The sequence below is a fragment of the Glandiceps talaboti genome, chromosome 10, assembly GCF_964340395.1.
Source record: "Glandiceps talaboti chromosome 10, keGlaTala1.1, whole genome shotgun sequence".
Lineage (NCBI taxonomy): Eukaryota > Metazoa > Hemichordata > Enteropneusta > Spengelidae > Glandiceps > Glandiceps talaboti.
Window position 1 is genome coordinate 24115503 of NC_135558.1, and position 144179 is coordinate 24259681.

General features: G+C 36.6%; 2 protein-coding genes across 2 annotated transcripts in view; one reads left to right on the top strand and one right to left on the bottom strand.

Moving 5' to 3' along the window:
- Positions 1–8775: 8775 nt before the first annotated feature.
- Positions 8776–66204, top strand: LOC144441190 (uncharacterized). The gene is made up of 4 exons (XM_078130741.1): positions 8776–9050; positions 40777–40937; positions 53715–53836; positions 64422–66204. Exons 1-4 carry the CDS (start codon positions 8841–8843, stop codon positions 65171–65173), a joined length of 1245 nt encoding a protein of 414 aa, XP_077986867.1. The 5' UTR covers positions 8776–8840; the 3' UTR covers positions 65174–66204.
- Positions 66205–102643: 36439 nt separating this feature from the next.
- LOC144440767 (aromatic-L-amino-acid decarboxylase-like) overlaps positions 102644–144179 on the bottom strand; it is a 52166-nt gene continuing 10630 nt past the window's right edge. The window contains exons 4-13 of the mRNA XM_078130146.1: positions 136832–136945; positions 135706–135825; positions 126502–126636; positions 125904–126047; positions 125622–125688; positions 122648–122742; positions 114542–114700; positions 114202–114300; positions 107201–107302; positions 102644–102874 (exon numbers count right to left, since the gene is read on the bottom strand). Of these exons, the coding sequence (XP_077986272.1) occupies positions 102644–102874; positions 107201–107302; positions 114202–114300; positions 114542–114700; positions 122648–122742; positions 125622–125688; positions 125904–126047; positions 126502–126636; positions 135706–135825; positions 136832–136945 (1266 nt within the window). The remainder of the gene's footprint in view (positions 102875–107200; positions 107303–114201; positions 114301–114541; positions 114701–122647; positions 122743–125621; positions 125689–125903; positions 126048–126501; positions 126637–135705; positions 135826–136831; positions 136946–144179) is intronic.

A 144179-nucleotide genomic window follows, 5' to 3' on the forward strand; every position in this document is an offset into this window, starting at 1 on the left:
CGAGTTTCACGCTCAATGCGTTCATCAGACAACTGTCAGCTACTCGTTGTGTTACTGTATTTATATGTGTAAGGTGTGAAAGAATTTATTGGCAGTTAATTGTGTATTGTTTCTATGCATACAAGGGGTCCTCAGATTTGTCAGGTGATGTTACTTTTGAAGTTCGCTATGTAGAACTTGTTTTCGTGTCGGCACTTTGAGATGAGTTCAGATTTTTTGTTGAGAAGTGTTTGTTTGTCGGCGTTGAGGATGCAGAGTTTTTCAGTTTTCAGCTGCATGCCAAACGTCGCCAATATCATCAAAACACATAACAACAAAATCGCGAACAACAACACAACGACCAAAGAGAAATCCTGTAACTGCCGAAATAAAAGTACATGCCCCCTACAGGAAAGCTGCCTGACCACCAGTATAATCTACAATGCAGAAGTAAAAAGAGAGGAATGCAACCAACCCCCCAAACTGTACATCGGCCTGACTGAACATGCCTTCAAACAAAGATACAATAACCACAACCTAACCTTCAGACACGAAAAATACGCAAACAGCACTGAACTTTCGAAATACATCTGGCAGCTGAGAAAAAAAATAAAAAAACGTTTAAAGTAGACTGGTCTATATCACAGAGAGCACGCCCATACAGTAACGAAACCAAACGATGCGACCTTCAGAGTTTCCTGAGCATGAATAGACGTTGCTGTGCCTTCTTGAATATGTAATCAACGTTTCCATTGAAATTCAGTTTCTCGTCCATATGGGTACCTATATACTTGAACGATGACCTCCACCTCTTCGTTATTTATTTTGACAGGATCATGTTGATGTGGTCCTCTATGACAATCGATTACTAGTTCTTTTGTTTTCACACTCGAGGCAACATATGTGTTTCGCCATCTTGAACGCCGCACGGGGTTGTGGGATTGCTCTCGCAATGTGCACCGAGAAATTTGAAGACGACTGTGGGGGTAGAATCAGTCGAAAGCCATCTTTACTATGGACAACACCATACGAATAGCGCACATTGATTACCGAATTGTTTTGAGTTTCCGTGAGAGTTTGAAGCGACAGCCACTCCAGTAGCTCAATTTCACACAACCCCAAGGTGGCGAAACACATATGTTGCCTATTCTTAAACCATAAGCATTCGCTCAATTTTGAAGGTGGTAATGCAACAGAGAGACTTCCTATTTTAAACGAGCTACTAATGTCATATCATCAGCAAACTTCACTAGAGTTAGCATGTCATTTGAGCATATGATTTCATTTGTGTAGATTGAGAAAAAAATAGGCGAGAGAACACAACCTTGTGGCGCCCCAGTACTATTTCATTTGACTTGACCTCATTTAGAAATACCCATTGTGGCCGATCGCTCAAGAATTTGAATCTTGAATTTTGACTATGACCCTGAACTTGAATCGAAAAGGTCATGTGATCATTGAGTTTCCTATCCCCTCAAATATATATACACATACTTTAATTATGATTATAGCATTTCTGGGGTAGGGGATATGGCGTTTTAATATTTTGACATCCTTCAAAATAATGTCAATGTTACCATAGAAACCGTCTCCTGTGAGTTTGCACAAGAGAATCCAGAGGGGCAATATCAGTTATCTGAAGGCCCAGATGTTACTCTAATAACCAAATATACTGCCAAGAATTATACTTCAAGCCGGGCAATTCCTTTTTTTTTTTACATTTCAGCCTTGGCGCCCGACTAATAAGACAGTCATGTCTTCTTTAAAACATCGTTTTAGAAAAACAAAAGTTTTTGAGAGGTATTCACTTTACGATGTTTACGACGATTTAAACGCTGTTGGCACTTCTTTTTGACAGCTGTAGTATGATGTGTAAATGAGAGTTATCAAGGTTCAAACCAAGATATTTGTAAGACACCACCTGTTCAAGGTTCACAGGCTCCCCATTAATCACAGTGGGGCACTAGACACGAAAGTCAATGGTCATCTCTTTAGTTTTAGACACATTTAGCTCCAAGAAATTTGTTGTACAACACTCGGAAAAATATGTGACTGAATTTCTATGCGCATTCACAGAGTTTGCATCATTCAAGAGAGCAAGTATGGCAGCAACATCAGAAAAGTTTAAAAGCAAACTACTAGAATCGATGCTCTCAGTGACAATCATTTGTGTACATAATAATTTAAAAGGGGCTTAGAACGCAGCCTTTAGGTTTGCCAGTATCAGTGATGAGCATTGTAGATTTTGATTCACCAACCCTAACACACCGTACTAAGGTCTATCAGTAAGGATGATCGCAGAGGGGATATCAAGCTTCAGTAATTATTATAACACATTATCTGCGTGAGTCGTGTTGCGATTGGTCAATGCCCTGTCACGTGGTATGCGTAATTTGAATACTGTTGCCCAGGAAATGACAATCTATTGCCCCATAGGGCAATAGTTCCATGAATGAAAAGTCGAGTGGACTATCGCCCATTGCGCATGCGTGAGCGTCTTCCTTGCAGAAGACAAATATCACTGAATATTCAGACGTGTCAATGGCCATGGCGGCAAACGATAATTCTGTAGTGTCAGGTTTATTATAATAGTATGAATGAGATGTGTATAAAACAAATGTCGACTGGCCTCTTGTTCGGGCAATAGCATACGTCAGTTCCCCCCTCGGGCCTGTTGATCACCTCAACATCAACCTATTTCCCGAGGGCGAAGATGTTGGATGTTGAGGTGATCGACAGGCCCTCGCGGTGAACAGACGTATGCTATTGCCCTCACGGCCAGTCGACATTTGCATACTGTATCATAATATGATGCTACATATGGTATTAAAAACAGAACTAAAATCTATAAATACAATCCTAGCATAATTTCCAGCTATATCTATGTGTTCTAGCGCTCTCTGAAGAAGACAGGCAATCGCATCGTCTGTACCTTTCCTGTGTTGATAAGCAAACTGATTTGAGTCGAGTTTTGACTGAACGTGAGGGAGAAGGTTAGACAAAATAACTCTTTCAAAACATTTCATAATAAGGGAGGTGAGGGTCACCGGTCTATAGTGATTTAGCTCTATTAGGGATGAAATTTTAGGGATAGGCACAACTGTTTTCCATAGGGTGGGAATAATGCCTGTGTCAATGAACTGCTGAACTACAGGGCTGAGATCATCCACACATGCCTGGAGTTACTAAGACGGCTGGTAAAACCGTCTAGACCTGGGGGCTTTGCTTGCCTTCATGCGTTTGAGCTGCACTGCAACATCATCAATAGTGATTGCTAATTTTTCCACAATTTTAATTTTTACTACTGAAGTAAAATGACAGTCAAAATTTCAAGGTAATTTTTATTTTCGATAATGCACTTTGAGTCATCGTTGATCAGCTAGGGATTATACCTTCTGCATGACGTTTTAAAAATGAAACAAAATTGGCCCATTTATTTTCCAGATATAAATTTCATTCCATTTGATTTTCACATTGATTGTTTATGTGTAAACATGTTTTTCATCAAAGAACATTTCATTTTACGTATATTTCTTTGTCGAAAATATGTCACTTGGATAAGTCACGATGCACTTTGTGATCAATCGATAACAATATTGTAATTCTTTTGAAAAATTCACAGGAATTTTCACTACTCACAGAGCCTTATACATAAATGTTTATCATGTTGTATTTAAAAATTCAAAAATCTATTAAAAAAAATAAATAAATAAATAATAGTGCCAATGACATTGTAGCACAACTGTACAGTTTTTAAAAATGTTTACCCACATGCTGATCCATGCTAGGTATAGCTGTTCATTTGCTGAAAGACTATCCAGTTGCCTATCCAACCCTGTTGTTATCTTTGCATTTTACTCACATGTCTATTAATCCCCGTTGTTATCTTTGCAATATATGTGATCATTCGGCTGTTGCTATGGGCGTGGTCATGGTTGCTAGTGGTATTTGCATACGTTTTTTGAATGTTTACTCACTTGCCTACCAGATGATGTTGCTATATGACCAAATTGACTGCCATTTGGTTGTTGCTAAAGGCGTGGTCATGGTTGCTAGGGCCAATTGTGTCAAAATGTTGTGAAGAAAATGTGCAGAATAACACTTCTAGAAACATCTCACCAAGTTTCAGTCTCATTGATCAACTACTATTTGAGATACAAATTTTTGACCAAAATTCACATTTTTACATTTAATTTGCATATCACTGATGAGCTCATTATATGTTAATATTTCTTCATCTAGACACCCACAGATGCATCCCCATTAAATTTCAGCCCAAATTGCTAGGAGGTTTTGGAATGAAAGATGTTTGACCAAAAAGACACATTTTTACCCCCAATTTGCATATTACTGATGGAATCATCATGTCATGGACATTTCGTAATCTAAACACCCCTAAGAATGTTCCCACCAAATTTCAGACCGATCTGTATGGGAGTTTTTGAGTTATGTTTTTTGACCACACATCTAATTCTGTGAATATTCAGACCGATGTAGGATTTCAACGCGAATGCATGATAAACATGGCATTGCGCAGATACGCTACACATTAACCAAAGTCTAGACTATAGTCAGATATCAATTGAATATTTTTTTTTGATTCACATTCAGATCCAAAGATGTAAATCCATTATAATATTTAATGTAAATTTTCGATTAGTTGTCAGGTTATTCTTTCTCAGCAATTTGCCATCAGTTATCTTTGTTTTCATAGTCGCCAAAAATAAAAGCGGCTTGCAATTAGTGTCTTCTGTTCTGTGCATTACATTTTTTCCATAGATTTCATACTCGTTCTTGTACGTACTGGGTGCATTCAAGAGTAAAAACATTTTGCCAACTACAACCATTTTTAGAATGTACGTTACACATGAAGAACAAAAAGATTGCAGGCACTCATATGAGAAAGTAGTCTCATTTCCTGCAGTTTCAGTAATTATTTTTACACAGGACAATTTGCACAACTAAAATATACCATTGCAATATGTATAGGACAAGAATGTACACAAATGACTTGGCTAAATGAAGTGACAACTACTCAGTCAAGAACAAAATGTCTTGGGATAGTAGGCCAAGTGCGTCATCTCCGAAGATAAATAATGATCTAGCAGGTGACTCTGTTTCATGACTCAAAATCTGTCACCCTAATTTAGAGGGTAAACCTTTAGCAGTTTGCAAAAAGGGGAGGGCTGGGGGCAATTAGGCTTGGACTGTTGTGTCACTGACCTCCTCCAACTCCATCGTGCTAAATAGTGGCCCTCCCTCAACTTTCTTTCTCTAAAACATGACCCTCCAGGCTATTCAAAACATGAGACAGCATTTAAAATATTGTCAGATATGTTAAAGGACACGAGTCCCAGAATCAATGGTATGGACTTCATCCTACGCTGCCATCAATGGGTTGTCGGTGGCCAAGTGGTTAAACCACTTGCCTGTTACCACTGCGGTCGGGGTTCGAACCGATTAAATTTACCACGCTGTAAGTAAGAAGAGTGTCGTTCAGTTTGACTCTACCGAACAACGCAGGTTTTCCCCGGGTACTCCAGTTTCCTCCTGCATTAACACTGAACCCATGAGGGATGGCCCTCAGTGGACTTTTTGGGAGACAAGTGTTTAAATGCTTAAAGAACTATCCAGTATAAATAAATAAAAATAAGGGAGCATTCGTTTTTTACGGGGAGGGGGGGGGGGGTCGGTGGAATTCGGGGGGGGGGGGTTGACTTTTACAAAGCAGTTTTTAGGGGGAGTCAAATTTTATATCCAATGGTTTGGGGGGGGGGTCAATTTTTACAACAGATTTGTATGGAATCATAGCAAAAAACAACAGAATTGACAAAAAAATGTACAAAACAGAATACAAACATGTCTTTATTCTGTCTGATCAGGTGATAACAAGTAAAAAAAAGAAAACACAGAATCACAAAAATAAAACTTTCAGGCTGTGGCAATATAATGACATACCTCACTTTTAAAACTCTTTAAAAACTCTTTAAAAACAACAGAACTCATTCAAATTAATTTTTGACCACTTACCAAACATATCAAAGAAACAATTGACCTGAGTGAATTCCACCATAAATGCTGTGGATCAACCACGACAGTATGACAGCCATGACTGGAATGCACTGTACAGAAACAGTGAATTACGTAAGATGAAAGTTTCTGACCTGGACATGTACATGAACAGACATAAATTGACAACTGAGAGAAAGATGCTAAAAAAAGACAAACTGAAAATAGTTGAAGCACACATTGGCAGGCAGCTGTGTCAAACAACACTGGAAAGTCTGAGAGTGAACCATGAGAGGGATAAAGAGGAGGAGGAGAGCGATGAAGAGGATGAGATGGACGAAGACAGTGAATCAGAAGATGGACATGTATGATGTAGTGATACATGAATTGGGTGAATCAGAGGAAAGTGACTCGGAAAGTGACTCTGAAAGTGATAGCAGTGACATTGAAAATGAACTCTTTCACACAACAAGATCAGGCAGACAGTGTACTACTTGGAAGTCACGGAACTACATGGACTAGGTTTCATGGTCCATTATGTGATATGTCGAACAAACACTCATATAAGTCAAGTGTTTCATAAATCTATTATAAATCAAGTGAAAAATTTTTATAGGGGGGGTGTCACATTTTACAATTGATGGATTTAGGGGGAGTCAAATTTTAGAAAAGTAATTTTTAGGGGGGGGGGTTGCTTTTTACATTTAATTCATACCTCAAATTCCACCGACCCCCCCCCCTCCCCGTAAAAAACGAATGCTCCCTAAAATAAGTTTTAAAGACATTCCCACAACAGGGGCGCGTTCGGTAAACAAAACGCCCGTGGACATTTCAAAACGTTTTGTTCCCGAACGACTAATTGTCATAGTTTTTCGCGGGCGACCTGGGATGAAGAAAGGTGGAAAAGTGAGGTGACTCGCCAAAAGCCAAGATGGCAGCCACGAATTCTCACCATCGGCGAACTGGAGATTTTGTGTAGGATTACTTAGTGCATATTATGATTCAGCACTACAAAAAAGTTCATGGAATTGGTCATTTACAATTGGCAATGGTATTTAGAAATATGAATAACCGGCGGCATAATGGTACGGTCGATTTGACGTACATCGAGTGATGCAAGATAAACTTGGGGTCAGGTCAAAGGTCAAAGATCACTTCGTTAGTGTAAGAATAGTGTATGCATACATAACAGGCCTTTTTTAGGCATTCTAGCATCCTGACAATACTGCAAAGGTGTGATTTAACTATGCGCATCATCTTTTCAATGATGAGTGCTGAATGTACACAAAATGCGACAATCTTCTGTTTGAATGTGCAGCCATCTTTTGTTTTTCATGTGCAACATGCATTATACGGTTCGAAACAGGGCCTGAGCACCCTGGCTAAACAATGACAAAACGTTTTGGCTACTGAACGCACCCCTAGTTCTAAACTGGTACAGTGTATTACATATCAAAAACTTCATTACACTTCTCCAGTCTAGTCAAGACTGTTGTTCGAACACATATATCTATGCTCCCCCCCCCCAACCGTGTTCATATAAATATGATGACGTTTTTGCATCCCCATGTGATTTTAGTTGAAACAGACTGGAGTTGGAGTCCTGGTTGGACATTTGCATATCAGTGCAGTCCTAGAAACAGCAGATACAGCTGTATCAAATGAATATTAATGAGCAGGGGAGCACCATAATTAGCACCTTTCATAACGGTATTGACTAAACTGAAAAAGTGTAATGAAGTTGTTAATACGTAATACACTGTACCAGTTTAGAACTAGACTATGTGGATGGGCACTACATTAATAAATACCTGTGTTTGGATCTCATAGGCTGAGCTGAAGGACACAATTCAACCCCCAATGATAATTGGCACACTCCTGACATCTTCGGGAGCAAGGTCAACAGGCTCCACAATATTATTATCCCTAGTATCTTTAAGCTTACCCAACTATTCCCGTTTTACACGTGAAACTCACTCCTCTCATCACACCACGACTGGCTATTAATTCATTACATGGTTGTCAGCAGCATTTTGATATAGGTTGATATGAATTGAAACCTAACCCTAACCTAATCCTTCAACCCTAACCTGAATCATCGGCAGCAACAGGATTTGGAACTGGGATGGGGGCAGCAATGGGATGACAAAAATCCTAAAATAACAATGTAATAGGCAATTCAATGAGTCGAAATAAAATGTGACCCTCCCCAATCATATTTTCTAAAATGTGGCGTTCAAGAGCCGATTTCGCAGTTAATAATCATTATTTACTACATAACTGTAATACATAGAGAGTTCATTTGAGTGTCTACCCCCTTATTGTCAGATGCATTTGGAGACTTTGAACTTGGCCTTGCCCTTCAAGGTCAATTTATCAAAATCAAGCCAATTCCTGCCTGTCATAAACACATTGCTAATTTCTTTTAAATCATGTTTATAAGTAATATGAAGAAAAAACTATTCGCAAGCATTTTGTTGGTGGCCATGTAATTTTTACTGAATGGCATGTATTTGTTGCCACTAATTTCTAGATCTTTTAAATCGTGTCTCCATTCAGTCACATAGAACTTAGAAGTAACGTATTTAGGTAGTGTGTCTTCTGCGAAGACTTGCTAGACCGGTAGCGGCGCAGCTAAGTAAGTATAGTGATGAATGCTCTACACCACATAACATCACGTGTTCTATGAAATGTAAATTAAAACAGGAGTGCTGACCTCCCCATGGTTCAGTGGTACGTCCCATGTGTACATTTCCTTTGATTGCATTTTATTTTCCGTCATCACAGCGGTTGTGCCTGAACCGTCGACACAAAAGACAGTTGGATTTCTCTCCTTGGTTTTCGTCGAAATCATGGCGTCTTTGCTCATAGACGACTGTGACGGTATTATTCATGAAGTTGACCGTGCGGGTGATGAGGTTGATTTCGGTACAGCCGTTATTCATCTCAGCAGAGATGCCGATATACCACCCAAGTATTTCCTCCACAAAATCTTCTCTCCCATGATGGCCGACATGAGCTCGTACCAACGTCGCTCAGAAAGGCCTCCGAAGTTGAAGCTCGTAAGTAATGATAATTTTCACACCCATGTAATGTAAAGGAACTAATTAATTACATTCATGTGCAATTTTTATCTAAATATGGGTTATATTGATATGATTACGTCGCAGCCAAAAGTGTTCGATATTCCGATAGATTACTCCATCGAGTCCCTGTTTAGAAATACCGCGTAAAATCTGGGTGTGTGTTTGTTTGGTTTCCTTGTATTGCGACTCACATGTCTTTTTGCTGATAATTTCCCTTTCATATACACACGCGAGGCCACATTAACAAGAAGCGAATACACGTTTTATAGCGAATGTATGTAATACTAATTGACTATCTGTGATCTATCAAACCACTCTCCCTCCCTTTTAGGATAGTGTGCGCGATCAAACCGAGACAAATCTGGTCGTGTTTATTGTCCGTATGTCTGTCTGCATTGTGTATCACGAGCCAGCTGGCTACTATCGATTTGCTCCTCAAATCGGATATTACTGTACAAACTGTGTTGTTATTTAATACTGTATTCATCGCAATGCAACATCAACTATTTGTGAAACCGGCGGCAGTAAAATAAGAAAAGTGATCGGAGAAGTTGATGGCTTTTGCGTTGTAATCTGTCTGAAACATATCTTTCTTTTACATTGGAGATCTATATCTGTGTCAAGCGAGTAAAGTGGCTTTCCCGCTTGCAACCCATACCAGTGAAATATGATAGGCGCATACACACATTGACACTCGCCTAGCGTAAGATACATCATACCTCAGGTGCACTGGAGACATACATATTCTCACATAGTTTAAGTAGCCATTTTATTCTACCATGTTTTTCCGTGAGGCTTTCTTTACCCTTTGTCAGTCGGCCGGGTCTCTTAAAGGTGACACTGACAGTCAGATCAGGTGAGATTGGTGTTGGTGACCGGAAGGCACTGCTTGGTTATCATTGATCTAGCATGATTTAATGGTATTTTGATTATGCACATGGCCGGACTGCGTTGTGGTTATGGGAAATAACACAAAATGGAAATGATTAAAAACATTGGTATGAAAATAGCTGTCTGTCAGAAGAATTTGGCCAAGAACAAAAGCATAATACATGATCCATGTATGCAGTATGGCTCCACCGACATGGTATTTATTGGTAATGCACTAATGTGACAATCTGGGATTTAATACCAGGCCTTTAAATTGTACTAGTAGTCAGTGAGTGGCCTTTCTCACAGTATTATTTTCTCTAAATCTTAATGTCCTGACATTTGCATCTCATAACTGATAATATTTTTATTCTTGTAGCAGGATTACAGTAAATGTGTAATACTATAAAGGTATTGCCATGCTTAGATGTGTTATACTGTAAAGGTATTGCCATGCTTAGATGTGTTATACTGTAAAGGTATTGCCATGCTTAGATGTGTAACACTGTAAAGGTATTGCCATGCTTAGATGTGTAACACTGTAAAGGTATTGCCATGCTTAGATGTGTTATACTGTAAAGGTATTGCCATGCTTAGATGTGTAACACTGTAAAGGTATTGCCATGCTTAGATGTGTAACACTGTAAAGGTATTGTCATGCTTAGATGTGTAATACTATAAAGGTATTGCCATGCTTAGATGTGTAATACAGTAAAGGTATTGCCATGCTTAGATGTGTAATACAGTAAAGGTATTGCCATGCTTAGATGTGTAATACAGTAAAGGTATTGCCATGCTTAGATGTGTAACACTGTAAAGGTATTGCCATGCTTAGATGTGTAATACTATAAAGGTATTGCCATGCTTAGATGTGTAACACTGTAAAGGTATTGCCATGTTTAGATGTGTTATACTGTAAAGGTATTGCCATGCTTAGATGTGTAATACTATAATTTCATAAAGGTATTGCCATGTTTAGATGTGTTATACTGTAAAGGTATTGCCATGCTTAGATGTGTAATACTATAAAGGTATTGCCATGCTTAGATGTGTAACACTGTAAAGGTATTGCCATGCTTAGATGTGTTATACTGTAAAGGTATTGCCATGCTTAGATGTGTAACACTGTAAAGGTATTGCCATGCTTAGATGTGTTATACTGTAAAGGTATTGCCATGCTTAGATGTGTAACACTGTAAAGGTATTGCCATGCTTAGATGTGTAACACTGTAAATGTATTGCCATGCTTAGATGTGTAACACTGTAAAGGTATTGCCATGCTTAGATGTGTTATACTATAAAGGTATTGCCATGCTTAGATGTGTAATACTGTAAAGGTATTGCCATGCTTAGATGTGTTATACTGTAAAGGTATTGCCATGCTTAGATGTGTTATACTGTAAAGGTATTGCCATGCTTAGATGTGTAACACTGTAAAGGTATTGCCATGCTTAGATGTGTTATACTGTAAAGGTATTGCCATGCTTAGATGTGTTATACTGTAAAGGTATTGCCATGCTTAGATGTGTAACACTGTAAAGGTATTGCCATGCTTAGATGTGTTATACTGTAAAGGTATTGCCATGCTTAGATGTGTTATACTGTAAAGGTATTGCCATGCTTAGATTTGTAACACTGTAAAGGTATTGCAGGGTTCTGCCGACGGTGGTCGCCACCGGTCGCAAGCGTCCGGCACTCAGATTTAGCGACCACAACTCAAAGGTTGCCGACCACGACTCCCACTGTCACAAAGGTGGCATGGGCCGCCTGCTTTCAAAGTCAATTGTTATAACATACACACAAACAATTGTTTAAAATGATAAGGAATTAAAATCTTTATTGAAAACTAGTGTAGGTGGTATGTTTTTAGACCATACACAATAGGGAAACAAGGGACAGTAAATACTAATACAACGAGGTGTCAACGTGCTTTCAGATACGTAAACAAAACACAGAGTTAACTTGACATGATGCCGACACCACGTGTAAATTACACGCTCGGAGGTGTTAAACGTCCGTATGGAGATCTTCAATGGGACGGTAAAAATCAAAACCAGGAGTACCCCCAGTAGTACCGACAAACGTAAAATGTTACATATGAGTATTGTTTCTAATGAAGAATGATCGATTGTTTCTAATGAATGATCATACGTTACCGATTTCTTTCTTTTCCTAAAAGCAAAATTAATCATATGCACGAAAAAGGTTTAAAAGCGACCAAAATTCGACTGTTTGTATCCATTTTGTGATCGACAACACAAGTGACACACGTTCCCATAGCTTCCTCCAGTAATATATTTTCAAGTAGCATTCAAAGTATCAAGTTCAGTCATGTCGTTAGACCGTTATTTTTCTACAACGAAACGCAAGGTGCCTGGTGACGAAAACGAAAATCCCGCCAACATTTCGAAGAAGTCAAGACACACCGATGCTGATTCTCCAGCCACAAAGAGGAAGAGACAAGCAACTACCTACAAAGAAGAATGGGCGAATGGTCGCAAGACATGGTTGTACTTCATTTCTAATGAGGGCATGTATTGCAGACTATGTCAGAAGTACGATAAGCGTCCCTATGACAGAGATGTGTGGAACAAGACGGCATGCAGACGTCTTCGTTTAGTCAGCATCAAAGAGCACGAGCAAACCGCCGCCCACCGTGATGCCGTCAAACTAGAACTGTTGAGCGCCACAACACAAGATATCGGCGAAACCATTCAACCTGAGGTGAAACAGGACGCCATAGTCTCTGCTTTCAAATGCCTGTACCATCTAGCAAAACGTCGCATACCTCATACAACAAACTTTGAACCGTTACTTGATTTATTAACCGAACTCGGCTTGTCTGTCAAAGATGACCTCAATATTTCAAAAAGTGTAACATACTGCAGTGACAAATCCATTCAAGAGATGTTGAGTATCCTGTCAGCCTTACTAGAAGATGAAACCATCCAACAGCTGAAACAATCTGAGTGTTTTGCGATCATGCTCGATGAGACATCTGATGTAAGCGTCAACGAACAATTGACTTTGAACTGTCGTTTCCTTGATCAATATGGGCAGCTGTGTGTCAAGTTTCTGAAGTTGATTGAACCTTTGAAATATGATGAAACCCTGGACGAGTCACCAACAATTTCACTAAATGCAGAGACACTCACCACCCACGTGACATCATTCTTCCGGGAAAAACAAGTAGACCTTGACGTACTTGTTGGGATAGGAACTGATGGGGCAGCGGTAATGACCGGAAAGAACAACGGAGTCGTCAAACGGCTTCAAGAACTTGCACCAACGGCGATAGGCATCCACTGTTGTGCCCATAGGTTACAGTTGGCATCATCACAAGCAGCAGCCGCAGTGCCAGTGGTGAAAAAGTTTTACACAGTACTACGTCAGCTGTATGATTTTTTCAACAATAGTGCAGTTCGCATGGCTGGCCTTCATGCAGTGCAGGCAACTTTGGGCAAGAAAGTGATGAAGCCAATCGAACCATCATCAACGAGATGGTTGAGTATCGATTTATCAGTGGCACGATTAAAAGAGACTTTCCACAGTGTACTAGTAAGTCTTGAACGTGAAGGTGAAGAACGTGGTGACGTAAAGGCAATCGGTCTTTACCACACGCTGACTGCGTATCCATTCATCGCCACTATGCTGTTGCTATGTGACGTTCTCCCACATCTTAGCAAGTTGTCAAAGGCTTTTCAGGCACGTGAGTTCGAACACAGTCACCTCAAGCCCCTCATCTTGTCAACAGTGACCACACTGAAGCAGATGGGAAGTGTTGGCGGTGAGAATTTCAGAGCGTTGGGCAGTTTTCTTGACGAACTAGAGAAGTTTGACATCGCCGTGAAGAAACGTGTCACAGACGAATCAACCGTAAAACAAGTTATCGAGAGGTACATAGCTGCCCTAGTCAGCAACATCGAGCGACGATTTCCGTGTGAGGATGTTGGTATTCTATCCTGCTTCGATATATTTGATATAACTCGTTTACAAGTGAACGCATCCCCTGACTACGGCGACGAAGCAATTCGAAGTCTTTCTGCACGCTTTATACAGAAGCAGGGTCAGCATGATATCATTACCGAAGCAGTCAACGAATGGTCTAATTTCAAGAATTATGCAAGAGACTCTATATTGAAACAACCAAATGCCAAACCGCAAGCCATCGTAGAACTTCTGTGCACCAACAAAGTTGTTCAACAGGCCTTTCCAAGTATGGTGAAGTTAGCCAAAATCTACCGTGTTTTGCCATGTCATACCGCAGACTCGGAGCGAATTTTTTCGCAACTGAAGATAATCAAGACAACCCCAAGAAATCGTCTGAGCCAAGTCAGTGTTGACAGTTTAGTGCGTATAGCTGTGGACGGGCCAACAGTTGCTGAGTACAACTATGATCGTGCCGTAGAATTGTGGGCGAAGAGGAAACATCGTCGTTTGTACAACCACAAGTAATCAGGAAGTCATGAACAGTGAGACTCTATTTTTAGAACGATGTACTGACACGTGTTTACAGTGAGTGAACTCAATCTCGTTGCTAGGACACAATCTGAATTTGGCAACATTATGTACCGTTATTGTAACCATAGTATGATCAGTAGGACCCGACGAAGTTTGAATTGATACACTGTATGTATAATCTGAACGTTCAATTTGTGTTTGTAGATGTTATTTCCTTAACATTTTATATTGCAATTCAAATTCAAAAACAATGTGTGAATGTAAATTTGTAAAGATGTCTACATTGTCATGGAGTAATATAACACAGAGTTTTTTTCAGTAATCTTTATTCAGTTCTGATGTTGATTTCATAATGTATACCATCTTCACCCTGTAAGAAATAATTGCCTTTCAATATGTTTGTTATTGTATATGTAATGATTCTAATGTTTGTAATTGTAGTTTGAAAAAAATATACCAATAATGTAATGAAACCAAATAAATATCAGTACAGTGTTGTTTTGTGCTGTGAACAATGTACATATGTTTTAGGGATGTTTCATTTGTTGTGAGTATGTATGTATGTATGTGTGTAAGAATCAATGAATTAATTAATATTCAATATGTAAATTATTTTAATTTATTCATGAATATTAATGAGCGACCAGGACTCATCCAGTCATCAGCAGAACCCTGGTATTGCCATACTTAGATGTGTATTATTGTAAAGGTATTGCCCCCAGGGTGGGGTACTCCTACCTATTGGGTATACATTTTTATCATGCCGCCCTTTTGGGTAGGGTTTTTCGCCCTTTGGTCTAAAATGGGTACTGTCTTTTTAGAGTTAATGAGTATAAAATGGGGTCCACTTTTCACAATTTTTTATTTTGTTTGGTCTAAAATGGGGTTCTGGACCGTAATAAATTTTGAATTTCCGGGAATTACCCCGGGAAATGATTGTTCTTAGATACCAACCATAATGCATTGTTGCTTTAACTGCGCATGAGCAGCACTGCATTCATCGTTCAACATTGGTCTAAAATGGGGTCTTCTAAAAAGTTGATCGGTTTAAAATGAGGTATTGGTTTTGGGTCACAATTGGTCTAAAATGGGGTCTGAGGTTGACACCATTGGCCACGCACACCTACCAGACCTGGCCAGTGGTACCCCCCCCCCCCCCCCCCCCCCGGTATATGTGTAACACTGTAAAGGTACATTGTATTGCCATGCTTAGATGTGTACCACTAAAGATATTGCCATGCTTAGATGTATGAAATTAATGCCATTCTTAGATGTGTATTATATTATACCAGTATATTGATGGCACAAATCGAGAGATCTGATTGGTCTAGACATTGAACTAGCATGTCTGAATGAGCAATATTGCACGGTTGGCACGCATGCAAATTTTGATGTTAATTGTTGTTCGTCTACGCGAGCGTTGTAGTCAGCTGACGGGATACTGATAGTGAACTCTGCGAATTGTTGGAGGAGGATTTTTCTCAATGAGACAATATTTTGTTGGAAATATTGATGGAAATTTCGAAAGCAGCAAAGTTATCGCGTATTTGTACAAATCATCGCCTACTAAGGTTAAGGCATGCACACGATCGGTTCTAGTAGTAGTACTAGTAGTACCGTCTAGCCTCGGCTGGAGTGGAAACGAGTGAGCTGTCCTGTCTGTCATAAAAATGAAGCAAGTGTACGAGTTTACACTGGCCGACTTACCATTAATCTAAATAAAAATTTGTCTGGAATCCTGTCCTAGAGTATCAGTCATCAATCTGGGAGGGAAAACGTCAAACCCGAAAATCTACTGACGTCTCTTCCAGTAATATAAATATAAATACAAATATCAATTTGCTGCCATGTCACTCCACCGAGTCGCGATGTCGACCGGGCACGAAGCATGCCGTATTCAATAAACCACTTCAAGTTTATACCTTGAGTCAAACAGGTTGTTTATTCATTACTGTACACTTTTAATGAGCCGATCAATGTACAGGTTATCCCTAGAAACGACGAGCAGATAAAATAAATCCAGTTGCTGCTTGATGTTCATGTCATGGTTGAAGCCCAGATCAGCTGTCTTGAAAGCAGCGTTATTGTTATGCAAATTAGTCACAGTATGAAACTAGAAAACGTTAGTTCTTATCTTGTTTCCGATATTTTCAATATACTGGTATAATATGAAAGTGATAAACCACTCCCTGGGGAAGGTATACCACTCAGTTTTGACTAGTCAAACCTTTTGGTATACCTTCCCCAGGGGGTGATTTATTGCTTAATCACTACATGCATAAAATTAATGCCATGCTTAGATGATCTTGTTCTGCTATCAAGTGACATCATAATAAACTTGATACTGAACAGTGACACTGGATGTTATTGATCTATTGAAACTCATAAATCTTGTACCAGAACCATCATTTGACTCAAGGTCAAAGTTACAATGTCTTAAATACATGTACCATTGTAATCATTTTTTCATTCGCACAACATTGTAAATTCATTGTATCTATGCACATGTGAACAAGTATGCATCAGTCTAAGTGTGATCACACTGCCCATTGACATGTATCGACATCATGCAATACCATCCTCTAACATGCCTTTATCGGAATCAAAATACAAGTATATTCATTTTGTTTCCAGTTATCTGACCCACCAACAAATGAAAATCGTACCCCATCCTTTAAAATTTGGTTAATAGAGGTTGTGTAGGAGATAAATGTTCCAATATCCCATAACAAGTTTAGTGTTTTGAGGGAGTCACAGTAATGTGGTCAAAGGTCATGACAAGACATAACAAATAATGGGACTCAAGAGATGCTCATTTCGCATCTGCCCACAGGACACACAGGCTTACTTATGTTTTTGAAAACAAACAAACAAACAAACAAACAAACACACTGAAATGAATAAATACTGACAAGCATCAACAAGAGAGTAATTATAAATCATGATATCAACAACATTAATTACTTTATCAGTATATGTTTTCCTACCTGTGAAATGGTCGCAATTTGTACCCCAAACGGGATGTGACTGATCCCTACCAAATGCGAATAGTATATTTTCAAGGCGTGAAATTTTTGCCAATTTGACTTCTGATCAGTAAAAATCCGTCATTCTAGAACAAACACTCATTTAGCATGTTTGCAAATATGCCTAGCAACAAGGCCACACCCATAGCAATAACCAAATTATCATGGATATTGCAAAGATAACATCAGGGATTCATAGACAAGTGAATGAACATTCAAAAAATGTATGCAAATATATCTAACAATATGACAATGCTAATAGCAACAGCCAAATGATCACGTATATTGCATCATCGCAAACCACGGCCTGTTTTACGGCAATGTTCTTAACGAGCCTCCCACTGGCCGTGGATGCATTCATATATACATGTACTATATCTGTATTTATGGCATAGCTAATTTATTTGTTTTGTACGTAAACACTACAACCAATCAGATTGCCCCTTGCAAGTTGCATACCACGTGATATACAATGCCTTGGCAAGAGCCTAGTACATACACTGAAAACTGACTTGGCCAAGTTGGCGGAAATTTTATTTTTGCCATCCTACAAACAAGATTGGATTGATACATTTATGAACATACAACTGCCAACATCAGACTGTGGACAATGGAATCTGTTCCAAACAGGGAAAGTAAACAAATGCATTGGATTATTAACACTTGGCTCAGCATTGATAAGAACAGTTGATAAGAACAGTTTGATAAGAACAGTTTTATGACCTCTTTATGTGTACATGAAATGCAAGGGTAATTGGATATTTGTTTGTGAACGTGAACTACTATATGAATTGGTCATAATACTGTTCTTATCAAATGATGGAGTGTAACACAAGTCTCTGCACTTCCAACATGCTGTGCCAAGTGTTATTAATCCAATTCAGTTATTTACTTTCTCTGTTTGTAACAGGTTCTATTCGTCCACGGTCTGATGTTGGTAGATGTAAAATAATGATCTATAAATCTTGCCTCGGAGTGTCAAGCAGAGTTTGTGAGAGCGTGGATTTGTTGTACCGTCAGACTGGGCATCTGATACAATCGTGAGTTTGTAGCAAGTACTGAAGTAGGTTACAATGTGGATTATCTCAATATTAATAGAGCCATGGTTACAACAAGCCAAGATTGGCTGATTCAAGCGAGTTCACTCGAGATAAACTTACATTCCATTCACAACTTGTAGTTATTGAAGTGTTGTGTACCATACTCTTGATTTACAAGGAACTGAACCTGGGCTGAACACTAATTAAGTACGACCTTTTAGCACAGTGTCTTCGGACGCACAAGTGAAGAACACCAGGATGACTGCATTCATCACCCGTACTCTCTACAGTACCCGTTTACGTTTATCAGCCCTTAATGTATATGTTCAACAAATCTTTCCCCATTCTTACTTCATACTCTTTAACCCCGTCAAATAGTGGTTATCCTAGTAGATTTAAATGAGACTAGTAACTTTTACTCGGGTCTTTTGTATCGCCCATTCACAATAGACACCGGTGGAAAGATAAACAACGCGGCTCCGCCTTGTTGTTTATCTTTCAATCGGTGTCTATTGCAGTGTTCTGCCGAGGCCGCGGCCTTGCGACATTGGCCCCCTAAAATTACAAATGGCGCAATAATTTTCCCACCTTGCGTCAATTTGGCGCATTCATTTTACGGCAGACACCTAAGTCCAGGGCAAGCCCCTGCCCTGGCCGGCGTCAATACCACAAAAAGTATACTGACTCCGTAAGCGATAGTTTTGTTGACATCATATAAGATACAGTGACAACGCGCAGTTCTATTGTTAACATGCAAACAAATGGATTAATATGCAACAAAAAGATACAACTTTGATAAAACATAATCTTCAATTGAAACATTAGAGGGAGTAGATGAGACGCCGAAATGGACGTCTCTCTTCACATGTTTTGTCTACCGACGCATCACTGTCTCGACCTCTGACCTACTCACTGACGTGTGTGAAACACTGAACTTGCTACGGGAAATCGGAACATCTCTCTGCCACATAAGCCTTAGGAAACCAAATTTTATGGGACAGGTTGTGATTTTCATTTGTTGATGGGTTAAATTAATGGAAACAAAAATGAGTACATGTGTATTTTGATCCCGACAAAGCTGTGTTAGGGGATCGTGTTGCGTGATGTTGACAGTGACACATGTGAATGTTTGGCACTGAATCAATGAGTGATCACTGGCATAACCACTCGAGACGGCCGATGCATGTGCGCCCGGTCAGACATGAAGAATGAACTCAGAGATGAAATCAGAAAATAATTACAGTTGTATTTACAAAGCATCCTAACTTTGACGTTGTTGATAGATTTAGTTCAAGATCTCTGAGTTTCAAGGACACCTAATGTCAGCTTTCCGTATCAAGTTTACAATACATGTATGTAACTAATGCTGTCATTTGATATAGCAGGACCAAATCATGTTGAAAGTTTGTTTGACTATTATTTGTAAGTTTTTCGTTCACATTTGGTACTTTTTAAAGTCAGGGAGTTTATTTTCCTCAAAATGTTTTTTTTTTTAAAACTCTTGTCATGAATTTGAAGAGGGAATGATAAACACAGCAGAGTGTAACAGTTGTAAAAATGAAACAAGTGCCAAGTGGTTACAAGATTAGGATTTCTCAAATTTTTTATTCAAGCATATGTTCACTAATTTTGAAGTTGTTCTTTGTCCTTGTCTGAGAAAAGGAATCATAAATTTGAGTACTGCTATTCATTGATAGTCAGATTAAAAATTGTGACTACCTGGCTGTCCAATCTTTCTAAACAATATATAATATACTCTGTAGAAATGACTTTAAATTACATAATTGTAGTTGCCTTCTTTTTCTAAGGTGTAATGTGTAGTACACAATTTTCAAAAAATAGCTTACTGGGAACTGTTATTATGAATGGAATTTTTTTATGTAGTTGGGTAATAGTCTATGTGTAATGGAATATCTCAGACCACAGTATCTCTATAGTGGTCCGAGGTAATATATATAATTTCATAGACAATAAATAATTGACCCCACTCCCTGTCAAATGACCCCTCTTTTTGCAACCAGGGGGCCATTGTCCCCACTAGTTGGAAACCTTGGCAGAACACTGCTATTGTATACATGTATTTTAACCCTTGTGATGCCGAGTCGTGGATATCCACGACGTAGCACTTCTGCACTGTAGGCCACGTCGTAGATATCAACGACAACAGAGTAATTTGCATATGCTGTCAATAAAGTGACGTTGTAATGGGTTATCGTTGTCCCACCCTTATGCCCATAATAAGTAATGATGTACACGATGTTATCTTATTAAATATTAAATTATTCAGGCGGGAAACAGTCACATGTTCGATTTCTTTCACTTTTTGCTGCCGAATGCAAATAGCGCCTACTTAGCAATGCCTAATATGGCGGCCGCTATAGATATGTATGTTGACCTTCGACATTGTGCTGATATATTGAACAAAGTAAACCCGGAAGACAGAGAGATTTTCGCTCGACATTTTCTAGACAGTGATAGCGACGATGATGAAGAATTTTATGGGTTTGAGGAAATAAACTAGAACGTATCAAAAACACTCCCAATAACTTCGACTTTTGGACTGACGTCATCAATGGCTGGTCCCGCGATCCTGCCGATGACAAACCACAGATGCCAATGCCGTACGATTACTCCTACGCTACATTGGTTTACATGAACTGATAAAGACGTTACGGCAGGATCATGTGGCAGGATCTACATCGTTGTCTTTCGTCAGATTTTTGTTAACAAACGAAGTGTTGGATATAATCGTCAGTGAGACATATCGTTATGCTGCTATCTGTAGACTTACATGTACAGTATCCAGTATTTGTATATATGATATATTATATGCAAATTTGTTTGTATTTACTGTAAACATCGACAGACAGTACTTGTTGATTTTATGATAAATATTTTACTCAACACCCATACTGTCTATTAATTTTTACAGCTAATTTCCAATTGTAATCCTTGTATTTATCAAAAAACTAAATTTAACGTTTTTTTGACCAAAAACGAGTGTCTTATACCAATTTTCCCCAATTCCTTGGTCAAGTTACTGACCATACATTCATGTAAATTAAAATTAAATATTTCAAAATTATTGATATACTTGTAGATACATCCATATCCCACCTGTTTTGGTGTAAAATGATCACTATCAAAACATTGTGTAAACTGTGTGCAACCTAAAAAGTCCTTGGCGTAGGGGGTAATTTGCATGGAAAGTCTATGGCATCTTAAGGGTTAATATATTTAATAACCCATGACCTCTATAATGCTAATGCTCTATAATACCAATGTCCAATATCACGTGATGATAACAAATTACTAACTATTATGTCTTATCAGTTCAGTTTATGGTAATTGTGAGTTTGATGAGTGTGTAGACGTCGTCATTCACACATTTCAGTTAAGGCATTGGTGGTTATTTTTACAAGCCCCTCCTTAAGCTTAATATGCATGAAAAAATTAGCTATTGTTCTCTGTTTGTGTTTGTGTTTGTGTTTGTCGCTAATGCGGTTCTCTGATTGGCAGTTATTCATATCCTGAACTGCAGAGATGACATTTGCTAGACCTCGGATGTTCCATCATCGATAGCGATGTTCGGTCGTGTGTCATATTGTATTGGAAGAACATCCGAGGTCTAGCAGATAGACAAGGTAATGTGTGAATTATATGGCAAAAGCCAAAGATAATGCTGTAGACTTTTGACTATCATTCTTTAACATTAACGTCATCAAAAAAGTGTAACAGCCTCATATACCTTTTGACAAAATGGTGATGTTGTGTCCGATCATTAGTTTTCTGTTCAATTTTACTCTGAAAGCACTTTTAGTTAGTAGTTTGACATTGTACATCGTGCAGCGATGAAAACATGTATTTTCCAAAATGGCGGGTAGTGACATATCACATCGCGAGGTTTTGGAGTCCTCAACAGTAAGGTATAGCAGGTGTCATGTATTACAAGATTCCGTGCAGATGTGATGCATATGTGTACGTATATGCAACTTTTTAGCGTTTTGAAACGGTACTCATCTTTGGATATTTAGTTTGAAACAATTTTAGCTTTCCTGAGAAAACTAATCAAAAACTGTGATTAAAAAAAATCAGTGTGCAAAGATTGAGTTTAGAGAGATTACGAGATTTAGACAAGGATTACAGTATAGAACTGTGAACAACAATCTCATTCTAGTTATACAAATATAAAGGCAACAATATTGTACCTTTGCTAACAGAAAGTCCACACATATCAACTCAAGTATTTCATGATTTTAGCATAATGATGATCTAAAAGGGTCACCAAAAGTATAGCATCATGTTTGCCATGTAATTCAAGTGGTCGTAGACATTGGAGGGAAAGACGTTATCACGTGGCACAATGGCGACACTTTACTTCGAAAAAGTGTGAATGATCATTTGTTTTAGGGCATTGTTTTCTGGTTTAACGTGTGACAAGAAATAATGATGGCAATGACGGGTTCAAAGGATGCAATTGTTCATGGAACAGTATGGGAGGTGGGAGACTATGACAACAGGACACATGACTGATATACTAGGGTGCAAAACATTAAAGCAGGGCTCTGGCCGATCACATTACAAAGATAACAGGGATTAATAGACAACTGAATAAATATTCAAAAAATATATGAAAATATCTCTAGCAACAAGACCATGCCCATAGCAACAGCCAAATGATCACGTATATTGCATACACACATACATATACACACGGACAGACACCGCACCATACCTATGTATAGCACTACTGAACCTTGTCATTTCAGTTATGCTGAAAAGTGATACATTTTTATGATGGTAGATTATGAAGTGAAGTATTCTAATAGAACTAACTGTCAGTAGTGACCACATTATTGAATAGTATTAAACACAAAGGCAGTGAAAAATTCATAGCTTGTTGCAATAAGAGATTAGCGCTGCTGTTCAGTTGGAAATACATGCAAGTACATCCATGGGGAGCTCTTGGATTTTTCCTGCATAAAAGTTAAAGTATAAATGTGTGTTGGGATTGCATGATGGATTATCTAGAGTAGACAGAAGAGTAATTGAGAATCATTACATCTGACAATGGAATCACTGAAATGAAACCCCAATGTATATGTGTAGAAATTATGAAACCAACCTTTCACCTCATTGACCTCTGACCCCTTTCCAGCACTTTGTTCATTTTTCAGCACTTTTAGAAGGCTTTTTCGTAACAATTTTGATAATCTTGGCAAATATGATGAGAATTGAAATATTTTGTATGTATTCAATGCATATACTAATTATGGTGCAATGTCACTATACATTTGTACAGTGTAATTACAACCCAAGATGTTTAAGATCTGTACAGTGTAATTACAACCCAAGATGTTTAAGATATCATCTGTACAGTGTAATTACAACCAAAGATGTTTAAGATATCATCTGTACAGTGTAATTACAACCCATGATGTTTAAGATATCATCTGTACAGTGTAATTACAACCCAAGATGTTTAAGATATCATCTGTACAGTGTAATTACAACCCAAGATGTTTAAGATATCATCTGTACAGTGTAATTACAACCCAAGATGTTTAAGATATCATCTGTACAGTGTAATTACAACCCAAGATGTTTAAGATATCATCTGTACAGTGTAATTACAACCCAAGATGTTTAAGATATCATCTGTACAGTGTAATTACAACCCAAGATGTTTAAGATATCATCTGTACAGTGTAATTACAACCCAAGATGTTTAAGATATCATCTGTACAGTGTAATTACAACCCAAGATGTTTAAGATATCATCTGTACAGTGTAATTACAACCCAAGATGTTTAAGATATCATCTGTACAGTGTAATTACAACCCAAGATGTTTCAGATATCATCTGTACAGTGTAATTACAACCCAAGATGTTTAAGATATCATCTATACAGTGTAATTACAACCCAAGATGTTTAAGATATCATCTGTACAGTGTAATTACAACCCAAGATGTTTCAGATATCATCTGTACAGTGTAATTACAACCCAAGATGTTTAAGATATCATCTATACAGTGTAATTACAACCCAAGATGTTTAAGATATCATCTATACAGTGTAATTACAACCCAAGATGTTTAAGATATCATCTATACAGTGTAATTACAACCCAAGATGTTTAAGATATCATCTGTACAGTGTAATTACAACCCAAGATGTTTAAGATATCATCTGTACAGTGTAATTACAACCCAAGATGTTTAAGATATCATCTGTACAGTGTAATTACAACCCAAGATGTTTAAGATATCATCTGTACAGTGTAATTACAACCCAAGATGTTTAAGATATCATCTGTACAGTGTAATTACAACCCAAGATGTTTAAGATATCATCTATACAGTGTAATTACAACCCAAGATGTTTAAGATATCATCTGTACAGTGTAATTACAACCCAAGATGTTTAAGATATCATCTGTACAGTGTAATTACAACCCAAGATGTTTAAGATATCATCTGTACAGTGTAATTACAACCCAAGATGTTTAAGATATCATCTATACAGTGTAATTACAACCCAAGATGTTTCAGATATCATCTGTACAGTGTAATTACAACCCAAGATGTTTCAGATATCATCTGTACAGTGTAATTACAACCCAAGATGTTTAAGATATCATCTGTACAGTGTAATTACAACCAAAGATGTTTAAGATATCATCTATACAGTGTAATTACAACCAAAGATGTTTAAGATATCATCTGTACAGTGTAATTACAACCCAAGATGTTTAAGATATCATCTGTACAGTGTAATTACAACCCAAGATGTTTAAGATATCATCTGTACAGTGTAATTACAACCCAAGATGTTTAAGATATCATCTGTACAGTGTAATTACAACCCAAGATGTTTAAGATATCATCTGTACAGTGTAATTACAACCCAAGATGTTTAAGATATCATCTGTACAGTGTAATTACAACCCAAGATGTTTAAGATATCATCTGTACAGTGTAATTACAACCCAAGATGTTTAAGATATCATCTATACAGTGTAATTACAACCCAAGATGTTTAAGATATCATCTGTACAGTGTAATTACAACCCAAGATGTTTAAGATATCATCTGTACAGTGTAATTACAACCCAAGATGTTTAAGATATCATCTGTACAGTGTAATTACAACCCAAGATGTTTAAGATATCATCTGTACAGTGTAATTACAACCCAAGATGTTTAAGATATCATCTGTACAGTGTAATTACAACCCAAGATGTTTAAGATATCATCTGTACAGTGTAATTACAACCCAAGATGTTTAAGATATCATCTGTACAGTGTAATTACAACCAAAGATGTTTAAGATATCATCTATACAGTGTAATTACAACCCAAGATGTTTAAGATATCATCTGTACAGTGTAATTACAACCCAAGATGTTTAAGATATCATCTGTACAGTGTAATTACAACCCAAGATGTTTAAGATATCATCTGTACAGTGTAATTACAACCCAAGATGTTTAAGATATCATCTATACAGTGTAATTACAACCCAAGATGTTTAAGATATCATCTATACAGTGTAATTACAACCCAAGATGTTTAAGATATCATCTATACAGTGTAATTACAACCCAAGATGTTTAAGATATCATCTGTACAGTGTAATTACAACCCAAGATGTTTAAGATATCATCTATACAGTGTAATTACAACCAGAGATGTTTAAGATATCATCTATACAGTGTAATTACAACCAGAGATGTTTAAGATATCATCTGTACAGTGTAATTACAACCCAAGATGTTTAAGATATCATCTGTACAGTGTAATTACAACCCAAGATGTTTAAGATATCATCTATACAGTGTAATTACAACCCAAGATGTTTAAGATATCATCTGTACAGTGTAATTACAACCAAAGATGTTTAAGATATCATCTGTACAGTGTAATTACAACCCAAGATGTTTAAGATATCATCTATACAGTGTAATTACAACCCAAGATGTTTAAGATATCATCTATACAGTGTAATTACAACCCAAGATGTTTAAGATATCATCTGTACAGTGTAATTACAACCCAAGATGTTTAAGATATCATCTGTACAGTGTAATTACAACCCAAGATGTTTAAGATATCATCTGTACAGTGTAATTACAACCCAAGATGTTTAAGATATCATCTGTACAGTGTAATTACAACCCAAGATGTTTAAGATATCATCTATACAGTATAATTACAACCAAAGATGTTTAAGATATCATCTGTACAGTGTAATTACAACCCAAGATGTTTAAGATATCATCTGTACAGTGTAATTACAACCCAAGATGTTTAAGATATCATCTATACAGTGTAATTACAACCCAAGATGTTTAAGATATCATCTGTACAGTGTAATTACAACCCAAGATGTTTAAGATATCATCTGTACAGTGTAATTACAACCCAAGATGTTTAAGATATCATCTGTACAGTGTAATTACAACCCAAGATGTTTAAGATATCATCTGTACAGTGTAATTACAACCCAAGATGTTTAAGATATCATCTGTACAGTGTAATTACAACCCAAGATGTTTAAGATATCATCTATACAGTGTAATTACAACCCAAGATGTTTAAGATATCATCTGTACAGTGTAATTACAACCCAAGATGTTTAAGATATCATCTACACAAGAACATTCCACCTTAATAATTATTTCCACAAATTTGGAGAAAACTAGTTGTCTTTATATAGGCTACTCAAATTAAATTCTGTGGTTAACCTCACATTGAGATGGGAAAACCAAGGAGGGAGGGTGGTTTACAAAACAAACTGATTATATATTCCAAAATATGCAAATTAAGATAAAAATGGAAATTTGAGTGATTAGGCCAAAACCAAAATATCTGGTTCTGGTCAGGGTAAACTTTCTAAAGTGGTGCGACGACGCAAATTTTTTTTTTTTTTCCTAATTTTTTTTTTTTTGCAAATTAGTAAATACACATTTTTTTGACACTTTACATACTCTGTTCTATCATATTCATCTGTTGAAAAACTTCCTTTTTCTTTGAAGCAGTTTAGGCTTTGTATTTAAGCAGTCTTGGCATGTAGGGTAGATTTCAGGTGCTTGTTCTCCTGATATCAGGAATAAATACGGAACGGGAAAGCAAAAATTATCAGAAAAAAAGGATCGACGCGAGGGTATTCAGGACGCGCGCGCTGACCAGAACCAGATATATATATATTTTTTTTGGCCTTAACAATGTCTTATCTGCACTCCTGTATTCATTAAATGCTATTAAAACTAACAAAATGACGTAATTGCACTAATTTATGACTGAATCTGATTTGGTACATTGGGCAATCAAGTTGGGTCACAGAATCAACCATTGTTCCGATTGCCATGATCATTGATATTTTGTGGGTATATACCTCGGTATCTAGTTGGAAAATTGTTAAAATCAAAATGATCTTAATTACCACCGATGTGTGATTTTGGTCGAAAAATGTGATTTTTTGTAAAAAAACAAAAAAAAACAAAAAAAAACCAACTTAGATTCAAAAACTACTGGGCAGATCAGTTTGAAATTCGATGGGAACGTTCTTCAGTGGTTTTTAGATTAAGAATTGTTCATAACATGATGATCCCATCAGTGATATGCAAATTAGGGCTAAAATGTTTATCCAAGTTTGGTCAAAAATCTATAATTACTGAACTCCCCAGCAGATTGGGCTGAAATATAATGGGGATGCATCTGGGCATTTGTAGATGAAGCTGTATTTACAATATGATGATACCATCAGCGATATGCAAATTGGGTCTAAAAATGTCAGATTTTGGTCAAAAACAAATTATAGCTTGAAACTAAAAATGTACACGTGGTGAATGGGGTTGAAACTTGGGGATGTTTCTGGAGGTGTTATTCTGCAGTTCTTGTTGAAAACATTATGACACAATTGGCCGTAACAACCATGACCATGCCCTTAGCAATAGTGAATGGTTTATATTGCAAAGATGAAAAGTGGGAAGGACAGGCAAGTTAATAAAGATTCCAAAAATTTATGCAAATATGCCTAGCAACAAAACCATGTCCATAGCAACATCGAAATACAGTTGTGCCATAATGCCATTGGCACCATTTTTTCTGGTTTGGCTTGCATGTATTCTACTGTATAAATTCAGAAAAATAAAGAGAAGAAAGATTGAAATGTGCGTTGAAGGAAATGCACATATCTAATAATTAATGAATACAGAAATTTGTAGATGCAAGAAAACCCTCTCTTGTGAACAATGAAATCAATGTAATGGAATATCTAATGACAGAGATGGATAAAGAAGCTGTCATCTCATTTATAAGTTGGTTGTCATGGTAATGTCATGCTTAACAGCTCATGAGGTTATGAGTTATAGGTTCCCTGTTGGCTTGTATTCTGAGAAGGAGAAAAAGTGTGATATTGTAAAGGGGTAGTTAGCAATGTCTCCTGTGTACCATTTAGCATGCTGTTCACAACAAACCTTTCACTAGAAATACATTTACCTAAAGATTGACAGAAAAAAAAGTGAAATATGATAATGAAGACAGTGTTAACAAGTACATCATGTATTTGATTTGAAGACAGTATGAAAGGAAAGGTCCAAATCAAATACATTTGTACTTTTAGATAGCTTATCCTTGTGTATGTAATTGATGTGTATGTAAATTTTAGAAATAAAATGAAACATTAAAGTTATGTGACTTTGAAATGTCAAAATGCTATGTTGAACCTCACTGTGTGCTGCCATTTTGGCAACTTTTTCCACAAAGGATGCTGGGAAAACTCCTTGCTTGTGACGTCACATTCTAAGCATCCTCTTACATCTAGATCTAGGTGTGTGTAGCAATCTGTTCAACATTTGCAAACATGTAAATGTTATATATAACGGATATAATAATCGTAGTGTTCTCCACGGATTGTTCTGATAGCAGGTGTCTCATTTGCATAATTTATTAATATTATTTGCATAACAATTTTGTCAGGAAAAGCTAAAACTATTTCAAACAATAACAGTTATTTTTCTCAGGGAAGGTACAATTAATTTCGAACTAAATGTCCAGAGACGAGTAGATTTAAAAAAAAAAAACATATAGAAGTTTGTGTACACCGATATCATTGTATAAAATTTCGCTTCTGTCCGAAATCTCCTGATGCGTGAGACTTACTATACTTTACTATTGAGGACTTCAAAAACTCATGTTAGGGGTTCTAAAATATTGTGTGTGTGTGTGTGTGTGTGTGTTTATATTATATTTGTGTATGAAATGACTGAGTAGTGATCATAACACTTGCAATGAAACTAAACAATTAGTAATATTTGGTTTTGAGATGGTGCACATTTTTGAATAAATCTTAACTATTAAAGCTCTTTTATCAAAGATGCAGTAAGTGGAGACTACCTGATTGTTACATCATATTACATCAATAACCATGTAATGTATTGTCAGGGGTGAACAAATCTGATGGTTACAGGTCCGGGACTAGCGATTTTGTTTTGGCGGACCACACAAATTTTACCTTGTCTGGTCCATTGGGCCAGTACCTTACTGTTAATAACTATGTTAAAAAGTCATCTGAATATACAGATTGATAGGTAAGATTTAATGTTTCACATTAGCATGATCTGGGACCACTAATTTTTTCAGCAGGACCACTGGATTTTTTAAAGCACTGGTCTGGGGACCACCAGTTCACAAAATGATTTGTTGACCCCTGATTGTATTCAATTAATTCCTCCATTCATTGATGGCATGCATGCAGTTGAAAGAATCCAATAAAGATTTGAAGGGGGAGGGGGGGGGGGGGTCTTGTGTAATACAGTGTAGATGACTTGCAATTTCAGCACCTGAACTCCCATGCCAACTTAAATCCGACTCAGATCAACGGATCGTTTACATGTGAACATGTGAACCGTCTCGTGTTGTTCACCGACACTACTTAGGTTACACTAAATAAAATGCCATTGAAATTAACAAAATGGTACATTCTAATTCCCAATTATTGAAGTCTAATCGAAACGAAAATGATCTAATATTTTCGTACCCATCGAACGAGAAGACCACATGATGCAGTGTAATATCATTTGGGTGAGTCCACTGTCCATGGATGGGTGGGCTGTGATGAAGTTCCAAAAATGTCTGTTTTTATGTGTACCTGTTCTCCAGTATCTATTGTTTTCAAAGTCACTATGTCTAGACTCTATGATTTGCTTCTTTTAAGAAAAGATATGGAAGACAGATTTTCCATGGCTACATATGCGTCACTAACGAATGCTAAGTTCCCCCTCTAACCCTTCCCATTAGTTAGTCCGTGCCGGACGAAGTCCAGGACGGGGACTTATGGATTGGGTTCCGTCTCTATCCAGAGGCATTTCTTGGAGATGCCTGGACCAATTTTTTTCAAACTTGGCTCATGCTTGGCTCATGCTCATGCTAGATGCCTAGCAGCCATTTTGTTTGCGAATTTTCCATGTCCAAAGCCATAACTCAGACATGCTTGAACAGATCTCATTCAAAGTTGGCATTAGCACAGTGTTCTATAACATACATGTGCATATCCATTTTCGTCATGATACAATCTGATATGGCTGCCTGGCAGCCATTTTGTTGGCGCAGTTTTCATGTCCAAAGCCATAACTCAGACATGCTTGAACAGCCCCCCCCCCCCCTCACCCTACCTATCCTTTATTGTTGAATGGTTTACTCCATGACGTTATCTTGAAGATTAGGCATGTCCCATGTCCAACGAGCAGACACAACATATCTAAGTCTGTTTGATTTAAGTTCACAAGTGTTGTTGCGTGATCAGAGTAGTGATATCAAAAACAACCATATGAGGCCAAACAACGTTAACCAGGTTTGAAAATGACAACATAAACTGCCAGTTCCTTAAAACCCAATCATAGCGGGGAGTTTGTCATTCTCAATGACTTGTTTAAGTTAATAGTTCAGACGTGGCATGTAATGTCACAGTACAATCTATGACCTTTCAAAATCTTAGCGAAATCTTCGTAGCAGAGAGGGCAATCCACACAGTGACACGAAGCGGTTGTTTCCTCTTGCTTACTGTGGTGCCATGTCGTCTCCGACTATTTTTGTTTTTGTCAAAAATATCTAAACATGCTTAAAGGCCAAGGTCCACTATATAAAGAGGATTATGGGTAATGTATGCATATGCGGGAAATTCAAACTGCTGTAAGGAGCACTGACTTTGCCCTCATGTCTTCATCCCATTTTGCACTGAAAAAGTTTCACATGGCTCTCATTTTTCATATATACTGTTTGTAAATATATAGTGATGCAACATGAGTAGAAATAACTGACGTTAACTAAGTTTGGTAGCCAATATAGCAGGTTTACCGTCAAACTGACACAAAATTTGTTTCAAATTTGTTTAGTAAAAACCGTTGGCCAGTTGTCAATTAGGCTTACAAGTTACACAAAGCATGATAAGACACTGTGAATGGTGCAAATAAACAACGTGCGAAATGCCAAATACCGAATGCAAACAATACAAGCGAACAAAAGAGTCTGTGTGCACTCTGTTAGCCCGATATTTTGCCTAAAATCAAGCTCACATGTGCGAACGGTACGTGAAAATGATACATTGTTACTGAAATAGAATGACATAAAATGAAACCAAAATGTTTCTCAGTTTGATTGATGTACGTTCTGGGTTGCTAAACTCCTTAGTAAAATCACAATTTCATACAACTTTTTGTACGTGTGACAAGTGTTTTCTGTCAAGTAGTTGTGTTGTTGACGTACCTATACCTAGTAGGCAGTGATGTAGATAATAGCCAATAACCTACCTTTCACAATGCCCAGCTATAACTTATAAGTATAACCACGTACAACAGTTTAGTTGTGGGACCGGCTAAGGAAAGTACTAAAACCTGACGACCATTGAAAAAATTCTAAGGTCTAAAAATTAAATATGAGTTTCCCAGAAGTACTAATAGCAAGTAAAATACCCAAAGTGTAAAAAAAAAAAGAAATAAATTCATAATTATTTGGAAAACATTTGAGGATTACGCGGTAAAACAAGACTGGCCATGCTATCGCTAGCGAAAGCTTTCGAACTAGTTTCATAGGGACCGGACATTTAAGGAAGCGCGAAGCAAAGTGTGAGGTCAATGTGACGGCTCATGATGTATGATGCAACAACACGACGTTTAGGTAGAGTAGAACTAAATGTTTTCTAAACTTCAGCGGAAAGAAATTTTGTCAATCAGACACTGACTATTTTCAAATTCTTAAAACATCTGAGAAAAATGAAGAGAGGAAGCAAAATGTAGCACTGACAGATAAGATAGACGTATGGTACGTGTACAGGAGGCGAGGCACACCATGTGGTGCAAACTGGACAATGATCGTGCGTGTCACGTATAAGGCATCAGATGTAATACATGTAGCTAACCAAATATTCTTGGAATGCAGCCTTTCTTGTAACAAGTATTGGAAATTGTCAGAAACCTGAGGATTTTATGACTGAATATATTTCGATCAAGAATTCCCATACTTTCAGTTAAATTTTCTGATGACCCCAAAGCAAGACATGTTTGAAACATTTTAGTGCGACATATGATACTGATAAACGAGTGATATAATTCATAAACAAATCTAACGTTGGCAACTCTTTTATTTCTGTAATGATCATCAAATTTCAAGGACAACTGTCAATTTTGTACACATAGATCATACATCACTGCCTAGTCTAGTTCCTATACCTGTCGACTGTTCTCTACGATCTCTAGCTCTGTGCATGTTGTGGAGGTGAACGTACACGCGAACTGACAAGACTACAGTACAAATACAATCATGGAGGCATAAATATTTGTTTCATTCAAATTTGAAAGTTGAGAAATCGTATTAAAAAATCGTTTCCATATGTTTTGGCACGATCCAGCAATAATCCTCGTCATGTAAATGACATCGACTGACATCGTAGTCAAACATACGCACAGAGACAGAGCGGAGACCAAACAAGAGTCCGTAACTCACCCCATCACGACGTATGCATTTATGCGTTTGTTTTGAAATAGCTGGGGTGGTACTCGTACATATCGGGATAACTCGGAGAAGCACATGTTTGTGATTTTATTGACTGTTTTCTGAGATGGGACATTGGGTTTGGAAATACAAGTTTAATCAATCATAAAACAGCCATAACAGATACTTTCAAAGAATTAGAACAAGGAAGGAAAATAACAGGAATATCAATGACATTTCTCCCAAACTCGAGATCGCACGTAGCTAGCTACCTAGTGTACAGTAAGTATGGAAGTGCAAAACTTAGTCCGCTCTGACCCGTGCGATACTTGTGAAGTTAATTTTGAAGTTTTCACGATTATGTTGTCAAAACACGACCTACATGTAATCTGTAAAAAAAATTCTCATCTATCTAACGATTTTGATGTGATAACGATCGACCAAATGCCGACGCTACGTGTGCAACTGTAATCTAGTACCTTGTACAAATGATACAAGTATAAGTAAGTTAGTTCGTACCCAAGAATTTCAGTTTACAATTTCAATGATACAAATTGTCACTGTGTAATAGTGTTTGGATCGTGTTAGAACAGGTCCCTCAAAATATAATTTTTCGGGTCATAATTTGTATGTATAAGTTTATAGAAATAAGTGTTTCACCCAGACTGGGTGTCTGGCCGTACGTACGCACCGGAAAAAAACGTAGCAGAAACACTGCCACAAGACTTGAAAAAAAAATATAACAAGGGACTCTTCGGATTAGGCGAGAACTACATGTAACCAATATGTGTGAACAGCCACTAATATGTTGATAAACTACCTGGGTCGGATTTACCAAATGCTCCTCCCAGATAAATAAACGTATTCCGTTGCACATGCGCAAACCTACTTCCGTAGCGTGGGCACATAGCCTGTTTGGACCTTGGCCTTTAACCTTTTCACCACCAATTGCCCCCTGGGAATGTTTGTTCTCCACCACCCCCCTCACTGACCACCAGGTGAAAGTGAGTGTTATGTAATCAAATTGATATAAAAATACTTAGAGTTGCTCATTTTTAAAAAATGAGGTATCATTTCATTGGAAAATAAATTCTTTACATCACACTTGCAAATACATGCATTCAAATTCCACAAACACAACCGAAATATGAATTAAAGTAATAAAATATGAATAAAACTGACACAAGTCATTTATTTATTGACATATCACAAATAAACAAAATATTTATATTACAAATAAAATTCAAAATACCAACATTTATGTTCCTACAAAACTTCTCTTTACTGGTTAAATTGTCAAAATTGGCGAAAATTTGGCAGAAAATGACATTTTGAGTCGTAAAAATTTGAACGAAATTAATTAACGGCTCACTAATCCGATTATGACGCAACAGACGGTGCCACACCGGCAATGAAAGTGTCTTAAAATATCTAAAGTTGTCACCTTGATACCTTTTGAAAAGTTGGTTTTTGTAAATATAATTCATTATTTAGCAGAACAACAAAAAATTATTACTCAATTTATGCCAGAAATCGGCAAAAAATGACCGTAAGTCAGTAGCATCGGCGCCAAAATCGGATGGGCAAAATGGCTTTATTTGCCGACGCACATACCGACCAACGGAAATATGCAGCCTGTAAATTGAACCCACGTCGCGGTAATGTTTTCGTCACATTGAGTACATTGAGTTCACACAGCCATCTCCTTTCATTCATAAATGCCATCAAAGTCAAAATTAAACAGAATTTTTCATGAACAGAGCCGTTATTTACATCGCAAACGATGTTAGGTGAGACAATTTTCGGTGTGGCCATGTTGAAATTTGAATTTTACCGTTAAAAAACGCATTCAAAAATGTGATCGGAAAATCTTCAGATTGTGTGTAATCTACCGCCCACATTGTACCACTGACCAGTATAAATTGAACTTGTATGAGTAATATTCATTATTGAACATTACCACAAAGAAATATGACCAAAATAATTACTTTTGGAGCTAAATACTGGCCCCAAGGCCATAGTATGAACGAATGCTATGGGTCAACAAGTTACGCAATTTGCCAACTTTCACTACGGCAACGGTGAATTCCCCGCCGGTAGATCATTCGGCCCTCGTGGTAGTTCTGAAGCCTGTACCGTTCCCACAACTGACCTGATGTATTCAACAATGTTTTTGAGTAAAAATTCAGTGGAAATTTCTCAGTACAGTTGTCAAAATGACATCGTAGGAGATGCTACGTGAGCCGTTAATTACTTCCGCGTTGTTGAAATTCGATCTTTCTGGCGAAAAACGCACACAAAATTTACGATCACTCGTCTTTCCAATCGTGCTAGAAAACCATCCACTAACATGTGTTCAAAATGGCAGACTATATAAACAAGGCTAATACGCATGTGTGGAACTAGTTTTGGCAGCAAGTTTTGCAGCAATAGCTGCCATTAAACGGTTTGAACGTCGTAGTAGTTGAATGACCTTTGGCGTTCCCGCTGTAGAGGGAATCGGTGGGCGCCCTAGAGCGTTCCCGCTGTAGCGGGAATCGGTGGTGAAAGGGTTAAGAGAACTATCATGGCTAGACATGTTTACAGTCAGTGTTTGATCTAGGCTGCGCCATTGTGGAATTTCCACTCAAAAATCGTGATCTGCGCACTTTTGATCTCTGTGTGTGTCATTTCGGGTAGTATATGTAGTATGGTTGGTAACTTCCAAGAACAAATACTGTTAGCACACCTTACATTTTGGTATTCCAGTATTCACACAATTCAAGTACACACAATATCTAGCTTTCCAAATGATGTGTCTTTATCAACAATTTAATATTATTTTCTCGCTTTTGGACACCTAAAAATGGGCTAAAATTTGATCAATTTTTCATGCCCCCCCCCCCCTTTTTTTGAAAAGTCCCCTTTTAGGTGCCCAAATCCTATATCAAACACTGTACAGTGAGTTTTTTAGCAAAACTAAACTGAAGGTTCAGTAGTGCTATAGGCATGGCAAAGTGTCTGTCTCTGTCTGTCTGTCTGTCTGTCCGTCTGTGTGTGTGTGTGTGTGTGTGTGTGTGTGTGTGTGTGTAAACAACTTAAAGTCAGAAACTGCTGGACCGATTGCTTTGATATTTGGTGGTCATGGTACTTCTGATGTCTAGTTAGGAAATTTGTCAAATGAAAATGATTGCATCAGAGATGTGGGTTTTTGGTCAAAAAACTTAAACTCCAAAACTACTGGACAGATTGGCATGAAATTTGATGGGAACATTCTTAGATGTGAGTAAATTAAGATTTGTTGATTACATGATTATTCCCTTAGTGATATGCAAATTAGGGCTAAAAATGTGTCTTTTTGGTCAAAAACCTATAATTCCAAAACTACTCAGCAGATTGGGCTGAAAGTTAACAGGGATACATCTGTGGGTGTATAGATGAAGAAGCATTAAGCATATAATGATCTCAACAGTTATATGCAAATTAGGTGTAAAAATGAATTTTGTTCAAAAATTTATATCTCAAAAAGTACTTAGTCAATGAGACTGAAACTTGGTGAGAAGTTTCTAGAAGTGTTATTCTGCAGATTTTCTTCAAAATATTTTGACACAATTGGCCCTGGTTCTGCTAGCAACCATGAACACGACCTTAGCAACAACCAAATGGCAGTATATTTTGCTCAAATTACAACATCATCTGGTAGGCAAAGTGAGTAAACATTCAAAAAATGTATGCAAATATCCCTAGCAACCATGACCACGCCTATAGCATCAGCCAAACGGTCGTGTATTTCACAAAGATAACAAGGATCAATAGACAATTGAACAAACATTCAAAAAATGTATGTAAATTTGCCTAGCAACAAGACCACACCCATAGCAACAGCCAATTGATCACATGCGAAGATAACAACAGGGGGATTAATAGACAATCACATAAACATTCAAAAAAATGTATGTAAATTTGCCTAGGAACAAGATCATGCCCACAGCAACAGTCAATTAATCATGTATATTGCAAAGATAATATCAGGAATTCATAGAGTGAACAAAAACATTCAAAAATGTATGCAAATATATCTAGCAACATGACCACGCCCATAGCAACAGCCAAATGATCACGTATATAGCAAAGTTAGCAACATGGTCAGCAAATGAACACCTATTGTAAGCATGGCCTAGCATATGGATAAACATTTTTAAAAACTGTACAGTTGTGCTACAACGACAGTGGCGGTATTTTTTATGTGCGTGAGGTGTTGAATGTACTGTACTTTGTTTGGTATTATGCAGTAATTTTTCAGGTAGACACAATAATGGCAACAAAAATTGCAACATTAGTGTTGCGTCTTTTTATGTTGATTGCAACAGGGGGTACATGTTATGTATCAAAATAAAAACAATCGACTCTCTGCTATGCAGGAAAGCGAAACATATAATCGGAGTATGCATTGTTTTTTAAAAAAAATTACCATTATATTGAGTTATTTTATGAAGCTATTATTAAACTTGCCTTCTTTATTAGTGAAAACACCATTTTCAAAGCATTTTATATGCCACACCCATGGGTAAATTGATCGAGGAACCCCGCAAACATTTATTGGCTTACCGGCCTTAAAAAAATACTGTTTGAACCTAGTACATTGTACCTTCAGCTGGTGGATTTTGACATTGTCTACCTTTGAACCTACATTGTACATGTAGTATGTTGGCTGATGGATTTCGACATTGTCTACCTTTGAACCTAGTACTTCAGCTGGTGGATTTCGATAGTGTCTACCTTTGAACCTACATTGTACATGTAGTATGTTGGCTGATGGATTTCGACATTGTCTACCTTTGAACCTAGTACTTCAGCTGGTGGATTTTGACATTGTCTACCTTTGAACCTACATTGTACATGTAGTATGTTGGCTGATGGATTTTGACAGTGTCTACCTTTGAACCTAGTACTTCAGCTGGTGGATTTCGATAGTGTCTACCTTTGAACCTACATTGTACATGTAGTACGTTGGCTGATGGATTTCGACATTGTCTACCTTTGAACCTAGTACTTCAGCTGGTGGATTTCGATAGTATCTACCTTTGAACCTACATTGTACATGTAGTATGTTGGCTGATGGATTTCGACAGTGTCTACCTTTGAACCTAGTACTTCAGCTGGTGGATTTCGACAGTGTCTACCTTTGAACCTACATTGTACATGTAGTACGTTGACTGATGGATTTCGACATTGTCTACCTTTGAACCTAGTACTTCAGCTGGTGGATTTCGACAGTGTCTACCTTTGAACCTACATTGTACATGTAGTACGTTGACTGATGGATTTCGACATTGTCTACCTTTGAACCTAGTACTTCAGCTGATGGATTTCGACAGTGTCTACCTTTGAACCTAGTACTTCAGCTGGTGGATTTCGACAGTGTCTACCTTTGAACCTACATTGTACATGTAGTACGTTGGCTGATGGATTTCGACAGTATCTACTACTCATAGTATACATGTACATGTAGTCAAAATCTGTCATCATGAAGTCCTTGGGGATCGAACAATCGACTCATCACATCACTTCATGTTGTGTACAGGAGAAAAATAGAATTGTGATAGAATAGTTATTTTTTAAAAGCATTCGTGGACTGTACTAGTTAGTGATCCTTTGTAAATTTGAGCATCATGATACCTTCAGTGCTATGTCTGATTAGATAAATGGAGGAAGTTGTCCCGACAATGATGTTAAGTAATTTATATGGAGAACAAAACTTTGGTCAACATGACTAGATTTTTAAAAATGTTGATGTGGATGAGTTCATTACATATTTATCATTTATCATTGCGACAACCAAAGTGTATCATGTTCAAAAATCCCAGTTAAAAATTAAACCTGTGGTTTAAATAATCATTGTATTGATAAATATTAAGAGTTTTCCCCGTACATAAAAAAAAAAGTTGTTAGGTCCTGTCCATCTATCTACATCTATTTGTGTGCACCTGTATCTCAATTACACCTGGACCAATTTCAACCAATCATTCAGTAAATATCAAATGATATCCTACATGCAAATGCATATCAATTTTTTAAAATATATAAAATGCAAATTTGACTGATTGGCAACCATACATTGAAGTTAAAATCAATATTTACTGCATAACTCAAAAAATGTAATTAGAGTCTATTCAAGTGCTTATCCCCCAAATTACTAGATACAAGCTATCTTTTGAGACTTTGACCTTGACATTGACCTTCAGGGTCAATTATCAAAATCAAGCCAACTCCTGCCTATCACAAACACATTCATACATGTACATGTTATTGTTTTGTCAATGTCTTTTGAATCATGTTTACAAGTAATATTGTAGCAACATGACCATACCCATAGCAAAAGCCAATGATTGTGTATATTGCAAAGATGACAACAGGGATTGATAGACAAGTGGATAAATATCTAAAAATTGAATGTACACATCCCTAGCAACAAGACCATGTCCATAGCAACAGCCAATGTTTGTGTGTATTTTGAAGATGACAACAGGGATTTATAGACAAGTGGATAAATATTTTAAATTGAATGTACACATCTGTAGTTAGTAACAAGACCATGCCCATAGCAACAGCCAATGATTGTGTATATTGCAAAGATGACAACAGGGGTTGATAGACAAGTGAATAAATATCTAAAAATTGAATGTACACATCCCTAGCAACAAGACCATGTCCATAGCAACAGCGAAATAATGGTGTATGGCAAAGATAATAGAGATGGATAGGGAAATCAACAACATTCATAAAATGAACAAATATATGCCTAGCAATTAGCCTATGTCCATGGCAACAGTGAAATGATGATGTATATGGCAAAGATAATACAAATGTACCAGGGATGGTTAGGCAAGTGCATATGGTTAACATTTTGGAAAAAATTACACATAAACTCAAACTACAGTTGTCCTAGGACACCATTGATGGGATTTTTACTCTGACCATTGACATTTGAGGACATGATATAGATACAGTGTGTGTGTGTGTGTTTGTGTTAAATCAAAACCGCCAGACCTGGAAAATTGTTCGAAAATTGATCTAATGGAAATTATTCCATCATGTAGATCAGATAGATAGTCATGGATGAGAGTCAATCCAGGTATGTGTTTATGTATAAATATGACCTGAATAGTACAAATGTAAGCTTGTATGAATATCATGTATAATTTAACAAAATCTAAAAGAAAAACCATCAAATTATTGTATCACTAGAAAATGTCAGCAAGTCATGATAATGGGTGTCACCAATGTTCTACATACTTGTAACAACTACAGGTTTTCTCTTTTGTTTCCTCCAGTTGCATAAAGATTGGGGCCATAATGTGTCTAAGATACTAGAGGGAGTTGGTGTGTTGGCGTTGGTCACACTGGAAAAACTGCCTTTAGATGAACACCATGCTATGAAAGTAGGACGATGTATTGCTGACTATTTGAAGCATAGTAAATGTGAATTACTTAGGTAAGTTTACAACAGTAAAAATATCCAGGACAGTTTACAGTAAGTTGCACTGTGTTTATCATCTACCAGAAGAAAAATGTCCAGGACAGTTTACAGTAAGTTGCACTGTGTTTATCATCTACCAGAAGAAAAATGTCTCATCAGTATCAAAACATGATGTCTGACAATGACATGCTGAGCTCATGACACTATTGACAATAAAGTACATTGTAAGACACTTTTAGCACAGCTGAACTTGAGCTTCAGTAGTGATATGGCATGGTGAAATGTCTGTCTGTGTACAGTTGTCAAATACCACCTTACTGATTGTCTTGGTATTTGGTAGGGATAGTACATAGGATGTGTGGATGGAAAGTTATTGAGTTGTCAAATACCACCTTACTGATTGTCTTGGTATTTGGTGGGGATAGTACATAGGATGTGTGGATGGAAAGTTATTGAGTTGTCAAATACCACCTTACTGATTGTCTTGGTATTTGGTAGGGATAGTACATAGGATGTGTGGATGGAAAGTTATTCAAATGAAAATAATTCCATCATACATGTAGCTGTGTGTTTGAGGTAAAAAAAATGTGAGGGGGGGGGGGGGGGGTTGCACTCATATGTGCCCAGCAACAAGATCACACAATAAGAACAACCAAATGATTTTTGTATATGAGTCAGAATATGCTAATGAGTGTAATTGCATATGAGTCAGAATATGCTAATGAGTGTAATTGCATATGAGTCAGAATATGCTAATGAGTGTAATTGCATATGAGTCAGAATATGCTAATGAGTGTAATTGCATATGAGTCAGAATATGCTAATGAGTGTAATTGCATATAGTCGAAACAACTCTTCCAATTTTCACTATTTTTTTCATAATTAATTCTTATAATTATGATGAATGATACCTATGATAATAAAGATATATCAGCTATACTTTTGTCACGATTGGATCTTTGCTTTCCTTTTTTCAGCGATTTGATTTTTTAATGTCGGCCATTTTTAAAACGACATCCTGGGACAAAATACATGGCCGTTGTTGGGACCACGAATTCACAAATAAAATCACAACTATTACTCATATTCAATTGTTTCTTGTAATGTTGAGAGACATTACAAATAGGGATGAATTTTCCTCAAATCGTCACGAAATACAAACGTTTATTTGTTGACGTAACGCCCGTTATTGTGTCCGTCCATGGTAGCTGCAAACATCCGGAGAGGGTGACAAACATGTCTCGATTTGACCATTCAAAATGTTTACTAATATATTACTTGATCCATTGCCAATGTATTCACGTTGGTATGGTTTTTGTTTTTGAACATTTCTTTCGACTATCCTGATATATCCAAACCGCTAAACTTGTCTGTCCAAGTTCTGACGTCCTTGACATGACCCAACATGACCTCCGATCTATTTCAAGCAATTCATAAATATATATGAATATGCATAAAAAAGTTGCAATATGCCGTCATGTGACCATTCCAGCACCGTGATATATCAGTTTGGGAGAAATGGCGCCATAAGGAATTTTCTCCGGTCTGTCCAGGTAAGTAACGAGCGTTATTATCTTACGTCCGTATTGTTTCATTGAATGTGTTTTCTTATCATGACTTTGTTACCTCAAAACGATTGTACAAAATGAAAGATTGCCCTTTGGTGTTTTTCAAAGTCATAAGTCTTCCGGATAATGCGAGACAATCACAAGTATAAGCTCATTTTCCTTGTGCATGGACTGACACCGTTGATACTGACGTCACTAAAGACAGACAACAGATTTTATATATATATATATAATATTGACTGGGTGTTGATATAACCACATAAAAGTGCTCAATACAGTTAGTAGAGCGAATTATATACAGGTTTGAAAATATGAACAAAATTACATGCTATTGACCCTACAGAACTGTTTCATGAGGTGTGTATTCCTCACTCATCAGGGGTAGAATTGAATATAGTATCTGCGTAGATACTATATTCCATTCTACCCCTGATGAGTGAGGAATACAGAAACAGTTCTGTAGGGTCAATAGCATGTACTTTTGTTCATATTTTCAAAACCTATATATATAAAGAAGACGAGTCTGATATTACATTGTGGATAAACACTACGTATTACTCCACAATGTAATATCAGACTCGTCTTCTTTCATTTTTATGTATGATAGCTCTCCAAGGTGATCGAGCACTCTACTTGGTGAAAGAAGAATGAAACTCTCTCTCTCTCTCTCTCTCTCTCTCTCTCTCTCTCTCTCTCTCTCTCTCTCTCTCTCTCTCTCTCTCTCTCTCTCTCTCTCTCTCTCATATATATATATATATATATATATATATATATATATATATAGTTTTGGTAGTACTGGAACTCTTTCTTGGGTGTAACTCGGAGTTTCACGCATATTGCGATCATCAGACATATATATATATATATATATATATATATATATATATATATATATATATATATATATATATATATATATATATATATATATATATATATATATATATATAACTCAGTGAGTATCAATCTGCTAAGACAGTGCTCTATACCACAGTGGCAGAGTGCATATATACATATATATATATAAAAAAAAGAACAAATACATCTATTTGTTACATATAACTGAATTTATTGATGGTGCTGTATGTTTTAAGAGGAATCTATACATAGTATGTTATTGTATTGCAGAGGGCCAAAGCTCAGTTAGTTTTGTTTATGAAACTAAAAAACAAATAAAAAAATACGGACAAACAACAACAGAAGAATCACAAGTCAGTATCAACAATAATGATTCTCTGCAGCAAGGATTAGTACATGTTTTCCTTTGTGAAACAGTCACAATTGTACAAAACACATTAATTCTTGTTGCAGAGAGCATCATTTTTGATACAGCTTTGTGGTTACTCTGTTTTTGATGTTTGTTTGTTTATCTATTCGTTATTAGTCTGTTTTTTGTAAACATACCTAAGTAGGCTAGCCTCCTGTGATTGTATAGTGACATGTGTCTATTTTGTACTTCCATATCATTTTTTTTTTTGTACTTTTACAGCATCGAATTATGTTGGATGTCCTGCCAATATTGGTGTTGCAGATAGTTATTACCTACCTGGATATCCACGATATTGTGTCCATATGCCTGGCGTGCAGGTCGCTATTAAAAATGATATTGTTAGCAACCTTGATGTGTGGGAGAACGTGGTGATAACTGACGATCTAACAAAAGTTTATGCCGATGTCATATTTAAACACTGTGCTTTCATTAAAACGCTGTACTTCATGTATGAGCATCGACTGTTACGAAATGATGTGTTCCCATTAACAATAGAACAGTCTTACCTTGGAAAATGTGCCTCCTTACATGTACTAAGCCTGAGCAAGAATTACACTATCAGTACTCTTTCTTTCTTACAACACTTACTTCTTCTATAGAAACTAGACATCAGCAAGTGCTTAAATATTCAATCAGCAGATATTACAAAGTTGAGACCAGAAAGTAAAAATCTCACGATTTTGAATATTTCGGAGTGTGTTGTAGAGTATGAAGACATACTTACGGTTGTTCAGAAAACCCCAGACCTTGCTCAAATTGATGCAAGCTACAGTTGTGAAATAACCTTGGAAGGTGCTGCTAAATTATTGAAACATCATTTGGAACATTTGAACTTTCATCAAAATAAGTGGAACAATCAATATAAATGGCACACTTTTTTTAAAACCGAAATAGAAACGTCTTTTGGTATAAATGTTGTTGAAGCCACAAGAACTGACTCAGCTTTATATAAAGTGACATATGAAAATGTCAATATGTATGTTGACACATTTCTACTATCAGTATGATAAGATTAAAACTTAGAAGCCTTGATAGAAACACAGAAGTCAGAACTATTTCTTCGGAAAACACAGTTTTATCATCAGCAGCAAACAGGATGAGGTCATACAGAGCAAGAATGAAAAAAGACACTGAAAAGTGGGAAAAAAATAAAAGCTTAGAAGCTCTAAGAAAATATGAAGCAAGACAAAGAAGAACTGAAAAACAAAGAGAGAGATAGAGAGACTGCTAGAATAAGACAAAGGAGATACCAGGAAAGAAAGAAAGCCAAAGCTTCAGAAGCTAACCAACATGACAAAGGGTGAAGTGAACAAACAATGAGAAATACTTACTAGACACAAACAACAGGAAATGTGTAAATATTGGCGAGAAATGAAGAAGAAACAACGTGACTCATTAACTGCTCAGAAAAGAAGACGACAGAAAGAGAAAGATAGAGAAAGAAAGAGACTTAAAAGAAACAAAGTGAAGGAGAAGAAAAATGAGATGACAGCTACAACACAAAGGCGTGTATTGATAGAGAGGTCTGAACAGATGGAAAATGGTGATCACATAGATGGTGGATACAAGTCACCAGAAGTTGTGAGGAAAGCTGTGTACCGAGCTCAAAAAAATCTCCCACAAAACCCACATAAATATGCTGAAGTTGTGAAGGTTTTGACTAGAGTGTCACCTAAAAAAACAACAGCCCTTCTTGCTCATGGTATTCATAGTGATGTTGAACTTTTGTGAAAGATCATGAGAAGCATTAAAAAGTCACTTGCTGAACTGAACTGAAGTCAAAGCGAGCAGACAGGGATAGGCACTCAAGGAAATTGATTGTACGTTCATTACTGGTATCCAAAAAATACAGAAAAATGCGTGCACAGGCAGCCATGTTAGGTCTTAACCATGAATTCATCAGAAGGTGTGACAAATCAATCCCTGTACTTGCAGAATTTAGCAATGCTAAACAGTTAAGGAAAACAAGATCAGATAAAACAGCACATAATGTCTCCAAAAGTGTGGTAAATTTCTACCAGCGACCAGATGTTTCTTGAGAGCTCCCTACTATGAGAACTGTATCTAAAAAAAATGGAAACCAGGAGAGTAATGGAGATGACAACTGATAGAGCATATGAAGTATGGAGAGAAGAAAATGAGCAGGTTAAGCTTAGTAAAGCTACCTTCAAAAAACTTCGACCCAAGAATGTCAAACCAATACAAAAACATATGTTGAACCAGTGTTTGTGTGAGAAATGTACTAATGTTGTGTTAAAGCTAAACACACTTAATTCTGCAGCAGATAGATACAACTATAGTGAGGTGAAAATCAAGGATAAATATGATCTGATAAATGTAACCCTTTGCGAAAAGGAAAACCATCAATACTCACTTAGATGTATAAATCGGCAGTGTTTGTGTGGTGTACAACAACTAAGGAAAAGACTCAAAGTTTTTTCACAAGAGCATGGCACAGAAGAGGTGATGTGGATGGTATGGGAAAGTAAGAAATTGTCTGTAATGATGAATGATGTATCTAAGACATCCTCTCGAAAAGTTATAGTCAGAAAAAATGGCCTACTGAACATGCTAGTAGATGAACTAATTAATGACACACAACTGCTTGCAAAACACCTATTTGTTGCTAACTGGCAACAACAAAGTTATACAAAGATAAGTATATCTGTTCCACTTCCAGACAACATGGTTGTAATGGTTCTCAACTTTGCACAAAACTATGCCTGCATAAACCAAGATGAAATACAGTCAGCACATTGGACCAACACACAAGCAACAGTTCACCCAATAGTAGCTGTCTACAACTGCTCCAATTGTACAAATAACCACACCATTCAAGAAGCTATGGTATTTATATCTGATGATCTAACTCATGACAGTCATGCTGTTTTCCACTTTATCAAAATGGCAAACCTGCATCTTACAGAAAGAAGAAATGTCAATGTAGAGAGAGAAATACAGTTTAGTGATGGGTGCTCATCACAGTACAAGTCCAAGGGACCCTTTTGTGACATTTCTTTCAGTGAAATGGACTTCGGATTTAAGATAGAGCGACATTACTTTGGTTCACAACATGGCAAGGGTCCCTGTGATGGTGTTGCAGGTACAGTCAAAAGTGCAGTCTGACATGCAGTCATTTCACGCCAGGCAGTAATCACAAATGCCAATGAGATGTTCCAGTATTGCCAAAAGATGATGAGAGAAGAGAAATGATTACCAGTATTGATGATGAAGATGATGAGAGAAGAGATGTGGTTACCAGTAATGATGATGAGAGAAGGGATATGGTTACCAGTAATGATGATGATGAGAGAAAAGATATGGTTACTAGTAATGATGATGATGAGAGAAGAGATATGGTTACTAGTAATGATGATGATGAGAGAAGAGATATGGTTACCAGTAATGATGATGATGAGAGAAGAGATATGGTTACTAGTAATGATGATGTGAGAAGAGATATGGTTACCAGTAATGATGATGAGAGAAGAGATATGGTTACCAGTAATGATGATGATGAGAGAAGAGATATGGTTACCAGTAATGATGATGATGAGAGAAGAGATATGGTTACTAGTAATGATGATGTGAGAAGAGATATGGTTACCAGTAATGATGATGATGAGAGAAAAGATATGGTTACTAGTAATGATGATGAGATTGGCATAAGAATAAACATTTTTAAAAAGTAACATACCTGTAAACTGTACATATTGTGCTACAGCACACTGGCACTATTTTATTTCAGCAAATAGTATAATATGTTTGAATCTAACTGATCTTACCCAAAGGGATTTAGAACATGAGACCAACTGATTTACACACATGTACACAGAAGTACAGTTATATCCATGTTTACTAGTTGAGGTTTGGTTTTGACATAGGAATGTAAATGTGTGAATATGGTTCTACAGTGTTCTGCCGAGGCCGCGGCCTTGCGACATTGGCCCCCTAAAATTACAAATGGCGCAATAATTTTCCCACCTTGCGTCAATTTGGCGCATTCATTTTACGGCAGACACCTAAGTCCAGGGCAAGCCCCTGCCCTGGCCGGCGTCAATACCACAAAAAGTATACTGACTCCGTAAGCGATAGTTTTGTTGACATCATATAAGATACAGTGACAACGCGCAGTTCTATTGTTAACATGCAAACAAATGGATTAATATGCAACAAAAAGATACAACTTTGATAAAACATAATCTTCAATTGAAACATTAGAGGGAGTAGATGAGACGCCGAAATGGACGTCTCTCTTCACATGTTTTGTCTACCGACGCATCACTGTCTCGACCTCTGACCTACTCACTGACGTGTGTGAAACACTGAACTTGCTACGGGAAATCGGAACATCTCTCTGCCACATAAGCCTTAGGAAACCAAATTTTATGGGACAGGTTGTGATTTTCATTTGTTGATGGGTTAAATTAATGGAAACAAAAATGAGTACATGTGTATTTTGATCCCGACAAAGCTGTGTTAGGGGATCGTGTTGCGTGATGTTGACAGTGACACATGTGAATGTTTGGCACTGAATCAATGAGTGATCACTGGCATAACCACTCGAGACGGCCGATGCATGTGCGCCCGGTCAGACATGAAGAATGAACTCAGAGATGAAATCAGAAAATAATTACAGTTGTATTTACAAAGCATCCTAACTTTGACGTTGTTGATAGTTTTAGTTCAAGATCTCTGAGTTTCAAGGACACCTAATGTCAGCTTTCCGTATCAAGTTTACAATACATGTATGTAACTAATGCTGTCATTTGATATAGCAGGACCAAATCATGTTGAAAGTTTGTTTGACTATTATTTGTAAGTTTTTCGTTCACATTTGGTACTTTTTAAAGTCAGGGAGTTTATTTTCCTCAAAATGTTTTTTTTTTTAAAACTCTTGTCATGAATTTGAAGAGGGAATGATAAACACAGCAGAGTGTAACAGTTGTAAAAATGAAACAAGTGCCAAGTGGTTACAAGATTAGGATTTCTCAAATTTTTTATTCAAGCATATGTTCACTAATTTTGAAGTTGTTCTTTGTCCTTGTCTGAGAAAAGGAATCATAAATTTGAGTACTGCTATTCATTGATAGTCAGATTAAAAATTGTGACTACCTGGCTGTCCAATCTTTCTAAACAATATATAATATACTCTGTAGAAATGACTTTAAATTACATAATTGTAGTTGCCTTCTTTTTCTAAGGTGTAATGTGTAGTACACAATTTTCAAAAAATAGCTTACTGGGAACTGTTATTATGAATGGAATTTTTTTATGTAGTTGGGTAATAGTCTATGTGTAATGGAATATCTCAGACCACGGTATCTCTATAGTGGTCCGAGGTAATATATATAATTTCATAGACAATAAATAATTGACCCCACTCCCTGTCAAATGACCCCTCTTTTTGCAACCAGGGGGCCATTGTCCCCACTAGTTGGAAACCTTGGCAGAACACTGGTTCTACAAGTTGTCAAATGTATTGATCTGTATTTTCATTTTAAAAAGTCATTCACAATAAACTGTACTGTAAACATGGAAATGTTTGCTAAAGACAAATTTATGGAAATTTTTGCTGAAGATAAATGTACTAATTTTGTTTGGAACACATATATACGAACACAAGTAGTGACTAAAATGCCTTTTTGGACATGAACACAGTGTACCAATATTAGTCAATAGTACTGGTAGTCTTTGAGAACTAGCTGAAGACTATAAAATCGCCAAATTTTCTAATGTTAAAAATATCTAAGGCTATAGTGTGCATCTTGGAAATAATATTCGTAAACTTTTGTTGTTACTTTGTTCTAGAAAATTAAACCCATCCTTACTTGAAATCAAGAAGAAGAAAAATCTTGGGTCACTAAACGAATTTTTGAATTGAGATTACATTGGTTTTTTAGCACAACTGAACTGATAAGGTTCAGTAGTGCTATATACAACTGAACTGATAAGGTTCAGTAGTGCTATATACAACTGAACTGATAAGGTTCAGTAGTGCTATATACAACTGAACTGATAAGGTTCAGTAGTGCTATATAAATGTAGGCATAGCAAAGTGTCTGTCTGTGTGGATGTGTGTGTGTCAGGAGGGGGATGTGTGTAACAACTTAAAAGTCAAAAACCGTTGGACCAATTGCCCTGATATTTGGTGTTTAGTAGGGAAATTGTTCAAATCAAAATGATCTTACCACTGGTGTGTGATTTTGGTAAAAAAACTTAAACTCAAAAACTACTGGGCATATCGGTCTGAAATTTTGTAGGAACATTCTTAGAGGTGTTTACATTAAGAATTGTTCATGGCATGATGATCATCAGTGATATGCAAATTAGGGCTAAAATGTGTCTTTTGGTCAAAAACCTGTAATTCCAAAACTACTGAGCAGATTGGGCTGAAATTTAACAGGGATGCATCTGTGGGGGTATAGATGAAGAAATATTAAGCATAATGATCTCATCAGTAATATGCAAATTAGGTGAAAAATGTGAATTTTGGTCAAAAATTTCTCTCTCAAAAAGTACTTGGTCAATGAGACTGAAACTTGGTGAGATGTTTCTAGAAGTGTTATTCTGCAGATTTTCTTCAAAATACTTTAACACAATTGGCCCTAGCAACCATGACCTTGTCCTTAGCAACAACCGAAAGACAGTATATTTTGCTCAAATAACAACATAATCTGGTAGGCAAGTGAGTAAACATTCAAAAAATGTATGCAAAAATCCCTAGCAACCATAACTACGTCCATAGCAACTGCCAAACGGTCGTGTATTTCACAAAGATAACAGGGATTAATAGACAATTGAATAAACTTTCAAAAAATGTATGTAAATTTTCCTAGCAACAAGACCACGTCCATAGCAACAGTTAAATAATCATGTATATTGCAAAGATAACAGGAATTGAAAAACAAACGAATAAACATTCAATAAATGTATGCAAATGTGCCTAGCAACAAGACCATGCCCACAGCAAAAGCCAAATGATCACGTATATTGAAAAGATAATATCAGGAATTCGTACACAATTGAACAAAAACATTAAAAAATGTATGCAAATATATCTAGCAACATGACAATGCCCATAGCAACAGCCAAATGATCGCGTATATCACAAGGATAGCAACATGGTTGGATAGGCAGCTGGATAGTCATTCACCAAATGAACACCTTTTGTTAGCATGGACTAGCATATGGCAGGGTTCGCACGGTCCTGGAAAACCCTGGAAAACCCTGGAAAGTGCGCCCTACCCCTGGAAAACCCTGGAAAATGATCATGATCAATCGATCGATTAATATTGACGATTGTCATGTTTGCTCGAGCCACCCATTCATATGGTTCTGAATCTCGTAAATGTGAAATGGCGAAAATATTTTCAAAGTCTTTCGCCACCCACGGTGGTGAATCAAAATTCACGCTGATTAAACCCACACAGTCAAACGATCGGTACTCGAGACACTTTGCCCCACAGACCGTGCCTATGCGTAGTTGAATGGGGGGCGCCGCAGTGTTTGTTTCGATCTTACGTATATTGCTACTCCATCTCCCAGTCGTCATTTCAGGGACATGATATTGCATTAACAGTCCCGGCCGGGGGTAACAGTAGGTCTGCTAACAAGATTATCGTAACATTGTATCGAATATCAAAGCATCATCAACCACGATTAGAAATTGTTACAAGTTCGGCGTACGAGTCGACATACTACAAGCTGAGTTGAGAAATCACGATGTTCCGCAACTCGTGGCATCCGTACATAAACATCGAGACGCAAGCGATGAATGTATTTAGTTATTCATAACTCGAAATTTCGTTCCGTAAATGACGTTTTTATTCTAAATTTTGAAGAAAAAAATTATTTTAGGTGACTTATAAATCTAGTAACATCAAACCATACAATAACGAGGACAAACTTTAGTTTTTGATTTATTTTTCTGGATATGTCTGAATTAGACTGACGAATGCTGCGACTCAATCTTACACGATCAATACACCAGCTTATACGAAACTGCTACTTAGGGGGTATGACAGAGGTTTCTCCATTTAATCTTAGCGTGCAAACATGGTTTTGAAACCAACATCTTGCATAGTGTCGATTGTCTTTAAAATGTTTTGTGACATATTATGGGAACTGTTGTTAATTTTCTTCTCGTCCACATCAGACAATTAGATGTCATTCAAAAAATATACTTAAGTGTCAACACCCCTGGAAAATGGCCAAAATCAATATGAATACCCCTGGAAAACTGACGAAAAACCCCTGGAAAGTCCTGGAATTTTGTTTTGCTTTAAGTGTACGAACCCTGATATGGATAAGCATTTTTTAAACTGTATAGTTGTGCTACAATGCCATTGGTGGTAGTTTTACAATACAATATGGCCACTGAATACAATATGGCCACTGAATACTTTGGAAAAATAAGACATTGTCATTTTCCTTTAAAGCTTGATGATGAACCCCAGAGTTCTTCAATCATTAGAAAAGAATGTAGAAAGAAGTTCATTTGGTAGCCTCCCCCCCCCCTCCCCGAGGCCACTGCAATGGGCTTTGTCTGTCCATCTGTCCATATTATGTCATTTCTCAGATGTACTATATCTGATTTCTTTCAAACTGAACACATAGAGACTACATACAAGTGTTTACCCTGTATTGTCAGGTTTAATGTTTGTTTTAACCCTATGAGCCCCACTGACCCTTTGATACTAATTATCACTTTCTCTCCATTGCTAATTTGCATATGAATACCTTAGAATCCCACAACTTTCTTACTTTCACAGTTGATCTGACAGGTATCATACAACAAGGTGAAAAAACAAGGCAAATGTTTCTTTCAGTGTGAAATAAAATATTTTAATTCCAATGCATATCTATTCTTGTCATTTTTTTTACAATAATTCATCTTCAATATACATTTATGCAGAGATTCAGTTATCCATTTACTGCTGTGCATCACGTCCCCACTGATCTTGTTTGAATTCCGCGTAGTTGTTTGTTTCCCGTACTAACAAATCCACAAAGTCGTCATTGAAAAAGAGTTCAAACAAAATCAACCAGTTGGCCAGAAAATTCAACAGTGTGAGTTGGCCCTGAAAGTTCATCATCAAAGTCTGGAATTTGAATTTCTTTGACTTCGTTGGTCCACTGTAGTTCCGTTGCTACTGGTGTGTCATCTTGTCATCGTCGCCATCGAAATCCCCAGGTCGCCTGCTAGTAGACAGATGGAGACGCAATATACAGGCTTGTCCGCGAAAATGATTTCCCGCTCAAAGTACACTTCATTTGATTGGTTCATTGATACTTTTTTAGGTTGCCAAGCAACTGAATTACAATCGTCATCAAAAAAAGTGCACAAATAAAATTATGGGTATAGTGTAATCAACCGTTTTAATGACATATTACATACGAGGCCATTTGAATCCTAAACGGGATTTCAATCGTTGAGGGCGATAGGCTGTCTCAGGCCGATACGGGATCTCAGTGGGTGGGAAATGGAGGCCGTTTCATTCCGAATTGAGTGTCAAAGGGTTAAGACATTGACCTTTGACCTTGGCTCTAATCTTCAGGTTCAATTAACGAAATTCAACAATTTTCTGCATTATCATGAGACACTTTGTAGTATTTATTTGTTGCCTCCAATTTATCTTCAGCATGTCTCCATTTAGTCATATAGGAGTAAAGTATTTGAGGGGTGTGTGTCTTCTACGAAGACTTGTTTCTATTATTGTGACTGGTGTATAGATTCCAATGCAACTTGTTGATGAACAGTGTACAAAAAATAGTATCTTTTTAGCCCCCAAAGAACACTGCCCGGAGGGGTGCTGAGTTCTGTCTGTGTGTCCATCCATGTATGTATTTGTGCATTCACCCTCATATCTTGCAAGCTTTTCAAATGTATCTCCTAAACCTGCCCTGATTGACATGAAGTAATATTTATATTGTTTCTTTCCCCTCATAAAGGTGGGACATAAGTCACATACTCTTGTATTTTCACACATCAGAAGATTACGAAACATTGGGGAAATTATTTTTGGATGGCCAACTTGACAATTGTGAAGGTTACAAAGTGACCAGAATAGAACGTAAGTATATATCATATATATCATATTATCATATGTCACTTTAGTTTCATATATCATCAGTTTTCTCCCCAGGATTTGTTGATAGGACAATTGGCTCATTAGCATAAATTAGCATAAATTTACATGACAAAATTACATTCTTGAGTAACTTAATGATAAAATCAAAGTACATCATAATATCAAACAAGTAGTACATGTACATGTGGCCAAAGGAAAGTTGGAGGCCAATTTATTACTACAAAATATTAGCACCAATAAGAAACTCATAACAGTCTTTTAAACTAGCGCTTTTGATTATTACTCTTAGGAAAGCTGAAAATATTTCACTCTTAATTTTCACAGATATATTAGATTTTTGAAACACAAAAAGTTTGTATACAGCTAGCTACCTGCAGACATCGTGTTAGTCTGAAATTTTGTGATACATGAAACTTTACTTCCCTATTGAGGACTTCAAAAACTCACGATAGTTTGAGACGTCATGTCAGCCATATTGGAAAAATCCATACTGTCATCGTAGTCGTATGATGTATGAGTCTACAGTGCAAACTACAAACTAAAAGTGTTTTCAGAGTAAAATTGAACATGAAACTGATAATCGGAGATAAAATCGCCACTTTATCGAAAGGTACATTAGTCTGTTCAACTCTTTTCACGATGTTGACTCAGTGTTTGACATGTTCAAGATTAGCAATCCTCTTTCTGAGCTAATATTTAAAGTTTTTGCAGTGGGGCATAACCAACTCCTTGCCTGTGTTGCTGCTGAAGTTTTATCAGTAATACATAGTGTAAGACAAAGGGGGATTTAGAAGGTGTGAATTGGGTTGACCTTTGTAGTTCAAGTAAAACCAGTCCAGCAAGCAATGTCAGAAACCATACCAGTATGCCTGAACACAGGCCTGTGGCCTGAACATGGAAGTATAAGGGGAGCCTCCATGGTCTGAAGAATGCAAGAGTCCGGCCCAGACCAAAATAGTTTGCCAAAATTACGAGAAGAACTTAATTACAGAGAAAAATAGTTGGGGCGAATAATATTCAAAAATAAGTCATACTACTGCACCATGGATGGAGTATTGATTGCACAATAAAAAAAATAAGGAAGGAGGGCATAACTGTTGCTACTTAAAAAACGAATTTTACATATGAGCTAGACTATAAGATATGGGTACATCTCGTTGTTCAGCCATATCATGGCTTGTGAATGTTGCATGGCTTTCTTTGTGCATGCTGTGTGTGTTCCCATCGAAATGTGTACATCTCAGTATTATCATCACCTAGCCTGGCAAGGTAAGACAGTGTGTACTTTAGCCTAATCTAGTCTAGCAAGGGTGAGATGGACTAATCCTGCCATCCTGTGAACTTGTCGGGCATAAGTACAATAGACACCGGTGGAAAGATAAACAACGTGGCTCCACCTTGTTTTTATCTATCCACAGGTGTCTATTCTATACTTATGTATGGCAAGGCAGCACTGATTACAAAACAAACACTAAGGCGTAAAAAAAAATTGTGTGGTTCTGATTACATTCAGTTTTAAAATAAGTGGGGTAGGTAGATTTTTTATTTTATTTATTATATATGTTTTTTCACATGTGAGTGCCTAGCTCAGGTTTTCCATTGTTTTCCAAAATTTCTCAGTGTTGTTTATTTCTTCCTACCAGATGTACAGCCATTACAGATTGAGACAACAGTTTTATATTGTCTTTTTAAGTTAATGTCAGTTTCCGCACCCACTATTTCTAGGGCTAGAAGTGTGTCTTTTTGGTCAAAAACCTAAAAAAAAATTGTAATTCCAAAACTACTCAGCAGATTGGGCTGAAATTTAATGGTGATGTATCTGCAGGTGTATAGATGAAGAAATATTAAGCATATAATGATCTCAATCAGTAATATGCAAATTAGGTATAAAAAGAATTTTGGTTAAAAATTTATCTCAAAAAGTACTTGGTTAGTGAGACTGAAACTTGGTGAGATGTTTCTAAAAGTGTTATTCTGCAGATTTTCTTCAAAATATTATGACACAATTGGCCCTAGCAACCATGGCCATGCCCTTAGCAACAACTAAATGGCAGTATGTTTTTGTCAGATAACAAGATCATCTGGTAGGCAAGCGAGCAAACATTCAAAAAATTTATGCAAATATCCCTAGCAACTATGACCACACCCACAGCAACAGCCAAACAGTGGTGTATTTCACAAAGATAGCCACAGGGATTAATAGACAATTGAATAAACGTTCAAAAGATGTATGTAAATTTGCCAAGCAACACGACCACACCCATAGTAACAGCCAACTAATAACATATATTGCAAAGATAACAACAGGGATTAATAGACAAATCATTAAACATTCAAAAAATGTATGCAAATGTGCCTAGCAAAAAGACCACACCCATAGCAACAGCCAAATGATCACAAATATTGCAGAGATAATAACGGATTAATAGACAATTGAATAAACATTCAAAAATGTATGTAAAATTTGCCTAGCAACAAGACCACACCCAATCCATAGCAACAGCCAAATGGTCGTGTATTTCACAAGATAACAGGGATTAATAGACAATTGAATAAACATTCTAAAAATGTATGCAAATTTGCCTAGCATCAAGACCAAGGCCATACCAAGAACCAAATAATCACTTATATTGCAAAGATAACAGGAATTGAAAGACAAATCCAAAAGATGTATGCAAATATGCCTAGCAACATGACCATGCCCATAGCAACAGCCAAATGATAGCATATATCGTAAAGATAGCAACATGGTTGGATAGGCAACTGAATAGTCATTCAGCAAATGAACACCTATTGTTAGCATGGACTAGCTATGGATAAACATTTTTGAAAACTACAGTTACAGTGGCTATATATACATAACGCAGGGATCACCCTGGCTCCAGAGCTGCATGAGCCAATGTCCCATTTGGAGAAAATGAGTGAGACAATTTGAAAACTGTGTGGGACGGAAGTAAAAATATGGCAACTGTATGTGCGTCATGTGTATATTATACTGGTATACACTGTAACACACACACACACACACACATATAATTGTAATCATAAGCCTATGGATTTCATATCAACTTTCATACTAGAATTTGCTACTGTACAAATAAACACTGTACATACACATCAACATACTAGTAGTATTAACTTCATGAAACATTTATTTCACAGGAAAATACCATGTCAACGGTCTATAACTCCTATACTTGTCTTGCATTGTACATCATTGTCCTTAACTGTAGATTTGTCCTTATCGTGACGCAAAAACGACCCATACATAGCCAGCCAATTATTTTGAAATTTCCGGTTTGTCTTGCGACCTACACCAGGACATACCGATTCTTCGTCCTCACTAGCGGATGTAGTCGAATCCAGATTAGTTCCCAGCGAAGGAGTAACTTTTGTACAATAGTCCAAGATAGAGCATTTGCGTTTCTTGGTCCCACTCGTACCAATCTGATTAAAATCTGATGTTAGATAGGCTGGTTTTCCTGTATTTACCTTTATTCCATCGTTATTGCGTCTTTTATGTGAGTTTTTTTTTTCCCTGGCGAATGCCTTTCTAAGAAAGGCATTCGCCCGGGGGGGGGGGGGGGGAACTCACGAAAAAGACGCAATAACGATGGAATAAAGGTAAATACAGGAAAACCAGCCCATCTAACATCAGATTTTAATCAGATTGCACTCGTACTGGCACCCGACATCTTTGAAAACGCCATTACGTACACATGTACGTGTGACTAATCAGTAATGAACATTTACTGTATCAACTCCGTTGATTTGTCGATGAGCGCCTGCCTTCATGTCGGCAACCAATCATAGACACTGTTTGAAAGGGGCATGATGTAGATAAACCTTGCCGCCTGAAGCCGCCTGAGGGCAGCAAAAGACATGCGTAGTATGCACTGTTTAGGCCTTGTACATTAGTAGTAAACAAAAGCTTAGATATGATGTCGCGTATCTATCACAGTGACGCGCTATTAGTATCGACGGTGCGATTTTGTGTCCCAATTGAGTTTTCTGGACGCGATATTTTTGTTTTGACAGCGCAAATAGCGTGTGATCGCGGCCCAGAGTGATCCCTGATAACGGCTGTACCAAATTCAACAAAACTGTACAGTTACAGTGGCTATGTATACATAACAGCTGTACCAAATTCAACAAAACTGTACAGTTACAGTGGCTATATATACATAACAGCTGTACCAAATTCAACAAAACTGTACAGTTACAGTGGCTATGTATACATAACAGCTGTACCAAATTCAACAAAACTGTACAGTTACAGTGGCTATATATACATAACAGCTGTACCAAATTCAACAAAACTGTACAGTTACAGTGGCTATATATGCATAACAGCTGTACCAAATTCAACAAAACTGTACAGTTACAGTGGCTATGTATACATAACAGCTGTACCAAATTCAACAAAACTGTACAGTTACAGTGGCTATGTATACATAACAGCTGCACCAAATTCAACAAAACTGTACAGTTACAGTGGCTATTTATGCATAACAGCTGCACCAAATTCAACAAAACTGTACAGTTACAGTGGCTATATATGCATAACAGCTGTACCAAATTCAACAAAACTGTACAGTTACAGTGGCTATGTATACATAACAGCTGCACCAAATTCAACAAAACTGTACAGTTACAGTGGCTATGTATACATAACAGCTGCACCAAATTCAACAAAACTGTACAGTTACAGTGGCTATGTATACATAACAGCTGCACCAAATTCAACAAAACTGTACAGTTACAGTGGCTATGTATACATAACAGCTGCACCAAATTCAACAAAACTGTACAGTTACAGTGGCTATGTATGCATAACAGCTGTACCAAATTCAACAAAACTGTACAGTTACAGTGGCTATATATGCATAACAGCTGTACCAAATTCAACAAAACTGTACAGTTACAGTGGCTATGTATACATAACAGCTGTACCAAATTCAACAAAACTGTACAGTTACAGTGGCTATATATGCATAACAGCTGTACCAAATTCAACAAAACTGTACAGTTACAGTGGCTATGTATACATAACAGCTGTACCAAATTCAACAAAACTGTACAGTTACAGTGGCTATGTATGCATAACAGCTGTACCAAATTCAACAAAACTGTACAGTTACAGTGGCTATATATACATAACAGCTGTACCAAATTCAACAAAACTGTACAGTTACAGTGGCTATATATACATAACAGCTGTACCAAATTCAACAAAACTGTACAGTTACAGTGGCTATATATACATAACAGCTGCATCAAATTCAACAAAACTGTACAGTTACAGTGGCTATGTATACATAACAGCTGTACCAAATTCAACAAAACTGTACAGTTACAGTGGCTATGTATACATAACAGCTGTACCAAATTCAACAAAACTGTACAGTTACAGTGGCTATATATACATAACAGCTGTACCAAATTCAACAAAACTGTACAGTTACAGTGGCTATGTATACATAACAGCTCTACCAAATTCAACAAAACTGTACAGTTACAGTGGCTATATATACATAACAGCTGTACCAAATTCAACAAAACTGTACAGTTACAGTGGCTATATATACATAACAGCTGTACCAAATTCAACAAAACTGTACAGTTACAGTGGCTATGTATACATAACAGCTGTACCAAATTCAACAAAACTGTACAGTTACAGTGGCTATGTATACATAACAGCTGCACCAAATTCAACAAAACTGTACAGTTACAGTGGCTATATATGCATAACAACTGTACCAAATTCAACAAAACTGTACAGTTACAGTGGCTATGTATACATAACAGCTGTACCAAATTCAACAAAACTGTACAGTTACAGTGGCTATGTATACATAACAGCTGTACCAAATTCAACAAAACTGTACAGTTACAGTGGCTATGTATGCATAACAGCTGTACCAAATTCAACAAAACTGTACAGTTACAGTGGCTATATATACATAACAGCTGTACCAAATTCAACAAAACTGTACAGTTACAGTGGCTATATATACATAACAGCTGTACCAAATTCAACAAAACTGTACAGTTACAGTGGCTATATATACATAACAGCTGCATCAAATTCAACAAAACTGTACAGTTACAGTGGCTATGTATACATAACAGCTGTACCAAATTCAACAAAACTGTACAGTTACAGTGGCTATGTATACATAACAGCTGTACCAAATTCAACAAAACTGTACAGTTACAGTGGCTATATATACATAACAGCTGTACCAAATTCAACAAAACTGTACAGTTACAGTGGCTATGTATACATAACAGCTCTACCAAATTCAACAAAACTGTACAGTTACAGTGGCTATATATACATAACAGCTGTACCAAATTCAACAAAACTGTACAGTTACAGTGGCTATATATACATAACAGCTGTACCAAATTCAACAAAACTGTACAGTTACAGTGGCTATGTATGCATAACAGCTGTACCAAATTCAACAAAACTGTACAGTTACAGTGGCTATGTATACATAACAGCTGCACCAAATTCAACAAAACTGTACAGTTACAGTGGCTATATATGCATAACAACTGTACCAAATTCAACAAAACTGTACAGTTACAGTGGCTATGTATACATAACAGCTGTACCAAATTCAACAAAACTGTACAGTTACAGTGGCTATGTATACATAACAGCTGTACCAAATTCAACAAAACTGTACAGTTACAGTGGCTATATATGCATAACAGCTGCACCAAATTCAACAAAACTGTACAGTTACAGTGGCTATGTATACATAACAGCTGTACCAAATTCAACAAAACTGTACAGTTACAGTGGCTATGTATACATAACAGCTGCACCAAATTCAACAAAACTGTACAGTTACAGTGGCTATGTATACATAACAGCTGTACCAAATTCAACAAAACTGTACAGTTACAGTGGCTATATATACATAACAACTGTACCAAATTCAACAAAACTGTACAGTTACAGTGGCTATATATGCATAACAGCTGTACCAAATTCAACAAAACTGTACAGTTACAGTGGCTATATATGCATAACAGCTGTACCAAATTCAACAAAACTGTACAGTTACAGTGGCTATATATGCATAACAACGATGAAAATGACGTCAAAAGAACAAAGATTGACTGATTTTATCATCAACAACAAAGTTGGAAAAGAATTATGAAATTTTGTGAGTCTTGGGTTTTCGACTCATTAAAAAAAAAAACTTGTATGGTTTCCCTTGCAATGGCACATCATACAACAAGCCTAGTTAATATTCATGAGAAGAATTTTGTAGCGAGTCATGGTATCAGAAGTATACAGTTTAGGAAACCAATGAATCAAATATCGCAATGTGTTTATGATATTCTTATATGATTGGACAATCATACAATCATCAGCAATCAAGGTCGTCACCCCAACCATGGATCTCACTAATACATCCATGCCCAATGCATGGTTATGAGCATCTAGAATGGAGCCATGTTTTGATTTCTTTTGTTTTGAAGTCAGAGACATTATTTCTGTATGACTTTAAGAATTTTGCAATATATATATAATTGATAAATATGGATAAATTCAACCCGAATTTGGTGTCCGAGCTGGCCATACGTACACTACTTCAGCGTGCTGTGGCCGTGGTGATTCCCCGTGAAACAAAACTACTGCCTTGACAACACTACCCACCTACCAATAATTAAATACCCTGTACACAGTAATAAAAACACGCAATATTAACAAGTCGATGAGACATACTTCTGTTCAGTCCAAAAGCGAGTTTCTGAGGTTTTACATGGGTCTCAGACTCGGGTTCCGTTAAGTTTAGAGCATCACGCCCTAGACAGCCCTGGCTGAAAATAATGCATGTAAACTCACGGTCACAAGCCAAACGTGTGACAATACAAGACCACAACAAAAACTGTACAACATTTACAGGTCACTCTCATTTCATATATAAACAACAAAATTAGGCTGGCCTCATTTTTAGCACAACTGAACTGAGGTTCATTAGTGCTATAGGGATCGCCCGGCGTCTGTCTGTGTGTGTGTGTGTGTGGATGTGTGTGTGTGTGTGTGTGTGTGTATATATATATGTGTGTAAACAATTTAAAGTCAAAAACCGCTGAACCAAATGCCATGATATTTGGTGGGTCCATTACCTTGGGTGTCTAGTTGGGAAATTGTTCAAATCAAAATGATCGCATCACAGGTGTGTGATTTGGGTCAAAAAATGTGATTTTTGGTCAAAAAAATTAAACTCAGAAACTACTGGGCAGATTGGTGTGAAATTTAGTGGGAAAATTTTTAAGGGGGTGTAAAGTAAGAATTGTTTGTTACATGATGATTCCATCAGTGATATGCAAATTAGGGCTAAAAATGTGTCTTTTTGGTTAAAATCTATAATTCCAAAACTACTGAGCAAATTGGGCTGAAATTTAATGGGAATGCATCTAGGGATGTATGGACGAAGAAATATTAAGCATACAATGATTCCCTGAGTGATATGCAAATTAGGTGTAAAAATGTTCATTTTTGGTCAAAAACTTATATCTCAAAAAGTACTTGGTCACCAAGTCTGAAACTTGGTGAGATGTTTCTGAAAGTGTTATTCTGCAGATTTTCTTCAAAACATTTTGACAAAATTGGCCCTAGCAACCATGACCACGCCCTTAACAACAACCAAATAGTATATTTTGGTCAAATAACAATATCATCGGGTAGGCAAAGAGTAAACATTCAAAAAATGTATGCAAATACCCTAGCAACCATGACCACGCCCATAGCAACAGCCAAACAGTGGTGTATTTCACAAAGATAACAACAGGGATTAATAGACAATTGAATAAATGTTCAAAAAATGTATGTAATTTTGCCTAGCAACATGACCACGCCCATAGCAACAGCCAAATAATCACGTATATTGCAAAGATAGCAACAGGAATAGAAAGATAAATGAATAAACATTCAAAAAATGTATGCAAATGTGCCTAGCAACAAGACCACGCGCATAGCAACAACCAAATGATCATGTATATTGCAAAGATAATATCAGGAATTCATACACAAGTGAACAAAAACATACAAAAATGTATGCAAATATATCTAACAACATGACCACACCCATAGCAACAGCCAAATGATAGCATATATCGTAAAGATAGCAACATGGCTGGATAGGCAACTGGATAGTCATTCAGCAAATGAACACTTATTGTTAGCATGGACTATCATATGGATAAACATTTTTAAAAACTGTGCAGTTGTGCTAGAATGCCATTGGCGGTATTTTTTGTCTTGCCAAGGTAGTCAAAGGCCTACACTGCAAAACCACTGAACTTTAATAGCAATCAGCTGCTGGGATTGGAATAAAATCGGCAATCAGAACATTATGCTTGGTTCAAATTATATATTTTTTGAGTCAATACATTCTAGTTATCATTAGAGGCATTTTGATATCAATTTGTAACAGTATAGTCAAGCTCCTAGTTTTATCGAGGTCTGAATCAGCAACAGAATTCATGATCAACTTGAACCAGATATACTCTCCAAAATCATCGTTGCTAATAATGTAGGACACAACACCTACATAAAAAGCCAAATCAATCTATTTAGTAAAATCATCAATGAAAGAAGATTCATCACTCACAGATAAATTCTGACAAGTATCAAAGTCAAAATTACTACTGTCTGCCATTGCTTACTATACTATAACTGAGGCTATACGCTACCATCTATGATGTCATAATCCCTATTAAAGTGGGAGAACAACAGGCAGTATAACTGTAAATTTATGGCTGCTTGGGTTGCCACTGATCACCAGTTTTAAGTCTTTTTTTTTCTTACTAATTATGCAATTTTGAATAGTCAGCTTTGCATTTACTAGTTAAGAAACATAAAGATCATTTTTCAAGGTTGTGGTTTGGGGCATTTTTAATCACCTTTAAATGAGACTAGTAACTTTTATACGGGTCTTTCGAATCACCCGTTCACAGTCACTTAGTGCATGCATCTGTCAATGCTTGCTGTTCATGCTGTGTCTGCCTGTTGGACTCGCTTGATACGGTCAGAAAATATTGTTGCTTCAAGGGAATGGTCCTATAAACAGGCATATTTAGTCACATTGACATTCATTCACAGTGACAAGTCTGGTATAAGTCAGAATATAAGTATAATTAGTTGCTGATCAGCATTAGATACACCGTATGGTGAACATGCTTGCACTCCAGAACATATGGGTCATAATTACTCATGAATATTTATTACTAATCTGAAATCACTGTCCATCCATCGTAAGAAACCAGAGTTCATTATTTCGAAGTGTTGCGGAAGAAATATCAGCTCTGGTTTGCGAGAATGAGTTTCAGTTGGCTGTTCCTACATTTTAACATGTTTATTTACAGTATCATACTAGTCTGACTGACCAGACAAGGTCCAATTTGTGTGGTCTGGACGAAGAAGTCACTGGCCCAGCCCTTTATATACAGTATTCATTGGTATAAATCATTATTGATTGGGACTTACACTTTACATCTTGTGTGGGGTTTTCTAAACATATTTCCTTTTTTTCAGCTTGTGTAATTACAAATCCACCAAGATGTTCAGCAGAGATTGAAGTACCAATGCATGCCGGCGATGTGTTGAGAACCAGTATGCTACCAATCGTCATGCCCTTCTCCTCGGCCTTCACACATGTCACAATTCGTGAAAAAGGAAATGATGCTCAATTTCCTCACAGTAACTCAGATGACCACATACCACCTTCAAAACACCGTAAACTTGACAGAAGTGTTCCCTCGTTAGCAGTCACAATGATGTTTACAGGGCACATGCAGAAACGAGCTATTAAATCTACGAAATGCTTGGCATCCACTCCATGGGAATTGTTTACACTTCCTGATCCAGTTACGAAAGTAGTTGACTATGATACGCAATATTTCAGCAATATGGAAGTCGACATGCCACTTTGGGCAGTCAAAACAGGCTGTCCAATGGCTGGAGTACGCATATCACTTTTCGTCAGAGACAGTGTCAATTTTGACATCATGGACCAGTTTTACAGAAACATCACAGGTCTGACACCATTTGAGCGAGATCTCAACAACAGTGAGGTCAGGTACGCAACATTCACACTGTCTCAGAAAGCAGAATTTACACTTGTCTACTACCCAGGAGTTGTGCCTGAAGCACAGGACAATTTGTCACTCTATTTCCGTATTGACAACCAATCAAAAGCTATTGGCGCAGAAAAGGTATCTGATGACCACTGGCAGTTACGGGATATAGAAGGAAACAGGGTGATTTTATTTCTCCCCACAGTTTGAGAAAAATGATATAGTATAAGAAAGAGTAATAATATAACTAATAGTTTTCTATAGCATATTAAGACACCATTTTGTAATGTTCGTAATGTATGATGCCTTGCTGGTCATAGTCAGTAACTTTATAGCATGTGCGGATAACTAGTAAAAGAACTTGAATCATGTCTTTCAATGATGGAGCTCTCCGCAGTTATTCAATAGATATTAATTGATAGTAAGACATAAGGCTTGGGTTTTGAAATATGAAAAAGCACCTCACTGAGTTACTAAGTCTCTTTTATACATACACTAGTACCTCTATCCATAGACCCTACACCAGGTAGGGTCTATGCTCTATCATGCTAGTTTGATACCAATTTGCTCCTGAATAATGGATAGGGGATATTCTGTAATTTATCAAGTCTATTTTGTATTCATAAATTACACACTTTGCCACTTATGAAGCGTATTGCCATATCTAGGTAACAAAAAAAATTTTAAAAAGAAAAATGTAAAAATCATTTTTAAAAATAGGGAGGCTTTTCAAAAATAGTCATTTCAATGCAGAACACTTCCAATGGAACATGAAATAGAATAACTTTGAAAATTTTATTAGAGGTCTTAGATATGTAAATATTCATTGTTTACAATAAAAGTTTGGTAATAAAGCTGCTCATAATGATTGTAATAGATTGACAAGGAGATTATTGAAATACTGTACGTCATAAACATTTCATTATTTTGATTGTTTGCTTAAATGTTTACCACTATTTGGATTTTGACAAAAAAGAAATACAAATTTTGTACTATCAATACTTTCATGTGTCAAGGCATAAGGAGTTGATACTTCTTACTAGTAATAGACATGTAAAAAACATGATCTGACAATCAGTCCATTGAAGGGATGTTGTTTTTACCATTTTGTTGTGAAAACTGTTTTAAACATCGGATATCATCAACACACACATGATAAAGATATTTGAAATATCACAGATGTGCATGTTATCAGTGATATTGTCCACATTTAATTATGTATTCTAATATTAAACCAAAAAGATTCATGGTCAAAGCTACAAACCACTTTCTGACTCCATATTACTGCATAATAAATGTAATAAAATCATTGTACTGGTCTTGTTTAATTAAAGCTCCTTCCTGTGGTTTTTGTTTTGTACAATTTTCATAAAGAATGGGTTCATTGTCACATCCAATACTAGTATATTGTGTACACAGTTTTGTGGTATGGTCAGAATTAATAAATTGTGTACACAGTTTAGTGATATGGTCAGAATTAATATATTGTGTACATTTTTTAGTGATATGGTCAGAATGAATATATTGTGTACACAGTTTAGTGGTATGGTCAGAATTAGTATATTGTGTACACAGTTTAGTGGTATGGTCAGAATCAATATATTGTGTACACAGTTTAGTGGTATGGTCAGAATTAATATATTGTGTACATAGTTTAGTGATATGGTCAGAATCAATATATTTTGTACACAGTTTAGTGGTATGGTCAGAATTAATATATTGTGTACATAGTTTAGTGATATGGTCAGAATCAATATATTGTGTACACAGTTTAGTGGTATGGTCAGAATTAATATATTGTGTACACAGTTTAGTGATAATGTCAGAATTAATATATTGTGTACACAGTTTAGTGGTATGATCAGAATTAATATATTGTGTACACAGTTTAGTGGTATGGTCAGAATTAATATATTGTGTACACAGTTTAGTGGTATGGTCAGAATTAATATATTGTGTACAAAGTTTAGTGATATGGTCAGAATGAATATATTGTGTACACAATTTAGTGGTATGGACAGAATTAATATATTGTGTACACAGTTTAGTAATTTGGTCAGAATCAATATATTGTGTACACAGTTTAGTGATATGGTCAGAATTAATATATTGTGTACACAGTTTATTGGTATGGTCAGAATTAATATATTGTGTACACAGTTTAGTGATATGGTCAGAATTAATATATTGTGTACACAGTTTAGTGGTATGGTCAGAATGAATATATTGTGTACAAAGTTTTGTGGTATGGTCAGAATGAATATATTGTGTACACAGTTTAGTGGTATGGTCAGAATTAATCTATTGTGTACACAGTTTAGTGATATGGTCAGAATTAATATATTGTGTACACAGTTTAGTGATATGGTCAGAATGAATATATTGTGTACACAGTTTAGTGATATGGTCAGAATCAATATATTGTGTACACAGTTTAGTGATATGGTCAAAATGAATATATTGTGTACACAGTTTAGTGATATGGTCAGAATGAATATATTGTGTACACTGTTTAGTGATATGGTCAGAATCAATATATTTTGTACACAGTTTAGTGGTATGATCAGAATTAATATATTGTGTACATAGTTTAGTGATAATGTCAGAATTAATATATTGTGTACACAGTTTAGTGTTATGGTCAGAATTAATATATTGTGTACACAGTTTAGTGGTATGATCAGAATTAATATATTGTGTACATAGTTTAGTGATAATGTCAGAATTAATATATTGTGTACACAGTTTAGTGGTATGGTCAGAATCAATATATTGTGTACACAGTTTAGTGATATGGTCAGAATCAATATATTTTGTACACAGTTTAGTGGTATGGTCAGAATTAATATATTGTGTACACAGTTTAGTGGTATGGTCAGAATTAATATATTGTGTACACAGTTTGGTGGTATGGTCAGAATTAATATATTGTGTACAAAGTTTAGTGATATGGTCAGAATGAATATATTGTGTACACAATTTAGTGGTATGGACAGAATTAATATATTGTGTACACATTTTAGTAATTTGGTCAGAATCAATATATTGTGTACACAGTTTAGTGGTATGGTCAGAATTAATATATTGTGTACACAGTTTATTGGTATGGTCAGAATTAATATATTGTGTACACAGTTTAGTGATATGGTCAGAATTAGTATATTGTTTACACAGTTTAGTGGTATGGTCAGAATTAATATATTGTGTACACAGTTTAGTGGTATGGTCAGAATTAATATATTGTGTACACAGTTTAGTGGTATGGTCAGAATGAATATATTGTGTACACAGTTTAGTGGTATGGTCAGAATGAATATATTGTGTACACAGTTTAGTGGTATGGTCAGAATCAATATATTTTGTACACAGTTTAGTGATATGGTCAGAATCAATATATTTTGTACACAGTTTAGTGATATGGTCAGAATTAATATATTGTGTACACAGTTTAGTGGTATGGTCAGAATTAATATATTGTGTACACAGTTTAGTGGTATGGTCAGAATGAATATATTGTGTACACAGTTTAGTGGTATGGTCAGAATCAATATATTTTGTACACAGTTTAGTGGTATGATCAGAATTAATATATTGTGTACATAGTTTAGTGATATGGTCAGAATCAATATATTTTGTACACAGTTTAGTGGTATGGTCAGAATTAATATATTGTGTACACAGTTTAGTGGTATGGTCAGAATTAATATATTGTGTACAAAGTTTTGTGGTATGGTCAGAATGAATATATTGTGTACACAGTTTAGTGGTATGGTCAGAATTAATATATTGTGTACACAGTTTAGTGATATGGTCAGAATTAATATATTGTGTACACAGTTTAGTGATATGGTCAGAATCAATATATTGTGTACACAGTTTAGTGATATGGGCAGAATCAATATATTGTGTACACAGTTTAGTGATATGGTCAAAATGAATATATTGTGTACACAGTTTAGTGATATGGTCAGAATGAATATATTGTGTACACTGTTTAGTGATATGGTCAGAATCATTATATTTTGTACACAGTTTAGTGGTATGATCAGAATTAATATATTGTGTACATAGTTTAGTGATATGGTCAGAATCAATATATTTTGTACACAGTTTAGTGGTATGGTCAGAATTAATATATTTTGTACACAGTTTAGTGGTATGGTCAGAATTAATATATTGTGTACACAGTTTAGTGGTATGGTCAGAATTAATATATTGTGTACACAGTTTGGTGGTATGGTCAGAATTAATATATTGTGTACAAAGTTTAGTGATATGGTCAGAATGAATATATTGTGTACACAATTTAGTGGTATGGACAGAATTAATATATTGTGTACACATTTTAGTAATTTGGTCAGAATCAATATATTGTGTACACAGTTTAGTGGTATGGTCAGAATTAATATATTGTGTACACAGTTTATTGGTATGGTCAGAATTAATATATTGTGTACACAGTTTAGTGATATGGTCAGAATTAGTATATTGTGTACACAGTTTAGTGGTATGGTCAGAATTAATATATTGTGTACACAGTTTAGTGGTATGGTCAGAATTAATATATTGTGTACACAGTTTAGTGGTATGGTCAGAATGAATATATTGTGTACAGTTTAGTGGTATGGTCAGAATGAATATATTGTGTACACAGTTTAGTGGTATGGTCAGAATGAATATATTTTGTACACAGTTTAGTGATATGGTCAGAATCAATATATTTTGTACACAGTTTAGTGATATGGTCAGAATTAATATATTGTGTACACAGTTTAGTGGTATGGTCAGAATGAATATATTGTGTACACAGTTTAGTGTTATGGTCAGAATGAATATATTGTGTACACAGTTTAGTGATATGGTCAGAATCAATATATTTTGTACACAGTTTAGTGGTATGATCAGAATTAATATATTGTGTACACAGTTTAGTGGTATGGTCAGAATTAATATATTGTGTACACAGTTTAGTGGTATGGTCAGAATTAATATATTGTGTACACAGTTTGGTGGTATGGTCAGAATTAATATATTGTGTACAAAGTTTAGTGATATGGTCAGAATGAATATATTGTGTACACAATTTAGTGGTATGGACAGAATTAATATATTGTGTACACAGTTTAGTGATATGGTCAGAATTAATATATTGTGTACACAGTTTAGTGGCATGGTCAGAATTAATATATTGTGTACACAGTTTAGTGATATGGTCAGAATTAATATATTGTGTACACAGTTTAGTGGTATGGTCAGAATTAATATATTGTGTACACAGTTTAGTGATATGGTCAGAATTAATATATTGTGTACACAGTTTAGTGGCATGGTCAGAATTAATATATTGTGTACACAGTTTAGTGGTATGGTCAGAATTAATATATTGTGTACACAGTTTAGTGATATGGTCAGAATTAATATATTGTGTACACAGTTTAGTGGTATGGTCAGAATTAATATATTGTGTACACAGTTTAGTGATATGGTCAAAATTAATATATTGTGTACACAGTTTGGTGGTATGGTCAGAATTAATATATTGTGTACACAGTTTAGTGATATGGTCAGAATGAATATATTGTGTACACAGTTTAGTGATATGGTCAGAATTAATATATTGTGTACACAGTTTGGTGGTATGGTCAGAATCAATATATTGTGTACACAGTTTAGTAATATGGTCAGAATTAATATATTGTGTACACAGTTTAGTGATATGGTCAGAATTAGTATATTGTGTACACAGTTTAGTGATATGGTCAGAATAAATATATTGTGTACACAGTTTAGTGGCATGGTCAGAATTAATGTATTGTGTACAGAGTTTAGTGATATGGTCAGAATAAATATATTGTGTACACAGTTTAGTGGTATGGTCAGAATTAATATATTGTGTACACAGTTTAGTGATATGGTCAGAATTAATATATTGTGTACACAGTTTAGTGGCATGGTCAGAATTAATATATTGTGTACAGAGTTTAGTGATATGGTCAGAATAAATATATTGTGTACACAGTTTGGTGATATGGTCAGAATTAATATATTGTGTACACAGTTTAGTGGCATGGTCAGAATTAATATATTGTGTACACAGTTTAGTGGTATGGTCAGAATTAATATATTGTGTACACAGTTTAGTGATATGGTCAGAATTAATATATTGTGTACTCAGTTTAGTGGTATGGTCAGAATTAATATATTGTGTACACAGTTTAGTGATATGGTCAAAATGAATATATTGTGTACACAGTTTAGTGGTATGGTCAGAATTAATATATTGTGTACACAGTTTAGTGGTATGGTCAGAATTAATATATTGTGTACACAGTTTAGTGGTATGGTCAGAATTAATATATTGTGTACACAGTTTAGTGATATGGTCAGAATGAATATATTGTGTACACAGTTTAGTGATATGGTCAAAATTAATATATTTGTGTACACAGTTTAGTGGTATGGTCAGAATTAATATATTGTGTACAAAGTTTGGTGGTATGGTCAGAATTAATATATTGTGTACAAAGTTTAGTGATTTGGTCAGAATGAATATATTGTGTACACAATTTAGTGGTATGGACAGAATTAATATATTGTGTACACAGTTTAGTAATTTGGTCAGAATCAATATATTGTGTACACAGTTTAGTGGTATGGTCAGAATTAATATATTGTGTACACAGTTTATTGGTATGGTCAGAATTAATATATTGTGTACACAGTTGAGTGGTATGGTCAGAATTAATATATTGTGTACACAGTTTAGTGGTATGGTCAGAATTAATATATTGTGTACACAGTTTATTGGTATGGTCAGAATTAATATATTGTGTACACAGTTGAGTGGTATGGTCAGAATTAATATATTGTGTACACAGTTTAGTGGTATGGTCAGAATGAATATATTGTGTACACTGTTTAGTGATATGGTCAGAATCAATATATTTTGTACACAGTTTTAGTGGTATGATCAGAATTAATATATTGTGTACATAGTTTAGTGATATGGTCAGAATCAATATATTTTGTACACAGTCATACAGGACACTTTGATAACACTATACTACATTATATATATTTGGTAGGCATGACTTCCAATCGAATCAACCTAATTTGCATAAATAATGAATTCCAGTAATTAAATTAGGTAAAGATGATATTTTGTACAAAAATATTAATGGTCCAATTACAAATGTGGTACAGATTTGGTAATACTTATTAGGGGTTTAGTTTAAGAATTATTCATGACACGATGATCCCATCAGTGATATGCAAATTAGGGATAAAATGTGTCTTTTTGGTCAAAAGTCTATAATTATAAAATTACGGGGCAGATGTGACTGAAATTTGGTAGGAGTGTTCTTAGGGGTGTTTAGTTTAAGAATTGTTCATGACATGATGATCACATTAGTGATATGCAAATTAGGGCTAAAATGTGTCTTTTTGGTCAAAAAAATCTGTAATTCAAATCTACAAATCTACAACTTTCAAATTGTTTGTCTTGGCAAACTAATACCGACTACCTGGTAAAGAAAGCACAACAGCATCTATATTTTCTGAGGCGTTTGAAGAAAATTGGTATGAGTAATTCCATTCTAGTCAACTTTTATCGTAGTGTTATAGAGTATTTTAACATATGCTATCACAGTCTGGTTCAATAATATAACCAAGGATGAATTGAATTCACTTGAGCGGGTTGTGCGTACAGCACAAAGAATCATCGGCACAGAATTGCCATCATTACATTCAATCTATCAGACACGCACCATGCACAAAGCAAAAGCCATCATCCAGGATTTTAGCCACCCAGCATATGATTTATTTAAACTTTTACCCTCTGGTAAGCGGTATAGGGCCATCAGAACAAGAACAGAACGTTTTAGGAAGAGTTTTTATCCATCTGCTACCCGTATTTTAAACCGTACATAGTCATCTACTGCCTGTTTTATAACAACTTGTCTTATATTGTTTTTTAGTACCGTGTGTGTTTTTTATTGTCTGTTGTGTCTTTCTTATTTTATTGTCAGTTTTATTCCCGATTTGTTTCTTTTATGAGCTCGTGTGAAAAATCAATTTCCAATGCTATTTTTGGCACATGGCAAATAAAGTTATTATTATTATTATTATTATTATTATTATTACTGAGCAGATTGGGGTGAAATTTAATGGGAATGCCTATAGGGATGTGTATATAAAGATGCAGTCACAATATGATTATCCCATCAGCAATATGCAAATCTTCATTTGGGTCAAAAACTTTTATCTTCAAAACTACATGCTGAATGGGGCTGAAACACTTGGTAGGGATGTTTCATCTGCAGTTTTTGTTCAAAAAATTTTGTCACAACTAGCCCTAGCAACCTGGCCCAGCCCTTAGTAACAGTGAAGTGATAATGTATATTACAAGGATAACAACAGAGACAGGTAGGTAAGTGAATAAAGAATTTTTTTTTTAATTTTACTATGCCTAGCAACAAGACCATGCCCATAGCAACATCCAAGTTATGGTTTATATTGCAAAGGTGAAAACTGGGAAGGGTAGGCATGTGAATGAAGATACTGAGAATGTATGCAAATATGCCTAGCAACAAGACCACGCCCATAGCAACATCCAAATGATGGTTTATATTGCAAAGATGGAAACTGGGAAGGGTAGGCAAGTTTTTAAAAATTCTGAAAATGCATGTAAATATGCCTAGCATTCACCAGTGTGCTCTCTAGTGATACCTAAATTTTGTTGTGAGTCCAAATGATAAAAACTGTCATTTTTTGTGAGTCACCACATAGTAAGAGATAGGGGAACAACAGATTTTTGGTGTGTCACTAGAAATTATGTGCGTCAGTGGTGCATCAAATTGGTTTAGGGGGCACACTGTCTGTCTGTCCGTCTGTCTGTGTCATCATTTTCTAAAATTCGGCTGGCTCAATTGTAATGAAATTTGGAATATATAATCTTAGGGTAATAGCTAGACCTGATTACGTTTTGAGCCAGATCTGTTAATGTTTAATTAGAGAAATTTGCATATTAATGAAATCAAATAATTAAGCAATATCTTAAGACTCCATACTTCAATTTCAATAAAAATTAGTATATTCATCAAACATAAGAAAATACATTTGTCCTATAAAATTTGTTGGTGTGCTTTAAAGTGTTAAGACAATATGAATTAATATAATTACGCTATAATAATTTGAGTAAACTTGGAAGGCTGCCCTCAGCGGCCGGTCGCTGTCAATGGTTTTATATAGCGTCTAGTCTGCCCAGGCTCAAATTAGCTGTTCGAACAGACCAAATCTGAAACGTTTGGTGTCTACAAATACTATATATTTTTCAGATCTTCCCTTTGGCTCTAGTGTCTACATTTCAATTGAGTTATACCTTTACGAAGTTCAATTCCGTGAGAGAATGTAATGCGTATGCATGAACCATGAGTTTAATATGGCAAGATGGCGTCCATGACGCGATCATGTTGACAGTATATTTTGTAGTACTAGCAGGTAGCGTTTGCTGTGATTTTGGGGCTTCTTCTTCTGTGTTTGTGACATTGAATTTGGCGTGAACCAAATCCTACAATTCCTACAATGTAAATGCACATCTAAATTGCAAAGTTGAGTGGGTTTTCAGCTAAATTACGCCTTACTTGGCATAAAATCGAACATGCTCACTCTAAGTCTAACCCTAGTCCTGCTTGCATACGGAGTGAGTCGTCCCTTCCTTCCCTTCGTTGAGGTTTGTGTCAGTAATAGAGACTTGCCAGCATAACTATAGCTATTTTTCAGCGTAATTTCATCTATGTTACTGGGATTGTGTTGTTTGGTTCAGAATAAACATCGAAAACTCAAAAGGCTCAAAAATAGAAGAAAAAACGTTCAAAATCATAACAGGAGGTAAAAATTATTGCATAGCTGCTAGTTGATGGCATTACTATTAATTATGTACATTTGTTAGACGAAAGCTATACCTGAATTAAAAGCTGACACAATTTGACTAGAACATAATTTAAATTTGGGGTGGGAGATATGAGTCCATCTATTTTATTGGGGGACGGGGTATGAGTCTGTTTTGTTTTGCATCTCACAGAATTGTACACAGTAAAGGGTTTTGGATTGATCACAAAAATAATGTGCTTCATGATGTGGATATAAGTTGACCAAAGTTACACTTGGCTGTTCAGTACTAGATTAGTAACTTTTTATAGATCTTTTTAGTGATTCCAAAAAACAATGACAACAATAAAATATTGTATTCTCAATATCAAGCTCGAGGTATCCTAAAATTTTTCAAAATGAAATATTCTACATGCATTCATACAATTTTGATCCCATAAATTCATGATTTAAATAAATACATCCTGATACACTAATCTCTTGTATTTCATTTTGGAATAATTTATTAAAGTACAATGTTTGTATTGCAAATTTGGGCATGCACAATTATATTTTGCTCAATACTTTAACAACAACAACAACAACAACAACAACAACCCCACACACACACATTATACCACCACCACATACATACATACATACATACATACATACATACATACATACATACATACATACATACATACAAACATTTGTAAACCTGGGGGTTTGCCTTTAGTTGTACTGTGACCCACACAAAAAGAAACATATAAAAGAATAGGAAAGTGTTTCAATTAAAAGAAAGCTACGATTTTTGCACTTATTATACTGTAACTTATTTCTCTAAATACACAACAACAATGACGATGACGACGCTGGCGACGACAACAACAACAACAACGACGACGACGACGACGACGACGATGATGATGACAACAACAACAACAACAACAACAACAACAACATAACATAACATAACATAAAAGAGTGGTTTAGTTACAAATCAATCCTATGACCTTTTTTTTTCAGCTTCGTTACCGGATCGAACACATTACGTGAACTTACAGTTCACTTCATGCTCTTCAAAGATTCATTTGAGGTTAACCATGGTTCACACGTACACATCGTTCAGAAATAAAAATTATCATGGTGTATACCAAGTTCATAGTTCTCCTCAGCAACACAAATTTGTTTATACCGTAGATTTTTTTAGTTTAATTTTAATAATTGGGGGTTCCCTTATGGGAGGCACTCAGTTTATATCTGGTCCCATTTCCATCAATTTTGTTTGGAATTTCTTGTGCACCGATTAAGTTTCAAAATAGTGATGAGAGGAGGAAGCCTGTGAAAATTTCTACCAAGAGATCCAAGAACTATATTATAAAGGCCATAAATGGTAGGTACATGGTGTACAGTTTAGATTGTATACTTCCGCCATTCACCATAGCCATATTTTGGTCAAGCTTGACAATTGTAGATAGTGTTGTTTTTCACAAATTATTATTTTGTATGGTTTTACATGAACTATTACATGGTGATATGACACACTCACTTCAGGGACATTATCTGAAAAGAGCGTCAACAGTCCACATATTGTACAATATTTGACAACATATATATTTCCTGTTTATCTCTGGTTTTGGACACCTCTTTCATCATTAAGAAGCAGTCAGTCATCGTATTAGCTAGGTGTTAACTGCTCATTACAATAATTAATAATGGTAAACGCACAGGCATTCGTTGGACACATCATCCAATCAAACTCCTCTCGATTATTACCTCATTTTGAAATATAGACTGTTTTTAAAGCAAAGGTAGCTAAACACTCATGGGTAAGAAAGACCATGAATGTCTGATTGAGATTACAATTTAGTAGACTTTGTATTTCGCTGACATATCTAGTGTGGGCCAAAGTAAGATTCTTCCCCTGTACTTATTACATGGTGAATGGGGATGAGGAAAAGTCAATAGTTGAGGGCGCTCAGTAGAACAAACTCATAAATAATTAATAAGGTTGTCATAGTGGTTTATTAAAACCAACAAAAGAAAAAGTTAAAATTGATTTAGAAAAAATCCACCAGATTTTCAGATCATTACTTTATTACATGGCACCTTGTGGGGGAAAAGATATTTTTAAAGCGCAAAAAAAGAGGTAAACAGTAAACAAAAATAGCATCAATGGCATTAAATATATAGCAACAATATTATTTTTCTGTTGCTATAGGCATGGTCTTGTTGCTAAGCATATTTGCTTACATTATTAGCACAACTGAATTGAGAAGGTTCAGTAGTGCTATAGGCATGGCAAATGGCTATCTGTGTGTATGTGTGTGTGTGTGTGTTAATGAATTAAAGTCAACAAGTCATTGAAAATGACATAGTCCCCGCTATGATTGGGTTTTAAGGAACTGGCAGTTCATGTTGTCATTTTCAAACCTGGTTAATGCTGTTTGGCCTCATACATTTTGTTTTTGATATCACTACTCTGTTCAAGCATGTCTGAGTTATGGTTTGGACATGGAAAATTCGCAAACAAAATGGCTGCCAGGCAGCCATATCAGATCGTATCATGACAACAATGAATATGCACATGTATGTCATAGAACACTGTGCTAATAGCAACTTTGAATGAGATCTGTTCACGTATGTCTGAGTTATGGCTTTGGACAGGGAAAATTCGCAAATAAAATGGCTGCTAGGCGGCCATATTGGATCGTATCATAAAACAAATTGACATGCATATGTATGCCATAGTATGTTGGCCCTGTACCAAGTTTGAAAAAATGGGTCCAGGCATCTCCAAGAAACAGCTACGGACGGACCGACGGACGCACGGATAAAAGGAACCCAATCTATAAGTCCCCGTCCGGTCTTCGTCCGGTGGGGACTAAAAACAAGCAAACCGATTGCCATGATATTTGGTGGGTACATTATCTGTGGTGTCTAGTTGGAAAATTGTTCAAATCAAAATGATCTTACCACTGGTGTGTGAGTGGGTAAAAAATGTGTATTTTTTCATCTAAGAATTTAAACTCCGAGCAGATTAGGCTGAAATTTGTTTGGAACTTTCCTCTTCAGGGTGTTTAGATTAAGAAATGTTCATAACATGAATATCCCATCAGTGATATGTAAATTAGGTCCAAAACTACTGAGTAGATTGGGTTGAAATTTAATGGGGATGCATCTGGGGATGTGTAGATGAAGTTGTATTCATAATGTGATGATCCCATCAGTGATATGCAAATTAGGTCTAAAAATCTCAATTTTGGTCACAAACCTATATTTAAACTGCATGGTGAATAGGTTGAAATTTGGTGGGGATGTTTCTGGAGGTAGTTTTTTGACCAAAAATCACATTTTTTGACCCAAAACGTACATCTCTGATACGATCATTTTCATATGAATAATTTCCCAACTAAACTCCAAAAGTAATGTCCCCAACAAATACCAAGGCAATCGATTTGGCAGTTTTTGAGTTTAAATCATCCACACACATACATACATACAGACAGACAGACAGACAGACAGACACCTAGACACCACACCATGCATATAGCACTAGAACTTCATTAGTTCAGTTGTGCTAACTAGATACTGAAATAAACATCCCTATAAAAAATCAAAATATTCTTCCCAAAGGTTTTTTCAAGGAAGGAGATACTTTAGGGGGAGAAAATTCTCTGTGTGTCTGTCTGTTTGTCTGTGTCATCGTTTTCTCCAAAATGGCGGGCTCGATTCGAATGAAATTCAGCATACCTGTTCCGTAGGGTAATGGCAAGAACTGATTAGGTTTTGCTAAACATCCCATGAATATTAATGAGCAATTAACGTAATTAATGGTTTTTGGAAATTATGCTTTATTTCAAGAATGCACACTTCAAATTCATTATAACAAAGTGCATCTGTCCTGAAATATTATCGATTTAGCTTTTAGTTTTAATAAGTTATTGGCATATTTTCGGTAATTAGACACCATGGGCACACAAAAGAAAGTTGTTGTTGTTTCTGGTCAGGAAACTTAGCCTGCGGTGTGACGACGCTAATTTTTTGGTTAATTGTTCATGATTTTGATTAGTTCTGCAGTTGTCTTCCCTGAAGTAGCAATTAATGTAGGGAGGGTTATTTTTTGTTTTCCCTTGGATCTGCAGTATGCATTGGCTGGACAAACACAAGAACACAAGAAAAAAAGAAGATCTAGGCGAGACCTAGGTATTTAAGTGATGCAAACTCACCTGAAAACAATTCTCTTTTTTCTTGGCCTTAAAAACGCCCACCGTGAGATCTGTGCTACAACTTTCTATAAAAGCTTCCCATTATTACATGTGGGTGGTTGGCCGTAAGATCGCATCTGCAGGCAATCCTGCTGGAGATTCCACCTACATATCTTCATACCATCTCTTCATTGTTTCAAAATTGAAAATATTGTTTTTACTTTGTTCGATAGTCCAAGCAGCCTAGGAAGTTGCCAGTGAAAACTGTGCCAATGCCAGTGAAATCATAAATAGCAGCATTCAGCAGGTGACATTCTAAATTTACTGGTATATAAACGGTGAAATTTCACATTTACCGGCATTTTACCAGTACCGGCATTTTTGAAGGTCGCACTTGCAAGTAATTTACACATCGCAGTGTTGACTCTGACTGACACACTCTGATTCCAATGTGAAGACAGGCAAAGTTGTTGATGTTAGTTTAGATTTACACTTCCTTTAGATAGCATAATGGACGACCATTCACGTGAGCAATGTACTCAAATTTGATACATTTCTTGTTGGACATGACTATGTCGGCAAGCCTTTGATTCCGACACAATTTGCCCTTTTCCGTTTTTTCATTGGCTACGCCAGTTTGCCCCTGACATTGGTGATTTTAAAGATTTTAGTTCAATGTCTCTCGACAAATCATGACAGTTTGACCGAGTACCTACACAGCGGTGAATAACTGGTTCCAAAAAAATCTAAGTAAACAACGTATATAAACTCATGATCATTTCTTTTCTCCAGCTAGTAAGCCAGGTACGAGTGATGGAAATGATGAACAGCCTGCTAATCAAATGTGGTGGCTTCAAAAGAACAATTGTCACAGTCTGGAAAATCTAAAGATGTAAGATTGGCACGATGGCTTGAACAATTTGAGTGGATGAACATCCATACCAGTGAAAACAGCAAGTACCTATCAGAGTATGGTGTCGATATTGCAAATTCTCCAAAGGGAAGTCTCATTTCGCGTTGGAACGGGGAAAATTGGTTGAAAAACAAACATTTCGGTGTGTGTAACTATTGTGTGGGCTGCAGGCTGCTGCGGGCCACTGCGGGTCGCTTTGTTCAGGTTGCAGGCTGCAGCGGGTCGCTGCAGGCCTGGGAATGTAACTGTTGTGCGGGTTGCGGGCCACTGCGGGTTACTGTGGGGAAGTGAGTGTAACTATTGTGCAGGCTGCAGGTTGCTATTATTTTTCCAATAAACGTTAATTTACTCACTTTTTAAAATCAAAGAAACTTGTTGGTTGGCCACTGGGAGTAACTTATTGTGCAGGTCACGTGCGACATGCACTGTACTATTTGATAAAACCTATGTGCTGGGCTAATTGCACACATAATTTTGTGTATTAAATCCCCACCCCTAAAAATGATTATAGTTAGCATAGCACTGACCTCAGAAAATATCCCAATTCCACTATTACAATGTACTTACAATGATTACATAAGACCTCAGAGATGACAGTGGACCAACTTATCTCTGAAACAACTCTTACTGATAACAGGAAGTGGTCCTGTTGTTTTAAAAGCATCAAGTCAGACATAGAGTTAAATTTCTTGCATAAATCATGAAATTGCAAGACTATACCCTTACAGAAGGCATTCAGTTGAAATCTGGTTGAAATTGGTGGGGGGGGGGAATGCTGTTTTGAAAATTGTGGATGGGGGGAGGGTCATTGTGCTTTGGATTGTGATGGAAGAAAAAAAATCCTTTTCTACAATGGCATATAGCAAGTTGTCTGAAATGTGGTACATGTAAATATTTGTTCTTGTCCCTGTTTCTTACATGAATTCTTTAATATTACTTATTAATTCAAACATAACTATATATATATACATATGCATGTATTACCTAGCTACCACACTAGTTACAGAACATGTCATGTAAATGCTTGGCTGTTTCACAATCAATGTTTCACTTACATTGCACTTTGGGGCAAAAGTGAACTTGAAGGTTTCGTACGGGTAATCTTCATAGATAGTTTATAAAAGAAGTTAATCTAAATTGTTCTACTCATCAGTATGAACTTATCAGAAGGGATTAATACACTTTCTATTTTGGACACTACATGTTATTGACACTACAAATCACCACATCTCATCAGATTCCAGTTTCTATTATACACTAGGTATGACCACCTAAAGTTCTCTAGCATACCGATGACTTTACTATACGTGCAATATCAATACCCCTGTACCAATGTTACGGGCCCTCTTTTATGTGACATGGGAAACTCACTTAAACCTTACATTTACGTTAGCTTTTTGGAGCTTGGAAATATTACCTCAAAGGCTATGAATAACCTAAACATTGCCTTAATAGAAGCAAACAACTCCTGATCTGCCAGGGGGAAACCCCAAGGACTCCCTCACCCCCAGAGGTCATTCATACATTCAACCAACAATCATGCAGTCATGCACCAACATTTTTACTGTCATTATGGTATTAAACTTTTCTTAAATGTTTTCACCCTATTCTAATTTGAGATGGTATTCTGTCTTTTAAAGATGTGAAATGTTTGCCAAGATAGTCTAAAATTGCCTTAAACTCCAAATCTCCCCTACCAATGATACTACCATTAGAATATTGTGCTGACCTTTACTATAATGATGCTATTTAACTTTTTAAGAACATATTTCAACCCTATGTAAGTTATAAGGAATAGATTCTGATATGTGATGGTGCTGTCTTGTAAAGCATGGATTTGAAGTTATTGCTTGAAAGGGTCTGTCTGAATAGCCTAAATATTGGCTTTAAGAGTAAAAATCCCCCAGGGCTTTTAGACAGTACCCCCTCGGACCCCCACATGAGGTGGACATATCCCAGTCTCAAGCTCTTCCCCCTACCTCTTACTGTCAAGATGCTATCAAAGTATATTTCAAAAGTATTTCAACCCTATGTAGTTGCTTTTTACATGTTGGTGCTGACTTGGAAAGCTTGGAAATTGTCTGAAAGGGTCTGAATAGTCTAATTGACTTTTCATAGTAAAAACCTCCAGGGCTTCTAGGGGGAGACCCCAAGGACCCCTCCCCCCCCCCCCATGAGGTGTACACATCCCAGTTTCAAGGTCTTCCCCATACCGCTTACTCTGTTACTGTAAGATGCTATCAAACTATATTTCAAAAATATTCTAAGCCTATGTAGATGCTTTGTACATGTTAAATTGGTGCTGTCTTGTAAAGCGTGAAAATTATTTTCTGAAAATATCTGAATAGTCTCAAAATTGACTTTTCAGAGTTAAAAACCTCTAGGGCTTCTAAGGGGAGACCCCTAGGACCCCCCTCCCCTATAAGAGATTTACATATTCCCTTCTCAAGCTTTCCCCCTACCTTTTACTGTCAAGATGCTATTAAACTTCTTTTGGAATATATTTATAACCCTGTGTAGTCAATAATTATAATTATGATAGTGCTAACCCGGGATCTTATAAAGTATTTGCAAGACAGTCAACCACTCCACGCCGAGTCACAATAAAAAAATACCTGTCATGTGAATACTATATATGGGGGGGGGGGTCATCATATTTTAGAATTAAGTAATGGGGGAGGGGGTGAGTCTGTTTTTGGTTTTACAGATGGGGGGGGGGGGTTCAGTGATTTTTTGTAGGCCTGATTTAAGAATCACCCCAGGCTGGAGAAACTGACCAGTCCTTTAGTAGCTGAAGAACTCTATCTTTGGCTATTTCTACCTGTGCCTCTCACAACTGTGGCTCTGACATTTGTAGAAAATCTATCACGTGAATACTCTCAACTTCCTTTTCTATTTCTGATCTATTGACTGACTGTAGTGAGGCTCTTGAAAGTGTCTGCAATGAACATCTCAGTGCCTTTCTTGTATCTAGTTTCTACATCATAGTTCTGTAGTCATAATAGCAGCTGTTACAAACGATGAGGTGCTGATGCAAGTTGTTTTTTAACAATGGAGATAAGTGGTTTGTGGTCTTCCACAGCACAACCTTTCTACCATATACATACAGGTGATTCCGTTCCATCCCAAAAACTTGTGCCAGTAACATCTTATCAATTTGGGAGTATTTCTGTTCAGTTGGGGTTAGAGCTCTGCTTGAGTATGTAACAGATAGCGTTTATGTACCCACAAGTCAATCTTCAAAGAGGAAATGGCCACATAGGCCAAGGGAGGGATGAATTAAGCCTCCTAAATGTGTCAATTTATTGACCACACTGTGGTGGGCACGTGATCCCTTCGTACTACTCCATGGTTCGGTAGAATTCCTATCAAATTTCGACTTCCAGGTAAGTCTCATTTAATTTTTTAATTCTACCTCACCATTCCGTAGGTACTACGGATCACGTGAGATGTTTAAAGCCAATGTGGCCATGACAAAATATTCACAACACCAGTATTCAGTAAATATAACAATGAATTTAATGTTAAACATTAAATGGCAGGAAACATCCATTACAGTACGAACGTTAACAACTGAGTAACTATTGGGCGTCAGAAAAATGACGCAATAAAGACTTTCCAAAATCAGCCTGGGTACTAGTAGTAAGCGGCTTGTTGTAAAACTTTCCGAAAGTTGAGGCAGTAGACCATCCTGCTGTTTTCAAAATGGATTCTAGTGGCACATGTAGTATCTTAGCCATACTTGTAGAGGCAGCTCTAGTACTATGTGGAGTAAACATAGACATATCAATACCTGCTCTGATGAGCGTAGTTTTTATCCAACGTGATATGGTTTCTCTAGAGACTGCTTTGTGGGGTTTAACATATGCTATAAATAAGCTGTGTTCTGAGCCCCTTAAAGCTTTTGTAGTGTGTAAGTACTGCCTGAGTAAAGTTACAAGGTAAAGGCTTGAATCTGATGGATATGCAGGAATAGCAATCTCTGCTAAGTGTCTACCTGGAGCAGTTTGCTTTAACAGTTCCGCAATTCTGAACTTACAACAAGTGTCTGTAAAAGTCATATTTCTAACATCTAATAAATGGAGGGTTTGTACCCTTTGGCCTGTAAGCAACGCTAATAAAGTAACACATTTAAGAGTCAAGTCTTTCAATGTCAACTCCCCAGAGAGGTTGGACAAAAACTGTAACACAACATTGGTGTCCCAAGTCACTGAATTACGGGGTAACGCAGGTCTGGTGACGAACACACCTCTCATAAACCGGATGACAAGTGGATGGGTCCCGATTGGTTGACCATCAACCCGAATTATTGACGACAGAGCCGATCTTGCTGTATTAAGCCCACTGTATTGAATTCCAGTGTCATAGAGTTCTGCTAGAAAGTCCAACACAAGGCCTACAGTTGGTGAAAATGGATTTGAGTTCCCTTTACTGCAAAATTTAGTCCACTTGTTGATGTAGCTGGAGTACTGTCGTTTGGTCCCAGTACGCCATGACTGCATGATGATTTGACTAGCTCTTTCAGAAATTCCTCTGTCTTTGAGGTTTGTCCTGACAATTTCCATGCCCCTAGTTTCATCTTTTTGAGTGGATGTTGTACATTTTTGTAAGGTAAGTTCAGGATCTTGTGTCCCTGTGGGAGAAGCAAAGGACATGCAATTACAAGTCTATAAGTAGTTTTGAAAACCAGGGCTGTGTTGGCCATATTGGTGCTATAAGTACCAGTGCTTCTACCTGGTCCACCTCGATCTTTTGAATCACTTTTCCTATCAGGCTGAATGGGGGGAAAGCATAAGCAAGGCCAAAGGTCCACTTTATTGTGAAGGCATCAACAGCCATGGACAATGGATCTGGTTTCCAGGATATATATTTGCCAACTTTGAAGTTGAGCCTGGAAGCAAACAAGTCAATTTCTGGACTGCCATACACCCTCAAAATGTTGTCAAAGACATTAGTGGACAAAGCCCATAATTGATGTGATTTTCGCTTTCGAAATCTGACCAATGACCACCTGTTTCCTGTGAATTACATACACCACCCCAGCCACAAGTAGATGCATCAGACCTTAATTGTATATCTGGTTTGTTACGAGTAATGTGAAAAGGGTAGTTTGTGGCTTCATTGATCCACCACTGAATATCAGATCTAGCTCGTGCTGAAAGAGTCATGTTGGCATTATAGTTTCCCATGGCCCGTTTTAGTGCTTTCGATTTTTCTATATCAATCCGTTTATAATACAAAGGGCCATATTCAACTCCTGCAGTGTAGGAGACCATAACACCAACCAGCTCTGCCACCTGCCTTATTGTAGGCTGTTGCTCTTACAATAACCTCATACACATTTTCTTGAGATTTCCTTTTTTCTTTTCGGTAAGCGAAACGGTCATAACTTGTTTCGGTTCAAATTCTGACTTAATTGGGTGAATTGTAAACCCAAGTTTTCTCATCAGTGTCATGGTACTAAAGAAATTCTGTCTGCAATCATCAGGGTCATCACCTTGTAAGTAGGTATCATCAATATAGCCTGAATTACATGCCCACTACTTCGCAGAGTGGCATAGACTGGCTTCATAACCTTTGTAAATACTCGTGGTGCAGATGCAATGCCATTAGGGAGACATGTAAACTGATATAACTTTCCATTGAAGGTAAACCGTAAATATTTCTGAAACTCTTCCGCCACTGGGACAGAGTAGTAGGCATCTTTTAAATCTATAGACATCATATAGCAGTTCTGTGTCATTAATGCTAAGATAGACCTTAGTGTATCCATTTTGAAATGTCTATAAACAACAAAGTCATTCAATTTGGAAAGATTGAGAATCAACCTGTAAGACCCATCTGGTTTAGGCCTTATGGAAATAGTAGATAGGTACTCCCCGTTGGTATGCTTGGCATGAACCAACACTTTTTTCAACAACAGTTTGTCTATTTCTGCCTGAATAATTTCCCTCTCACTGCCATTGAACTCAATTTCTTTTGGTGGTCGGCTTTGCACTGGTGGACTTCTGAATTCAATGTGATAACCAGTGATTGCAGTAAGAATTTCTGAATCAGATGTCAGAGTTTCCTTTTTCCCTGTCTTTACAGGTGTTTTGCCCTTCGAGTGACCACCATGTCGGACAAAATATCGCCCACAACATCTTTCGTACCCGCTGCCTCAGAGGGGCCTGGGCGTATACCGTCATCATACAAGATGGCGTCACTGATGTCGAATAGCTGTGCCATAATTCACGGCGGAAAAAGATGAATCTCTAACGAAACTTTAGAGAAAAGTAGATGTGTGCGTGTAGTAGTACTGTGGGCACACCCTGTAAAGTTCTGTATCGTGTCTGTCGGGCAGACCCCGCAAACTTACAGATTTTGTAACAGAGCCTAAACAGTTGTAGTGTTTAGACTTGCGGTAATACTAACGCATTGACTTGTGGGTACATAAACGCTATCTCACGTGATCCGTAGTACCTACGGAATGGTGAGGTAGAATTAAACCCAACCCTTTTGATGAAGCATCACCTTGGCCTTCAGTTTGTTTCTTTGAGTCAAAGTAGCGTAGCACTGGATTTGATGTGACTGCATGCTTGATTTTGATGAAAGCATCTTCTTGTTCTTCTCCCCAGTGCCACTGTACATCCTTATGTGTAAGTCGTCACAGTGCCACTGTACATCCTTATGTGTAAGTCGTCACAGTGCCACTGTACATCCTTATGTGTAAGTCGTCACATACATATCGGAGATATCACTCAAGAATTTGGACAGATATTTCACCATACCAACAATTTGCTGTATACCAGCCATATCTACTGGTTTTTCAATCTTATTTACTGCTGCTAGTTTTGCTGGTTCTGGCTTCAAGTCCCCTTAGGTGTCAAGGAATGCCCACTGAAAAGCATGTCAACTGACTTAAATTCGAATTTGTCTTTGTTGAGCTTGATGCTTTTTTCTCTACATCGTTTTAGCAGACCAACGAGGTTGCAATCTTGATCTCTCTTGGCCTCTTCAACTGTGTCACCCACACCTTTGACAAGTATATCATCTGCAATCTTGAATATGCCACGTAAACCCTCCAGGTTCTGATCCAGCTTCTGTTGAAAATACTCTGGTGATGGCGATAATCCAAATGGCAGTCTCAGATAGCGATGGTGCCCCAGGGAGATCAACTTTGCTGAACATCTTGGCATTTGATAATTCAGGCAATGTGTCCTCAATAACTGGTAAGGGATAGTGACTTCTTTTCAAAGCCTTGTTCAAATGTAAGGGATCTATGCAGATCGTAGAGCTCCACTTGACTAGTCTTCTTCACTACCACAAGACTGGATACCCATTCATTTCAACTCTTGCTTTACTTAGCTTTCAAATCAATGCGTACTCGATGTGGTGGTTCTATTACTGGACTAACAGATTTGTCAACTTCGAGGTGTAGTTTTCCTTCCATGCAACCTGGCCTTCAAATACATCATTATATCTCTTCAGTACTTCCTCTCTGGTTAGGCCCTCTCCTATTTTAGCATTGGATGCAGCATCAATATTGTTAATAATCTCAATGTTGTCATACTGGATGGTCAGTAACTTCATCTGTTGTGCTGCCCAAGCAGGGCAGGGTAGTTCCCTTTAACTACTACAAACTGTACTTTATACCGTTTCCTGTTCTTGGGGTTACGTAAACTAACCTTACATGTGCCAAGCACTGGTATTGTAGCCTTACTGTACATTGTCAGGATCTGATTAGAAGACTGCCCGGGGAGTGTTAACTTACAGGTACCAAACTTTCAGGTAGCACATTACAGGATGCACCACAGTCAACTTGCATGTCAATTACAGTTTTGCCATTGATTTCCATAGTAGCATGTATTTTTGTTTTGTAGCTACTACCATTCACTGTGTTTATTTGGTTCTGGTCATTGTCATTCCCTAACGACACCAGCAGTACTTCTTCCTCAGAATTATCCTCAGTGAAACATTCATCCCGGTTTACAGTGTTGACTTTCCTACAACCCTGACTTCTGGTACTCTGACATTTCTTGGCAAAGTGATTCTCCTTACTGCATAACTTGCAAGTCTTTCCAAATGCTGGACACACTTCCTTCCTCAGTTCTTTCATGACCCTGACCACAGAATTTACAGTTCTTTATTAAATTAGTGAAAGTATTGCTGTCACTACTTGAATCTTTCAACTTATATCTCTTCTTAATAAAGTTAATTTCTTCAAGTTCTTCATCTATGTCCATTGCCTTACAGATGTCAATGCACTTTTTCGAGAGTCAGGCCTGGTTCTTGTAGAAGTTTACGTCTCACAGTGTTACATAGTTATGTGGATGCCAAGTGCAAGAGTCATTCTCGCAGTTATTATTTCTACCACTACAAATAAAACTCTGGCATCTTACGGCTGTCAAAGCCGTACCTCACGTATACGTAATACATATTCATAAGTGATGACATCATGATAATCTGACCATGCAATCCATCTCTCAAAGTGCGTCTCTCAAAGAATGCGTTTCAGATAACAATGGCCTCAATACATGAGGTCGCCTCATGTATTTCAACTGCCGCAAAGTTCGCGGCAACGCAGAAAAAACTACAGGGTACTCACACATACAACTTTCCCAAAAGATTGTCCTAAAAACTATAATTGGTGACTACAACAGAAATGATGGACTTTCACACGGCGAATTTTTGACGCTGCAGTAAAAAAGGCCGTAGTTAGGGTTGGGCCATTTGATATCCTGGGGGGGGGGGGCTTGGAAGATGTCGGGGGAAAAAAGATGCCAAATGGATTTGCTTGAAAAAAAAAATCCGGATATGAGTGGGTGATTGGAAAAAAAGATGGACCACTGCTGCTAGAAAAAAATGTCTTGGCAGGGAAATGATGCATGTAGGTTCTGGTATACTGTTCAACCTGCTCGTACCTCTCCAACCAGGACACTTGTCAAATCATGACAAACAGTTTCAAACACATGTCAGGGACCTGTCAGTTTCGTTGGCCTGTGGTACATATATATATATTTGTTCTTGTCTCTGTTTCTTTCATAAATGGTTTAAATATTACTTCATGTAAGGGTTCAAACATAACTATACATAAAATTATACATATAATACATGTATTCCCTTACCGAAATGAGACAGCTGTTTTTGAGCAGCAGCAGCTCTCAAACAGACTTCTGACAGTTAGCTGCCGGAAGGCTGATTTTTGTGCATACTTAATTAGTTTTGAGCTGCAGAGAACAACTCTCAACAGGTCAGGTAAATACCTGGCAGACATTCAACTGCTTTATAACAGACTTATGGAAGACTATCTACAGACATCTGAAAGACCACTAACAGACCTGACAGACTAACAACAGACTTCTGACAGCATTGTGACAGACTGCTGAAAGACTATAAACAGACTTCTGACAGGTATCATTGGCACACTGCAAAAGGGGAATTCCTTACCAAAAATCCACTAGTTTACAAAGTGTTTTATACTAGTTCAAAACAAGTCTGATCAGTTTTGAGTGTTTCATTTGTGTTTTAAACATGTACAAAAGTCCTTAGTCAACTCATTTGAAACTAGTTTTAAACATGTTTTAAACCATATTAATTTTGACACTTAAAACATGCTTATACACGCTGGGGAAATATATTTGCTATACAAATGTATATCAGGACTGACCATATTTGATTTGAATGCTTGTTCCCACTGAAACATATTTCAAAAATGTCAGTTTCACAAACTCACAAAGTTTGTTCACTTACACGTTTCAGGGGATACACATATATGTATGTATGTACATACAACACACACAGGCACATACTTTTGCAACCAGTAAATCATGCAGAAAAAGAATAAAATGAAAACAAGCAGCAACTTTATTGCTTTTTTCCAAAATAACTAAAACGCTTTAGACATGTCTGTAGTGAAATGACAGTACCAACATACCTGAGTTTTTCATTAGTACTTGTATATATCCCTTGATTAGAAGACAAAAAATATATGTCCCTTAATCCTTGGGTTCTTCAAATCAAATCAGGGGCATGAGGCAACAATTCTGGTGAAACCCGAAAATGATAATGATAGCCAGATAATAAAGGCCCAAGTTAGCTATAAGTCACATTTACATATTTACTTCTTTATTTGTAGTTTATTTTAATAAAATCATTAAACACGTCTACACATATTTGTTATTTTGGGTATGTATTTGTACACTTTCTGGTCTTCAAAAAAAATGAAACATTTTTAATAATCGCAGAAAAAGTTTATATAAATATGGAAGACTCCAAAAAAGAATAAAGGAAAAGAAAGTATACGGATAAATTTTGTCTGTAATGATTTAATGGAACATGATCATGGTGCATGCAAAATCGACGCTTTAGTTCGCTCGTGACAGCTGACGCATCGATGCGTGATGCGCTGCTTGCCGTGCTCGAGCTCAAACGCATTCCTTGCTTAAACTTGTAATACAGAGGGGTAGGACGCGGCATCGAATAAACCAATCAGGACGCTTCAAATCCAACATGTGACCCATGAATTTTCGCTAGAAGCTTGATACCACCTGCTGCCCTCTTGTGGTGAGATATGTAATTTCACATGTTGCATTTGCGCGACAGTAAAACAGATTGCTGAAACAGAATATTATATGAACTGAAGCTCCGAAACGGTGCGTCTTTTGCGAGGGATATTAACTAAAACACAATTGATAATATCTTGGTTTAATCAATATTTGGTGCCGTAGAGTTACGGTAGGCTCGAACACACAGTCGATTCCGGTCTATATTATTTTCATAAAATTACGTAAAAATAATCATTAAATAGTAGTCGTCATATCTGTGTCACTTCAAAATATACACTTTGAATGAAAGAGAAAACGTAACAACATCGTTTGATAGATAAAAGAAACACTCTTAAGTTTGCCCGAAACAGAAAGCGTCAGTGAACGAGGGCGATGTGGTTTCACGCTTACGACGAAAAAGAAGTGTCCTACCAGGGGCATGAGGCAACAATTCTGGTGAAACCCAAAAATGATAATGATATCCAGGTAATAAAGGCCCAAGTTAGCTATGAGTCGCATTTACATACTTACTTCTTTATTTGTAGTTTATTTTAATAAACTCATTATACACGTCTACACATATTTGTTATTTTGGGTATGTACTTGTACACTTTCCGGTCTTTAAAAAAACGAAACATTTTTAATAATCGCCGAAAAAGTTTATATAAATATGGAAGACTCCAAAAAAGAATAATTAATTCGGCAGTTTACATCAACACTTTGGCGGTTTACATCAACACTTTGGCGGTTTACATCAACACTTTGGCAGTTTACATCAACATCAACACTTTGGCGGTTTACATCAACACTTTGGCGGTTTACATCATCACTTTGGCAGTTTACAACATCACTTTGGCAGTTTACATCAACACTTTGGCAGTTTACATCAACATCAACACTTTGGCGGTTTACATCAACACTTTGGCAGATCACTTTGGCGGTTTACATCATCACTTTGGCAGTTTACATCATCACTTTGGCAGTTTACATCAACACTTTGGCGGTTTACATCAACACTTTGGCGGTTTACATCATCACTTTGGCGGTTTACATCATCACTCTGGCGGTTTACATCAACACTTTGGCAGTTTACATCAACACTTTGGCAGTTTACATCATCACTTTAGCAGTTTACATCAACACTTTGGCGGTTTACATCAACACTTTGGCAGTTTACATCAACACTTTGGCAGTTTACATCAGAATCAGAATCAGAACCAGATTCAATCAATATCCATTGGTTCCTGAAAGTCACTGCAAAGAAAGAACCAAGAGCAATCAATCAATTAACAAAAGAAATATTTGTTATGAATGTGAAGGGAAATGTACACAGTGCATTTTATCTTTTATTTCTAATAAACAGGTACATGCTACAAACAAAGAATCTATTGTTTGTCCCTATAGAAATGCCAACTGTCTTGTGTCTTTTTACTATTTGCTCCTCTGGGGCAATTGTATTGCTCTGTTTTGTTTTTATATACTAACAGATTAAAAAAGTTACTAGTACCTTTGAAAGTAGGCCTGTTCCTTCATCCTTTTTAAAGTTGCCATACAACTTTGCTAGGCGTTATTAAATAAACACATACATACATACATACATACATACATATATACATACATACATACATACATACATACATACATACATGCATACATACATACATACATACATACATACATACATACATACATGCATACATACATACAATACATACATACATACATACATACATACATACGTACATGCATGCATGCATGCATACATACATACAATACATACATACATACATGCATACATACATACATACATACATACATACATACATACATGCATACATACATACATACATACATGCATACATACATGCATACATGCATACATACATACATACATACATGCATACATACATACATGCATACATACATGCATACATACACACACACATACATACACACACACATACATACACACATACATGCATACATGCATACATACATACATACATACATACATACATACATACGGACAGACATACATACGGACAGACCTCAATGACATTCATCAAGTTAGTGAAAAGTGGTCTGCATATACATGACAGAGCACTGTGTAAATGTGGCTATGACCATGGGGTGTACTACTACTAAATGACTTGTGACACACTGATTTCTACAAAACACTCCAACATTGTTCCATTCCATATCATAATTGAATAAATTTGCCACTGTTTTCAAAGTTCTTCCCTCCACCTCTTAGTGTCAAGATGCTATGAAATTTTATTTCAAAAATGTTTCAACCTCACGTGGTTGCTTTTTACATGTTAGAGCTGTCTTGTAAAGAACCCATTCACACACACACTCACACATAGGTGGACATATCCCAGTCTCAAAGCTCTTCCCTCTACAGCTTACTGTCAGATGCTATGAAACTTTATTCACGGAGGTCAGTGACTTTTTGTCGCCCCAATGGAAAAAAACACTGACATCCCCCCCCCCCATCCCCCCAAGCTGGAGAAACTGACCTGTCTATCTGAATGTTTGAGCTCACCAATCAAGTTTCCGATTTGTATTTTCAGTGTGTCATCATACCATGGCATAAAAACTGTCAATGATGTTTATTTAATTGAAAGTCAAACATGTATGAAATATGTAGTTTTCTAAATAAAATCTGTGTGTGATAGAACAGCATCTTTTTACTCTCTGTATTACCCTGTGCGAAAACCAAACAGAAAATTGTGGCAACAAAAGTAGGTGTTCAACATTGACATAAACAAAAAGTCCGGATATCTCAAAGAAGCAAAGAAAAAAAAGTTGCTAGCGTAGGCGAAGGAGAAAAAAAATAATTCACAGGCAAGCAGGTGGGAAAACAAATAATGACTCTACACCAATCTTCAAAGCCCCACCCCCCCCCGCCCAGGATATCGAATGGTCTACCCCTTAGCGACAATGATCAACTGAGTCCAACACACCTAGGGAGCCGTCATTATTTACGGTGGGGGGGGGGGGCACTTGAAAATTGGAGTTGATCGGGGGGGGGGGGGGTGCTACCGAAAATGAGGGAAAGGTAAGGGGGGGGGGGGCTACACAAAACTCTGTTTCGAAAAACTTGTGTACACAGTATCAGGATTATTTAACCTGTTACATAAAATGTAGTCTGTAAGGTAAACCGTGATGGGGCGCCCTCAAACATCAGGCAACCCCTGAGAGGAGGCCGGTGAGGGCGAATCGTCACGACGTATCTTACAGTCTACATAAAATGTAACTTCATTAACATTTTAAAACAAATAGAAAATATTTTCAAGCTTCTGAAAGCAAACTTTGAATCAATTAGTTGTCAGGTTGTCACCCAGTTTGTAAATATGTACTGAAGTCATTATAATTTGACAGGTGTCACTGTAACACTAGCTTGTCATCACTAGTTTGTTTCAGCTTAGAAGTGTCTCTGCTTTGTATTAAATAAGGTAAAAATTCTGATTGCAAATATATAAATGGAAAGTCTCGATTAGTAAAACACATTGTAAAAAACCTGTCTTACAGTCTTGTAAATTTCACCTGATTATTTCACTCTTTGGATAATTGACTACTAAAAGCAAAGCTATGCATTGATGCAATACCTGTGAGCAGACATATGACCATTCCAACAAACTTTGGGTAATTTGGCTTACTTTAATATCACACATTATTGTGATGGTTACCCTTACTCTCACAAGACTTGCCTTGTTTCTGGTGAGTCTAAATTATTTAAATTACAAAGAAGTGAGACAAGGGTTGAAACTAGATTTGTTGTTGCTTATCTGTGGCAAAACTTTATCAGCACACTATTGTTTTTCTTTTAATTAAAAAACAAACAAAATATAAACTTTGTCATATATTTGTGAAAAATACTGATATAATTATGTGTAAATGTAAGAAATTCCTTCTGCAAAAACTGTTTTTCAATAAAATTTGAATTAAGTGGTGTCAGAAATTATGTACATATGACATTTACTGTATACTGTAAAACAACTGGTACTTGTACAGATCATAAAACTTTCATTACCCTGAAAACTTCGAAGAAACCTTTAACCCTGCATGCAGTCAATAACATCAGCCAAACACTTAAAAACAATTACATCTAAAAAAATCACATATTGGTAATATCCACATCAAGTTATCATTATGATTGGTACAGTTGTTGACAATGCAAAGCTTTCAAAAACAAAATATTGTGTTGAAAGTGGGCCAGATGACAGTGATGAAGATGATGTTGTGATGAGAGACCTTGACAGTGAGAGTGAGGAAAGTGACTGTGTCAGTCAGACTGAATCAGTTGTTGTGACAAGGTGGTGGTGGTGGTGGTTGTTGTTGTTGGGGGGGGGGGGGTAGAAGAGCATCCCAATTTCTAAAGTCAGGTGGTGGTGGGGGTCATTGATTTTTTTCCCTGCAGGATGGGGGGGGGGGCAGTTGATTTTCCACTTCTTATCAACCAATTTCTCCGACCCCCCCCCCCCCAACCGTAAATAATGACGGCTCCCCTAGCTAGCGTGAACCACAAATGTTGTACAGATGCATGTACTGAGTGAATGTGAACAAGTGATTCAAAACACTCGAGTAAATGTTACTAGTCTCATTTAAATATACTAGGATAACCAATATTTGACGGGGTTAAAGAATATAAAGTAAGAATGGGGAAAGATTTTTTGAACATTTACATTAAGGGCTGATAAACGGGTACTGTACAGAGTACAGGTGATGAATGCAGTCATCCTGGTGTTCTTCACTTGTGCGTCCGAAGACACTGTGCTAAAAGGTCGTACTTATTTAGCATTCAGCCCAGGTTTAGTTCCTTGTAAATCAAGAGTATGGTAAACAACACTCCAATAACTACAAGTTGTGAATGGAATTACTATCTCGAGTGAACTCGCTTGAATCAGCCAATCTTGGCTTATTGTAACCATGGCTCTAATAATATTGAGATAATCCACATTGTAACCTACTTCAATACTTGCTTCAAACTCACAATTGTATCCAATCTGATTAAAATCTGATATGGTAAAAGCAGCTAGATGCCTTTATTTACCTCTATATGTACATCATTTTGTGCCGTTTGTTTTGTTCCAAATGATCGCTGTCATCCCACATCTGAACCTGTGTAGTAGACAATCGTATTTGAATCTCGCGCTTTCGATTGGCCAATTGGGATGAGCGTTATGTTGGCAGCTGCACACACTAGAGAAATTGATGCATGCTGATTGGTTGTGAAAACCTTACAATATTGTCGACATTCAATGGGATTGTCTATTACACAGGTTCAGATGTGGGAAGGCGGCGATCAATCAGAACAATACAAACAACACAAAACGATGGAAATAGAGGTAAATAAAGGCATCTAGCCGCTTTCACCACATCAGAATTTTAATCAGATTGGATTGTATCGGCCGCCCGGTCTGACAGTACAACAAATCCATGCTCTCGCAAACACTGCTTGACACTTTGAGGCAAGATTTATAGATCATTATTTTATGTTCATACATGTATCAATCCAATCTTGTTTGTAGGATGGCAAAAATAAAATTTCAGCAACAAGAACCCAACTTGAACAAGTCAGTTTTCAGTGTACATTGCATATCACGTGGTATGTAAGGGGCAATCTGATTGATTGTAGTGTTTACGTACAAAACGAATAAATCAGCTATGCCATAAGTACAGATATTGTATATGAATGCATCCACCGGAGACTATTATGGATTTCCAATGCATTCAGACCAATACATGTGATAAAAGTTGCGACTCGACTCTTATTGTCTTTTTCGTTCAGTTTCTTTACAACCTCGTACACATCCCTCGTACTGTTTCCACTTATTCCAATTATTAGCCAAATTGTCCTCCAATTCTATACTATGTGGCATCAGAACATTGAAGATAAATGTTGATGATCATTAGCAACGTCGCCTTCTGCCACTGATGGGGGTTTACTGAACGTAAATACATTTTCAGGATTTTCAGACAGCGGATGTGCATGCAAGACATGCAAGATGTAGTGATTTTGAACAGTCACAGCACATTGCTAATGAGTGGTAGTCAATTTTTGGCTCCAAAACTGGCAGGAAAGCTGCTGGTTTACTTCTGACACCATGTAAAGTCATGCATCCAGGTGGGCTATTAACTGGGAAAACTCACATTATTATAACTATTCAATAAATTGGCAAATTTAAACTGAACAACAATAACTTTATGTGAACCCAGGTAAAACTAGAAAGTACAACAAAACATGTGCGGGGATGGAACAAACTAATAATAAGATGGGGAGGTCAATGTCAATAACGTCACAATACTGAGATTTGAAGTAGTCCATAAAAAGATTGAATCATTTCATGGCATCAAGAAAACAATTACCTTTCATTTCATTTCTGGGCTGAGTCAAAGCATTTTCTCACACCACGATTCACATTTTTTGACCCAAAACACACATCTCTGCTGTGTAACCATTTGAATAATATTCCATGTACATGCCCCATTGTAATGTCAAATATCAAGCCAATCGGTCTGGTGGTTTTTGACTTTAAGTTGTTCACATACACATCCACACACACACACACACACACACACACACACACACACACACACACACACACACACACACACACACACACACACACACACACACACACACACACACACACACACAGTTCACCATGGCTAAAGCACTACTGAATCTCTGAGTTCAGTTGTGCTAAAACACATTTTTGTAAAGAAAGAAAGTAAACAATAAACAAACAAAAAATATTTGTAAACAAATATGGCCAATTCCAAGCCCCTGTAGTTTGACCATATTCTGTAAACTGAAAGTCCACTTAAAACTATTCACAAATAGCAAAAGCCTTGTCACTCATTTATTCACTTGGAACAACAAAATTTCAAATAAAAAATAGTGCCAATGGCATTGTAGCACAACTGTACCACTTTAAAAATGTTTATCTACATGGTGAGTAGGTGTTCATTTCCTGAATGACTATCCAGTTGCCTGTCCAACCCTGTAGTTATCTTTGCAATATACGCAATCATTTGACTGTTGCTATGGGTGTGGTCATGTTGCTATACACATTTGCATACATCTTTAGAACTTGTCTAAGAATCCCCATTTTTATCTTTGTGAAATACACCAGTGTTTCGCTGTTGCTATGTGCAGTCATGGTTGCTAGGGATATTTGCATACATTTTTTGAATGTTTACTCGCTTGCCTACCAGATGATATGTGACCAAATTATATTGCAATTTGGTTGTTGCTAAGGGCATGGTCATGGTTGCTATGGCCAATTGTGTCAAAATGTTTTGAAGAAAGCCTGCAGAATAACACTTCTAGAAACAAGTACTTTTTGAGATATAAATTCTTGACCAAAATTCACATTTTTACACATAATTTGCATATTACTGATGAGATCATTATATGCTTAATATTTCTTCATCTATACATCCCCAGGTGCATCCCATTATATTTCAGCTCTATCTGCTCTGCAGTTTTGAAATTAAAAACTTTCGACCAAAAAGACACATTTTAGCCCTAATTTGCATATTACTGATGGATCATCATGTCATTAACAAAATTTAATTTACACACCCCCAAGAACGTTCCCACCAAATTTCAGGGCAATCTGCTAAGTAGACTTGGGGTTTAAGTTTTTTGACCAAAAATCAAATTTTTAAAACCAAAACGCACATCTCTGATGCAGTCATTTCCATGGCTATACTACTACTGAACCTCAGTTCACTTGTGCTGAAAAACAAAACGACAATAAATGAATGAAGTAGTGGTAAATAAATAGAGGCATATTCACCATGGTAGCATGGTTAAACTGATTTAGTAAGACAATTTATCGAAAGTGGCAAGGCTGTCAGACAGTATAATTGCATTACTGAGAAACTGATACATGTAGATGATAAATTCTTATGAAATATATCCCAGTCACTGACATACACAAACAAGGAAAAAATCCGATGAACACATGCAAATGCTTTTAGTGCTATTTATTACATCATATTACATCATACATTTACTTAACTTAGCTAAGTATATACAGATATCAGAGGTATCCATACACTATGCATACTCCATATTACAGATATCAAGTGTCAATATACTATGCACACTTCATATTACAAATATCTGAGGTGTCCACACACTATGCATACTTCATATTACAGATATCGGGTGTCCATACATTATGTACACTTCATATTACAGATATTAGGTGTCCATACACTAGCTACACTTCATATTACAGATATCTGAGGTGTCCACACACTATGCATACTTCATATTACAGATATCGGGTGTCCATACACTAGCTACACTTCATATTACAGATATCTGAGGTGTCCACACACTATGCATACTTCATATTACAGATATCAGAGGTGTCTATGCACTGGTAATGCATACTTCATATTACATATATCAGAAGAGTCCATACACTATGCATACTTCATATTACATATATCAGAAGAGTCCATGATGATATACATGATCATTTGGCTGTTGCTATGGACGTGGTCATGTTGCTAGATATATTTGCATACAGTTTTTAATGTTTTTGTTCACCTGTACGTGTATGAAGAATGCCTTATATTATCTTTGCAATATACGTGATTATTTAGTTGTTGCTATGGAAGTGGTCATGTTGCTAGGCAAATTTACATACATTTTTTGAATATTTATTCAATTGCCTATTGATCCTCGTTGCTATCTTCGCAATATATGTGATTATTTGGCTGTTGCTATGGGCGTGGTCTTGTCGCTAGGCACATTTGCATACATTTTTTTGAATGTTTATTCATTTGTCTTTCAATTCCTGTTGTTACCTTCACAATATACGTGATCATTTGGCTTTTGCTATGGGCGTGGTTTTGTTGCTAGGCAAATTTACATACATTTTTAAAAATGTTTATTCAATTGTCTATTAATCCCTGTTGTTATCTTTGTGAAAAACACGACCGTTTGGCTGTTACTATGGGCGTGGTCATGGTTGCTAGGGATATTTGCATACATCTTTTAAATGTTTACTCACTTGCCTACCAGAAGATTTGTTATTTAACCAAAATATACTGCCATTTGTTTGTTGCTAAGGGCGTGGTCATGGTTGCTAGGGCCAATTTTGTCAAAATGTTTTGAAGAAAATCTGCAGATTAACACTTTCAGAAACATCTCACCAAGTTTCAGACTCATTCATTGGCTTTTTGAGATGCAAGTTTTTGACCAAAAATGAACATTTTTACACCTAATTTGCATATCACTCATGGAATCATTGCATGTTTAATATTTCTTTGTCCATACATCCCTAAATGCATTCCCATTAAATTTCAGCCCAATCTGCTCAGTGGTTTTGGAATTATAGATTTTTTACCAAAAAGACACACACGCATCCACACAGTTTGACAGACAGACAATGGCGATCCCTATAGCACTACTGAACCTCGGTTCAGTAGTGCTAAAAATAAAAAATAGTGCCAATGGCGCTGTAGCTCAACTGTACAGTTTTTAAAATTGTTTATCCATATGCTAGTCCATACTAACAATAGGTGTTCATTTGCTGAATGACTATGCAGTTGCCTATCCAACCATGTTGCTGTCTTTGCAATATACATTTGGCTGTTGCTATGGGCGTGGTCATGTTGCTAGATATATTTGCATACATGTTTGAATGTTTTTGTTCACTTGTGTATGAATTCCTGAGAGCAGAGCAGTTTTGGAATTATAGGTTTTTGGCCAGAAAGACACATTTTTAACCCTAATTTGCATATTACTGAGGCAATCATCATGTCATGAACAAATTTTAATTTACTCGCCCCTAAAAATGCTCCCACCAAATTTCAGGCCAATCTGCCACAGTAGTTTTGGAGTTTAAGTTTTTTGACCAAAAATAGCATTTTTAACCAAAAACCCACATCTCTTATGCAATCATTTTCATTTGAACAATTTCCTAACTAGAAACCAGAAGTAACATGACCACTAAATGTCAAAGCAATCGGTCCAGCAGTTTTTGACTTTAAGTTGTTCACACACACACACACACACACACACACACACACTTACTTTGCCATGCCTATTGCACCACTGAACCCTTTTGGTTCAGTTGTGTAGATAAAGATTTGTTCCTGATGTGATTATTCCGAGTCATATGCAAATTAGGTATTAAAATTGGTCCTTTTGGTCAAAAGTTTATAATTCCAAAATTGCTGAGCAGATGGGGCTGAGATTTGGGGTGTTTACATTAAGAAGTATTCATGATGTGTGATGGTCCCATCAGTGATATGCAAATTAGGGCTAAAAATGATGTGTCTTTTTTCAAAATACTATAACTCCAAGACTATTGAGCAGATTGGGCTGAGATTTGGTGGGACTGTTCTTAGGGCGTTTAGATTAAGAAGTGTTCATGACATGATGATTCCATCAGTGGTATGCAAATTAGGTCTAAAATATGTCTTTTTGGTCAAAAATCTATTATTCCAAAACTACAGGAATGAGATGGGGATGCCTATGATTATGCCATCAGTGATATGAAAATTAGGTCTAAAAATCTGAATTTTGATCAAAAACTTGAAACCTAAATGATGGGGCTAAAACTTGGTGGGGGTGTTTCTGTAGGTGTTCATAATTCTGCAGTTACTGTTCAAAACATTTTGACAAAACTGGCCCTAGCAGCCATGGCCACACTCTTAGCAACAGTGAAATGATGATGCATATTACAAAGATAACAGGGGTGAGTAGGTAAGTGAATAACGAATTTTAAAAATGCACTGCAAAGATATATTAGCAACAAGACCACACCCATAGTAACAGCCAAATGATGATTTATATTGCAAAGATGAAAACTTGGAATGATAGCCAAGTGAATAAACATTCCAAAAATGTATGCAAATATGCCTAGCAACAAGGCTACTCCCATAGCAACAGTCCAATGACGGTGTTTATCATATTATCATTTGCATATTGCTGAGCCACTATTTTTACGTTGGACAACCCACCAACTAGAACACCTCCACAAAATAATGTGTTTAGTAGTTTCATATTATTTCCCAAGAGTACATGTTTTGTTTCATATAACTACAAAGTTTTCATTGACAAAATGTTTATTTTCCACCTGACAAAGCCATTTCTATTTCAATGCTAAATCTCGTCATAGCCTGGACAAGGGTATATTGCAGACAAAACACTCTTACATATTGTATGATCTATACATATAATAGTAAGATGTTTGATGGCATCCTTGAATTGCTGTAATGTTGGAAGTTCTATCAAGGAATCAGGTCATCCTAGTCCTTTTGAAGAAAACTGCATCTATATGTGTTACTGCTTATACACGTACCCACCTCTTGTATAACGTTTGACAATGTTGGTTTCTAGATTTTCTAGTTCTTGATTGAAAATACTGTGGTAGTGGTATCATTCCATAATGGCAATTATGATTTTATACATGATGGCGAAGTGAGATTGTTTCCTTCTTAGATTTATATTGCTGTTGGTAGACCTGAACATCTTCTGTCATGGATGTCACACTGTCCTCTGTTATAGTTCCCTCAAATGAAATGATTTGATTAGCCCAGCAGTACAAATGATAGATAAAATTTAGAAGAGTATGTTATATGAACTGATAGCATGTGACGCTGTGCAAATTTAATGGATTTAACAGACAATTTCAGAACAAATTATTATTTTGCTACTATGTCACTGTTATTGTCAAGCAATACTGAAATTTTATGGACACGTGTTGATGGATATTTTCAATCTAATGTAAATCTCATTTGTGAACAGTTTGAGTGAAGGTTGAAACATTTGCAGACACCATGCTTGTCTGATATGTAGATTCCATTTTTTTTATATTTACAAACAAAATGAAATATTACAGTTTATTGTTCTGTCAGAAAATGAACAAAATGAAATATTATGAAAACCCATTTTACTTAGGAAGTTTCATAAAAAGGAGATGGGGGTCTTGACAACTGAATATTGCTTATCGCGTGTACTCTAAGCTTTTGAATGCACCACACAATGTCATGCATTGTTTTACAACTTCTCTATAATGTATTTTCATATAATTGTACTACACATAATTTAACAATAGCCAGTTCCACATATATCTCTATAGACATGTAGCTTTAAGAACTTCAAGTCATTAAGCAAGGGTCATCTTCAGTTGATGTGATTTTCTGGGCCATTCTCAACACAACTGTTCTCCACCAGTAGTTCAGTTGCCAGACCTTGTATAACATCCCATGCATAGTTGACATGCTGTGATCTAGTACTAGCAGCACACACTGCAAATCTCAAAATATATCTATCACGTAGTTTAGATGGTGTAATGTTAATTCTAGCATCTTCATTTGTCTTCTTTAGTAGCTTTTCGTTTATTTTATTAGATCCCTGAAAATAAATAAAGATATGGGTACAAAATCTTATCAAGCTGGTATTATAAAAAAGAAACAAATAAAATACAAAAAAAATCAAGAAATAAATACACAACAATGAGCAAAGACAATACAATACAAAACAACTGGGATCATGCACTGGCATTGTAGTACAACTGTCACCATACACTGGCATTGTAGTACAAACAGCTGGTGCCACCATGCACTGGCATTGTAGTACAAACAGCTGGTGCCACCATGCACTGGCACCACCATGCACTGGCATTGTAGTACAAACAACTGGCACCACCATGCACTGGCATTGTAGTACAAACAGCTGGTGCCACCATGCACTGGCACCACCATGCACTGGCATTGTAGTACAAACAACTGGCACTACCATGCACTGGCATTGTAGTACAAACAGCTGGTGCCACCATGCACTGGCATTGTAGTACAAACAACTGGCACCACCATGCACTGGTATTGTAGTACAAACAACTGGCACCACAATGCACTGGCATTGTAGTACAACTGTCACCATACACTGGCATTGTAGTACAAACAGCTGGTGCCACCATGCACTGGCATTGTAGTACAAACAACTGGCACCACCATGCACTGGCATTGTAGTACAAACAACTGGCACCACCATGCACTGGTATTGTAGTACAAACAGCTGGTGCCACCATGCACTGGCATTGTAGTACAAACAACTGGCACCACCATGCACTGGCATTGTAGTACAAACAACTGGCACCACCATGCACTGGTATTGTAGTACAAACAGCTGGCACCACCATGCACTGGCATTGTAGTACAAACAGCTGGTGCCACCATGCACTGGCATTGTAGTACAAACAACTGGCACCACCATGCACTGGCATTGTAGTACAAACAACTGGCATTGTAGTACAAACAACTGGCACCACCATGCACTGGCATTGTAGTACAAACAACTGGCATTGTAGTACAAACAACTGGCACCACCATGCACTGGTATTGTAGTACAACTGTCACCATACACTGGCATTGTAGTACAAACAACTGGCACCACCATGCACTGGCATTGTAGTACAACTGTCACCATACACTGGCATTGTAGTACAAACAACTGGCACCACCATGCACTGGCACCACCATGCACTGGCATTGTAGTACAAACAACTGGCACCACCATGCACTGGCATTGTAGTACAAACAACTGGCATTGTAGTACAAACAACTGGCACCACCATGCACTGGCACCACCATGCACTGGCATTGTAGTACAAACAACTGGCACCACCATGCACTGGCACCACCATGCACTGGCATTGTAGTACAAACAACTGGCACCACCATGCACTGGCACCACCATGCACTGGCATTGTAGTACAAACAACTGGCATTGTAGTACAAACAACTGGCACCACCATGCACTGGCACCACCATGCACTGGCATTGTAGTACAAACAACTGGCACCACCATGCACTGGCATTGTAGTACAAACAACTGGCATTGTAGTACAAACAACTGGCACCACCATGCACTGGCACCACCATGCACTGGCATTGTAGTACAAACAACTGGCACCACCATGCACTGGCACCACCATGCACTGGCATTGTAGTACAAACAACTGGCACCACCATGCACTGGCATTGTAGTACAAACAACTGGCACCACCATGCACTGGCACCACCATGCACTGGCATTGTAGTACAAACAACTGGCACCACCATGCACTGGCATTGTAGTACAAACAACTGGCACCACCATGCACTGGTATTGTAGTACAACTGAATTGACAGGTACTTTGAATTCACATAATTTCTAAATAAAACCTTTTCAAAGCGTAAGCTTCCAGTCTGTAACAAAAATAGCATCAATGGTATTGTAGAACTGATATTGAAATCCAAGCTGTTATTATATAAAGATGTTCTTTGTAGTATGTAGACCAACAATTCTTTATCTAGATCACCCCCAGACATACCCCCACTTCATCTAGATCACCCCAGACATACCCCCACTAACAATTCTTCATCTAGATCACCCAGACATACCCCCACTAACAATTCTTCATCTAGATCACCCCAAACATATCCCCACCAACAATTCTTCATCTAGATCACCCAAGACATACCCCCACTAACAATTCTTCATCTAGATCACCCCAAACATATCCCCACTAACAATTCTTCATCTAGATCACCCCAAACATATCCCCACTAACAATTCTTCATCTAGATCACCCCAAACATATCCCCACTAACGATACTTCATCTAGATCACCCCAAACATATCCCCACTAACAATTCTTCATCTAGATCACCCCAAACATATCCCCACTAACAATTCTTCATCTAGATCACCCCAAATATATTCCCACCAAATATCAGCCTAAAGTATACAAAGATATCTGTTCAAGCATGTCTGAGTTATGGCTTTGGACAGGGAAAATTCGCAAACAAAATGGCTGCTAGGCGGCCATATCGGATTGTATCATAAAACAAATTGATGTGCATATGTATGCCATAGTATGTTGCTCCTGTACCAAGTTTGAAAAAAATTGGTCCAGGCATCTCCAAGAAACAGCTACGGATGGACGGACGGACGGAACCCAATCCATAAGTTCCCGTCTGGACTTCATCCGGCGAGGACTAATTAGCAATTGACTGGATACCATCATACCTTTGCTTGGTCAATATCTTTAGCAAGTTTAATCAAATTTGTAGTCTTTCTTGGAATAGGCCCTAATTACCAAAGTTCGTTAATTATGCAAATGAGCAATTAATTGACACCTAAATTTCATTAAGAACTATCAATGTATCATATCTCTCTATGATCAATATCTGTGGCAAGTTTCAACAACTTTGGCGCAGTCTTTCTTGGTATAGGCCCTCATTGCCAAAATTTTGTTAATTATGCAAATGAGGAATTAACTGACAACACTTAATTTCATTAAAAACTATCATATCTCTGTATGATCAATATCTGTGGCAAGTTTTGTCAAATTTGGCATAGTCTTTTTTGGTATACGCCCTAACTGCCAAAGTTCATTAATTATGCTCATGAGCAATTATTTAACAGCACTTAATTTCATTAAGAATAAGTCATTGAGAATGACATAGTCCCCGCTATTATTGTTTTTTTAAGGAATTATCACTACTCTGATCACGCAACAACACTTGTGAACCTAAATCAAACAGACTTAGATATGTTGTGTGTGCTTGTTGGACATGGAACATACCTACAAAAATAAAGGATGGGGCGGGTATGGGGGATCATATTACGATGAAAATGGATATGCACATGTATGTCATAGAACACTGTCCTAATACCAACTTTGAATGAGATCTGTTCAAGCATGTCTGAGTTATGGCTTTGGACATGGAAAATTCGCAAACAAAATGGCTGCCAGGCAGCCATATTGGATCGTATCATGATGAAAATGGATATGCACATGTATGTCATAGAACACTGTCCTAGTGCCAACTTTGAATGAGATCTGTTCAAGCATGTCTGAGTTATGGCTTTGGACATGGAAAATTCACAAACAAAATGGCTGCTAGGCGGCCATATTGGATCGTATCATGAAACAAATTGACGTGCATATGTATGCCATTGTATGTTGCCCCTGTACCAAGTTTGAAAAAAATCGGTCCAGGCATCTCCAAGAAACGGCTGCGGACGGACAGACAGATGCATGGATGCACGGACGCACGGACGCACAGACACACGGACGCATGGACAGACGGAACCCAATCCATAAGTCCCCGTCCCGGACTTCGTCCAGCGGGGACTAACTATCATAACTCTGTATGATCAATATTTGTGGCAAGTTTCATCAAATTTGATTTACAAACATTCATTAATTATGCAAATTAGCTCTTAATTAACTTGACAAAAGTTAACGACTTTTAATGCTTTTATATCTTTATATGATCCATAGATGTAGGAAGTTTTGTTGAATTTGGTGCAGCCGTTCTGCATATATAGCCTCTTCTATAAAATCATTAATTTTACAAATTTTCATTAATTACGCAAGCCACTCCCACCAAAAACTAAACAGCACTATGTTACAGCCTGACAATGCCACATAGTAAATTGCAGAACATTTGCTTCAGTACTTTTTGAGATATCAGTGGCACAAAATTTCTGCACAGACAGACAGACAGAAAGACTGACAGACAGTCAGACATCACCACGACATCCATATGGGAGCTAATAAAAACTATACATGGCAAACTTGGTGATCTTTAAAGCTAATTTCCTCATATTTTAATTCACAATAGCCATGGTAGTATGATTTAGATAATAAATACTTTTTCTCCATGGAAACAAGACAAGAATCCTTACCTTGAGTCTAAAACAAACCAATCCCATGATGACTTCTGTCACAATCTCAAATCTTGGATCTTTCTTTACCAGGTCTTCAAATTCATGGGCTAATTTTACTTGCTGTAAGAGAAAATGTAATCTCTTGAATTACAACGTATAGAGAGAACTGTCCTTTTGGTATGTTGAGGACACTCTTATAGGGAGCAGAACAAGTGAATGACAGTTGTCATTGGGTAACTTCAGCCTAAGTGCTCTCACTGAGGAGCAAACATCAACTTTTGTATTGACACTTTTTATTTTATTTTTTATCTAGGCAAGTTGAAAGGGAAATTTAGTGCCACTGATTTAAGTTAAGTTGATTTTTCCTTGTGATAGTTTTTTTCCCCGCAAGTACTAAAGATTGCAAGTGCACATGTAGTACCTGATAATTATATCCAGTGATAGGTGCCTACACTTTTTCAAAACTTTATTTTTACTGCCTCTGTTTTTAGCACTTAACTGAACTAATGAATTTCAGTAGTGCTATAGGCATGGTGCAGTGTCTGTATGTTTGTTTGTCTGTCTTTGTGTGTGTATGTGTGTGTGTGTGTGTGTGTGTGTGTGTGTGTGTGTGTGTGTGTGTGTGTGTGTGTGTGTGTGTGTGTGTGTGTGTAAATGACTTAAAGTCTAAAACCGCTCAACCGATTGCCTTGGTATTTGGAGGGAACATTACCTTGGGTGTCTAGTTGGGAAATTGTTCATATGACAAGTCATCGTAGATGACATACTCCCTGCTGTTTGGATTGTAACACTTCTTGCCTATGATTGGTTATAGGTGCAATCACAAACTGACATGCATATGTACCTAATAGTACACTGCCCTTATACCAAGATTGACTGAAATTGATCTGCTCAGACATGTCTGCCAAATGGCTCCAGACATGATACCAGAGATGAACTGAAAATGTTCCCGTATGAGGGGAAAGTTTGTTAATGTACTTGCTGAGACTTTGAAATGTCTTTCTGTACTGTTGTACCTTTGTATAATCAATATCTGTAGCAAGTTCACTTGAATTCAGTACAGTCCTGGCTATATATCTCTTATTGCAAAAGTTCATCAAATATGCAAATTAGCAATTGAATCGATACAATCATATCTGCTCAGTCAATATCTTTAGCAAGTTTCATTCCGTTAATTATGCAAATGAGCAATTAATTGACAGCACTAAATGTCATTAAGAACTATCATATCTCTGTATGATCAATATCTGTGGCAAGTTTCATCAAATTTGGCATAGTCTTTCTTGGTATAGGCCTTTACTGTCAAAGTTCATTAATTATGCAAATGAGTAATGAATTGACAGCACATAAATTCTTTAAGAACTATCATATATCTGTATGATCAATATTTGTGGCAAGTTTCACCAAATTTGATAAATCCATTCTAGATGCATAACATGAGTTACAAACATTCATTAATTATGCAAATTAGCTTTTAATTAACTAGACACAAGTTAACGTCTTTTATATCTTTGTATGATCCATAGATGTAGGAAGTTTTTGTTGAATTTGGTGCAGCCATTATGCATAATATAGCCCCACATGTGAAATAATTAATTATGCAAATTATCATTAATTATGCAAGCCACTCTCACCAAAAACTAATCAGTGCTAAGTTACAGCCCGACAATGCCACATAGTAAATTGCAGAACATTTGCTTCAGTCCTTTTTTGAGATATCAGTGCATCAAAATTTCTGCACAGACACACACACACACACACAAACACACAGACAGACAGACAGACAGACAGACATCGCTACAACATTACCTCCCATACGAGAGCTAATAAAAATCTTAACAGAATGGCTGCCTAGCAGTCCTGTTGGATCATATCTTCAAGTGATTACGTACAGTCATCAGAGTACATTGAATTTTAATGGAAATGGTTCATGCATGTTGGTGTTAAATATGGTCCCAAACATGGAAAAATCATAACAAAATGTTCAAAGCCATTATGCACACATGCCTGAACAGATCTCATTCAAAGTTGGTATAAGGACAATGTCAAATATTTGTCCAGTGGCCATATTGGATCATATCGTGACACAAGTTGACATACATATTACATCATAGTACATTGTCTTTGTGTAAAGTTTTGATGGAAATTGTTCGTTTTCACCCAGTGGTCATATTGGATCGTATCATCACACAAGTTGATGTGCATATGAAGAATATGGTATAATATATATCCCTGTACCCAGTTTGAAGAGAATCAATTCAGACACATCAAAATAATGGCTCTGCATGGACATGAAAAAATGGTAAAAAAATGGCTGCCTGGCACCCATATCGAGACATAAATTGACATGCATATGTATGTCATAGTGTGTCGTCCTTGTACCATGGCACGTTTGATAGAATCTGAGTCCAGTCATGTCCTAGTAACTTGGTTCTGGACATGAAAAATACTGCCAATGGTGTTGTAGCACAACTGTACAGTTTTTAAAAATGTTTATCCATATGCTAGTACATGCTAACAATAGGTGTTCATTTGCTGACAAGCATAATAACCCAAACTGTTGTGATACCACTTTTATGCAAAAAAGGATACCCTTTCTGATACCATTTTAATTAGTCTAAGTACAATCGATAGGGCCGTAGCCTGACCAAATTGCCGGAGGGGGGGGGGGGGGGGGGAAGAACTTTGTCTTGGTGCAAACGTGCATTTAAAATTTAGAAAAATGCTAATTTACATAAAATTGCATGCAATTTACATAATATCTATTTTAGCATACGCAATTAAATATCATATGTAAGGTCAGAGAAAATAAAAAATGCTGGTCTACGGGTAACCTAACCCATCACATTGGGTAAGTAGGTCGATTTCATTTTTTCACAATGCTTGACAAGGATAAAACAAACCATATATAATGATAGCAAAATATTTCAGGTCGAGTTTCGATAGAACTTATTCAGTCATCTTGATACTATCTCATGCAATTTGTCTGCAAACAAATGTTGTAGTTCCTCTCACCCTCTCTTCTCAAAAAATGTTAAGCCCCGCCAATTGAATCTTGAGCATTATTTTAGCAACCCCTTCTGTCACCTACACTACAGTGGAGATATCAAATCATATGGTACAATGATGCATTGGAAGGAGACAACTGCAAAGGTGAAAAAAAATTGAAAATAAGACAGTGTAGGAGGCCATTTAGAGGCATAGAATATCAAACCATAGACATAATAAAATACCAGAATTGAAACAATTATGCTATGCATTACATATTATCTGGAAGTGTATTTTGTGGCAAAGCTGAAAGATATTATGCGGATGCGCACATGGTAAATGACTTCTCCTGAAGTTTAATTTGGTTCCAAAAAATCCTGAATAAAGAGCAAAACATTTCAAGACTTTCAGACTGGTGATGGCCAAATGGTCGTAAACTTTTGTTCAATTCTTTTTAGTGCACATTGGATATTTAATCTCAATTCATGCTTGTATGCAACATCAGAGCCAAGTAAACCACTGTATAAGATATTATATTTATTTGGAATAGACTCAATGTATATTGTTACATGTACTATTCAGAAAATATAAAGAAATGTCCTTAATTTTGAAAAAAAAATGCGAAGCCCGCATGAGGATATATTGCCCATCACCAGAAAAAAATATATGGGTAGGTTGAACAGCTTTTTCATTTTTTCTGGCCTAATGTCGTATCTTTCAAAGTAGTTGCCGAAAAGATGTCACATTCAAAGTAAAAAAAATGGATGGTGCTTTCTCAAATAAGTAACACAACAAAATAATCATTTTCTTTACCCAACTTCCAAAACTGTTATGGCCTCGTTTATGTTGGAACCCAAGGTGAACTCAGTGAATTCTCCTTGCCATTATCATTATAATGGAAACTGAAGTTTGGATTTTGATGTCGAAGGTACAGCTCTGTTTACTGAGGGCCATTCTTTCCATAGCAAATTGTCGCTTCTAAATGAATTGCGGAATAACGCTAGTGTCAGTGTGCAATGAGATAATTATATCAAACAACAATTTAACCAAAGACAACATCGAACACAATTATTGAAAGAAATATCTTCAAATAGTGGATCTTAAACTGCGTACCTAGTTTAATAGTTTTTCAGGGCCACCAAATATTCCAAAAAGAGATCTGCCGTTTTATCAGTATGAAATGTTTTAATATAAGGAACAAGATGTAAATGAGATCGAGCGCATCTTCGGAGTCACTGCATGCAGCATAGCAGGCGACCTGACGTTGAACGACTTTTTCCGTCTTTTTTTTTAGTTTCACTCGCTGACATTATAATTGCGACTTGCTATCTTCAAATGAAGGAGACTTTCAAGACTACTGTTACTCGCGGAAAATGCACAGTGCATGTGCGCACTTCTTTTGTACTTTCCCGCACAAAGAATTTTTAATTTGCTGCAAAAAGTTATAATTTTGAACTGGACACATTTTTATTCAAAGTTAAGCCAGCGTACAATAGCGATATAAGATACATATTAGCCAGGAGTCAGTGTACAGTCACTTTAGTGAACTATCCATTTAAATCGCGCATGCTAGGAATCGTCACGTAAATGACGATTTTAATAGCATCGCTATGTATTCAAAAAGTAGCTTTTTTGCTTTCTTTTTTCCAAAATCTCAGGGGGGCAGCTGCCCCCCCCCCCCACACAGGCTACGATACTGATCGAACTGTCCTTGTTCGCCGTAACCATCTCAGTCCACTAGCACTCAGTCTGTTGTCTTGTGTTGATGGTGGCACTACAAATCTGATAACCCCATCATCATCTATATGTTGATAATTATCATTATGGTCCGGTTCTTGGATTTTTGGATGTTTACACATTATACCATTGCTGGAGACACGCTCGAGCTCAGTCTGGTTATGGTTGCAGGAATATTGCATGCTGTACGTGACTAAAACCAAGGGTTTTCAGGGGGAGGTGGCCCTAGATCTGAAGTGGCATGAGCGACGAGAGAAGTTTTCAAGGAAGAAAAACAGGTTGAAACGCTTCCAGATTGCATAGTCTAATTTACAGACCCTTTCTGATACCAACACTTCATGAAAAGTATACCCTTTCTGATACCAACCAGCATAAAGAAACGACCCCTTTCGCGCGGACCCTCCCCGTATAGCCGCCTATGGGTGTTGCCCCCCCCGGGGTTGCCAGGCATATTTACATACATTTGTTGAATGTTTATTCAATTGTCAATTAATCCCTGTTGTTATCTCCGCAATATATGTGATCATTTGGTTGTTGCTATGGGCATGGTCTTGTTGCTAGGCACATTTGCATACACTTTTTGAATGAATATTCATTTGTCTTTCTATTACTGTTATCTTTGCAATATATGTGATAATTTGGCTGTTGCTATGGGCGTGGTCTTGTTGCTAGGCATATTTGTATACATTTTTGTATTAAATAAAGGTATTAAATGGCGATGTCTGTCTGTGTGTGTGTCTGTATGTTAGTCCGTCAGTGTGTGTGTCTGTCTGTGTCATCATTTTCTTAAATACGGCTGGCTGAATTATAATGAAATGATATGTTGTCACATCATTATAAATTATATAATGGTACTATATGATTCACAATTATAATTGCCGCTAGAGGGCACCCTCACTTTAAACCTTGCCTTAACGTACTCGAGTTTGCATAAGGATAATATCTTAAGAATGCATGCTTATCATTTAGTACATACGTTAACCATAACAAAGCTGAAATGTCCTATCAAATTTGTTGATATAGTGTAGTTTTAATGAAAAATTTGCATAATTAATGATTTTAGTTAATTAGGTAGTATCTTAAATTTGCAAGCTTGAAATTTCATATAATATGGTACATATATCAAACATAACAATATGCACCTGGCCTATGATGCGGGTTTGTTGATACAACCTTTACCTTTAATGAGTTGCTGTGAATAATTAATGATATTCAGTAGTGATATCGTTCACTCTAAGCCTAAGAAAGCGCACTTGTACAAAAAAAGCCTGTTAGCATACTTTTATTTTAGTTTTAATGAGTAATTTGCATAATCAGTGATGCCCTTACAGTTTAAATCTGGTTGAATGTTAATTTACTCACTTGCCTACCAGATGATGTAGTTATTTGGCCAAAATATACTGCCATTTGGTTGTTGCTAAGGGCGTGGTCATGGTTCCTAGGGCAATTGTGTCTAAATGTTTTGAAGGAAATCAGCAGAATAACGCTTCTAGAAACTTCTCACCAAGTTTCAGTTTCATTGCATCACCAAGTATTTTTTGAGATAAAGTTTTTGACCAAAATCCATATTTTTACACCTAATTTGCATATTACTGATGAGATCATTATATGCTTAATATTTCATCATCTATACACCCGGCCCACCCCTCCAGATGTATTCCCATTAAATTTCAGCCCAATCTGCTCTGTAGTTTTGGAATTAAAGATTTTTGACCAAAAAGACACATTTTAGCCATAATTTGATTATTACTGATGCAATCATCATGTGAACAATTATTAATTTTGCTTTGAACAATTTCCCAACTAGACACCAAAAGTAATCTCCCCACTAAATACCAAGGCAATAGATCTGGTACTTTGTTGAGTTCAAGTTGTCCACAGACAGACAGACAGACAGACAGACAGACATCACATCATGCCTATAGCACCTCTGAATCTTATCAGTTCAGTAGTGCTAAAAATAGTATGAAGCTGTGAGTGTAAACAGAATTGAAAAGTAGTGCAAATGGCACAGCAAAGTAGACTCCAAAATGGTAACTTTATTCCTAATAAGTGTTAGACCAGTTTAGTTGTAATAAGACCTTTTGCCAAAGATTTCAGTATGAATAACATATCATAATCTTAAGAAACAACAGAAAATAATGTACATCATAGTTAAGGGTTAATGGCCATTATCTTTTTGAGCGGACTCAATCAGCACTATACATTTTGCTTACTTGCTGTTCACTTGTTAATGGCAGTAAGTGTTTATATCATTTACGTGTGCACAGTATTCGACTGCATGATTTGCTTACCCTTCTAATGTTTTCTTGAAGTTGTTCCACTCCCAACAACCGAAACACAAACCATAATTTGAGTGATCGGAATCTTCGACCAAGTGGTATCTGCCAATGCTATAAAGACATTGTGATTATTCATGTTGCTGAGTATCATTTTAAAATCATTGTTTGTTACATACACAATACATGTGATGTATGATAGAATTTAGTAGCTTCATTTTAAGAACCACAATCTACTTTTTAAACTTACACATGTCTGAGAAGGTAATCAGCACATGGGTTGCAACAATCACTTTTGTCCATATGTGCAATAGTTTTTTTTTCCAAAGCGTGGATAATTTGGAAAAAAACTTACTCTAAAATCGGTGACCTTGTCTTGGTTTTCATGCTTGAGATATAATGGATCAACATTGAAGGCATCTATTATGTCAGTACGGTCTTTTATCCATAGCGCAGAACAATCAAAGTTTACCATTAACCATTTATGGGGATTAAAGTTGAAAGACTGCACTCCCTGCCAAAAAAAAAATAGTGGCAATGGTATTGAAGCACATTAACGTACCGCATATTGCAATGCAATAATTGTGGAGGGTAGCTTTGATAGATTGGACATTGTTAATTGAAGAGGTTATTTGTACACAGGACTATTCATATTTATTGTTTTGTGGCAGCACACCTCGGGACATTTGCACCAAAATTCAGCCACAACTGCTTTGTGGTTTTCAAGTTTAATTTAGTTTTGACAAAAAAATCAGTGTAGTCCTTGCATATATGTGGTCACCTTGGATTGAACAATTCTCAATTTAGACACCCTGAGAAACATACCAAATTTAAGGCTGATATGTGATCAAGATTTATGCTTTGATCTATCTGTGTTGTAATGTAGACTAACAGTCACTAAGAGGTAAACCATTTGAGGGGGGAGGGGGAAGAATTGGACCCAACAACAATTTTTCTCCAGAGCAAGCTAGGAAGCAATTTTTCAAAAATGTAAGCTTTAAATTTGATCATTGTACTTGTATTGCAGTTTGTTGAGTCACATTATGAAAAATAATGCCAATGGCATTGTGACACAACTGTACAGTTTCTACAATTGTTTACCCACATGCTGATTCATGCTTAGGTATAGGTGTTCAATTGCTGAATGATTATCCAGTTGCCTATCCAACCCTGTTGTTATCTTTGCAATATATGCAATAATTTGGCTGTTGCAATGAGTGTAGTCATATTGCTAGACATATCTGCATACATTTTTTGAATGTTTGTTCACTTGTCTATGAATCCCTGATGTTATCTTTCTGATATACGTGATGACTTTGTTGTTGCTATTGTCATGGTTGCTAGGTATATTTTCGTACATTTTTTCAATGTTTATTCATTTGTCTACTAATCCCTGTTGTTATCTTTGCAATATATGTGATCGTTTGGTTGTTGCTATGGGCGTGGTCATGTTGCTAGGCACATTTACACACATTTTTTGAATGTTTATTTATTTGTCTATTAATCTGTTATTTTTGCAATATATGTGATCATTTGGCTGTTGCTATGGGCGTGGTCTTGTTACATACATTTTTGAATGTTTATTCACTTGTCTAAGAATCCCCTTTTATCTTTTGAAATACACCAGTGTTTGGCTGTTGCTATGGGCGGGGTCACCATCATGGTTGCATATTTGCATACATTTTTGGAATGTTAATTTACACACTTGCCTAATGTAATTATTTAACCAAAATATACTGCCATTTGGTTGTTGCTAATGGCATGGTCATGGTTGCTAGGGCCAATTGTGTCTAAATGTTTTTAAGAAAATCTGTAGAATAACACATCTAGAAACTTCTCACCAAGTTTCAGTCTCATTGCATGACCAAGTACGTTTTGAGATTAAAAAATGTGAGAAAAATCCCCATTTTTACACCTAATTTACATCTCACTGATGAGATCATTATATGCTTAATATTTCTTCATCTATACACCCCCCATTAAATTTCGGCCCAATGTGCTCTGTAGTTTTGGAATTAAAAGATTTTTGACCAAAAAGACACATTTTTAGCCCTAATAAACATATAACTGATGGAATCGTAATGTCATGAACAAATCTTAATTTACAAACCCCTAAGAATGTTCCCTCCAAATTTCAGGCAAATCTGCCCAGTAGTTTTTGAGGTTTTTTTACCTAAATCACATACCTGTTGTGCAATCATTTTGCTTTTAACAATTTCCCAACTAGACACCAAAAGTAATCCCCCCACCAATACCAAGGCAATTGGTCTGGGCTTTTTGAGTTTAAGTCGTCCACACACACACAAACAAACAAACAAACAAACAAACAAACAAACACACAGACAGACAGACAGACAGACAGACAGACAGACACCACACCATATAGCACTACTGAACATTATCAGTTTAGTTGTGCTAAAAAACAAAATTGATCATGATATTGATATCCTTACTTTGATGGAAGTGAAACAAACAAACAAACAATACCATCATAAACAAAATAAAAAAAGTTTGTAACTATAAACATGCAAACAACACAACAATCCATTCACACAAATTTTATGTACTTTATTTGGGTAAGAATCAAGTGATTGATGAAGGAATTCAAAAGAATTCTAAAACATGTGTCAAAGGGGACATAAACAAATAATTGCCGACTGCATAATTGCCCATATCATGCAAAGTTTGATTCCTTGAAACACATAATTGCCAACTGCATAATTGCCCATATCATGCAAAGTTTGATTCCTTGAAACACATAATTGCCAACTGCATAATTGCCCATATCATGCAAAGTTTGATTCCTTAAAACACATAATTGCCAACTGCATAATTGCCCATATCATGCAAAGTTTGATTCCTTAAATAAGAACATTTTCTGCAACAGAAACAATGATACATTATAAACCAAACTAAGGGCTATACAATATATATATATATATATATATATATATATATATTGAGTTACAACCAAGAAAGAGTTCCAGTACTACCAAAACTATATATATATATATATATATATATATATATATATATATATATATATATATATATATATATATATATATATATATATATATATAATATTGATGTGTGGACCCTGTTCCATCCATTAACCTATTCATCCTTATAGTTTAATCTTTGCAATATACACTACCATTTGACTGTGGCTATGGTCTAATGGCTCAAACTAATAATTTTGCAAATGTCACATTAATACTCAAATACCTACCAAAGTTTTACGGCAGTCTGGGACAGATTTGTAACAAGTGTCATTAGAATTAAGTAGTAGTTTTTAAATTATTTTACTGTGAATAACGAACATGGAACATACCTTGCAAAACACAGAATGTTAAAACACAGAATGCAGACTTGAACATTACATTACATTACATTACATTACATTACATTACATTACATTACATTGAGCATAGAACATACATTGGACATCAAGAACATCGAACATGGTAGCCTGTCCCAATTTCATGAGTTTATGTATGTTTGGAAATTCTCATGATGGGGTCAAGCTTCTCCCATCTTATGTCACCTGTTTTGCTGTTCCTATCTGTTTATCTTCGATATTACGATGTTAAAGAAGAAGTCACACTCCAATGCGATGCAAGCGAAATGGGACTAGGGGCAACAATCCTACAAAATGGTCAACCAGTAGCTTTTGCATCCAGGACACTCACACCAACAGAAAGACGCTATGCACAAATCGAAAAAGAATGCCTCACTATCGTTTTTGGCTGTGAGAGATTTGATCGTTGTATATTTGGACGCCACACCATCATTATGTCGACTCTGACCATAAGCCACTCGAAATCATTTTCAAGAAACCATTGCTGTCGGCCCCGAAAAGGTTGCAACGAATGCTGCTCCGCCTACAAAAGTATAACCTAGAAGTACACTATAAGAAAGGCAAAGAAATGTACATCGCAGACTTCCTGTCACGTGCATCACTACCACTAAAGAAACCAACTAAAGAGATGCCAGCATATGAAATATTCAACATCACTGAAGAAGTCAAACTCAGCACAGAATTTGAGAGTATCAATGCAGCAGACTACATCAACATCTCAGAGCAAAGACTCTACCAGATCCAGCAACATACACAGCTAGATGAATGTCTGCAAGCTCTGAAGTTAACAATTCTAACTGGCTGGCCAGAGCACAAAGATGAAGTGCCGCTAATCATAAGAGAATACTGGCTGTACAGAGACGAACTCACCGTTCAAAATGGTGTGCTATTCAAGGGATCCAGAGTGATCATACCGAAAGCTAAATACGTCCAGAGATGCTAAGTCGCATACACGCCTCCCACATGGGTGCAGAGGCGTGTCTACGAAAAGCAAGAGACCTAATATTCTGGCCATGTATAGCAGGTGAAATTAAGGATGCTGTAAGTCAGTGCACAACATGCAATGAATATCAACAGAATCAGCAAAAGGAACCCCTCATGACATATGAAATACCAGATCGGCCTTGGAGCAAGTTAGCAATGGACCTTTTCAAATGCCGAGGAAAGGACTATCTGATCACAGTAGATTTCTATTCTGACTTGTGGGAGATTGACCTTCTTCCCAATACCACAGCTTTGACAGTGATCGAGAGCAACAAGATACAATTTAGCTGCTATGGAATACCTGACACCGTCCTCTCAGACAACGGCCCCAGTTTGGCAGTGATGAATTTGCCTGTTTTGCCAGGAAGTGGGAGTTTCAACACATCACCTCACCATACCATAGCCAATCAAAGGTAAGGTAGAAGCAGCAGTCAAAACAGCAAAGAAACTCATCAAGAAAGCTGACAGAAATGGCAGTGATCCATGGAAAACAATACTTGACTGGAGGAATACACCAACTGAAGGGATGGGCAGCAGTCCAGTACAGTGCTTATATAATGTCACGACGTACTCGCACACTCTTACCAACAGCCAACAAACTACTCCAGCCAAAGGTCTTGGAAGGGGTACAAGAAAACATCAGACAGCGTCGTAGAAAAGCAAAAGCCTACTATGACAGAGGTGCCAAAGAACTACCAGAGTTACAAGTTGGCCAAGCTGTACGAATGAAAGCATTACCAACTGATAGGGAGGGCCGATGGCGATTGGGTACCTGTCAACAAAAGGTAGCTCCCCGCTCTTACATTGTTGATGTTGATGGCCGCATGTATCGCCGAAATCGCAAATTTCTCCACAATACAGCCGAACAAGTGCCCGTGCCTGAAGACCGTGAAACAAACACTCAAATGACTTCAGTTAATGAAAACACACAAATGACACAAATGAGTCCAGTTGAAACACCAATGTCCAACCACCAAGACGAGGAGGAAATCACAAACACAGAAACAAAAGATAGCAGTGACAAACCTGAACCACAGGTCATTGAGAAATCTCCCAGATGTACACATACATGGGTTATCAACGCACCAGTGCGATTCAATGATTACAACATGGGCTGACAAACAACCATGTGACCCAAGTACATATACAGGCCATAATAATGCCTAACCTAGGGTGTGAGCCTAGCGTCGCACAAATCTCTACTTTGTAGCACTAACATATATATATCTGCGATAGTTATTCAGATTTTATAAACTTGCAGTTAAGTAGTTTTTTTATTATTATCCTTTTCTCATACAAAGAAATTACCATACCAACCTGAATGCAGCATCTATGAAAGAACTGACTCTTGACATTATACAGAAATGAAAGAACTTATTCTCTACAATATACTGAGCTGAAAGAACTAACTCCTTACATAATAGAAAAAAAACACACAAAGAGAAGGATGTTACGATATTGAAATACATTGACTATGTAGCACGCCCTCTTGAGGTGGAGCCATGTTGTATTGTTATAATAAAGACAATGGCTTTCTAAACATGGTGTCAGAAGTGGGGATTTGTAACCAGCTGCTTTAGTTGTCTGATGGCTTCATCATGTTGTGTTTGCCAACACCATACTGCATCCTTGTCTGAGAGACGTCGTAATGGCTCGCAGACATCAGACAGGCGGGGGAGAAATCTGGACAGGTATGTTGCGAATCCTATCAAGCGTTGGACTGCCTGGACATCATTTGGTTTTGGCATTTCAATTATTGCTTTTATTTTCTCTGGATCAGGGCGTAGGCCCTCATCGGTGAACAGGTGGCCCATCCATAGTACTGACTTGAGGAGTAACCGCATTTTCTTTTTGTTTAGCTTGAGATTTATTTGTTTGGCCCTGTCTAGTAATCCAACGAGACACTTGTCATGGTCTGCCACTGCATCCTCATATGTTGGTCCATAGTCAAATACTATGATGTCGTCTGCTGTCACCTCTACATTGTCCAGTCCTTCAAGAACCTCATGCTGTCATCTCTGGTATTCTTCGGGGGCTGTCGCTATTCCAAATGGCATGCGTAGCCAGCGGTAACGGCCAAAAGGTGTCCACATCGTTGTCAGATAACTGCTTTCCTTGTCAAGTTTCACTTGCCAAAATCCATCCTTTGCGTCAAGTACAGAGAACACTTTGGCCTTAGCCAAACATGGTAATATGTCTTCGATGGTTGGCATCGGATAGTGTGACCGTGTCAGTGCTTTATTCAAGTCCTTTGGGTCAATGCAGAGACGTAGTTTACCAGGTTTTTTCACAACTACCATGCTACTGATCCAGTCGGTGGGTTCTGTCACTTTAGTAAGTATTTTCTGCTTTTCCAGAGATTCTATTTTTTCTTTAGCTCTGACTTTAGCACTACCGCAACTTTGCGTGGCTGATGCTTGATTGGTTTTACTGATTGGTCCACTTGCAGGTGGTATTGCCCTGGTAGGCACCCAAGGCCTTGGAATACATCTCTGTAGTCTGATAGTATCTTATCCTGTGTCAATGGTGATGTATATTGGTAGACTGTGCCCTTGGCAGTGTTTGCACTCATTTTCTTCACTGATGGTTTAGGAGTCTTCACCGAATATATTGGTATAGTTGTTGCCATATTCATTGTGTGTACTGTCTCCGGTACATTTACTGTGAGCAGGCCAAGTGTTTGACAGGTATCCCCCGACAGTAGTGGCTTTTGATTTGTGTCGATAATCTGGAACTCAAGTGTGTATGATTTGTCATTGTGGTTACAATAAAGTCAACATTGTCCACGTGGTTTGATAATATGTCCTCCATATAGTTTCAATGTGGCACAGCTTGGTTGTAGTCTGGGCTTACCATCTTGGCATATTTTACAGAAGTCATTGTAGCTGATCACATTACATGTGGCACCACAATCTAGTTGGCATGACAACTGATATTCGTGACTGCTATCTGAACAGAGTTTGAGTGCTGCAAACTACTGTTTGCCTTTTCCTTTGAGAGATCCAATGCTGTGTTCAATCTGCAGGACAGATTCGTCAGATGAGGACTGGTCATGTTCACTGTCTGTCTCTTCTTCAGCTATCATGTGAACTCTGCATTTATATTTTCTTTGTCTACACACCCTGGCAAAGTGGTTTTGTTTGTTACACACTCTGCATGTTTCCCCATAGGCAGGGCATTTATTTCTTTCATGTTGGCCACCACAGTATTGGCATGTCTTGTTTGATGACTCCCTTCTCTTTTCTTTTGTGCCATTTTTGTCTTTGCTTGGCCTCTTCTTGTATTTTGATGTGAAGTTTATTTCTTCCAGTTCGGTTGTTTTAAATTTCTTCAACTGCTTCTGTGTGACCTCACTGGTTTTGCATATCTCTATGGCCTTGTTTAGAGTAAGCTTTGATGACTCCCTTAACATCCTGGCCCTTGCATCACCATCTTTGGTTCCTATCACTATTCTATCACGAATCATGTCATCATGTAATGTACCAAATTCACATGTGGCTGCCAGCTCTTGCAGTTTATTGAGATACTCATAGATAGTTTCCGATCTGTCTTGGGTGATTGAGTTGAACACAAATCGCTCGTATACCACATTTCGGTTGGGGTCAAAGTGTTTCTTTAGGTGGCATAGTATGTGCTTTGTTTCTCTTTTGTCCTCTTCTGTTATGTCAAGATGTTTGTATGTGCAGAAACATTCTTTTCCCATAACTGATATCAGGGTGGCTACTCTAATCTTGTTGTCTTTCTTATCTAGCTCAGTTGCTACTTCATACAATTCCCATTGGTCTTGAAAAAATGACCAATTTTCCGCTTTATTTACCTTCATGTCCACGGGTGCGGGCACTGGGAACGTGTTCGACGCCATTTTGTTTCTATTGTTTATATTATAACAATTAACACAACGTGGCTCCGCCTCAAGAGGGCGTGCTACATAGTCAATATATTTCAATATCGTAACACTATCTACTGCACCCTCAACTTATCTTACCTACTGCACCCTCAATTAATATCGTACCTACTGCACCCTCAACTTATCTTACCTACTGCACCCTCAATTAATATCGTACCTACTGCACCCTCTATTAATCTTACCTACTGTACCCTCAATTAATATCTTACCTCAATTCCATTGAGTAGATGTCTAAACTCTGGACAAATAAATGAACTGCCAGCATAGGCTGCATCAACATGTAGCCATATATCTTCCTCATGGCCTAGTGTGTTAAATTATATGATAAACAAAAGTTTATATTGAGAATGACATAGTCCCCGCTATGATTGGGTTTTAAGGAACTGGCAGTTTATGTTGTCATTTTCTTGATATTACTACTCTGATCACGCAACAACACTTGTGAACCTAAATCAAACAGACTTAGATATGTTGTGTCTGCTCGTTGGACATGGAACATGCCTACTCATGTTGTGTCTCCTTGTTGGACATGGGACATGCCTATTCTTCAAGATGACATGATGGAATAAACCATTCAACAAGAAAGGATGGGTTGGGTATTGGGGGGGGGGGACCTGTTCAAGCATGTCTGAGTTATGGCTTTCAACATGAAAACAGCGTCAACAAAATTGCTGCCAGGCAGCCATATCGGATTGTATCACGACGAAAATGGATATGCACATGTATGTCATAGGACACTGTCCTAATACTAACTTAGAATGAGATCTGTTCAAGCATGTCTGAGTTATGGCTTTGGACATGGAAAATTCGCAAACAAAATGGCTGCCAGGCAGCCATATTGGATCGTATCATGAAACAAATTGACGTGCATATGTATGCCACTGTATGTTGCCCCTGTACCAAGTTTGAAAAAAAAAATTGGTCCAGGCATCTCCAAGAAACGGCTCGGGACGGACGGACGGACGGACGGACGGACGGAACCCAATCCATAAGTCCCTGTCCCGGACTTCGTCCAGCGGGGACTAAAAAATAACATCCATGGAATCAACACTAGGAATAATTGACTGTCTGTAGTACAATTGAATCACATATCCCAATTAATCAGACATTGTAAATATTACCTAAAGTTGACAATATAACACATAGATTATAGTGTGGTGAAAAATGCAAATCTTGAGCATAAGTTTGGTTTTGAATTTGTCACCATGTTTGTTTGAGTACTAGCCTTCTTGCCTATATATGCAAAGCATTCATTAAATATTCACTGGCACAAGTTAGGTTGTACAGTTTGTATATTGCCAAAAAAAAAATCTTTAACTTTAAGAGAACCTCACTCAAATGACTGTATCAAGAATGCAGGCAGAGTCTGACTAAGTCTGATCCACCTACCATCTATAAGTTAGTCATATGTGTTCATATCAGTGAACTCCTACACTGATGAAATTAGAATGCCCTTCCAACATTTTTTAGTTGTAATTGTAAAGTGTAAACTTCAATTTATTTCCTTCATAATTCATAAATTGTGTTTTTTCATCATAAATGTAAAAATTCACATTCTGTCTTCGTAATTTATAATTGAACATTTATTTTTTCAGTAAATTGTACTGGGGGACCCCAGTTTCCTAATTAAGTCCATCACTGAAGAAGTCTGATTTTGTCATGAAATAAACTTATTAGATAAATTGTTCCTGCGCACATGCCAAGGATTGCGTTCACTTTTCGACAGATGCTAGCTATAATTCATGGCCATTGAAAAGGTCACCTAATTGTAGACAATCTGTGGTGTGGCTTCTATATATGCAGTTAAATTAGACTAAAATCTTGTTGACAACACAGCCATTAATTGTCCAAACTAAACCTACTATGAAAATGTTGAATCAACTTTCTGTAAGGGAGCGATAAGTTTTTACGGCCGGGGGGGGGGGGGGGGGGGGGGGGGGAGTTCACTCAATCTAAGAGATATCCTAGAACTTTTGGTTACTATACCATGAATATTTTGTACGTCTGTGAACAGACAATCATACTTCTCATAGGGTTCCTATCTAAAGAGCTTTATACATGTGAAACAATGGATTTTGAATTTACCAGATACACTTAAAACTACTGAAAATGTAACGTAAAATTAACTATGCAGTGTGCAGTATTATGCTTTGAGAATAGAGTGTCTTTTGCAAGAACAAAAAGAGTGTTTTTTGTCAACAGATGGGGGGGGGGGGGGTCATTGTGTTTTTTTATTTGTCAGAGAGGGGGGGGGGGGTTGGATTATTTTGTGGATGAATTGCAGAGGGGGTCACTATTTTTAAGTACAACATGAACAAAAAGTCACCGGCCCACCCCCGGCCGTAAAAACTGATCGCTCCCTAAAGAGTAAATTTTTAAATCACAATGGAATGTTGTAGAAGTAATATAGCATATTAAACCCAGTACATGACAGAGCCAGTGTGAAGGGATTGTTGCAAAGTATATCATAGCAACTTGTTAGCCAATCAAAACACATACATTATGCAATATTATAATGATTCACTATGAGTAAACTAATCAAAAAACGTACATTATGCAATATTGTAATGATTCACTATGAGTAAACCAATCAAAACATGTACATTATGCAATATTGTAATGATTCACTATGAGTAAACCAATCAAAACATGTACATTATGCAATATTGTAATGATTCACTATGAGTAAACCAATCAAAACATGTACATTATGCAATATTGTAATGATTCACTATGAGTAAACCAATCAAAACATGTACATTATGCAATATTGTAATGATTCACTATGAGTAAAACCAATCAAAACATGTACATTATGCAATATTATAATGATTCACTATGAGTAAAACCAATCAAAACATGTACATTATGCAATATTATAATGATTCACTATGAGTAAAACCAATCAAAACATGTACATTATGCAATATTATAATGATTCACTATGAGTAAACCAATCAAAACATGTACATTATGCAATATTATAATGATTCACTATGAGTAAAACCAATCAAAACATGTACATTATGCAATATTATAATGATTCACTATGAGTAAACCAATCAAAACATGTACTTTATGCAATATTATAATGATTCACTATGAGTAAAACCAATCAAAACACATACATCATAGAATGATTCACTATGAGTAACTGCATGCACATGACACAATTCTACTTACAGACTTCGCAAATCTCTTTCAGATTATCAAAGGCACAACTTGGTGTTGTTCCAAGGGTTGCACATACCTATAATTAAATGCATTGTAACATTTCAATTGAGAAAAAATGAAGACATTGAAAATGAAACACATGAAAACACTATCCTCCTACAAAGGCCGGGTTCAGTTTTGATATTTTATCTGTCATAGACTATAGCCCTTTTGTCAGGAATGCAGTAAAATTTCCACAGTTTGGTGGTTACAATTATATTTAATATGCATAAAGTAGAAGTTGCGACTTACGAAGAATGGGATAAGACCCATTGCTTTGTCTTTTTGAATGGCTTCTTTCAAGGCTTCACCTCTGAGACTAAACTTGTCATCAGTTGCAATACTTCTCATCTTGACACAGCCAATCAGACCAGCTCTTTCTACTGAGGAATGGGCCTGTTGGATCAATATCAAACAGTGTGTTGATTGGTTAACATTGTCATTTATCAATTTGAAACTGTCAATCCAATTATACATACCTAATTATGTAAGATAATAAAAAACATTTGGAATTATGACAAGCATTTGTAGAAGATATAACCCCCCCCCCCCCCACCCCACCCACTGGTGTGCTGTATAATATGGCAAAGTTTTAGGGCTAATTTGATTGCTGTCTCTCGATACAAAACTTCAGAATTTATTGACCAAATTGCTATTTGACCTTGAATATGGAGGTCAAGTCATAGGTCAATTGGTATAAAAAGAAAGCACACATGCACACACAGATGGATGCATGCAGCTAGATGAACAGCCACACAGATGCAACCCTCATGAATGTATGACTTTAAGCCCCTTTTGGGTCACAGTTGCCAGGCTAAACAAACACACATCAAGAATGTATTGAATTTACCTGGTCTGATGTGTAGGCCACCAGTTTGGACATGACCGCACAATCTTCAATGTCAATATTTTCATACTTTATTGCTTTAATCCTGTTAGTCCTTGCAGACAGCAGTGCTACTAAAGTAGCCTCACTAGCAGTGCCCTACAGTAGACAGTCATCAAAACATACTTATCAAAGGTCTGAATGTAATTTAATGTGTTTTTAAAACTACTTTTTTTCCTTATTTTTACATAGTTTTAATGTTTGTATTATATTGTTTTGTATTGCATTGTATTGTGTTGCATTGCATTGTGTTGTATTGCATTGTATGGTGAATCTTCCATTTTAATGAGTTGAGATTGTACAAAATCTTGGCAATAGGAAGTACATTTGTAGTATGTAACACAGCCCTAATTGTTGCAATTGTGATGGAAATTTATAGGCATACCCAGTAAAATGTACACCTACTATAATTTCTCCAACCTTAGAGCACATCACAATATAGTTTAGTGATTTATTTATATTCATACTTATAATTATCTTTGTTCTTGATGGGTTTTTTTGTATGTTTTTGACTATAGATAATGTATTTCTTACATTATTTCATGTCAAATAAAAACCTGATGAAAATAATGTAAAAACAAATTATCAAAGTTACATGTATGATACCTCCCCTAGCACCCCTTTAAATACCTGTATGACCCAGTTCCCCTAGTACCCCCTTACCTGTATGACACACACCGTGTCTCCTTACATGACACCTCCCCTAGCACCCCCTTGCCTGTATGACCCATCCCATGTGTCTATCATGTATGACACCTCCCCTAGCACCCCTTTAAATACCTGTATGACCCAGTTCCCCTAGCACCCCCTTACCTGTATGACCCCCCTTACCAAACGAGTACATCTACTCTTCATCCACAGTAGATGAAATGTAGATGAAAAGTAGATGAATTGTAGACAAAATGCATTTCTCAAACAAGGCATGAAGGGCACATACACACACATACAAATACACAAAAACACTACATATACATTTACTTGCATCAAAGTTTATTCATGTTGTAATTTGGCCAGGTTGAATGTACATCAGAATGTAGAGTACTTTGATTTCCTGAGAAGGATAAAACTTTGAATAAGTTAAAGGTCTTTCCTTTATGCTGTTGATGACAGTCCTCTTGGTTTATATGGCACTAAAGGCATGGTTGATCTGTTCTATCATTTTCCCTTTTCATTGCAAACCTGAAAGAGAGAAAAATAAAAGTGGCTAATGTCAGACTACACAATACACAATCATTGATAGGTGACCATATTGACAAGTAGTCAAATATTTTACAGCTCTGTACATACTTTCCAACCAGTATTAAACATGACAAACTGACTACTAATGACATGTCAGGATTAATTGCAAAGTTTATTTAACTCATCAACCATTTCGTGAAATCCTAGACCAATGTCACAGCAGAGCTGCCACTTCCAGGGATAACGTGGTCTTCATAGTTGAGCTCATTTTGAGAGAGATCAAGTCCAATGATGAACATTTCAAACACATTGGCATAAACATATTAATGTTATATGGTCTTTGATAAATATTGAAACGAGCCAAAATCTGGAAATTCTATTTTACTCTCGACATCTCGTTCAAGTCAAGCGACAGCTAGCTCAATACATGTGTTGTTGTCAATGTTGATATCATGTCTACATATGACGTAGCATACAGCATTTACTTTATGCAATTATGTTAGCAAACACATGATTGGTTGAATTTCTCTAATTATTTGTGTCTTGACTAATCAGAACGTCTTAGACATTCAGACTCATTTTACGCATTCAGCGCATGCATCTTTTTTCACCATATAGTAATCACTGTTGTAAAGTTTACTGTTCGAAGTGTATGAAACTTTTAACGTGTTTGAGACAGTTCCACGTTGTATTTATAAGTATGTGGCGATATTTAGAAGGCGGCAATGAGCGACATCAGCGAGTACCAGTATAGTGGGCTAAAATATGCTGTCGACGCGTCATGCAGGTCAAAAGTATCGTAATTTGCTTCTTGTCGGTAAATAATTAAAAAAATCAGACAAATAAAAGTAATTGAATGTGAAACACGCGACATTACAAGTGTTTATGTATATCTAGTCTAGCCGTTTTGATTTATTTTGCCATAATATGGGGACATAATATTTTAGCATTTATACCCACAGACACTGACAATTAGTCAGAAAGTGTGTGTGAGTAAATATTGGTAAATGTTGGTTAATAAGACATGTAGACTGTAGTTTTTGTTTACTGATGTCTATTACAACCACCAGCAATGTATTTTTTCACAATGCTGTTGAGTTTTATTCACCTGTTGACTACGCTCGTCATAGGCTACGTGCTAACCAGTACCCCTTATGACGTCATATAATCCCATGGTCTAGGTGGGACCGGAAATACTCGAAAACTCTCGAAGTAAATCCGAAGGGAACTGACTGAAAAAAAGGTCATTTTAAGGTGTTTGCAGACGCTTTTTAAAAGTTTTAAAACCAGAATGCGTTTCACAAACATGTCATCTAGCAAATTAGCGATAGTGAATGTGAGCATTTTGAATCACCTTTAAGGTGATTTTGATTACCATGGCAACACATGTTCATAAAATGAGCCCCTTTTATGAACTCAGCATGACAAACTACCACAAGTTATGTTTCTCTTTGCTAAGTTGTATTTGTGTACTAGTATATTTGTATTTGTATTTGTATTTGTATTTGTATTTGTATTTGTATTTGTATTTGTATTTGTGTCGCTTGGACTTTTGTGAGTTGTATACTACATATCCTCGAGGACCAATAAATAAATAATAAATAATTTTCAAATAAACTTTATTATTAATAAAAATATTATATATTATTTTAATTATGTATTATATACTATTTAATTATTATCATCATTAACAAGACTCACTTCACATCTTTATTCATTCAAAACCACACACTACATTTAAAGTAAATTATGTTTCTCTTTCACTGAGGAAAATGTACACACATATGTTTGGAGTCCAGGCAGTACTTCTATACAGTTCTATATTTATTTCTTTGCACATTTGACCTCTGATGATAAACTTTCTCTTGGAAAATTTTTTGTTGATGTAAACAGTCCTCCAGCAGTTGGCTAAATGACTGTATTGTATTCACTTTACCATGCTTGGTATGGCATGTTGTTGTGCAATACAGATTGATTAATTGATTGATATAATGATTTATCTATTATATTATATAGTAAGAAATTACAAATTATTATTATTAATAAATAATATCTACTGGAAAATGTAGTAATTAATAGTGGACAAGGGTCTGTATGTACAAGTAGTGCTATTCATATCAGTACCAAAGTGCATGTGTGTACTTCTATAAAGTGCGCCCTCAGTCGGCCAAAATATGTCTCAAATATGGCTGAACACAGTGCACAGGTGTCTGTATGCGAAGTGTGAGTGTGTACCCGTCAAAGACATTGAAGTTAATTCCTGGCTTGTTTTGGTTCGTTTTTGGTTGGTTTTGGTTAGTTGGTTCGTTTATGCTCGTTTATGGGTCGTTTGGGAAGTTTTAGCTAGAATTTCCAGATTTTGGCTCGTTTCAATATTTATCAAAGACCAACATTATACATATCAATGATATCTTTACTTGAAATGAGGCAATAGATATGAGAATGATTTAATTACAGAATAATGCTATTTTGTGGACTTCATTATGTATTTACCAGTTACGGTTGTTTTTCAGTCAAGTTGATTCACTGGTGCCAAAATGTCTAGAGCTTCCGAACAGCTAATTGACAAGCAGCCAAGTGTCTGGTCATGTTACTGGTCGGTAATTAATGGCCATAGTTGTATCACAAAGAGAAAGTGTGAACAGTGACATCGTGTATCAATGTTTACAACCGTCTGAGTTACAGTTATACACTGGTAAAGCATCACGAGTTACCTGCCGTAGATTTTCCAATAATATTCTTCAGTGTCACCAGAAAGTGTTATGATACATGAGGCTTTCAGTAAAATGGTAAATTTAAAGTGAAAACACTTCAATTTGGGGACATCTTAGAACTATATCTCACGACTGCTACATCCAATATGGTGGCTCAAACTATCGCAAGATTTTGAGTCCCCAATATTAAAGTATGTAAAGTATAGCGTCTCACTCACGATCGACGAGACTTGGAGCAGCTGATCGTACGGTAACTTTTAGCAGTTTGTTGGCATTCAATTTTCAGTATTTTATGCTTTCCTGTGATAAACATAGAATGAGCACTTCGATATTTAAAGACTGGTTTCAATTAGAAGCACAAGTTTCTGACATGTGATATTGTTTCCTGAGTGAATACAACATCGATCAGACGTGCATGGATGTAAAAAAATCTTATCGATCGTGAGTGCAATTTTTCGATTTTTTGGAATATTGAACATAATGATGTCCACATGAAAATAATAATTTTCAGTGACAGTAAGGTAACAAAGTCATTGGGTGCTAGTTTGAAAGAAGAACTTACCTTTTTAGCATGTAATTTGGGGAATCACGACACCATAAAATTTACACTCCGACTGTATATGAGGACTCCAAACTAGTAGTATGTCATTTGCCACTGCAAGGCAGGAAATGTGTGTTTGAAAGAAAATTTATTTGCATATATGCTAACGACGCAACATGCCAAATGGAAGAATTTGTCTACTTGGACTTAATATTGTGCAGACAAAATGTAGATGAAGGCTTTGTAGTTGTAGATGTAGATGTATACATGTAGATGAAGGCTATGCTTGTAGATGAAATGTAGATGTAGAGCCAGTAAGAAATCTCATCTACTGTAGATGAAGCAGTGGCTTGAGAACTTAGTAGATGAAGTGTTGAGAAGTTTCGTCTACAGTAGATCTACTGCGGACAAACTTCATCTACAGTAGATCTACTGCGGACAAACTACATCTACAGTAGATCTACTGCGGACAAACTTCATCTACAGTAGATCTACTGCAGACAAACTTCATCTACAGTAGATCTACTGCGGACAAACTTCATCTACAGTAGATCTACTCATTTGGTAAGGGCCATCCCCACTGTCTCCTTACATGTATGACACCTCCCCTAGCACCTCCTTGCCTGTATGACAACTGCAAAACTAATCATGAACCAGCCTATGACATCTGCCCCACATACACACTTGCTGTAAAGTACTAAATAAAAAGAACAGTAACAGTAACAGAATAAGTAGATTGATTAACATTTGTTGAGAATGTAAAAAAAAATACCACCGTTGTAGCACAACTGTACAGTTTAAAAAAATGTTTATCCATATGCTAGTCCATGCCAATGGTAGGGTTCATTTGCTGAATGACTATCCAGTTGCCTATCCAACCATGTTGCTATCTTTACGATATGTGCTACCATTTGGCTGTTGCTTTGGGCGTGGTCTTGTTGCTAGGCAAATTTACATACATTTTTTGAATGTTTATTCAATTGTCTATTAAACCCAGTTGTTATCTTTGTGAAATACACCACCGTTTGGCTGTTGCTATGGGTGTGGTCTTGTTGCTAGGCCCATTTGCATACATTTTTTGAATGTTTATTCATGTCTTCCTATTCCTGTTATCTTTCCAATGTACATGATTATTTGGCTGTTGCTATTGGCGTGGTCTTGTTGCTAGGCAAATTTACATACATTTTTTGAATGTTTATTCAATTGTCTATTAAACCCAGTTGTTATCTTTGTGAAATACACTACCGTTTGGCTGTTGCTATGGGCGTGGTCATGGTTGCTAGGGTATTTGCATACATTTTTTTGAATGTTTACTCACTTGCCTACCAAATGATGTTGTTATTTAACCAAAATATACTGCCTTTTGGTTGTTGCTAAGGGCATGGTCATGGTTGCTAGGGCCAATTTTGTCAAAATGTTTTCAGCCATGCGCGCAGTCCTGAATTTTCAGACATGCACGCAGTCCTGAATTTTCAGGCATGCGCGCAGTCCTGAATTTCAGTGCTGCAGCAGTGCCACAGGACTGCAGAAAGCTACGGTCAGCTGTTTTGAACCATGGAGGTAGAAGGATTAAGTCCTACTAAAATAGTCCCTTTACAGACCATTTTACTTCAGATGTACTAGACAGTCAAAGGTATGTGAAACCATATTTGTATAAAATGCGTACAGCCCACAAGTGAGCACGTACTCACTACACTAGATTAGAACACTATTTTACCTGCGCAGTGAAGATGTGCAGTAAAAAGACTAGTTTTCAACCTTAACACAGTGTTTTTTCTGTAAGAATTTTTCAGTGCATATTGCATACATATCCCCTATGATTTACACATATTCGACATATACATGTAGTTTCTGAAGCCAGTAGTGGACCATAACAATCTGTAACACAAATTGATCCAACGGATACTAGTACATTGAGTTCTGTTACATGAAACAAATCATTAATTGATAAAGTAGTAAGGAATAACCTGGTTAAAGAAATAAACAGCTGAAGCCACAGAGGAGGGCGAAGTCTGACCAAATAGGATCAACTCATCTAGAATATCATGGTGTAGATTATATGTTAGTTACACAAAGCATACCAGATACTGGGGTGATATGGTGACTTGGTGAGCTGAAAATTTCTGACAGGTTTCATTGCACAGATATTTATAACGAGTAAAAACTTATCATAAATATAAATACATGTTGAAAACATTATGGTAATATACTAAGCTAACTTTTCATTGCACAGATACTAGTACATGGCATTCTGTTACAGGAAATTATTATATAAGTATACTATAATTTTTCTTAATGATAAAATAGTTTTAAATGGTATGGCATGCAACTATATACTTTGAAAATTATTCTCAGTGTTAGTATTCAGAATTAAAATTTCAATTGTGATGTCTTATCACCTTGACATATTAAAATAACACCAGCAAGCACTCTTTTAGTTTTAGTCCGTGAATTTCAAAAATTTCTAGGGGTGTGAGGAACCCCCTCCTCCTGTACCTACCCTCAAATTGCTCCCTTTTATTTTGATTCAAATTTTATGTACTATTATTACTACCTTGACAGGTTAAAATAAGACCAGAAAGCATTCTTTTGTCCTTGAATTTCAAAAATCTCCATGGATGGGAGGGGGTTCCCCCTCCCATACCCACCCCACTTGCCGCCCTCAAACTTTGATTCAACTTATACTGACTAATTTCCAATTTCACTAGCTACTTTGGGAATAAGCTGCATTCATTGTTACCTCTTCCTTAAACTAGTCGTATACATCCACCATGTTATGAGAAAATTCTGTTTCAAAATAAAAAGTTTGATGTATGTATGTATGTATGTATGTATGTATGTATGTAAAATGGTGGGATGGGTGGAAGTTTACTAAAAACATTTGTTTCAAGGAGAGAGAGGGGGGGGGGGGTTACCCAAAAATTTCAAGCCAGGCAGGGCAGGGGGGTTACTCAAATGTTGTTGATTTTCAAAGCAATTCCTCCAACCCCCCCCCCCCCCCCATAAATAATGACAGCTCCCTTACAGGTATGACCCATCCCATGTCAAGACTCCTTACATGTATGACACCTCCCGTAACACCCCCTTCCATGTATGGACAATTACCCTATGTTTTAAAAATCCCCTACACACGAATTGTTACCTGAAGGCCTCTCCTGTACCTGGACCTTGTCTGTATAACACCTCCCCTACACCTCCTTACCAAAATGCCACCTTTCCTGCAACCCCTTACATGTATATGAGACATCCTCTGCACCCCTTAATACCTGAATGACATCATCTCTGAATCTCCTTGCCTAAATGACGGCTCCCTCTGCACCCCGTAGTATAGTTAGTTTGCGGGCTGACAGGCTGAACTGCGGGTCAATTTGCAGGTCGTTCAAAACAAGTCTTCTTATGATATGAAAATGAAAATGAAAATGCTACCTTTGCATATAACCTTGTCCACGAAATATACGTAGTGCTTTCGAGGCCGTCATTAGTTCATGAAGACCGCGCAAAATGTAAAATCACTGTAGATAAATGAAAAGGACTTGAGCAAGGATGCTGGTCAGAGCGGATCGTGGAGTGACCCACCATTGGTCTTGCACAATTCACACCATCCGGTCACTCAATTGTTTCAACATGTCAGAGATGTGGTACGTATCGATTAAACATTTTGCACTTTACTCATTGAAGTTCATGCAAATTATGTTGATTGTTATAATAGAAATTGTTGCGACTGCATTTTAAATATGGTCTAAGATGTCATATGTCCTCACTATGATGATGATGATTGATTTAGTAATGATATGAATAGAATACAGCACAGGGAGCTGTGTTGTTACAATAATAGAGACATAATTACTGGATGTACTGATTTCATTATTCAGTTTAAGGATTGTGGCTGTTCCATCATTCCTTTCTGTTCCTGATGTAACTACTGATGTAATATTGTTGTCATCTTATTTGGGATTTAAATAGACATCATTTATTTATGCAATGACTTCGACTGGTGTTTATTTTTTTCATTCCAATTGTTAGTTGTGCTCTTAGTTTTGGTCTTTGACAGTGACAACCTTGTAGACTAAAACTACAAGACTCACTAAGGGCATTAGTATGAATTATGTATACATAAACTATACACATTGGTATTGTGGATGTTTAGCACTTTTCCAGGTTAACTATAAGGAAATGTAAACATTCAAAATAAGTGACACAATTAACTACAAAATAAATTAAAAGTGGGTTCAACTGAGTAGAATATGTTGAAATAATCATTTTTGAAAATAGCCATCATGTTTAAGGGGGAGAGTAAATTATACAAATTGTGTGAGCAATTAGCCCAGCACACCAGCAGCCATGGCCAGTAAACAAGTTTCTTCGGTAAAAAAAATAATTAAAATGATGAAAAGATAACAGATAACCCGCACAATAGTAACACTCCCAGGCCCGCAGCCTGCACAATAGTAACACTCCCAGGCCCACAGCCTGCACAATAGTAACACTCTCAGGCCCACAGCCTGCACAATAGTAACACTCCCAGGCCCGCAGCCTGCACAATAGTAACACTCCCAGGCCCGCAGCCTGCACAATAGTAACACTCCCAGGCCCACAGCCTGCACAATAGTAACACTCCCAGGCCCACAGCCTGCACAATAGTAACACTCCCAGGCCCGCAGCCTGCACAATAGTTACACTCCCAGGCCCACAGTGACCCGCAACCTGCACAATAGTTGCACTCTGCACTCTTACCTGAATAACGCCTCCCCCTGCACCTCCTTCACTCACGATGAAATCTTTTGGCAATTTCAACATCTTGGCAAGCCAGTCCATCATTACAATTTCTAGTTCAGTACATGCTGGGCTGGCAGCCTGAAAATAGCACCAAAGGCATTGAACTTTGAAGTACATCTGCATCCTATGCAAGTTGTAGACAGTTTTGTAAATTTGACATAATTTAGTGGAGGTAGTGATTGGTACTAAACACAAGATATAGTTGTTTGGTTAAGTTGCTTAGGTTTTGCAGACTCACAGGGCAGACTAGTTGATGCATGTATGCATGCACAGATGCATGGAGCATACATTGTAATAGTCTCCCCTTTGGGTAACTAATATATACAATCTAATTTTTTCCCCAAATCACACATCTATGGGGTTGATCCTTTTATTTTGAAAAATTCCTGACCATACAACAATTACCTCATCAAATATCATGAAAAATCAACCCATTGGCATATATATGGTGGAGATAACAGTATTACACACACACACACACACACACACACACACACACACGTGTGCATGCACACACGCACACTTGTATGCACACACACACACACACACTTCACTATACCTAAGCACTATACTTAAAGTGGCAAAAGCTTAGTATATAAGCTTTTTACTCAAGTGAATACATAAAACCACACTACAGTATAATGTTGATGTCAATGCATGTCTTCTATAACATTTCGATTATTGTCTTCTGGTATTGTTAGAGCAGTTGATTACATAGTACAGATTTCATGAATATTTTTTGATACATATAATAAATAACGTCATTGAATCTGTTATGGGTTATATCTTAATACCCGGTTTGAGTTCAGTCAACTATGGTGATTATATCCTTCAGTACATACAATACTGCAAGCACCTTTACATATACAGCAAAACTTACACCCAAATACATATAAACTGAGTTTCTGCCCCTTAAACTTGGTTCTGTAATCTCAAAAAGTAAGAACAACTCTCATACCAATTACCCAGAGACATTACAGTAACAGTATTGTTGTGAGGTTTAGATTCTTGACAGCGCCCTCAAGCGACAGCGCCCTCAAGCGACAGCTTTAGGAAACCACCTGTTGATTGTTGGTTATCTTACCCAGTTAAATCCTATACAACCAATAGCATCAGACAACATGTCACCCAGAATTGCTGGGTAGGAATTACCAGTTGGAAAATATGCATGGAAATGCGGATTATGCCAGTGCGTGATCTGGAAAAGAAAAAAAATATGGAGGAATTCTCTTAGTGCCAAAAAAAATAATATTTCTTGATACCATGAAAATAATGTAATTTCTTACATTCCTCTCCTGAAAATGACATCATTTCTTACATTTCTCTCCTGAAAATGACATCATTTCTTACATTCCTCTCCTGAAAATGACATCATTCATACATTCCTCTCCAGAAAATGACATCATTTCTTACATTCCTCTCCAGAAAATGACATCATTTCTTACATTCCTCTCTAGAAAATGACATCATTTCTTACATTCCTCTCCTGAAAATGACATCATTCATACATTCCTCTCCAGAAAATGACATCATTTCTTACATTCCTCTCTAGAAAATGACATCATTTCTTACATTCCTCTCCTGAAAATGACATCATTTCTTACATTCCTCTCCAGAAAATGACATCATTTCTTACATTCCTCTCCTGAAAATGATATCATTTCTTACATTCCTCTCCTGAAAATGACATCATTTCTTACATTCCTCTCCTGAAAATGACATCATTTCTTACATTTCTCTCCTGAAAATGACATCATTTCTTACATTTCTCTCCTGAAAATGACATCATTTCTTACATTTCTCTCCTGAAAATGATGTCATTGATACATTTCTCTAACTTCTTATGATGGATTTCACGACAAAAGACTATATTGTTGAACAGCATGACTTGTGTAGAGAGGGTATTCAATAGTGGCTTTCCCTTTATAATTGTGAACTGGCTGGCAAGTTACCTACTTCTGTTTGGATGTAGGATTCTGATTGATATGTATAGTATAGTATAGTATATATATATATATATATATATTTGATCCTAATTTAGGGGTAGCAGTTTCATTTTTGACTTGCAACTTGAAAGATATTCAATATGATCACCATTTATAATCATAGTGTTTTCAGTAGGTATTGACATCTAGCTTAAAATTTGTTGCAAAGTTTGAAGATCCATATCCCAAATTGTAAAAGTAACAAATGTCAAATTTATACAATTTTGGTATGAGATACTCAAGGCAATTAATTGAATTATATAATTTATGTATGCAATTAGTATTTATTGAATGGACATGTGTTAGCATATTTATTTTCTAGCCGCTATGGGGTTACTTAGGTTGTTCCCGATATTTATCTTCATTCAGCCAAGGAAAATATGAGTGATGTATTTGTCACTACAAGTTGATAGACGAGTAGTGACAACCCTTAGGTCACAATTATTTTCTAGCTGAATGAAGATAAATATTGGGAATAACATAATTACGTGTACCAGTGCCAGTAACATTAAAGAAATTGGGGAAAGTAATGGTAATTTTGAATGTTTTGACTCAGATATTTTGAACACAGCAGAGTCAATGATGTAGACATGCATTGCCATGATGTAGAGAATGACCAGAGTATATATTCCATATTTTTTGCTGAAACTGACTTGTTCATGGTATAATAATAGATAGAAGTCTAGTACCTAAGCACTGTGTAAGGGCTGTTTTGTAGCAACTATTTTCAGCCAAAGGAAATATTGTTACATAACAGCATTTGTGGGAATATTGACATATCATATACTAGTGCACAAACATAGAGGGACTGTGGCCCATAAAGTTATTCAATAACTGTTTTATAACATATCACATTCTCAGCAACATATTCTTGCCAGAATCAAAGTCTAAAATCTAAGTTAGAGTCTAAAATCTATTATGTCAGTCTAAAATCTATTAGGTTAGCATCTAAAATCTAAGTTAGAGTCTAAAATCTAAGTTAGAGTCTAAAATCTATTATGTCAGTCTAAAATCTATTAGGTTAGCATCTAAAATCTAAGTTAGAGTCTAAAATCTAAGCTAGAGTCTAAAATCTATTAGGTCAGAGTCTAAAATCTATTAGGTTAGCATCTAAAATCTAAGTTAGAGTCTAAATCTAAGTTAGAGTCTAAATCTAAGTTAGAGTCTAAAATCTAAGTTAGAGTCTAAAATCTATTAGGTTAGCATCTAAAATCTAAGTTAGAGTCTAAAATCTAAGTTAGAGTCTAAAATCTATTAGGTCAGAGTCTAAAATCTATTAGGTTAGCATCTAAAATCTAAGTTAGAGTCTAAATCTAAGTTAGAGTCTAAATCTAAGTTAGAGTCTAAACTCTAAGTTAGAGTCTAAAATCTATTAGGTCAGAGTCTAAAATCTAAGTTAGAGTCTAAAATCTAAGTTAGAGTCTAAAATCTATTAGGTTAGCATCTAAAATCTAAGTTAGAGTCTAAAATCTAAGTTAGAGTCTAAAATCTAAGTTTAACTTAGTTAGAATCTAAAATCTAAGTTAGAATCTAAAATCTAAGTTAGAGTCTAAACTCTAAGTTTAACTTAGTTAGAATCTAAAATCTATTAGGTTAGCATCTAAAATCTAAGTTACAGTCTAAAATATGTTAGGTCAGTCTAAAATCTATTAGGTTAGATTCGAAAATCTAAGTTAGAGTCTAAACTCTAAGTTTAACTTAGTTAGAGTCTAAAATATATTAGGTTAGAGTCTAAAATCTAAGTTAGAGTCTAAAATCTATTAGGTTAGCATCTAAAATCTAAGTTAGAGTCTAAATCTAAGTTAGAATCCAAAAGAGTCCAGAGTCCAGAGTCTAAAATCTCAGTTTAACTTAAAGTGTAAAATCTAAGTTAGAGTTATAATAATATAGATGTATATCTAATAATCACCTCTCTATATACATATATAGTCTAGTTCCAATGGATCCATGTTATGATTTACACTAGGTGGTGATAAACATAGTGTAAATTGAAAGATGGATCGTATTGGAACTAGACTACCTGTATATGAATGAAAACCACTTCATTACTACTTGGTCATTTTAATAAGTTCCAAATTTGTAGAATAATACATCAGTAGGTAAAGCTGAACACATTTAGGCTTTGTCATTTCAAGTGTTTGTTGCAAATAATGGCAGATGTTCAGATTAATTCATGTTTGTATTTCAGCAATTTGATTTGACTATTTGCATAAACACTTTACAATCTGCTTTTGTTCACTATACATGTCAATATTAGCTATACTGTGTAAATTTTACAATGAATGGCTCAATAACTCTTTTAGTATTCATTTACTATAATATCCATATATATCAACTGCTGTATTTGATTACTGAGGAAGAAATAATATCCCAGCATGGTGCCAAGTACAATCCTGATGTATATAGTGTGATATAATAGCTCAGCATGAAAATCACTGGTATTGAGTGTGTGAGAGAGATATGGTTACAATAGTGTGTACTACTTTAAAGACCTCATATCTAGGATGGCTTTATTAGCCTAATGGCATTTCTAGGATACCACAAAGTATTTGTTGTCGGCATGGTAACTTACCCAAGCTTTAAACAAAATTGAGAAATGAAATGAATTCTTCTAAACAAAAGACAGCTGAATTTCATTTCATGCTGAGAAAAATATACTTTAAGTCTTGAATAGAATAACACAGACAGACAGACACAGACACAGACACAGACACAGACAGACAGACTGACAGAGACAGATATGCAAACACACACATGCACATACACACAAAGCTTTTTATATTACTTTAATTTTCACTCAACTTTATGTCTGTATTTTATACGTTGGAATATCTCTATTATTGTTGTTCAATGAATGGACAGTACTCCTCTACAGAAATAAAGAGTTCTATGAATTTCTATCTTTATTATATCTGAAATGTAACACAGTATCCTTCATATGTAACCAATGTAGGAATTGGCTGCAAATGCTATTTACATTACAGAATCAAGCCATTAACCACAGATAACTAGTTAGTTAGTTATCTGTGCATTAACTAAGGAAGTGGGTTTTCTTATCTTTCTTATCACTGAATAATGTTTGTTGGCAATATTTACAAATGTGATAAAGCACTATTACATAACACATCTGGCAAAGCTGTAACACATCAGGCAAAGCTAAGCTCAATGTCATATAAGTTCTTATCAGTTTTACTGACACATTATCAGTGACATTGCAAATAGCTTTAGAGATGCAAACAATTTTTATGACATCTGACTTGCTGGCTCACCAAGTCATGAAAGTCGCACTTGAACCGCTAATGCAAAAATCCATCATGATTAGCCTTTTATACAAGATACTTATTAAACCCATAATTTGTTCTCCTTTCATTCCATACCAACCATCAACCTTACAAGAAATATTGAACATGTGATTTGGATGTGAAATACATTATGTATGTGTTATATATGACATAGTCAGTCATGTATGTTTAACATATTGATTATAAAGAGCAGTGCATGGTTTCATCAATGAATTGTATAATTTTTGACATTTTTCTAGGTAGAAACAAATAAAACATGACAAATAGAGAACTGTGCAACAAATGTTTGTCTTATAAGAAAACCTACAAACCAAGTATATTGAATTCACAATAATATAGTTTTTATTTTACTTATTTGATATAAAAGATAGTTTTCTTTTCTTTTCTTTTTTGTTAAAGGTTAAATTCACTAGTCAGTTTTCTTAAAGATGTCACCATCTACTTTTCCCTTTTCAAGGTTTCTTCTCTATCATGACATTGGAACCTGTGCACTCAAATAGTACAATGTATGTTTAATGTACAAAAAAAATTCTATCTATCTGTTACCATGGTTTCAATTATTTACAACTCATACAAATCATGTCATTACTGATTTCTTCACTGCCAGAATTCATTACTGCACTAATCAGAAAATCTATTATGCTGGCAAATTTAGAAATCATTCAAGTGTGCATGTTACCCTGGCAACAATTGGACTTGAAATGAGTTAATTTAGACTTCATTTTGTGGTTGTATGCCATGCTATCTTTAATCTGCTGACTAATGGTTCAGCGAATACCACATTGTAATATTTTCATTTGAAGTGCTTTCCTAGAACTCCATGAACAGGAAGAAGTCATTATTTACATGAGGCCACAATAGGAGAAAATGGTGTAGGAGTGAGTTAATGTGAATTTTGGCTTGTCGCTTTGGGACAGGAAAAACTAAAAAATTACAATGTTTTTATGGTTGTAAAGAAAATCCCTGTGAGTAAAATAATATTGATAAGAAAGATATGTTGGTGGTATACTTCTTTCACTCTGTACAATGTGTGTCTAATTTCACTGTTTAAAATAGTATTTTCACTAAATAAAAAACACAGTAAGACTTCATTTAAAGGTAGTCATAGTAATAACAAGATTGGACAATTTAATGTGACATACAGTCATTGTTTGTATCTATGTCATAAAAATAGCACTTTCTGACTCTCATAATTATTGGCTGAAAATTGAAAAAAGATAAAAAAAGAATTTTAGACAGTTACATGATTATTGAGCCCTACATCATGGCAGCGGAGATACCAGTCAGTCTTAACAAGAACTATAAGATCAGATTATTTCAAAGTTTACACTCAGTCTGACGATTGAATAATAATAATTATTAAAAGTTATATTCTTTATGGTGGTCTTTTTGATATGTACATGACATGATCCAACCATTGATATGTACATCACATGATCCAACCATTGATATGTACATGACACAACCATTGATATGTACATGACATGATCCAACCATTGATATGTACATGACATGATCCAACCATTGATATGCACATGACATGATCCAACCATTGATATGTACATGACATGATCCAACCATTGATATGTACATGACATGATCCAACCATTGATTTTTCACAAAGACACAGTTAATTTATGCAGCATTGACTAACTGACTTCATTAGCACTGTTTCCATAATTAAGCATTGTTGTGTAACAGTCATTATAATCTTGGTAGGACACTTTACTTTCACCAATTTAATTACAATTTCTTTAATTAAGCATAACAGTAATTGCTTGTAACAGATTAAATATCATAACGTGGCCTCTATGTGACTCTGATAATCTGGACTCTTAATGTGACTCTGATAACATGGACTCTATGTGGCTGATAATGTGGACTCTTAATGTGACTCTGATAACATGGACTTTATCAATCTGATTAAAATCCGATGTGGTGAAAGCGTCTAAATGCTTTATTTACCTCTATTTCCATCGTTTTGTGATGTTTGTTTTCCTACCGACGATTCCCACAATCACTCGGTACGAAAACAAACGTCACAAAACGATGGAAATAGAGGTAAATAAAGCATTTAGACGCTTTCACCACATCGGATTTTAATCAGATTGGGACTTTATGTGACTCTGATAACATGGACTCTATGTGACTCTGATAATCTGTTTAAAGCTACTATTTCTGAAGGGTTCCGTTTTGATGAAATTTCAAAAAGTCAGTTGACCACAATGTGAATAACATTATCCACTGTATAGAAATAGTGCCAATGGCATTGTAGTACAACTGTAAAGTTTAAAATAAATGTTTGTCCACATGCTAATTCATGCTAGGTATCAGTTTTCATTTGCTGAATGAATGGTTATCCTGTCAACTATCAATTGTTATTGTAATTTAACAGAAGTTGCCTAGCAAGTCCCACACATCACTTCCACCTAAGTTTGAATTGATATCAACTCTGTACTGATAAGTGAAATGATTGATATCAACTCAGTACTGATAAGTGAAATGATTGATATCAACTCTGTACTGATAAGTGAAATGATTGATATCAACTCTCTACTGATAAGTGAAATGATTGATATCAACTCAGTACTGATAAGTGAAATGATTGATATCAACTCTCTACTGATAAGTGAATGATTGATATCAACTCAGTACTGATAAGTGAAATGATTGATATCAACTCTGTACTGATAAGTGAAATGATTGATGTCAACTGTCTACTGATAAGTGAAATGATTGATATCAACTCAGTACTGATAAATGAAATGATTGATATCAACTCTCTACTGATAAGTGAATGATTGATATCAACTCAGTACTGATAAGTGAAATGATTGATATCAACTCTGTACTGATAAGTGAAATGATTGATGTCAACTGTCTACTGATAAGTGAAATGATTGATGTCAACTCTGTACTGATAAGTGAAATGATTGATATCAACTCAGTACTGATAAGTGAAATGATTGATATAAACTCTGTACTGATAAGTGAAATGATTGATATCAACTCAGTACTGATAAGTGAAATGATTGATATCAACTCTACTGATAAATGAAATGATTGATGTCAACTCTCTACTGATAAGTGAAATGATTGATATCAACTCTCTACTGATAAGTGAAATGATTGATATCAACTCAGT

Coding starts and splice junctions, on each gene's coding strand:
- LOC144441190 (XM_078130741.1), top strand. CDS start 8,841: ATGGCGTCTTTGCTCATAGACGACTGTGACGGTATTATTCATGAAGTT. Junction 9,051..40,776: donor GGCCTCCGAAGTTGAAGCTC/GTAAGTAATGAT, acceptor TGTTTCCTCCAG/TTGCATAAAGATTGGGGCCA. Junction 40,938..53,714: donor AGTAAATGTGAATTACTTAG/GTAAGTTTACAA, acceptor CCCCTCATAAAG/GTGGGACATAAGTCACATAC.